Source organism: Ascidia mentula, chromosome 8, assembly GCF_947561715.1.
Source record: "Ascidia mentula chromosome 8, kaAscMent1.1, whole genome shotgun sequence".
Classification (NCBI taxonomy): Eukaryota; Metazoa; Chordata; class Ascidiacea; order Phlebobranchia; family Ascidiidae; genus Ascidia; species Ascidia mentula.
In genome coordinates this window covers 17,144,983-17,266,878 of record NC_138573.1, presented here as the reverse complement: position 1 = coordinate 17,266,878, position 121,896 = coordinate 17,144,983, and the positions used below count along the sequence as shown (strand labels likewise).

The 121,896-nt window shown below is 36.5% G+C and overlaps 8 protein-coding genes and 1 long non-coding RNA gene across 9 annotated transcripts; 1 reads left to right on the top strand and 8 right to left on the bottom strand.

Moving 5' to 3' along the window:
- Window positions 1–3,608: 3,608 nt before the first annotated feature.
- On the bottom strand, window positions 3,609–7,436 carry LOC145912134 (uncharacterized). Its single transcript, XM_082999549.1, has 16 exons — window positions 7,360–7,436; window positions 7,074–7,294; window positions 6,854–7,018; window positions 6,459–6,666; window positions 5,963–6,059; window positions 5,838–5,905; window positions 5,637–5,737; window positions 5,462–5,558; window positions 5,299–5,372; window positions 5,086–5,220; window positions 4,877–5,023; window positions 4,664–4,824; window positions 4,470–4,605; window positions 4,319–4,407; window positions 4,159–4,265; window positions 3,609–4,103 (listed from the first exon to the last, which is right to left on the bottom strand). Exons 2-16 carry the CDS (start codon window positions 7,188–7,190, stop codon window positions 4,087–4,089), a joined length of 1,719 nt encoding a protein of 572 aa, XP_082855675.1. The 5' UTR covers window positions 7,191–7,294; window positions 7,360–7,436; the 3' UTR covers window positions 3,609–4,086.
- A 4,857-nt stretch (window positions 7,437–12,293) lies between these two features.
- On the bottom strand, window positions 12,294–12,616 carry LOC145910311 (uncharacterized). The gene is made up of 3 exons (XR_014403201.1): window positions 12,551–12,616; window positions 12,401–12,493; window positions 12,294–12,347 (listed from the first exon to the last, which is right to left on the bottom strand). It is a non-coding gene; the product is annotated as an uncharacterized LOC145910311 (long non-coding RNA).
- Window positions 12,617–16,915: 4,299 nt separating this feature from the next.
- Window positions 16,916–18,486, bottom strand: LOC145912133 (receptor-type tyrosine-protein phosphatase alpha-like). The gene is made up of 7 exons (XM_082999548.1): window positions 18,411–18,486; window positions 18,024–18,089; window positions 17,763–17,836; window positions 17,561–17,695; window positions 17,353–17,499; window positions 17,129–17,289; window positions 16,916–17,069 (listed from the first exon to the last, which is right to left on the bottom strand). Exons 1-7 carry the CDS (start codon window positions 18,484–18,486, stop codon window positions 16,916–16,918), a joined length of 813 nt encoding a protein of 270 aa, XP_082855674.1.
- A 695-nt stretch (window positions 18,487–19,181) lies between these two features.
- LOC145912131 (uncharacterized) lies at window positions 19,182–33,884 on the bottom strand. The gene is made up of 43 exons (XM_082999547.1): window positions 33,747–33,884; window positions 33,371–33,462; window positions 32,997–33,216; window positions 32,795–32,894; window positions 30,388–30,582; window positions 30,241–30,330; window positions 30,044–30,187; window positions 29,655–29,936; window positions 29,485–29,596; window positions 28,786–28,973; window positions 28,589–28,700; window positions 28,342–28,526; window positions 27,893–28,004; window positions 27,212–27,399; window positions 27,044–27,155; window positions 26,689–26,864; window positions 26,443–26,554; window positions 26,191–26,369; window positions 26,017–26,128; window positions 25,763–25,947; window positions 25,413–25,706; window positions 25,202–25,357; window positions 25,021–25,137; window positions 24,743–24,963; window positions 24,510–24,674; window positions 24,200–24,404; window positions 23,304–23,400; window positions 23,173–23,243; window positions 22,953–23,062; window positions 22,558–22,654; window positions 22,233–22,306; window positions 22,008–22,142; window positions 21,797–21,943; window positions 21,581–21,741; window positions 21,378–21,513; window positions 21,202–21,305; window positions 21,029–21,135; window positions 20,917–20,972; window positions 20,727–20,849; window positions 20,532–20,669; window positions 20,347–20,474; window positions 20,058–20,193; window positions 19,182–19,696 (listed from the first exon to the last, which is right to left on the bottom strand). Exons 1-43 carry the CDS (start codon window positions 33,882–33,884, stop codon window positions 19,637–19,639), a joined length of 6,072 nt encoding a protein of 2,023 aa, XP_082855673.1. The 3' UTR covers window positions 19,182–19,636.
- A 1,736-nt stretch (window positions 33,885–35,620) lies between these two features.
- On the bottom strand, window positions 35,621–59,777 carry LOC145912130 (uncharacterized). The gene is made up of 36 exons (XM_082999546.1): window positions 59,638–59,777; window positions 58,349–58,558; window positions 56,948–57,129; window positions 56,785–56,877; window positions 56,416–56,565; window positions 55,972–56,247; window positions 55,802–55,913; window positions 54,629–54,813; window positions 54,111–54,222; window positions 53,859–54,040; window positions 53,529–53,640; window positions 52,817–52,989; window positions 52,645–52,756; window positions 52,323–52,504; window positions 52,050–52,161; window positions 51,774–51,952; window positions 51,604–51,715; window positions 51,369–51,550; window positions 51,009–51,302; window positions 50,796–50,954; window positions 50,430–50,543; window positions 50,150–50,370; window positions 49,929–50,093; window positions 49,426–49,633; window positions 48,913–49,009; window positions 48,755–48,813; window positions 48,556–48,656; window positions 48,385–48,481; window positions 36,978–37,007; window positions 36,797–36,840; window positions 36,562–36,696; window positions 36,353–36,499; window positions 36,138–36,298; window positions 35,944–36,079; window positions 35,793–35,881; window positions 35,621–35,738 (listed from the first exon to the last, which is right to left on the bottom strand). The coding sequence occupies exons 2-36, from the start codon at window positions 58,357–58,359 to the stop codon at window positions 35,621–35,623; spliced, it is 4,842 nt and encodes a 1,613-aa protein (XP_082855672.1). The 5' UTR covers window positions 58,360–58,558; window positions 59,638–59,777.
- Window positions 37,080–38,948, bottom strand: LOC145910643 (uncharacterized). The gene is made up of 6 exons (XM_082997833.1): window positions 38,747–38,948; window positions 38,517–38,681; window positions 38,142–38,349; window positions 37,613–37,709; window positions 37,466–37,524; window positions 37,080–37,357 (listed from the first exon to the last, which is right to left on the bottom strand). Exons 1-6 carry the CDS (start codon window positions 38,861–38,863, stop codon window positions 37,080–37,082), a joined length of 924 nt encoding a protein of 307 aa, XP_082853959.1. The 5' UTR covers window positions 38,864–38,948.
- Window positions 46,943–48,179, bottom strand: LOC145910642 (tyrosine-protein phosphatase non-receptor type 9-like). The gene is made up of 7 exons (XM_082997831.1): window positions 48,099–48,179; window positions 47,890–48,036; window positions 47,675–47,835; window positions 47,469–47,604; window positions 47,311–47,414; window positions 47,147–47,253; window positions 46,943–47,086 (listed from the first exon to the last, which is right to left on the bottom strand). Exons 1-7 carry the CDS (start codon window positions 48,177–48,179, stop codon window positions 47,043–47,045), a joined length of 780 nt encoding a protein of 259 aa, XP_082853957.1. The 3' UTR covers window positions 46,943–47,042.
- Window positions 59,629–62,741, top strand: LOC145910303 (organic cation/carnitine transporter 2-like). The gene is made up of 12 exons (XM_082997376.1): window positions 59,629–59,805; window positions 59,912–60,035; window positions 60,226–60,308; window positions 60,416–60,516; window positions 60,700–60,854; window positions 60,924–61,092; window positions 61,280–61,397; window positions 61,480–61,610; window positions 61,664–61,878; window positions 62,085–62,267; window positions 62,379–62,520; window positions 62,617–62,741. The coding sequence occupies exons 1-12, from the start codon at window positions 59,629–59,631 to the stop codon at window positions 62,717–62,719; spliced, it is 1,701 nt and encodes a 566-aa protein (XP_082853502.1). The 3' UTR covers window positions 62,720–62,741.
- A 39,545-nt stretch (window positions 62,742–102,286) lies between these two features.
- LOC145912129 (receptor-type tyrosine-protein phosphatase alpha-like) lies at window positions 102,287–103,505 on the bottom strand. Its single transcript, XM_082999545.1, has 6 exons — window positions 103,422–103,505; window positions 103,233–103,367; window positions 103,030–103,176; window positions 102,809–102,965; window positions 102,599–102,747; window positions 102,287–102,532 (listed from the first exon to the last, which is right to left on the bottom strand). Exons 1-6 carry the CDS (start codon window positions 103,503–103,505, stop codon window positions 102,287–102,289), a joined length of 918 nt encoding a protein of 305 aa, XP_082855671.1.
- Between the last annotated feature and the right edge of the window lie 18,391 nt (window positions 103,506–121,896).

Sequence of the window (121,896 nt, the reverse complement as noted above, 5' to 3'; positions counted from 1 at the left end):
GGGAACATAATCATATATGTTAAACACGTATTTTATTTCACCTGATAATGATGATGATCTTTGAGCAAACACTGTCCCACCAAGCCACTGAAAAGTTAATGTATTCGTTTCCCTTTTACTTCCCAGGTAGGCGTCTGTTAAGTAAAAGGATATTAACACATATTTCATCAATGTTTAATTGATTCTCGTACAAAGATTTCCACCGACGTGTCCCCACTTCTCCTGTGCTTTGGTAACAAGATAGTTTTGTGTTTCAGCATCCGGGACACTTGCTAGTGTTCCATTATTTTCACCACATTTTGTATTTGCGTTATTCCATGTTGAATATGGATCGTAATCCGATATAGCGTAGAAGCGACCAACACAGCTGGCAGCGGGATTCCCTGAGTTAAAGTCATATAAATTGCTGTTTTCTTGCACACCATTTGTTTGATTGCCCTTCGCAAGAATTAATTCTTGCATTTATTTTCCTAAGTTTATTAAACGTGTTTTATAATCACTATTCCCTTGATAATTTAACAAATCATGTTTCTATAACTATGTGCAATAACTCAATCATTATGAACATCAATCAGAATGAAATTATTTGGTCAAATACAAGATTTGTTGTACATCTCTCGTGTTTCTCTTAAAATATGTTAGGATTCTTGTAAAAAGAAGACAATCGCATTATATCAAACTTTCTCAGCTTATTTTCATTGCGTGATCCTATCTAAGTGCTGCGCAATCACCCAGTAAACAAGAACTTTAAATGTTTAAACAGAATATGTGCTCAACTCGCGTTAATCATCTCACAAAGTCTATCTGGCTTTTTAGACAAACCCGACTTCAAAATACAAGCATCTTTGTTCATGTAGAGAGATAAGCGTCATAACAAGTTTATTTTATCTCGGAAAGTGTAAGATAATCTTTCAATTAACATCGTGTAATGTTCATATCACTATAAATGCGATTTGCCGTTTTGTGAACGCGACTTACCTTAAAATGCAACATCACGTTACATTTGCCACACGAAATAAGGTTTGCGCATTCGATTAAACTATTTAAAATTGTAATTACTGCTTTCTGTTCAAATAGGAAAACAATATTTACATACCTGCCACCATGCTGCAGAATTTCCCGCAAAAACATAACCAACATATCAGAAGAAAAGGCATGCTTGTAGCACCTGTGACAAGCATTCTCGTTTAACTGCAACTACTCGTATATCATTGCAGTATCTAATAATACTTGTATGTGGGTGTGTAACTGGCTTGGTGTGATGCGTTCGAACAGCAACGCGTGGTGTATGGTGCGCAGCAAAACGGTGACTTTACCAAAAGATTCCTGGCGAATGTTCAAATTCGGACAACAACCGAAACGATAAACTTTAACAAATGAAGAAAGTTTGAATGTAAACACTGACATTGAGCATCAAAAGCAAACAATGTGTAAAGTAGAATATAATGCTCGTCTTTGCTAAAAGTATGGAGCAAACTTTTTAATGATATTGTTAGAACATGGAAAATAATAAACACTACATCTATATGCAAATATAACCAAATGTACCACACGTGGTAACAACCAGTGCAGGAAATGTGTCGCAAGACCCTTTAATGGGACACATCACATAGGTGCCTTGCTCTTGAAAATAAAATAACCTTTTTGATGTAAAAACGCTGACTGGAATATATTCTACAACCGTGGCCAAAATCTTGCGTACACTCACTTTGTTCAGATGGAAAAACGGAGAAGGAATTGGTTACACAGTGGCTGGGATGAGATACTGATGGTTAGTGTTTATGAAAACCAGCGTTGGGCCCATCAGTAGGCGAACATAATTATTGCTGTCCACGGCTATTTACAAACAGATCATGTTATTAAATTTCGAAAAGATGAAAGCATGTGTACTTGTGCCTTTTTGGATTGGAAAAAGTGTAGTAGTCACCCAAGAAGTGTTTAATTCACTCTACACTGTGAACAACAGTAGGAACCAGGAAGGAACACAGGTTTGTTGCTGATACCACAGATAAATGACGTCAAACCTCCCACGATTCTTATTTGTTGCTTGTGACGACGTTTCTACTGGAGCAGCCACTCCATTATACTTGTTATGGGTCAATATATTCATAATGGGCTTTATACTTTGGTTGTTGCGTGAACCAAAACATTTTCAAACGCGCAGCAATTGAGTGACCTAATATAGATTTCGATATGAGATTGGTGTCACTGTTTGTTAATTTTACCGTTGTGGCTCGCAGTAAATTCGCCTAATCATTTTTTCAACCTAGGATCGGCACAACAATATCACTGTTGGGACTGCACAACACATGTGCCTTGAAAACTGTTGAGGTGCGCAAAAACATAATCATTCATGCACAAGAATCCTGCGAATGCAATTACATCGCAGGTTTCGAATTAAACACAGAGTGCGAAATGAGTATGTTGTTGCGCACCACAACACTACCCCAATAAACATACAAAACCGCGGTGTAATTTTAGAAAATTCGTCCCAACAAGTTGTGAAGTGCCATCTCTAACAAACTTCTAACATTTAGTTGTTAAGCGTGAACGAGCAAACACCCAAATACATCTTTAACTTTCGCTTACCAGTAGTGATTCGCATACTTTCGGTTGGAAACACTAATCCTAAGGGTCAGGACATGATGGTAGTGAACCACTCGCCTAAAGTGCTTTACACAAAACTGATTGAATATGTTTCTGATGTGCATTATTTTGGCCAGTACGACAGGGTGGCTACCTACTGTATTGTACAGCCTGTCGCAACACATTACCTCCCAGCATTGCAACCGCCTACGAAATCATCTTTGCATGTGTGTCTGACTCGATAACCTTTTATGATATTAATTGTTTACAACAATAAAGAAATAAATCTATGTATTTTAACATGCAATACCCTGAGCAATACTACAAGACCTTGAGCATCTCCTTTCGCTATGATCCCAATATTTTAGTTGATGGTGACATAATATGATATAAGGTTTCATGTATGCGTTATACAGTCCAAATCGCCATTTTCGGTGTAGTCTGAAATCACAGTTTCCTGTTATTTCGACACCGCCGTCATTGTTTGCGTGCCTAATTTAATTGTAGGATGGGCAAATATATGTATATTTCGTGTTTTTTAATTTCTTTTCTTGTCCCTTTGCGCGACGCAATGCTTTGACTATGGACAAATAATTCCTTTGTTTGCTGTAGTTTTGCTGCCACTTATACATCAAATAAAACAACCAGATACTAATATTTTTTTATTAGTTGTAAGATATTGACAGACATTAAGACACAACTAACGAAAAAATGTTGAACATTTGGAGTAGAAGAGGTTGATATTATTGAATACCATCAAACTTTTAGAAATATGTTTTGCTTTCAGGTACGTTGAAAAAATACTGTTCGGTTGAAAAAAATTTTTACCTACGTCCAAAAATGTAAAGATTTCAAAAAACGTTTAAGATTAAACAGGTCAAGAATGTGATTATACGTTATATGCTGGATGGAAAATACATAAACACGATAATTTAATGCAATATTGTCATTATAACGTGATTTAAACAACAAAAAACCTATATACATGGTCGAAGAAAAAGATTCACTGAAATATATTTAAACGGAAAAGTGGTAAATAAGGGGGTTTCCAGTTTGTAGCGTCCGAAAAATGTTACCACCGAGCAAAAGGAGCAAAACTTCATAAATCGGTGGCGAGGATATGTAGGTCGATATATTGCGTAGCGGGTAAAATGAAACCGTTGTTTTCTAGTATAATCAGCAATATAGCAAGTGCGTCTCCATTAGATACTTTTTATCGATAAATATTTTTGTTGCAGTATTACACACTTACAGCAATCAAGCAAAACAGTAGTGATCAGGGCTATACAAGCATTTACTTGGACCATTTACATACAATGGAGTAACTGATAGCACATTCCTGCACGGTGCGTAATCATTTTGTACAAAGCTAAAATTAACAATAAAAATTTTGGAAGAAGGGACGCACAACTGATTGGAAGAATGTAACAAGACAAAAGAACTTCGTTCCTGGACGTCCTTTACATTTTCATCTTTATTCTATTTTTGTTTCTTCACTTCTTATTGTATATTGACATCTGAAACAGAACCAAGATATAAAACCAATCAAAATGTAAAACCATGTATATTCACATAAAACAGATGGTGGACTTTTGACCTTCATCGATGATATTTCCACATTATTGTACACTGGATTTACGTCATTATCGTTGTCATCGTTGCTACTGTCGTCCTCAGATCTACGAATATAACAAGTCATACGACCGAAGTACGCAAATATGCATTAAACAACTTTTGGTCTTGAAGATATTCTTGATCTGGGTCAGTCTCATTCAGAGTCACAACATCAGCAAGGAGTTTGTGCAGAAATATATATTCCTCCTGAATTAAATTATACATTTTACATGGGAAAACGATTGAGCACTTTAGCAACATTTACTCACTGGAGTTTGCACCATTTCCATTCTTTGCTGCCTCATGTTACAAACTGTCTGAAACACATCAACCGAACCAGTTTCACTCAATTCATCCAATAAATTATCGAAGCCAATAAACGTTCCTGTTCTTCCAGCACCATCACTGCGAACAACGAAAGTGAATTTTTATTTTGATTGTTTTCAAACTACCATTATCTTACCTGCAATGTACAATAATCGGCACGCTAACATTTAAGGTTCTTTGCACCTCGTCTAAGTGCATTTTAACTTCCTTTGAAAATCTGAGAAAGGCAGTGGTAGTTTGTGGAACTCCTTGGTCGGGCCAAGCAATAAATTGAAATTGCGTCACATAGCGTTGCCCCTGTGTAAGATGTAAAACTGTATTGCGATTACAAATATCACAAAATACTCACTGATAAATATGTGTTATTCGCATCCTCAATAGAAATCTTCCTGATAAGATAAAATCCTTCGTTGATGACGTCATCAAACTTGACACTTATCCGTGAAAAGCTTCGAGATTGTCCAACGTTTTCTGGCCAGTAGAGAGCGCACTTGAACTATTAACGTATTAAGTATTATTACGTCACAAAACAAACTACAAATAAATGTTCAACGAAACCTTGCCATTTTCATAAACACCAGTGAGCATCACAATCACACGAACATTTTGGTCAAAAACCATCGACCAAAAATCATCCATAGTGTTTTGTGTTGGTCCTTGAGTTGCAATCCACTTGTTCGATTGAGTGAAACCCTAAAATATGACAAAACAAATAACCAGGAAAAGGAAATGATTTTTGAGTTAAAAAAATTCGCCAAATGTGTTACGAACATTAATAAAGGAAGCATTAATGTAATAATCTCCACTTCCATCACCTCCGCCAAGTATCACCCTGTTGTGATCGTCTAAGAATAAATTAAATACAAAGCATTGTTAATAAGGAACTATACAGACTACACAAATATCCAATATACATTCTGTAAAATACACTTACATGGGATTATGTTCTTGTAGCGATTTTTGGTTGAATTTTCTTCCATCGTTCCTGTCTGGACACTTAACAAACTACTCGATTGCTGGCTCATGATTATCTGCAGTAAAAAGTCGACACACATTTGTCAAATGATTTTTCTCAAAGAACACAACAACATAGACAGCAGTCCATACACCTTATACTGGGCTTGTAGCATTTCATGTCCCTTCTTGGTGCAAAAATCTTTAATGTTACGTTGCAGTATCTGAGTACTTTGTTCTTGCACACGATTACCACCTAGTGGATTGAAATAAAAATATTACTGATCAAGTTTTAATTGCTACCTTATGTAAATTTCTTTTTCAGGTCGTGTTTGAAAACGACCAAACAAACTTACTTCTCTCCTTTGTGCGTTTCTTAGGTTTTCGGGAAGAAATCTCACGAGCATTTGGACGTCTGATGTAACTGCAATAAACACAGTAACAGTTAGTAAGTGAAAGTGGTCTATTAATCAACTCTTACTTGTAAAACAAGGCTGCCACAATAAAAATAACGACGAGAATTCCAGATATTATCGCACCAGTAATTGCAGAGGTGGCGGAAGGTGTTGAAGTTGTTGCTGAAACAAATTACAGGATAATCAGACTTAGCATTGCTAGGTTTAAACAAACCATTGCTCTAAACAATACGCAGGTGTATCACTACAAAATATCGGTGTAGTCCAATATTTACCTTCGCTAGTTACAACGAGAAACAAAAACAAACACACAACACTAATATTAACTGGTATTTATTTTCTTAGGGTTGTTTTGATCAACCCTTATAATAGGCATAGAACCAGCATAAAAGACGATGATAAAAATGCTTTGCAAATTTAGGATAGCACAGCTTTGTTGCCTAACAAGTTCAGCATATTTTTGACAGATTCAAAATAACGTTTATCAGAAAAGCAGAACATTAACTGAGTTGGGTTTGATAGATACAGAAATGTGGCGATTGACGTAAAATCTTAACATACCTTTGTCAAGCTCCACTTTACATTCTCCATTGACGTCATAAATTGTGTTGAAACAAATTTCTGTGATTGGTTGAAACCGGGCAATGAGTTGTTGATTTCCACCAATCACAACATTGTGTTGTATTGACGTATTTGGTGAAAACACAAGTTCGTTCCAGTTAGTTTGCGGATCGGCAATTTCCTCAATTTCAGCCGAAGCAAAGTGCAGCTGAAAACCGCAAGTTTATGCGTTAGAAAGTGTATAATATGCACACTGTATGTATGTCATTTTATTTTATTCGTAAAATAGCTCTAAAAACGGAAAATAGGAATATGACAGTTATAGTTTTGCTGGATACCAAATCCTATTTTTATTGTCGATATTTTTGATGATTTGGGTATTTAGTATATTGTACCTTCACTTGTTTCACAAGGCCGATTAAATTTCTCGGTAGAACAATTTTGATCCGACACACACCGCCAACCAATGACATTTGACCTGTGACGTCACGAAATATACTTGACGTCATCGCGGAGGCTGTAGGGACATCAAGACGCCACAAGTACGGAAACATTTGAACCTAAATTTAAAGTTTATTTTCAAACTTCACTCATTATGATGGACACACTTATTACCGATATATTATATGAGATATCTGGTTTCAGATGATCGATTGTGCTTGTGTAGATGTGGTTGCTTGTTGAAGGTTGGGTGAAAACATTGCTGACATTGATTGAGTAACTTTCGTTCATTGCTCTTACAAGGTAAGTTATCGATTCATTGTATTTGGTCAGATCTTCCCATTGAACTGTCACCCGGTCGTTGTAACATTTGCTCGTTTGTGAGATTTTTAAAGCTGTGCACAGTGTTAAGTAGAAATCGTTAAGGGTTTTATTATCAGTTATAAATTGCAAAATTTACCTGAATATACACATATGTGATGGCGTTGTTCTGAGCAAGAAATATTAAATATGGAAGATGGTTGGTAAAAACGACAACTGTCAGACTTTGTGGTCATATTTGTGTCTGTTACGCGTATTCTTGTTTTAAATAGTTATTGTAAGGAAAGTTTAATCAGATCAACAAAAACCTTGAATCCACGTTTGTGAGGTTGGTGGAAGTTTAGAATTTAGAAAACCTAAGGATGGCAAAAATCCTCCAGTAGTAAAACAATAACTAGTAGCAAAACTGTAACTACGGTTCAAATTTGAACTTATATAATTCGTTCCCATGTACATCCTTAGGTCTGCAACACAAAAATGTCACAAAAAAGTAATGCACAAAAACAAATATACAATTGTACCTGAATTAATTGTCATCGTTCTTTTATTTGTCAGTGAAACTGAATTATTCGACCAGCATGTTACCAAAGATCTTTGGGCAAATATCACTGAACTCGAAATAACCAAGTCAGACTGTGTCTGATTACTTTGTTGAAAGTTTGTAATATTTGTTGGTGTTTTTGTTTGTTGGTCGATAATTTGGTCGTTGATCTTCCAATAAACAGTGGGTGGTGGAATCCCAGCAAATGTACACGTGTAAGTTTGTGATTGGCTGAAACTTGTTGGCGATGTTGAAGAAATAAAACGCGGCCCAACTGCATGCAATGCAAGGATAATATTTGTTCGAATACAATTTAAAAAAAAAGAATACCTTCGACAGTTGCTACAGCAGTTGTGCTTCCTGCAGAATTGTTAGCGTGACAAACGTATTCACCGCTATCACCAATAATGCTGGAATGATGCAAATACAGTAAACTTGCAGTTAGAAAATTATTCGTCTGAATTTTTTGTTGATAGAATTCAGTCGATAAATTAAATGAAACTAATTTCGAATTTCTGCAAAAGTTTGTGGTCGGTTAAATTGTTTGCCGTTTCAACAAGATTCCTGTTGAAAAGTATTTACCTTGTCCAGTAAACATCAGGGGTGTAATATCCAATTGAAGTACAGGTTATGTCGGTAATTTCACCTTCACTTAATGTGACTTTCTTTGTTGGCAAAGATATCCTTGGTTTCACTAACATGCATAAACAACAGCAAATAGATTAAAATTTTAAAATTTATTGGTAAATTTCCCACCCAATACTTGGAATTGAGCTGTTTTCGTTTTGATATTTGAAGCCACACATTCGTATTCCCCAGCTTCCTCAATTGATTTAAAAGTGAAATGTAACTGTGACGTTGATTTATATTTTCCACTGTTTGTTGTTATTTGATAAATCGTGTTCGAGGGTGAAGAAGTTATTGAAGAGTTGGATCTAAATTTTTGCAACATCAACTAAACTTCTATGCTTTCAATTATTGACAATTAAAAATGGACTGAAAAGCAACGCGAAGAAATTTACGTTTCATACTTATCATAACATGAAAAAATATGAGAGTTTACCTCATCCAGTTAGTCTTTGGCAAAGGATAACCATACGAAACACAGGTGACAGTGAAGACGTCAGGAATCTTTGCAACTTTGGAAGATTGTGTAAGGGAGATATTTGCTACAACTAAATATGTGAAATAACCATTACAACCTTGCCCAACATTTGTTAAGTTAAACGCACTAAATTGTGTACCTTTTTGACTGTTCGAACTGATCTAACACAATTTTGATGTAAACAATGCATTCCTATATGAAGTACCTGTAACTTGAAGTGTAATGTCGTTTGCATCGCCATTGCTATTGCTCGTATGACAAACATAAGAACCAGATTGTATGACGTCATTAACTGTTAGATGAAGTCGAACTTTTTGGGAAAATTGACCCTCAGTTAAACTTGTGAAAGTAGATTCGCTCGATAAATCATCAATTTTGTCTCCATCTCTGTGTAAACGTTGTGCGATGTTTTAATTGTTGTTTAAATTCCATACAAAAACATTTCTACCAAACGTTCATGCTGGCCAAACAGTAACGTAAGAACACATGAAATGCCATACAACGTTTGGGAGAGGCAATTTAAGCACATATTTACAACAACGTATACAACACCTTTTCCACACGACCATTGGTTTGGGAAATCCGTAAGAAGCGCAATCCACTTGATATTGTTTCGAACTTTCGACAACCATGGATGACATTGTGAGGGAAATATTTGGTTTAACTGCGTTTAAACATGTGTCAACAGTCTAGCTACAAAGATCGTAATATACCTGTTTCTTACCGTTCACGGTTATTTCTTTGATTTTTCTGCCACCAGCCACGTTACTTTCCACACGACATTCGTAAATTCCGCTTTGCATTACATCAGTTACTGTGATGTGAAGTCTGTTTGTTTGATGGTTAGTTCCTTGTTGTAAAACTTGTTGAAATATTGACGAACTCGATGCGTATGTAACCAATGAGGAAGACCTACGACAACAATATACGTTGGTTACAAATTAATTTAGTCAATTGTTTGTTAGTTATTCAAAAAAGTGGATGAATAGTTTTCAAAAATCGGTGGATTGTATTTATCCATCTGTAAAATTACGACGAGATCAAAAACGCCTTTTGAAGAATTGATCTCACCTGTACCAATTAACAACTGGTTTGGGGTTTCCATGCGAAGTACATTCAACTATTTCCTTTTGTCCGTGTTCCAAATTCACAGAGTTTTTTGTAACAATTATGTTTGCTGGCACTGAAGCAATAATGCAATTAACAAAATTATATTACTACTTGTGGGGGACTGCTGAATTTTGGCACTGAAACAATACTGCAATTTTAGTAATGACAAAATCATATCACTATTTTGGGAGATTTGTTGAATTTTCTTTGACAAAAGAAAACAATTTACAGTTAAGTTTATGAGGAAAATTAATGCCTACAAAATACTAACTTTCAATATATCGCCTGACTAGACAATGATTGTGTATGTATAAAAACGAGAAATACAACATGTCGCGTGAGTAGTGTTGTTGCGTAACGAGACCCGGAATATTGGCTGATTTACAGCGCTAGGCCGGGTAATAGACTGTGATTTATCATACAGCCGCGGTTTTATTTACGGCATGAAAATACACAAACAGTTTGAAAATGACTCGCTTTTAGGACCTTTCTGCATCATTTCTGCACCAAAAATTTACTTGCTTCCTTTTTTTAGTTGTTTGCTTCAGATTTTACCTTATGTTTAGTTATAGTGGAAGGTTGTGCTTCGGCAAGCAAAGGTTAACTTGAAACATCACTATTCGTGAAACAGCAAATCTGGAAATGTAGCAACACGTACCATAAACAGTCATAGTCGAGGAGGCGCTTCCAACATCGTTACTTGCTGCACATTTATATCCACCAGACCATATGACGTCATTCATAGTGATATGCAACCTCGCTTGATGTTTAAACCCTGAGTCTGTTACAGTGGTTTGATATACAGAAGACGTCGAAAGCTGGGTAACTTGTGCACCACTGGCCCTGCAGTAAACTTAATTTAAGAAATCAAGATTATATTTGTTTTTTAGCATGTTTACCCTTTCCATGTAACAGTAGGTCTTGGAAATCCAAATGAAACACAATGAACTGAAGCCTTTTGTCCAAAGTTAACAATAATGCTCGAATGAGTCGTTGATATATTTGCCGGAACTAAAAATATGAATTGCAATAATTTTCCTCAAAAACAGCTCTGTTCTCATGTAAAGTCATATAAAAATTCAACTAGATCAAAATATGTGTGAAGAATTGCAAACCTTTAACTTGTAATGTTTTCATCTTCTCTCCAGCTCTATTCCAGTTTGTAGCTTCACAAACGTAACTTCCTGCTTCGGAAACGTCATGGACTGTTACGTACAGAGTTGACTGTCCAGCGTAGGAGTTTGGTTGAGTTGTTGTTTGGTAAATATTGCGAGAAGACGATGTTAATACTGAAACACTATTTCTATAACAAACAATTTCATTAGGTAAACTTTTTCCTTTTGAGTTAATTTTTATTGCGTCAACGTGTTAAACCACAAACACACATGTTATATCAGTGTTTTCCAACCGGGTGGTACAAGTACCACCAGTGATACGCGAAGTCATTCCAGGTGATACGCGGGATTTTCGGATGAAGTTCGCCCTAGGTTACTTTATAACACTCAACTAGGTGTTACGCGTCGGAATTGTTTTACCTCCAAGTGGTACGCAACCACCAAAAGGTTGGGAATTACTGTGCTATACTATATTCCACGAACATTCTATTGCTGCGAATATATTCCTATCTTCACTCACCTGACCCACTGGACAGATGGGTTGAGATAACCATTTGCTTCACATACGATTGTTTGTTGTGTTCCGTAATTTGCCACAACTTCATTTTTATCCAGTGAAATATGAATAGACTCTAATACATAAGATTATGTTACAAATCAAATTTACGTGATTGAAATTTTGGCCATACCTTGTGACTGCAGAGATACGGATCCAACAGTTTTACAACTGGAGTTAGTTCCAACAAGTTCAATCTGTATATTTCCAATATGTGATGAGGTTACACTGTTTATTGTGTAACTAAAACTGGTTCCAATGTAATTATATTCGAGCGTTACTCGTTGGATGTTGTTGTAAATTGCTGTAACTGTGAGAGGTTCTGTATGGAATCCGGATATTTTCCCACTTATAGTGACTGAGTCACCAATCTTTGATGAATAACTTGATTGATCAAATGAGATTTCTCTTGCCCCTACCAACGTTCGCCAGTTTTGCAACGTTAATGTACACGAAATACATTGCTTTTTGAATAGGAACTATATTTAATAACCTAATAAGGTTTGTCATTTTGTGAAATAAATATTTTTCTGAAGAAAAATTAGGAAATCACCTTTGTTTTCACATATGTAGTAGAGTGCGTGATCACAACTTCCAGCATTCCATCCCCAATTTCCTCCACCCCTCTCAAGTCCAACACACAAACCACTTCCAACCTCCCCGTTCAACCATGCTGTGTATCCGATATTTGTCCATTGAGCTGAGATAAATAATGATATATATTTGAAAACATGAGCACGTATCTTATTTCACCTGATGATAATGATGATCTTTGAGCAAACACTTTCTCATCAAGCCACTGAAAAGTTAATGTATTTGGTTCCCTTTTACTTCCCAGGTAGGCGTCTGTTGAGAAAAATGATATTAACACATATTTCATCAATGTTTAAATGATTCTCGTACAAATAGTTCCACCGACGTGTCCCCACTTCTCCTGTGCTTTGGTAACAAGATAGTTTTGTGTTTCAGCATCCGGGACACTTGCTAGTGTTCCATTATTTTCACCACATTTTGTATTTGCGTTATTCCATGTTGGACCCGATGAATCGTAATCCGATAAAGTGTAGAAGCGACCAACACAACTTGTAGCGGGATTCCCTTAAAACATTATAGTGCTGTTTTCGTGCGCACTGTTTGCATAAAAAGCTGTTTTCGTGCGGAATGTTTGCTCGATTGGGTGTATTGTGTTTTCATGGGTTTATTACATGTGTCATGATTATTACTCTTTTAATGACTTGCCAAATCATATTTATATTATCACCTGGAATAACTTAATAATTGTTAACTTTAATCAGAATCATGCAATTCGCTTCATTGCTTAAAATATAAACGTTTTTTGTTTTGTTTTAAACGAAATGTTTCTTTAAATGTGTTAGACGTAGAGCCCTGTGCTCGTCTTAAAATATTTAAGAATACAAGCTTTCGTAGCGCTATCACGGTGCACGAATCGCTTTTATATACGTTTATCATTGTTTATCAGTTGTTAGATTGACGTTGCATGTGTCAACAAAACAAACAAACTCTTTTTTAGAATCCATGGCAACGGCTTTTCGGAATAAGATTTGCGCAATTGATTAAACCTTTTAAACTTGTAATTGCTACATTCAGTTCCAATAGGTAAACCTTATTTACATACCTGCAACCATGCTGCAGAAATTCCCACATAAACATAACAAACATATCAGAAGAAAAGACATACTTGAAACACCTGTGACAATCATTACTGTTTAACTGCAGCTACTTGTATATCATTGCAGTATGCAATAATATTTGTATGTGGGTGTGTAACTGGCTTGGTGTGATGCGTTCGGACATCAACGCGTGGTGTAGGTGCGCAGCAATACGGTGACTTTACCAAATACAAACCTTACCAGTTGTGCTGCTGCGACTTGAAATACAAAATAAAACAAGGTCTCATCAGTGCAGTTGGGGTGACTGATGAGACATTGTAGGTCGAAACAGTGGCCATCTGTCTGCAGCTTATACACAATTCATATTAATGGCTCCGCATTGCTTATCATATGATTATTGTGACACGGGGCCTGACGGCACTATTGGTTGAGCTTTGCTTGGTCATAGTGTTTCCACCTTACTTTTTCCGTTAGGTTGCACCTAGTTTGGTGCCCAACGGATGACGGTGATTGTATAGTGGAAGTCTTTGCTTGGCCGTTTGGTCAGCAGAGTCTGATAGTCACACCAGCTGCACCGATGATACCTTTTAGGGCGAAACAGTGGCCATTTGTCTGCAGCAATTCATATTATTGGCCCCACTTTGCTTATCATATGATATAATGGTTTGCCATGCTGAAGGAATAAGGCAAACATTCTGAAGATATTGTTGGAACAGGGCAAATAATAAACACTACTTATATGCAAATAACACCAAATGTACCACATGTGGTAACAACCGGTGCAGAAAATGGGTCGTATGACCCTTTGAAGGGACAAATCACATGCCCAATATTTTTATCGGTGTGATATTCATATGTTTTGTATTTTCGCGTTTAGTTTTTCATCAGCGCAGCAGATTTTCGATCCAAAAAACGATTTGATTTAATGCCATTAAACGAGGAACGAGATCAGCATCAAAATGCTCACTGAAATACATTCTACAAACGTGTCTGAAATCTTGCCGACATTATTGATAGCTGGAGGTTTCATGTGAACATGCAGCTGTTTTTGCAGCTTACTTTTGAAGATGGTCAAAAACTGAGTAGGAACTGGTTACGTAGTTATGGTGATGAGATACTTGTTAATATTTATGTAAGCCACACAGTCCCATCAGCATATGTTGTCCGCTGGTATTTGCAAACAACTAGTTCATGTTGTTAAATTGCACAAAGAGGAAAGCATGTGTATGTGCGTCTTTGGCCTGGGGGAAGTGTTTAATTTACTGTAAATGCTTTTCACCTGTGGGACCACCCGCATTTGTACGGATATGAAAATCTTTTGTGCGGATAGGTAACATGGTGCGGGTTTGAACAGCAGCAGGAACCACGAAGGAATGTTTTTGACAGGTGGGTGCATGACGTCACATTGTTGCTGATACCACAGATAAATTACGTCACTCCTCCCACGAGCCTTATTTATGGTCTGTGACTACGTTGCAACATTTAACCTGGTCATTTTCATGAAGTTTCTGGTTTGGTCGTTTGGTTGGAGACCTATATAAATTTTGTCAGGAATTTGGTGTCAATATTTGCTGAATCTACCGTTGTGGATCGCAGTAAATTCGCCTAATCAGTTTTTTCAACCGGAAATCCGCAAAACAATATCACCGTTTTTTATGTATATTTAACCAAAACAAAATTTTGTAAAATTCGTCCCAACAAGTTGTGTAGTGCTATAGCTAACAATGTTTTAACATTTAGCTATTAGGCGTGAAAGCACGAGCAAACCATCCAAATACTTCTTTAGGTCTGATTTTGCTTTCCAGTAGTGATTCGCGTACTTTCGGTTGGATCAAGACATGATGGTAGTAAACCACTCGACTAATGTATTTACAAGAAATTTATTGATATTTTGGTGTGTATTGCTTTGGTCAGTACGACAGGGCGTCCACCTACCGTCCTGTACAACCTGTCGTAACACATTACCTCCCATTGCAACCGGCTAGGAAATAAACTTTACATGTATGTCTGGCTCGATAACCTTTTATGGCATTATTGTTTCATCGTTTTCAACAATACACAATCAAATGTATGCCTTTACTGTTTGAATATAGACCATGAGCAAGATATTGAGCATCTAGCGCGTTTATTTTATTTACCACAAGGAGAACAAAAGAATAATTTTGGTCATGTTTTTTTTTGAAGACAATGATTGGCGAATAGGCCTATAATTATGTTTTTTTGTGTGTGCTGTAGTTTTGCTGACATCACTTTCAAAACAAAAAAATCTCAATTGTTTTCTTTACTTCATGATTGTCCCCCCTTATAAATTTAAACGGATTTTCGCCACTGCTTGGGCCCAACTTTTGTCCAATCTTCGACTGTTGTGCTGGTGATAGTTACCTGAGGTAAAACATCCAGGTATCAATATTATGTTTTATTAGTTGTAAGATATCTGCAGGACACACAAAAAGAAAAAAAAACGTTGAAGATTTGGATCAAAATTTCGCATGATATTAGAAGAGGTTGATATGAAATATCAATCAAACTTTCAGAAACGTCGTACGTTGTGTTTCCAGGTACGTTAAAAAAATGCTGTTCGGTTGGAAAAAATTTTGATCCACGTCCAAAAATGTGATGATTTAAAAAAAAAACGTTTAACTTTAAACAAGTCAAGGATGTGATTATATGTTTTATGCTGGATGGAAAATACGAAAACATAATAATTTAATGCAATATTTCAGCAATATTGTCATTATATCATGATTTAAACAACACGAAAAAAAAAAAAACTATACATGGTCGAAGAAACAGATCCACTGAAATTTGAACGAAAAAGTCGTAAATAAGGGGGTTTTCTGTTTGTATCAACCGAAAAATGTCGATACAGAGCAAAAGGAACAAAACTTCATGAATCGGCGACGAGAATATGTATCGGGTGAAAAGAAACCGCTGGTTTGTAGAAAGATGAGAAATATAGTCTCCATTAGATACTTTTTATCGATAAATTACTGCAAATACACTATTTGTTAATATTTTTGTTGAAGTATCACACATTTACAGCAATCAAGCAAAACAGTAGTCATTAGAGCTATTTAGAGTCATATACTTGGAGCATTTATATACAATGGAGTAACTGATAGCTCATTCCTGCACGGTGCGTAATCATTTTGTACATAGCTAAAATTAACAGTCAAACATTTGGAAGAAGGGCCGCATAATTAATTGGGAAAACGTAACTAGAAAAGAAGAACTTTGTTCCTGGAACGCCACATTTTCATTTTCATTCAATTTTTGTTTCTTCACTTGTTATTGTATATTGACATTTGAAACAGAACCAAGATATAAAACCAATCAAAATGTAAAACCATGTATATTCACATAAAACAGATGGTAGACTTTTAACCATCACTGAAGTAATTTCCACATTATTGTACACTGGATTAACGTCATTGCTGTCATTTGCATTAAATCTGCAAAATATGACTAGTCATACGATCGAAGTACATAAATATTCATTAAACAACTTTTGGTTCTGCAGATATTCTTGATCTGGATCAGTCTCATTTGGAGTCACAACATCAGCAAGAAGTTTATGCAAAAAGATATATTCCCTGAAATATAGTCAACCTTTTACAAGGGACAACTATTTTGCACTTCAGCAACATTTACTCACTGGAGTTTGCACCATTTCCATTCTTTGCTGCCTCATGTTACAAACTGTCTTAAACACATCAACCGAACCAGTTTCACTTAATTCCTTGATTAAGTAGTCAAAAGCAATAAACGTTCCTGTTCTTCCAGCACCATTACTGCGAACAACGAAAGTGAAGTTTTGCTCAAATTGTTTTGAAAACTAGCATTATCTTACCTGCAATGTACAACGGTAGGCACTCGAATATTTAAGGTCCTTTGCACCTCGTCTAAGTGTATTTCAACGTTCTTGTAAAAACTGAGCAAACCGGTGGTAGTTTGTGGAACTCCGTGGTCGGGCCAAGCAGTAAGGTGATATTGCGTCACATGGCGTTGTTCCTGATAAACATCGTTTGCAGTAAACTTCATTTTTTCAAAAAGGAAAATTCATGCAACACTTACCCATAAATATGCGTTGTTTAACTCTTTAATGATCATTTTCCTGATGACAAAGCTGCCTCGATTGATAACATCAATAAGCCTTACTTTTATCTGTCTGTGGTTTGTGCATTGTTCAATATTTTCCGGCCAATACAGCGCGCATTTAGACTAATAATGAGATTTTTATTATTGCTTTATTTAAATTTATAAATGTTATAGCGAAGAAAACCTTTTCCATTTCGTAAATGTGTGTGAGCATCACGATAACTCGGACATTCTGTTCCCAAACCATCGTCCAAAAATCATGTACGGTTTTTGGGATCGGTCCTTGGGCAGCAATCCACTTCTTCGGTTTCCTAAAACCCTAAAAGTGCAGAAAACGTTCCTGTTGTTTCGTAATACTAGATTTGGCATATTTATATCAAGTATACATTTATGTGGGATGCATTGATATATTGGTTTCCCTTTTCATCGCCACCACCAATAATCACCCGGTTGTGTTGATCTAAAGATAGTATGTGAGTTAGTGCACAGATTTTTTCAGCTCACAACACCAAGTTTAAAAACGCGAAATTAAATGACTTACATGGGATAATATTCTTGTAACGGTTTCTGTCCAACTGTGAACTCAAACAAAAACTTTGTTATACATAAGACCTCAACTGCCTTTACCTCAAATTGACACTTCAAACCTTTGTGCTCATCAAGCCACTGAAAAGTTAATGCATTCGTTTCCCTTTTACTTCCCAAGTAGGCATCTGTTAAGTAAAAGTCGATGAATCGTAATCGGATAAAGTGTAGAAGCGACCAACACAACTGGTTGCAGTTGTTCCTGATTTAAACCAATCATAAACTTCCCGGTATTACAAGTGTTTGTTTTGTTAAGTTTGGCATTTTGTATTTATCGAAAACAATATCAACGCGGCAATATTATCACTTCAGATTCCAGATAAGGTGTTCAAAACCATCACTACATGTAACAACGTTTTCAAAAATTTAATTTAGTATTATGTTTCATATTTTTGACGAAAACCAGGTAATTTGCAAACATCATCAAAAATATACCAACACATACATACCTAATACGTTTCCATTAAAACTTCCGCTTATACACAACCAAACTATCAAACACAAACTCCTATCAGAAACTTCCATTGTATAGGTTTTCATTTATTGTCTGGAGGAACCAGTGCATTTGATACACCTATGTGCAGATTTGTATCCAGATGCGTGGCATGTCCGTTACCTGCACCACACACAAACACTGTGACTTCGTTCATCAAGTTGTTTTCAGTCATAAAGAATTGCTCTTTGGTATTCGATTGATTCAACAGAAGGTATAGGTTAAAGGCGTGTGAAGACAAACACCAAGTTATTGACAACAACGAACGCAATGGATATTGATGCAATCTTATGTACAAACCAAGTAATTGAACATTTGGATTGGACTTCGAAGTGTTGCGCCAATGTTTCCTGTTACGTAACAGTGTAGTGTTTATTCTTGAGTGTGGGCAATGACGACCATACACGGTTCAATAGATTACGTTTTTTGTATGTTAGCGACATTTAAAACCCAAAGAATTTATGTTAACTGCAAATCTTTCAGACAGCAATCTTCCATAATTGTTTTGTAACAACAGGAACCCTTTCCTTGTGCTTTCACAATGCGAAAGTCCCGTTAACTGCATTCATTTTTGAATCGTTTGCCCTCATTACATTGCGAATCAAGTCTATAGCAAGCAAACGATATGTCATAAATTCCTTTGATTATGAGCGTCGTTGGCACCGCGCCACAACACGTAAGATTATGCTCGGCGACAAACCGGACTACAAATGAGAGCAAGGGCATCTATGCTACTGTACTTTGGACTGCTAATACTGCTTGAAACTATACAGCATGGGAGAAATTTCACCGAAAAATATGCACGACCGACACGAGTAAATAGAAACACAACGCACTGAGATACAAAACAACTAATCCACGTGGCTTTACAACAGAATTTCGCGTCGTTAATCAAATACTTATGAAAAATTTTGATGCAAAAATCACAGTAAATATGCAATGCCTGTAAAATACAATTATAAAATACAAAACAAAATTAATAAAAAATTATTGCCAATGTTTTCTTGGTTACAAGCAATTGCTCCGAAAGATTGGGCTTTTACACAGAGAACTGGTGGCCAAGTAAACATGTTTGTCGTTTTTGTTGCTAATGTTTCATATTTTGTAGCCAGGTTGATTTTCCTATTAGTCGGATTGAACTGGAGTTGCTTCACACAAGCCAACAAAAAACATTATAGCATATTAAGCCCCGTAATTGTCGACGTAGCTTTTGATCAATGTGTAGCAAGATTGGTATTCATTCTGCAATAAAAAACACAGGTAAGTTGGTTTATGAAAGCACGGGGATAATGTATTCGTTTAAACAAAGACAAAATAAATTAGTTCAGAGTTGCATTTCGAGAAGCGTTTATAAGTTTTTTGTTTGATAACAATTTATGGCATTCGCGTACTGCAATCGGCAAACGAAGAACTTTAAGTGTTACGTTGATATTCGTTAAATAGACTTCCCAGATAGGAGTGGTGCGCGAAAACTGTTCAAAATATCCAAGTTGTACACGACTGAAGAAGGTTAGGGAAACATAACCACGGTTATTAAATCCCGTCCCATGGAAACTTCAAGCGTGATCTGGGAAGCACGTTTTACATACATACAGAATCTTACCAGGGTAAGTGTAGTTTTAGGAAGAAAACTCAAGACATCCTTGACAGCTCGAAAAACATCAAACTTCTTCTCGACATTATGACGACACAGAAGGTTCCAGACTGCACCAAATATGACCGACTTCGAATGTCCGTCCCTTAAAAAAACTTGTTTAAACAGCAAAAAAACAAATGGAAAACTATTTTTTAACATTCCAGGATCAGGTTATTCTAGTCACGAATTCTGTGTAGGTTTTCAATCGATCGTCTGACAAGATTACCAATCGTTATCTGAAACGCAAAACTTATACCTTGAGATGGTTAGAATGCTCTTAGCATAGGTCGCTTGGCGGAGAAAACCAACTCGTACAATCAGTTCTATGAATTCCGCGTCGTTTTCAGGATCACCGTTGGCATTTTCAACCAGCACCACGTCATTCTGTAATAAACGTGGCAATGAATATTGGTTATTTGCTGCGTTAAAAACCTTCCAAACCTGTTGTTGACTTCTTTCGTTGTCAACACTTATTTTTGTCTCTTTCACCGTCCCGTGATTTGTTTCTTCAACGAGTTTTAATGAAAATATTCCGTGAACCTTTTTTCTGTTCATCAGATCCGGCCAAATTGGGTTTTTCTAAAACAAATATCAATTAGATTCTTCGAAAAACTAACTCCCAAATTTTTTTATCACCTTGTTTTTCTCCAGTTGAACAATAAATCCTGTGTTATTCAATATCAAAGCGCTCAAGAAATCTTCCATTTCCTTCAAATTTGGTTCAACACCAAGCAGCAAATTATTACCTGGATCGTATGACTGAACATACAATATTTTGCTTCTGAATGCGTGGATTTTTTTCCGCTTTTTTAAAACAAATACAAACCTCAATTTTAAAGACTCCGCTTTTTTGTTTTTTTCCTGCATTGGGCTCGGCTTTATCTAAATAATGTTTAAAATTTGTAAACAGAACAAATCTACTTCAAACCTATATTTACAGGACACAGTTGTAAGACGGTCAACAGTTACTGGGAAAGATTTTCCATCATCTGAAAATTTAATCAGGTCACTAAATTCCTTGCTGATATCGTTTGCTTGAGGAAATCTAAGGGAAAGTGTCAATATTTATGTACGTTTGTTTAACACTATATTACAAAAACTTTGATCCAACCTTTGAGTTTGAAGAAGTTTTTGGTTAAGTTGAAAGAAATCTGAATCAGTTTCATTAAAAGCCACCGTTTCAGCCAGAAGTTTGTGAAGTAAGATATATTGTTCCTAAAATATTTTACTCGAGTAAATCCTTAACTGCTTTTAGTATTGTATTTCTTATTGCTGTAAAATACTAACGGGGGTTTGCACCATTTCCATTCTTTGCTGCCTCATATTACAAACTGTCTTAAACACATCAACCGAACCAGTTACACTCAATTCATCCAATAAATTATCGAAGCCAATGAAGGTTCCTGTTCTTCCAGCTCCGGCACTAGAAGCAAAAAGTTTAGCCTGTGACGTCAAATGAACCGTGACTTTATTTAGGGTATTTTTTATACCTGCAATGAACAATTGTAGGAACTTCAACATTTAGGGATTGTTGCACCTCAGCCAAGTGGGTTTTAACTTCTTTAGAAAATCTGAGCAAACCAGTGGTAGTTTGTGGAACTCCGTGGTCGGGCCAAGCAGTGAAGTGATATTGCGTCACAGTGCGTGGTTCCTGTGAATGATACTCAGAACGTTTTTGAAAACATCAAGTTACGCAAATTACTTACCGATATATAAGTGCTATTCACTTCCTGGACAGTCAATGTCCTGATGACGAAACTACCTTTATTGATGACGTCATATAGTTTGACTTTAACTCGTGTTAAGTTTCTACACCGATTTCCATTTTCGGGCCAGTAGAGGGCGCACTTGGACTAAGAACAAATAATATTGTTGTTCACACTTTTGTGCGGAAAAATTTAACAGTTTTAACCGAACCTTTCCCTTCTCTTGGAGATTGGCAAGCATTACAATTACTTGGACGTTCTGTTCCCAAACCATCGTCCAGAAATCATCCACAGTTTTATGGAGCGGCCCTTGGGTTGCAATCCACTTGTACGGTTGCTTGAAACCCTGGAATACAGAAATGTACAGGTTGCTGAGAAACTTGGAGTTGTACTCTGGAAGGTTACTTGAATGTTTTATGTTATTTGTATTACGTACGTTGATAAAGGAAGCGTTAACGTAATGGTTTCCACTTGCATCCTCGCTGTTTAGAATCACTCTGGTGTGGTCGTCTGTGGAAATAGTAAAAACGTATATCTTGCTGGCATTTTACTACGTGTAGAAACTTTTCAAATTAATATTGCGTCTTGGCTTGGAAAAGATTTTTTAGCCGTTTTATTTCTATTGACTCTATTGCTTTTTTTTCAAAACACAATTTTGTCGGCTGCCTAAATTAAACCAAGGCACTCATATTGTTCAGTGTGTGCCAGGAAAACCTAAACACACCTCACGTATATCGATTTTTAAACCCTTTCGTACTTACACGGGATAATATTCTTGTATCGATTTCTGCTCGGATTTTCCTTGGCTGTGGCGTCATCATATACAGTGCAGAAGTTTTGCGATTCAGTTTTGATGTTCTGAAGAAAATGGTGTAGGAAACAATGAATATAATAGACTTATTTCAAATCCATAGCAATATTATCAGTCCATTATGCCAGGACATCTCTTTGGGTACCACGCCAAACATGATGGTACGCAAAGAATAACCTTGACACAAAACACAACATTTAATTGTACTCTGTCACAAAATACGCTTTCATGAGAGTTTTTCATGTTGTAACAAACTATCAAAATGTTACAGTCGAACATGAGGGGTCGAGAGATACAATGTTATAGAAGGTCTTTGTTAGATCACATTTTCACAGTATTATTTACCTTAAATTGATCTTTTAAACCTTCATGATCCTTTCCCATGCTGTCAGTGAAGAATTCCTCAAGAAAAACTTTTGAAATCATTGTAGTTTCTTCTTGCACGTGATCATCATCTAGTGGAATGTAAGTAAGACGTAGGTGTTAAAGTCATGCTGGGTTTTACTGAACTTTATTTGTCAAGGAAGGTTGCTTACTCTATCGCAACAACTTGTGAATAACTGACCTTTACGAGAAAGTTTGCGTCTTTTCGGGACAGCTGGCGTTTTTGATGGAATCCATTTCCGTATACGATCTCTATGTGATTAGTTACGTTTGTAATACATGTTTTGCAAAAGTACGGGCATAGTACATTACCTGTAGAACACTCCCGCCACAATCAAAACAACCAGAAGAAATAAAGGTACTGTTGTCCCAGCAATTGCGGAAGCGAGAGAAGACGGTGGCACTGAAACTATAAAGTAAATATCACACAAGATGAATTCGCCTAATTACATCCAAATACATATCACGACGGAAGAGTATGAACGTGATATCGGAGGAACCTATTTTGTAAACTGCTATTTTATGTAACCTTCTCGGCACACGAAAACGTTAGCAGGTGTCCATGGCAATAAAGTTAGCAAAATCATGCCATGCCCGGCCGGGACAACACACAATCAATGTTTGCTTGTGACGACTCAATATTGCCCACTTCCAGCATGCGCTTAACTATGACGTAAGCGTTAACACAACGCCAACACCACATATGGTAAAAACAGTGAGTAGTCTGTGTTAGCTCATGAGATGTAGGATAGAAGCCTACAGGCAACCAACGTGGGATTTCTTCTAGTATATTTGGATCGACTCGTCCTACTATTTTGATCCAGAACACGGAAGTACGTATGTTGCTATGTTAGGTTGCGCGTAACAACAAAACACCAGCTGATATATAGTAACTGTTTGTACAAGTGTTAATGTGGTTGCGTTCACCGAGTTATGCAAACATGGTTCAAGAAACGATTTATCTACCATGGTTTAACTGCCACAAGACTCACAGATACATTATCAACACTGCGCCAGTAAGAATAATATACGCATTCTCCTTCCGTCTAATCAAGTGATCTCGCCATCGAACGCCAAAATGTTATCATCGCAATCTGCCATTCCAAACTTTAACACTACGGCAATCATGTGACTATGTTATTATACGACAGTGGTCTGGTTTTAAAGATACATGTGTACAAGCCATTGAGCGTCTTTATATCACATACCTCGTATAACTTCGATCCTACATTCCCCAGATACGTCAAAAACTGTGTTGAAGCAGTACTCTGTAATTGGTTGAAATTGAGCGAAGAGTTGTTTGTTTTCACCAATCACAGCACTGTGCTGTATTGACTCGTTGGATGTAAAACTTTTTTCGGTCCAATTAAAGTTTTGTGTGGTTGCACTGATTGGTACAATTGCAAAACGTAACTGTGGACAGATTTTTAATGGTTACGGTTTTATTGTGTCAGAAGTGTCACAATTGCAGTTAAAACAAATATTTATGTGAATATTTCATTCACATAACATATTTACCTTCACTTTGGTGACTTTGTCGGTCACATTCTCAGGGAGCATAACTTTAATACTACATACACCGGAATCGATTGACATTTGACCTGTGACGTCACGAAACACACTTGACGTCAAGGCTGTAGTTGTAGGAACCTCCAAGTTCCAAATATATGGAAACATTTCAACCTAAACAATTGCAAATGCATTAGTATTAGCATTGCACGATATGATACGTATGATACACATGTATTTACCGAAATATTATATGAGATATCTGGTTTCAGATGATCGATTGTGGTTGTGTAGATGTGGTTGCTTGTTGAAGGTTGGGTGAAAACTTTGCTGACATTGATTGAGTGACTTTCGTTCATTGCTCTTACAAGGTAAGTTATCGATCCATTGTATTTGGTCAGATCTTCCCATTGAACTGTCACCCGGTCGTTGTAACATTTGCTCGTTTGTGAGATTTTCAGCGCTGATAGGAAAGCTTGTAGATTGTGGAATAATTCTGCATTGTTGACATAAACTCTACCTGAATATATACACACGTAGTGACGTTGTTCATTGCAAGGAATGTGTGTGACATCTTTGGGTGATGTTTGATAGAAGAGACAACTTCCTGTGGAGGTTGTGGCGTTTTCTCTCACTGCTTGAAACGTCAGAAAAATGCGTACTTTGTACAAACATATTATCAAGTATTTGTTTTTACAAACCTTGAAGCCATGTATCCAGGTTAAATGATGAATCAGTGTGATTTACAAAATTATCATCAGGCAACAACCCACCAGAAATACTACAATGATTTAAGGCCGAAGTGAAATTCAAGTTACCATTCATGGTATAAAGCGTACCTATGTGCATGTTAATGTCTAAAACAGAAAATAGTTATAGAAGAAAACAACAGGTATAAAAATCACAACTGACCTTTGTTTAAATGCATTGACCTTTCATTCGCCGAGGAAATTGAATTATTGGAGAAGCAACCTACTACAGAGTTTTGCCCAAATACCACACAACTTGAGATAACCAAGTGAGACTGTGTCTGATTGTGTTGTTGGAAGTTTGTAATCTTAGTTGGTGTTTTTGTTTGATGGTCGATAATTTGGTCGTTGATATTCCAATAAACAGTAGGTGGTGGAATCCCAGCAAATGTACACGTGTAAGTTTGTGATTGGCTAAAACTTGTTGGCGAGGTAGAGGAAACAAAATATGGACCAACTGCATGCAATAAACTGGTTTAGCTTCTCCACAACAAGTTTAATTCTGAAAAATACCTTCAACTGTTGTTGTAGCTAACGATATGCCTTCAACAGAATTGTTAGCTTGGCAAATGTATTCACTGCTATCACTAAGGGTGGAATAGTTGAAAAATAGTTGACTTGTATTTTGAAATTCATTTATACTAGCGACTATTTGATAAAATCCAGCTGATGGATTGGATGAAACTTTTTTCGAGTTTCTACAAGAGATGTATGGTTGCAATGACTACTTTGCGATTCCAATAAAAAATTAGTTAAATGGAAAAAACCTTGTCCAGTAAACATCAGGGGTGTGATACCCAAACGAAGTACAAGTGATATTAACAGTTTCCCCTTCACTTACAGTGACTTTCTTTGTTGACAAAGATATGTTGGCTTTAACTAAAACACGGAAATATCGACACATTACAACACAGTTTAAGTATTAAGTCAAAATTTCTAACCCAATGCAGAAAAGTTAGCTGTTGTCGTTTTATCATTTGAAGCCACACATTTGTATTCTCCAGCATCCTCGATTGATTTTAAGTTAAAATTCAATTGAGCTGTTGATTTATATTCACTACTGGTTGTTGTTATTTGATAAATCGTGTTTGTGGGGGAAGAACTTATTAAAGATGTTGATCTAAATTTTTAATTCAAAATGGAAAAGACTTGCAAGTATCACGATATTGCCTTTGTCATGCAATATTGCTTACCGCATCCAGTTGGTCGTTGGCAAAGGATAACCATACGAAACACAGGTGATGGTGAAGACGTCAGGAATCTTTGCAACTTTGGTAGTTTTTGTAAGGGAGATATTTGCTGCAACTAAACATGTTTAAAACCATCATAAACTTTTCCAACCATAATATTTCAAACACACTGCATCGTGTATGTTGTTTGCCTGTTTGACCTGACTCAGCACCATTCTGGCGTATACAATGCATTCCTATATGATTTACCTTTTACTTGAAGTGTAATGTCATTTTCATTGCCGTTGCTCGTACGACAAATATACGAACCAGATTGTATGACGTCATCGATTTTTAGATAAAGGCGAACTCGTTGCGAATATTGACCCTCAGTTGGCCTCGTGTAAATAGGTTCGCTCGATAAATCTCCAATTTGGTACCCATCTCTGAATAATGGTTTGTCTGATAACTATAGTATAGTTTAAATCTAATAGAAAAAAACATTCTGACAACCATTTGGCGGTAAAACCCAAGACAGACGATGAACAATCTCGCATCATACGTATCTTATAAAAACAAGCGACAAAGAATCTACTATACAGGCTACTTGTATCGCACACATCACCTTTTCCATACAACGGTCGGTTTGGGAAATCCATGTGAAACACAATCCACTTGATATTGTTTCAAACTTTCGACAACAATGGATGACGTTGTGAGGGATATATTTGGTTTAACTGCGTTTAAACATGTGTCGAGAAGGTACAACGAGTGTAATACACGCATGTCTTACCCTTTACAGTTATTTTCTTGCTATTTTTGCCATTAGCCACGTTATTTTCCACACGACATTCGTAAATTCCGCTTTGCATTACATCAGTTACTGTGATGTGAAGTCTGTTTGTTTGATGGTTAGTTCCTTGTTGTAAAAGTTGTTGGTATATTGACGACCTCGATGCGTATCTAACCTCAGAGGACAACCTATGACAACAAAGTATGTTAATTCCAAATCAATATTAGGTAAAAATGTATTAGTTATATATAAATATATATATGTATAGATATTAACCATGTGTCGAACTAATTTAATAAACAATGTAATAGTTAAAGAAAGGTGCAGATTTTCGTAAGCTATTCGAATTAAAGCAACACAAAACCGAAATGCGAAATATGTTAAAAAATAGTCCCATCACTTCGAAAAAATATTGTCCGACCATAAACATCGATTGCCACAACCCGCACCTACAATTGTATGTGATTTAATGTGTATTTTTCAAACCGTTTTTAATAGACGTAATTAAAACCTCAAACAAATTTACAAACACCTTTAAATGACAATTAAAGGATTTAAATATTTTTGAAGAAAATTAAAGGATTTAAATATTTCAACAACTTTCGCCAGATGGTTGTCCTCCCTTTGGTCACATAGTAACAATAACAACGTCATCAACGACTTTTTAAGAGTTAATCTCACCTGTACCAATTAACAACAGGTTTAGGGTTTCCATGCGAAGTACAATCAACTATTTCCTTTTGTCCGTGTTCCACATTCACAGAGTTTTTAGTGACAATTATGTTTGCTGGCACTGAAACAATAATGCAGTTTTTGTAATAATAACACTATATTACAGTTTTGGGAATTTGCTACATTTTCCTTTAAAAATATAAAAAAAAAAAAAAATTAACAGTTTAGTTTGAAAGGCCTAGTAAAACAGAATTAGTCGGATGGCTGCGATATCATTTACGACATTTAAACACACAAACCACATTTTTTTGCAAAACAACCGCTTTTAGGACCCTTGCACAGCAATTTGTTGATTTCACCTTATTTTTAGTTTTAGTGGCAGGTTGCGCAACGGCAAACAAGGTTAACTTGGAACATCATTCGTAAAACATCAAATCAGGAAAAGCAGCAACACATACCATAAACAGTTATAGTTGAGGAGGCGCTTCCAGCATCGCTACTTGCTGTACATTTATATCCACCCGACAATGTGACGTCATTCATGGTAATATGCAACCTCACTTGATGTTTAAACCCTGAGTTTGTCACAGTGTTTTGATATACAAAAGACGTCGAAAGCTGGGAAACTTGTACACCATTGGCCCTGTAGTAAATATTTAATCCAAGAAACCAATGCTATATTTTAATTGTTTTCACCATGTTTACCCTTTCCATGTAACAGTAGGTCTTGGAAATCCAAATGAAACACAATCAGCAGAAACCTTTTGGCCAAAGTTGACAATAATGCTCGAATGAGTCGTTGACATATTTGCTGGAACTAAAAATATGGATTGAAATAATTTTCCGTATAACCGCTTTGTTCTCATGCAAATTCACTAAAATAAGTATGAATAATCGCAAACCTTTAACTTGTAATTTTTTCGTCTTCTCTCCAGCTCCATTCCAGTTTGTAGCTTCACAAACGTAACTTCCTGATTCAGCAACGTCATGAACTGTTACGTAGAGCTTTGATCGTCCAGCGTAGGAGTTTGGTTGAGTTTTTGTTTGGTAAATATTGCGAGAAGACAATGTTAATACTGAATCACTATTTCTATAACAAACAACTTGATTGTGTTTTTTTGAAGAAATCCTAGAACTTTTTTGTTAATTTAAATGTTGCGATCAGCATAGCGAATCAAATAACTTTAATTTAGTTATTATTTTTATTCGATTGGTTTTTAATCAAAAAAGTTTTATGGGCATGATAGAAGTTGAAAGTTGGCAAGGATAGTAAGAACAAATTTAACAGTAGTAACTGACATGCGAAAATAAACGAAATATTGTTGTATTGCACTGACATTTAATCGCTGCGCAAATATTCGTTTCTACCAAATAAAACAATCTTCATTGTGTGATTCCACTAACACACGACGGTTATAACGTTGTTTAATTAAATTTATAAACACGTTTTTTTCGACTACTTTTCTGACTTCAAAAAAAGGTGTTTAGAAATGACAAGCCATATATTTTAGTAAATTCATGCCTGTGTTCCAGAAACAGTGTTACAATATTACGTAGACCTATTGATATGTAATCGTCGCAAAAACAATACTAGTACATACCTGACCCACTGAACAGATGGGTTGAGATAACCATTTGCTTCACATACGATGGTTTGTTGTATTCCGTAATTTGCCACAACTACACTTTTATTCAGTGAAATATCAATAGATTCTATTTCACAAGATTTTGTTATAAGTCGCATCTTGGGTGATTGTAATATTAATTATACCTTGTAACTGCACAGATACGGATCCAACAGATTTACAACTGGATCTAGTTCCAACAAGTTCGATCTGTATATTTCCAATATGTGATGAGTTTACACTGTTTATTGTGTAACTAAAACTGGTTCCAATGTAATTATATTCGAGCGTTATTCGTTGGTTGTTGTTGTAAATTGCTGTAACTGTGAGAGGTTCTGTATGGAATCCTGATATATTCCCACTTATAGTGACTGATTCACCAATCTTTGCTGAATAACTTGATTGATTAAATGAGATTTCTCTTGCCCCTGCCAAAGTACGCCAGTTTTAGTGCGTTAATAAATGGGTATTGTCTACTAAGGTTTGTTATTGTGTGGTAAATTAGTCTTTTTTGGAGGAAAATTAAGAAACCCACCTTTGCTTTCACATATGTGATAATTTGCGTTTCCACAACTTCCAGTGTTCCATCCCCAATTTCCTCTTTCCCTCTGAAGTCCAACACACCAACCACTTCCAATCCCGTTCAACCATGCCGTGTATCCGATATTTGTCCATGACTCTGAGAAACATAATCATTTGTATTGGAGAACATAAGCACGTATCTTCTTTTACCTGATGATGACGGTCTTTGAGCAAACAGTTTCCCATCAAGCCACTGAAAAGTTAATGCATTCGTTTCCCTTTTACTTCCCAAGTAGGCGTCTGTTAAGTAAAAGGATATTAACACATATTTCATCAATGTTTAATTGATTCTCGTACAAATAGTTCCACCGTGTCCCCACTTCTCCTGTGCTTTGGTAACAAGATAGTTTTGTGTTTCAGCATCCGGGACACTTGCAAGTGTTCCATTGTTTTCACCACATTTTGTATTTGCTTTGTCCCATGTCTGATCCCCTGATGGATCGTGATCGGATAAAGTGTAGAAGCGACCAACACAACTGGTGGCAGGATTTCCTGAGTTAAATATTCTGTTTATAAATAGCTGTTTTCGTGCGCACTATTTGCTCAATTGGGTTTATCATGTTTATCAAACTTGTGCCATGATTATTATTCAATCAATGATTTATCAGTTCATATTTTTATTATCACGTCCAATAACTTAATTATCATGACATAAATCAGAATCAAAATATAAACGATTTTTTTTTGTTTAACCGAAATGTTGCTTAAAATATGTATATCGCAGAGACACGTGTTCCACTTAAAATATGTGAGAATTCAAGAAAAAGGAAGGCAATCCTATTATTCCAAACGTTCTTAGCTTATTTTCGTTGCGTGGTCGTTATTACTTGCGGCGCAATCCCTATGGTAACAACAACTCTAAACACAATGGGTAACTATCGTAGTGCTATCACGGCGACAAATCTCTTCTGTATATGTTGATCATCGTTGGTTTGCATGACATTCAACAAAACAAAAAAAACACTTTAGAATCCATGGCAACGGCTATTGAGACAAACCTGACTACAAAATGTATCACCGTTGACGTAGATAAGCGTCATAACAATCTTGTTTTATCTTGGAATGTGTAAGTTTTCGCTTCTGTTGACAACGTGCAGTGTTCATATGGCTTCCGCATAATCGCATATTCTATTCGTCAAATAAAAAAGCATGGCAAATTTGCCACGCAGGTAGGCTTATACGCGACCTGCCTTAAGATACATTGTCACGTTAACATTTGCTGTACGGAATAAGGTTTGCGTATTTGATTAAACCTTTTAAACTTGTAATTGCTACTTTCAGTTCCAGTAGGAAAACACTATTGACATACCTGCAACCATGCTGTAGAAATTCCCGCAAAAACATAACCAACATATCAGAAGAAAAGTCATGCTTGTAACACCTGTGACAATCATTGTTTTTAACTGCAGCTACTCGTATCTCATTGCTGTATCCAATGATATTTGTATGTGGGTGTGTAACTGGCTTGGTGTGATGCGTTCGGACATCAACGCGTGGTGTAGGTGCGCAGCAAAACAGTGACTTTACCAAATACAAATATTACTAATTGTGCTGCTGCGACTTGAAATACAAAGTAAAAAAAAAGTGAAAAACGGTACATGGACAAAGTTAGCACGAATTATTGTCGTTGGATAAAATTTAATTTCCTGGCGAATGTTTAAAGTCGAACAACAAACGAAACGATGAAGTTTATCGAATGATGAAAGTTTGAATGTAAACAAAGCGAACAACATGTAAACTATGATATAATGGTCTGCCATGCTGAAAGTATTAGGCAAACATTCTAAAGGTATTGTTGGAACAGGGGCAAATAATAAACACTATATCTTAGATGCAAATAATGCCAAATGTACCAAACGTGGAAACAACCGGCGCAGGAAATGTGTCGCATGACCCAAATCATATGATTGATATCCTTTATATATCATCGCGGCTCGTACGGTGTTTAAATTCTCTTTTAAATTTTCTTTAGCGCAGTAGGTTTTTGACAAAAAAACAATTTGATTTGATGTCCTTAAGCGAGGAACGACATCAGCATCAAAATTCTGACTGAAATACATTCTACAAACGTATTCGAAACCTCGCGGACATAAACGATAGCTGGAGTGTTCGTGAACATGCAACGGTTTTGCAGCTTACTTTTTCCGATGGTCAAAAACAGAGAAGGAATTGGTTACGTAGTTATGGTGATGAGATACTTGTTAATCTTTTGTGTAGGCAACACAGTCCTGTCAGCATTTGTTGTCCGCTGGTATTTTCTAACAACTAGATCATGTTGCTAAATTGTGTAAAGAGGAAAGCATATGTACGAGCATTTTTGCCATGGAGGAAGTGTAGTAGTCATCCGAGAAGTGTTTAATTTACTGTATGATGTGAATATCAGTACGAACCAGGAAGGAAAGCTTTAAACAGGTTTGTAACTGATACCGCAGATAAATGACGTCACCCCACCCACTATCCTTATATATGGCCCATGACGATGTTGCACCGTTTAGACTTCTGTTGGAGCAACCACACAATTATACTTATTATGGTTCATTACATTTATAATGAGCTTTCTGCTTTAGTTGATACGTTAACCAAAGAGTTTTTATACACATTGCAATTGGGTGACCTAATATAGATTTCGATTGGAATTTCGTGTCATTATTTGCTGAATCTACCGTTGTGGGTCGCAATAAATTCGCCTAATCTGTTATTCAACCTGGGATCCGTACAACATTATCACCGTTGCGACTGCTCAACACACGTGCTTTGAAATCTGTTGTGGTGCGCAACCACATAATCATTCCAGCACAAGAATGCTGCAAATGCAATTACACCACAGGGTACGAATTAAACACAGAGTGCGAAATCATTATGTTGTAACACAGCACAAAAAATGCAAAACCGCACAAAAAACACACAATTTCAACAACAAGATTGTTGCCACGGTACAGAGGACCGCCGTGGATTACCCCGGTCATACTCGTGTGTGAAAATTGAGAACCCTCGTTTTGTACACGAGGTTTCCCATCTCCCAGACGCTCATCTTCAACATTACTGTCGTCGCGTATCGATGTTGGAAGTTCTCCGGGATTGGTTTGTTGACAAAATGTTACCACCTGTAGCGGTGTCGAGTTCCACCTTGAAAGAAATTAAAAATTACACTTTATAATGACAGGTTGATGCAAAATGTCCAGGTTTTCCGCACCTGTGGCACTTGTAACGGTTCAATTGGAGTATCCCGGAATATTAAGTTCTTCGGGGTCTTGCCTCCTTAAGCTTATTGACAGATTACTCCCTTTTCAGTTCCAAAATCAGCTTGGCTACATCTTCAGTTTCCGCAGCAATTTGTATCGCTCTTGCGAACTTGAGTTCGTCATCCTTGACCTTGAACAGAGCCCACAATGAATCTTGTCCGCAGTGCTTCAACTAGTGGATCCATCTTAGCGAATTCTAGCGGCCAATTCTTATATGGTTTCGCCTGACTTCCTATGATTGTAAATCCAAATTTGGAACTCACAAACAATAAACCGTTTCGGGCCAAACTAGTCCTTCATGAATGCAACAATTTCTTCCATGCGTAATTCGTTAATTTGCGTGGACTGCGAACTTTGAGCAGCAAGATTGGAAATAAGCTTGTAGATCGTTGAAGACTGGTTGGAGAGAAATACTTGAGCTTTGCGTGCTCCGTTAAAGCTGTGAGGGGTGACAAATGTCGTAAAACGCGACCCGTAATCCCTCCCCCAATTCCGTTGACGGACCAAAGCAAGCAAAATCGCACCTGTGCGTCCGCTGTAATTCAAAGGCATCCTCGTCGCCAATGTTGAATTTTCGAACAAGACAAATGTTAGATTGATCCCAAAGTAGAGAGAGACCTGCCTTTGTAACAGGAAGTTAAATTATCATTCCGGCACAAATCCTTAATTTTTATTAATTTTTTTTTTTAAATCTTAATTTTTTACAGGAAGTTAAATTATTTTTCCCCCAAATCCTTAATTTTTATTGTTTGGTTTTTGACTCCTATGCAAATATAAAGTCGCCTTTGTCGGATCAATGAATTATTTGAAAGAAGGATGTCTAATAGCTCATCGATTGTCTTTCTACGAGGTTTCATGCATGCGTATTACAGTCTGAATCGCCATTTGCGGTCTCGTCTGAACTCACAGTTGTTTGTTATTTGTTTGTGTGCTTAATTTAACTGGAGGATGTGTTATTTCAATGTTGGGTTTTTTCGTATTTACAGAAAGTACGACAAAAGAAAAGTTATTTTCGTCAAACTGTGTTTCGTTAGGCAGAGGGGCAAATAAAAGTATGTGTTTTGTTTGTTTTTCTTGTCTTGTCACTTTTCGAGACTTTGACTTTGGACGAATAATTCCTTATTGTTTGTTTGCTGTAGTTTTGCTGACATTTAGTCAATTTCAAAACAAAAAAATCTCAATTGTTTTCTTTACTTCATTTTTTCGCCACTGCTTGGGCCCAACTTTTGTCCAATCCTCGACTTTTGTGCTGGTGATAGTTACTTGAGGTAAAACATCTAGATACCAATATATTTTTATTAGTTGTAAAATATCTGCAGGCATTAAGACACACCATACGAAAAAAAAACGTTGACGATTTTGATCAAAATTTCGTATGATAGTGGAAGAAGTTGATATGAAATATCAATCAAACTTTCAGAAATGTCGTACATTTTGTTTTCAAGTAAGTTTACAAAAAATGCTGGTCTGTTGAAAAAATTTTGACCCACGCCCAATAATGTTAAGATTTTCAAAAATCCTTTTTATATTTAAACAAGTCAAGGATGTGGTTACGTGTCATATGCTGGAAGGAAAATACCTAAACACAATAATTTACAACATGATTTGATCAATACGAAACTACAACAAAACTATATATACGCAGTCGACGAAAAAGATCCTTTGAAATATATTTGAACGGAAAAATCGCAAATATGATGGTTTCCTGTTTATATCGACCGAAAAATATTGATACTGAGCGAAAGAACCAAAACTTCGTGAATCAGTGACATATATTATGTAGCGGGTAAAAAACCCGTTGTTTCCTAGAATATGATCAGAAATATAGCAATAGGGTTTCATAACCATTAGGTACTTTTGTAGATAAATTACTGTAAAAACACTATTTGTTATTATTTTTGAAAAAAGATTGTTACAGTAACTCACATTTACAGCAATCAAGCAAAATAATAGTCAGTAGGCCTAAATAGAAGCGGCATTTACTTAAACAAGAATTATTGATCCATCAAAAATGAAATCGCTTTATCAGTTAGCTTCATACTCGCGAAATCAGTGATGTAATGTGGATAGTAATAAAAACAAATCGGAAATTTTCACGACAGAAGTAGAAACTTAATGCCAACTGATAAGTACCAACGATCAGCCCCCCAAAAATGCAAAGGAGTAACTAACAACACATTCCTGCATGGTGCGGAATTATTTTGTACAAAGCTAAAATTAAAAGTAAAACATTTTCGTTCTTGGAACGCCACATTTTCATCTTCATTCTATTTTTGTTTCCTCTAAAATCATGTATATTCACATAAAACAGATGGTGGACTTTTGATCTTCATCGATGTAATTTCCACATTATTGTACACTGGATTTACGTCATTATCGTCGTCGTTGCTACTGTCGTCCTCATATCTACAAAATATAACAAGTCATACGACCGAAGTACGTAAATATGCATTAAACAACTGTAGATCTTGACGACATTCTTGATCTGGATCAGTCTCATTTAGAGTCACAACATCAGCAAGAAGTTTGTGCAGAAATATATATTCCTCCTGAAATATAATCAACCTTTTACAAGGGACAATTATTGTGCACTTCAGCAACATTTACTCACTTGAGTTTGCACCATTTCCATTCTTTGCTGCCTCATATTACAAACTGTCTTAAACACATCAACCGAACCAGTTTCACTTAATTCATCCAATAAATTATCGAAACCAATAAACGTTCCTGTTCTTCCAGCACCATCACTACGAACAACGAAGGTGAATTATTAGTTTAATTGTTTCCAAACTTCCATTATGTTACCTGCAATGTACAATAATAGGCACGCTACCATTCAACGTTCTCTGCACTTCGTCTATGTGCGTTTTGACTTCTTTTGTAAACCTAAGCAAAGCAGTGGTCGTTTGTGGAACTCCGTGGTCGGGCCAAGCAATAAATTGAAATTGCGTCACATGGCGTTGCCCCTGTGTAAGATATTAAAACGTGATTTGAAATCACAAATATCACATAGTACTCACTGATAAATATGTGTTATTCGCATTCTCAATAGCAATCTTCCTGATAAGAAAAAATCCTTTGTTGATGACGTCAACAAACTTAACATTTATCCGTGAAAAGTTTCGGGATTGTCCAACGTTGTCTGGCCAGTAGAGGGCGCACTTGGACTAATAATGCATTGAGTATTATTACGTCACAAAACAAACCACAAATAAATGTGCAACGAAACCTTGCCATTTTCATAGACACCAGTAAGCATCACAATCACACAAACATTTTGGTCAAAAACCATTGACCAAAAATCATCCATAGTGTTTTGTGTTGGTCCTTGAGTTGCAATCCACTTGTTCGATTGATTGAAACCCTAAAATATTTCAAAACTGACGCTTTAAATTATCGTTGTTACAACCAAAGGTAGATTTTATATCTCTTTGTTTGTCAATTTTTCCAGATGTGTCACGAACTTCAATAAAGGAAGCATTAATGTAATAATCTCCATTTCCATCACCTTATTTAAACCCTAAAATATTACAAAACAATTAACCGCAGGGAAAAAAAAATTTTGAAGTCAAAAAAAAAATTCTCCAAATGTGTCACGAACTTTAATGAAGGAAGCATTAATGTAATAATCTCCACTGCCATCACCTCCGCCAAGTATCACCCTGTTGTGATCGTCTAAGTATAAATTAAATACAAAACATTGTTAATAAGGAACTTTATTATGCTTGCATTTTGTACAAATTGTATTTACTTACATGGGATTATATTTTTGTAGCGATTTTTGGTTGAATTTTTTTCCATCGCTCCAGTTTTGGAACTAAACAAATTACTCGATTGCTGGCTGAGTTTTGGAAAAGGACGACACAAATTCGTCAAATGATTTTCATAACCGAAACATAACAACACAGACATCAGTTCAAAAACCTTATACTGGGCATGCAGCACTTTATTTCCCTTCTTGTTGCAAAAATCATCGATGTTACGTTTCAGTATCTGAGTACTTTCTTCTTGCACACGATCACCACCTAGCGGATGCAATTGAAATGAGAGTGTTAACAACAAAATGTTAATTGCTACTGTTTAAATTTATGGTTAGTATGTGAAAACGAAAAAACAAAAACGAACAAACTTACTTCCATCCTTGACTCGTTTCCTTGTTCTCGGGGAAGAATTCCTACGAGCATTTCGACGTCTGATGTAACCACAAACAGTTAGAACACTATAGTTGCCAATTAGCGGATTGTACTTAAAAAAATCTATGTAGCAAGAAAAGCTCTTACTTGTAAAACAAGGCTGTCACAATGAGAATTACGAGGAGAATTCCAGATATTATTGTACCAGTAATTGCAGAGGTGGCGAACGGTGTCGACATCGTTGCTAAAAAAAATCGCATACAACAAAAAATAATCTGACCTAGCTTAAACCATTGCTTCAAACAATAAGCAGGTGTATCACTACAAATTATCATTGGCCATAGGTTGGATATATAGTTTTATATTTATCTTCGGTAGTTACAGCGAAAACACAACAACAACAAACACAACACTAATATTAACTGGTATTTATTATCTCCGGGTTGTTTTGATTACCCTAAGTTAAGCGTAGAACCACAATAGTAGATGATAATAAGAATGCTCCGCTAGTTTACCCATGCACATATTACCACATAACCGTTGTTGTCTAACAAATTAGGCATTTGTGACTTATTCGAATGACGTTTAGCAATCAAACATAGCGTTAACTGAGTTGTGTAAGAAATTCGATTTATAGATATGGAACGATGGTGACTGACGTAAAATCTTAACATACCTTTGCCAAGCTCCACTTTACATTCTCCAATGACGTCATAAATTGTGTTGAAACAAAATTCTGTGATTGGTTGAAACCGGGCAATGAGTTGTTGATTTCCACCAATCACAACATTGTGTTGTAATGACGTATTTGGTGAAACAACAAGTTCGCTCCAGTTAGTTTGTGGATCCGCAATTTCCTCAATTTCAACCAACGCAAAACGCAGCTGAAAACCGTCTTTGCGTTATAATATACACACAGCATATATTTAAGTTTTACTGGATACCAAATCCTATTTTTATATTAAACTGACATGTTTAATAATTCAAATAAATGGAAAAGAAAATCTTTACGAAATATTTTTGAAAGGTTTTATCATATTTAGCATTGTACCTTCACTTTTGTGACAAGGTCGGTTAGATTTCTCGGTAGAATAATTTTGATTCGACACACGCCTTCAACCAATGACATTTGACCAATGACGTCACGAAATATATTTGACGTCATCGCGGAAGCTGTAGGAACATCAAGACGCCACAAGTACGGAAACATTTGAACCTGAATGCGAAAAATTATTTTTAAAATATAAACTCCCCTTTAATATGATAGACACCACTTGTTACCGATATATTATTTGAGATATCTGGTTTCAGATGATCGATTGTGCTCGTGTAGATGTGGTTGCTTGTTGAAGGTTGGATGAAAACTTTACTGTCATTAATTGAGTGACTTTCGTTCATTGCTCTTACAAGGTAAGTTATCGATCCATTGTATTTGGTCAGATCTTCCCATTCAACTGTGACCCGGTCGTTGTAACATTTGCTCGTTTGTAAGATTTTTAAAGCTGGTTATGGATTTTGTTGATAACAATACCTTGTCATTGTTTAATTATGCTTAATTATGCGAAGTTTACCTGAATATATACACACATAATAACGTTGTTTTGTGCAAGAACTATCAACGATTTTATTGGTTGACGCATCGTAAAAACGGCATTTGGGATCATTTGCTGTTGTAATGTTTATTTCTGTAAAATTATTTTATTTCGGTTTTGAAGTCGCGTTTATACAGGATGCGGCGTGTTCTTACACACAAAATACACATTAGTTTTATAACCACCTTGAATCCATGCTTCTGTGATGGACGGAAGTTTGGAGTTGTTGAAGAATTCAACAGATGGCAAAAATCCACCAGCATTGTGACAAAAACCAAATGCCGAAATGTAGTTGAATTTTGTATTGGAACTTGCATAATACGTACCCATGTACCTGCCTAAGTCTGCATCGAAAAAAAAATATAATGTAAAGTCCGAACAACAAAAAGACAGCGGTACCTAAATTAAATGTCATTGCTCTTTCTTTTGCCGAAGAAATGAAATTGTTTGACCAACATGTTACCAGAGAATTTTGCCCAAATATCAAAGAACTTGAGATAACCAAGTGAGACTGTGTCTGATTATGTTGTTCGTGGTTTGTAATTTTTGTTTGTGTTTTTGTTTGATGGACGATAATTCGGTCGTTGATCTTCCAAAAAACAGTGGGTGGTGGAATCCCAGCAAATGTACACGTGTAAGTTTGTGATTGGCTGAAATTTGTTGGCGATGTTGAAGAAATAAAATACGGACCAACTGTGGGTAACAAAAGCATATAAAATAAATGTGCTTCGAGATGGCAATAGAATTAAAAAAGAATACCTCTTGCCGTTGCTTGAAGGTTAGTGATACCAACAGGATTGCTGGTGTGACAAAAATATTCACCAAAATCGTTGAGATTAGATTGGCGGAAATACAGTTTACTTGTAGTTTGAAAATTACTAATCTGAGAAATTTGTTGATATATTCCGGTTGATGAATCGGTTGAAACGTTTATCAAATTCCTACAAAAAGGTACTGCGTGTAGCTGTCAGGTATCTTAGGATATAACAAGTTACCGTGTCCAGTAAACCTTTGGGGTGTAAAACCCAAATGAAGTGCAAGTAATGCAGGTGGAAGTATTTTCACGAATCGTCACCTCGTTTGCTGACAGTGATATGTTGCCTTTCACTGAAACACACTCGAACTGTGACATGAATACAAACTGACGCTAACGCATTTTTTCTCACCAAGAACTACGAAAAGAGCTGTTGTCGTTTTAAAGTTTGAAGCCACACATTTGTGTTCTCCAGCTTCCTCGATGTTGTTGAATTTAAAATAAAGTTGAGAAGTTGATTTGAATTTACCACTGGTTGTTGTTATTTGGTAAATAGAGTTTGTAGATGAGGAACTTACTAATACACCATTTCTGTAAAATATAAATTAATATAGTCGTTTTTTGATACATTTTTCAGAAGTACAGAAAAATAGTCGCTTTCGTTAAAATCCCAATCAAATTTTTAAGACTTACCTCATCCAGTTAGTTCTTGGCAATGGATAACCATACGAAACACAGGTGTCAGTAAAAACATCAAAAATTTTTGCAACCTTGGTCGTCTGTGTAAGGGAGATATTTGCTGCAACTAAATTAAGGATCGTTTATTTCACGTTTGCATAAATTCAAATACTGTTGCAATGGAACACATGTAATTGTAAATTTTAAATTCAAAAACCTATTTGTTTAATTTGCAGTGAAGTGTTGTCAGTTCAAAATGTCTTATTATGATCATGAAAAGTTAAAATCAAATCCAAACTTGTTTTACCTTTGACCTGAAGCTGCAAGCTATTTTCGCCGCCAATCCCATTTGTCGTGTGACAAACGTAAGAACCAGTTTGCACGACGTCATCAATAGATAGATGAAGCCGAGCTGATTGGAAAAATTGGCCCTCACTTAAACTTGTGTAAATAGGTTCGGATGGGGAACCACCGATTCCATTTCCATCTCTGCTCAAACATTATATTTAATAAGGTGTAAATACAATTTTTTTTTATTTTTTAATCGCCTGTTTCACAACAGTCGCATCATCTTACCTTTTCCAAACAACGGTCGGTTTAAGAAATCCGTATGAAATGCAATCAACTTGATACTGCTGTGAATTCTTAACATGTAATTCTGAAGTTGTAAGTGAAATATTCGGTTTAACTGCGTTACAGCGACAACTGTTAGTTAAGATCGTAACGAACAACATAACTCGTCTCACCATTCACGTCCAACTCTCTTGTTTTATCACTTCCGGTCACACGACATTGGAATATTCCACTTTGCGTTACATCAGATATTGTCAAGTGAAGTCTGTTTGTTTGATGGTAAGTTCCTTGTAAAACTTGTTGACGAATTGAAGAACTTCCACTAGATGTAATTGGTGAAGCAGATCTATAACAACCAACATGTTTGCAATATGTTCTAATAACCATTTAAATTAAAGTTTAATGGAGTCGACGTCAAAATCATTTTTTTACTTTGTATTTTTGAATTATCGCAATTGTGTAAATAGTTTGCATACCTGTACCACGTGACAACAGGTTTTGGATTTCCATACGAAGTGCAATCAACTGTTTGCTTTTCTCCGGGTTGTAAGTTTACAGACGTTTTCGTTGCGGATATATTTGCTGGCACTGAAATATCACGTAAATTTAAAAAAAAATGCTTGTGCTACCATGAGTGTCCACGAAGTAGGCACGGTCAATGATTTATAATCTGAATATAAGGTTCACAGGCTTCGCAGCCAAGGCATTGCAGCCAAGCTGGATCAGCCACTTTTCCCAACAAGTCGGAGCGAGATCTGAAAAATCAAGCTCGGTGAGGTTTGAACTCACGACCCTGGGCTAACCAGGCCCAACGCTCTACCAACTGAGCTACAGGAGCTCAGTGGCTTCACGGGGTATATTGTGGCCAAGGTACACTGGTGCGCAAGCGCACAACTTGTCAGGCGACATTCACATGCGTAGAGGATCTCCACCACCGTAATCAGACAACGCAGAAGTAATACCATGCATACGCATAGCAAGGCGGGATCGCCCCACTGCCCAGACCCTTTATATTTGGCGATCATAGCTCTAATATTCTGATCTAATCTGAATATATTTATTTATTGCTATAAAATAAGTATTTGCCTATATTAACGGCAACGTGTTGTTGGAATAAAGAATCTTTAGGTAAACACCACGCAAGTAGTTTTTAGCCATTTAATTGGTGTCAAAGTCAGAAAATTCATCATCTCTTACTATAAGCAATTAAAAATGAGGAAGTGGTTCCCACATCGTTACTTGCTGTACATTTGTATTCACCGGACAATGTGACGTCATTCATAGTGATATATAAAGTTGATTGATATTTAAACCCCGAGTTAATTACAGGATTCTGATATACAGGAGAAGCTGAGTTCCCGGAAACTTGTTCATTGTTTCTAGGAACAACATAGCGGAAGTGAAACAAATTCTAGTTTGTAACGAAGTTTAAACGAGTTCATACCTCGTCCATGTAACAGTTGGTCTGGGAAATCCAAAAGAAATGCAACTGACAGAAGATTGTTGGCCAAACTTTACGTTGACACTGGAATGGCTGGTTGATATGTTCGCTGGAACTAATATTACATATCAGTGTTATATAAGTACATATATATTAACTACTTTGCACTCGCCGACCGGGAACGCTTTAAAACAGCTATAACGGCGCGGCGATTCAAAAAATCTGGACTAAAATGTAATAGAACACATTAACAAAATTGATTGGTAAATATTTGTAGCAGCTGTTGTCAGTAAACTACCATTCCTGCAATAATGTGAGATTTGGTTTGGCCATTGACGTTTGTGAATCAAATTTTCCATGGTTAGAAAAATTTTGTAAAAATATGTCCAACAATATAATATTAATAGCAGTGCAGCACATGTACGTAAACGTTACGCTAAAACTACAGGCCAGGTACATATAACCTAACTTTTATAATAAACTCTGGCGCTAAGAATTTTTGTCGTGTCGCCAGATATAAGATTGCTACAAAGTATTAACAAACATCGACTGGATGAATTCGTAACATATGTATGAAATACTGCATTAGTCAAACTTATGTACTACTTTAAATAAATTGTTACTGATGCTTCCAGACATGTTTTATTGCTGAATACTGCACCTTTGGTAAAGTATAACCGGCTGTTATGCAGCAGACTCTATCAGGAGGTATGAAATGCATAAATACTACTGACCATATGTGATTGAAATCAAGAGGTATGCAGAATTGTGGGGATGCAATGTTTTTAAAAACTAACCTGAACCAACGGACTGATGGATTTGGATATCCGTCTGCTCTACATGTAACTTGTTGCGCTTTTGAAATACTCGCAACAATCACACTTAAACCGGCTGTCAGATGAATAGGGAAAAAGTGGATTTTAGTAATTTATTTGATACATATCGTTTATTTCCTTACTTAATCTCTGTAATTCCACACTTGCCAGGGTGTTACAAACACTTCCAACAAACTCAATTTGTATGTTGCCAATGTGCATTTCACTTACACTGTTTATCGTGTAAGTGAAATCGCTACCAACATAGTTAGTTGCGAATAACACCCTCATGTTGTTGTTGTAAATTGCTGTGACGTTAAGAGGTTCAACGTGAAATCCAGATATTGTTCCGCTTATTGTGACTAAGCTCCCAATACTTGCCATGTAACTTGTTTTAGCAAATGTGATTATCCGGTTCCCTGAATATAAGGAGTTGTGCAATTTTCGGCTTTAACCAGATAGAAATTATCGTTGCAGTTGTAATTGATATTCTCAGATCTTACACAATTAAATATATTTTATAAAGTAAGTTTTTGTTCATAAGCAACAATGTTATTCCCAAATCTTACGCACCTCAGATTTCTTTTAGCAATTGTGTCCGACTGTCTCGTTACGTCACGTGCGAATTTTTATCAAAGCCCCAAACATTACATTTAAACAAATAAAATATTTCATCGTGGCCTACAGGTAAAACGATCGGTTATTGACTTACTTTTATTTTCGCACATGTAATTAAGAGCTGAAGTGCAACCACCAAGAGGCCATTTCCACGTGTTTGATTCCCTGGTTAGTTGAAGGCACGAACCACTTCCAATGGCGTGCCTATTCCAATGGATATCCAACACTTGTCCACAGCCCATCTAATAATCCAAAGTCTTGCTTAGAATGCTTGATTTTACCAACAGATATTTCGCATTGTGCTACGATCTAGTAATTACCAAGCTGAATTATTTACCATATCGTGCTAGTTTAGGTTAAGTATAGTTAAGTGCTAGTTAATGTTAAAGCGTAAATTGTTTTTTCTGCTCTCGGCTGTCTGCGTTGCAGTCTGGCGTTTGGACATTCTTTTCCATGCGAATAGTATATGAGACACAAAATACATACCGTCGTGAAAAAGTACGACACCTCAAGTTTAACACCAAAAGGATTTTACAGCATACATACAGAAAAATAAGTTTCCTTTTTATCTACATGCTTCAATTCAATTGATCAATTTTATAGCTTCAAAGTATAAGGTATTTGCTTGGATATTATGTACAACATGGTTTTACATGACGACGTTGTCTGACGTGTTGCAAAAACACTTCCGTCCGGCCATTGTAACGATAGATCATTTGCTCTTCGTTTACTTCCCAGAAAAACATCTGCTCAAAGTGATAATGTCGTGAATAAATAAGATTATAACATTTCTAACATCGGGGCAATATTGCTTACAAATATTAAAACTTCTCCACATCTTTCCAGCTTCAACCTTGAGATAATCATCTGTTTTAGCATCCGGAATACTTGCTAGGGTTCCACCATTGTTAACACATCGTGTGTTTGCATCATCCCAAGTGCGTTTATCACTGTAGGCGGATAAAATGTAAACACGTCCCTTGCATTCGGTTGCACTGCTTTCTGTTAAAAACAGGGAGTCAAACAACTTTACGTGCTCTTTTAGCAATAACCAAGTGATTTAGATTTGGTTGTAGACATTGGTTTTGACATAAACTCAGAACAGAACTTTCTCATGCGCTTCCAATTGACGATAATCGATGTCATGCACAACACTATTGCATTTGTGTATTGCGTAACAATGGCACGTATATACTGGTCTTATACATACAAAGGGGAATTTCTCCTTCTGCAGGTTGTTACAAAACATCAAAATGAATTGCGTAAATACCGGTAAACGCATGACATCATCACATGTTTTACCAGATAGAAAATCGACTCACCGCAAACTGTGAAATACAACAAGCATAAAATGACCAACAACTTCATTTTGTAATTGATGCACTGCCTATGCTATACTCTATTAACCTGGTACCGCTGTGTTCCAATATATTCTTACTGTAAGAATGGTTATGAGTAGGTTCCATTACATATTCACGCCTACATTGGCAAACAGCTTGGATACGTGATGCCAAACACTATACAAGGAAGTACAGTAACTGCAATGCAATAACACTGAACAATACTCAACCATCAAACATTATTGATTTTCTCGATTGTGATTAACATGCCATTTATGTAGTCTTGTAGTGTATGAATTCACAGGCAAAGCACACAAAAATCACCAAAATTTCAGCAAAACAATACTTTACGGATCTCCGAATCCGCTGTCGATACTAAGGTGTACACATTGTTTCGATTCATAAGTGCAGCTGCTTGACTGTTGCACAGGGCTAGCTGGTAGACTAGCAGGCACACAGATTTCCAGTTTGTGGTACTTTTCGGTCGTCGATGCATTGGGTACCAAACGAGGTGTACACCTGTCTGCAGCTTCCATTGATTATTATGGCTCTTTTGCGAAAATAATAATATAGTATTTGTCAAGTTAAAATTAGTGTGACAAGTCCACAACCCAATCTACAGCTGATAAGTGCCGTTGGTTGTCCGTACTGTTATAGGATGCTAACAATGCATTTAGCCTACTACACATATCGATCATTACTATGCTCAACATGCTATTTCTGTCAAATAGCTCAGCGTTATTTATAGCTAAACGTACGCATAAGTAATTTACGAAAATTGTGATTAAAATAGTTTAGTGTTTTTTGATAAAAAAACAGAAAGTAAAACATGATGCCATATGAGGGTCGAACCTTTCTACGAACCAGGGAAATGTTGCGACCCCTTCAAGCTCCATACCCTAGTGCCGCCTAGTTCGCGCTGGCTCAGTTCGTACCGCCACATTTTTTTCTTTTAAGGGTTGGCCAAAAATCATTTGGCTTCGAAGAGAGACGTATCAGTTCTTCCCGGTTGTAGAAATAGCTGGTTTTAATGTGAGATTATCATCAGCTCAAAGGGGACTTACGCCCCACAGACCGCTTCAAAGCATTTAACTTGATTAAAAACGGAAGTAACAAAGTCTTGTGCATTCGATGTCGAGAAATGACGATGGTATGTACATCGGAGGGAACCAGAATGTCATTAAATACCAGAAAGAGGTCAAAACACGAGTTGGGCGAATATTCTGACAAGTATAATTGCCCTCGCATAGACAAATTTTAGATTGAAGAACCTGATCAGACCAAGTGTATCTTTCTGGAAAAACTCCATATTCATAAAAGCAGGTCATGTGTTTAAGACAAACGAAAATGTTAGTTTAATAGCTGCGCGATAACCTGAAGATGTAACTTTATAACTGACTAATGTTATTCTGGCGTCTATTCCCACCCCAACGCTGATTTCATGAATACATTTGTTTGTTGAACTCAATATCACTCCAATACAGTAATACAGCATCAAAATCAAATAAAAGTACAGTGACGTTACATCACCGGGCTGCAATTAAACCAGACATTTGGAAAACCTTTCAAAACATTTCAAAACATAGGGCGTTTGCTCTGTTTTTCAATTTCATAAAAAATGATTCAAAAATTCACATGATTCGATTTTCGCCACGGGAATGTTTGGACAATATTCACGTTTTCGTTTGTGGTTAACATTCATTTTTGGATTATGTGACAGTAATTATATATTAGAGCATGAATATATATTTCATCATCATCTACATCTAACCAATATCCCGTGTGTCCATTGGTGTTTGCACATTCATATCTGAAACAGTTCAGATTAGATAAAATGCTATGCAGCTCTGTGGTAAAGTGATGACCTTACATAACACACATGTGGATCTTGGTACTGTTGCCATGGAAACGATTGCATCATCAGAGATACGATCCAAATCGTCGGAATCATTTGGAATATCGTTCCCGGAAGAAAATCTGCGTGAACATGTGTCAAAATAGATAATCACACAACTAAGTAACAGACAGTTTGACCTTCCACTGTTTATATTTTCATAGTTAACATGACCAGATTCTGATTCACTTTCATCGAAAACCAAAGTTTCAGCAAGAAGTTTGTGAAGAAAGACGTACTGTTCCTAAAACGTAGACCAGTAAAACAGGAAAGTTAAAGAAACCTAACAAATACTCACTGGGGTTTGCACCATTTCCATTCTTTGCTGCCTCATGTTACAAACTGCTTTGAAAACATCAACAGAACCAGTTTCACTCAATTCATCCAATAAATTATCGAAACCAATAAACGTTCCTGTTCTTCCTGCACCGTCACTGCCAATAAAACAAGCACAATATGCTAAAGTTCGTAATGCTCAACTTTGTGGTTTCTGTGTTTGATTACCAGCAATGAACAATTGTAGGAACTTCAATATTCAAGGATCTTTGAAGCTTGGCCAAGTGCGTTTTAACTTCCATTGAAAATCTGAGAAAGGCGGTGGTAGTTTGTGGAACTTCGTGGTCGGGCCAAGCTGTGAAGTTATATTGCGTCACATGGCGTTGCCCCTGCGTAAGATGTTAAAACTTAATTTGCGATCACAAATATCACATACTACTCACTGATAAATACGTGCTGTTCGCATCCTCAATAGCAATCTTCCTGATCAGATAAAATCCTTTGTTGATGACGTCAACAAACTTTACATTTATCCGTGAAAAGCTAAGAGATTGTCCAACGTTTTTAGGCCAGTAGAGGGCGCACTTGAACTATTAACGTATTCTGTATTATTACGTCACAAATCAAACCACAAATAAATGCTCTATGAAACCTTGCCGTCTTCATAGACATCAGTAAGCATCACAATCACACGAACATTTTGGTCAAAAACCATTGACCAAAAATCATCCATAGTGTTTTGTGTTGGTCCTTGAGTTGCAATCCACTTGTTCGTGTCACGAACTTTAATGAAGGAAGCATTAATGTAATAATCTCCAATTCCATCACCTCCGCCAAGTATCACTCGGTTGTGATCGTCTAAAAATACATAAAATACAAAACATTGTTAATAAGGAACTTCATTCTGCATGCATTTGGCACAAATTGTTGTTACTTACATGGGATAATATTCTTGTAGCGATTTTTTGTTAAATTTTCTTTCATCATTCCAGTCTTGGAACTGAACAAATTACTTGATTGCTGGCTCATGATTTTCTGCAAAAAAGACGACACACATTCGTCAAATGATTTTCCTCACAAAAACATAACAACATAGACAGTTCATAAACCTTATACTGGGCTTGCAGCACTTTATGTCCCTTCTTGGTGCAAAAATCTTTAATGTTACGTTTTAATATCTGAGTACTTTGTTCTTGCACACGATCACCATCTAGTGGATTGAAATAAGAGTTTTATTTATAAATTTGCTACTGTTTAAATATATGGTTGGTATGTGAAGACGAAAAAAGCAAAAACGAACAAACTTACTTCCATCCTTGACTCGCTTCCTTGGTCTCGGCGAAGAATTCTTACGAGTATTTCGACGTCTGATGCAAACGCAATAAATAAAGTAACAGTTAGTACGATAGAATGGTCAATCGGGGGATTGTATTTAAAAAAACATGTGTAGCAAGAAAAGTTCTTACTTGTAAAACAAGGCTGCCGCAATGAGAATGACGAGGAGAATTCCAGATATTGTTGTACCAGTAATTGTAGAGGTGGCGGACGGTGTTGACATCGTTGCTAAAACAAAATGCATTACAACACAAAATAATCTGACCTAGCTTAAACCATTGCTTCAAACAATACGCAGGTGTATCACTACAAATTATCATTGGCCATAGGTTGGATATATAGTCCCATCTTTATCTTCGCTAGTTACAAAGAGAAACAACAACAAACACAACACTAATATTAACTAAAATTATTTTCTTAGGTTTGTTTTGATTCACTCTTAAGTTGAGCGTAGAGCCATAATAGTATGTTTTGCTAATTTATACTTGCACATATTACTACATAACCGTTGTTGTCCAACAAACTCAGCATTTGTGACTTATTCGAATGACGTTTAGCAAACAAGCATAGCGTTAACTGGATTGAGTAAGAAATTCAATTTATAGATATGGAACGATGGTGACTGACGTAAAATCTTAACATACCTTTGTCAAGCTCCACTTTACATTCTCCATTGACGTCATAAATTGTGTTGAAACAAAACTCTGTGATTGGTTGAAACCGGGCAATGAGTTGTTGATTTCCACCAATCACAATATTGTGTTTTAATGACGTATTTGGTGAAAACACAAGTTCGTTCCAGTTAATTTGTGGATCGGCAATTTCCTCAATTTCAACCGAAGCAAATCGCAGCTGAACCGAAAGTCTTTGTGTTAGAAAGTGTATAATATACACACAGTATGTATTTAAGTTTTACCGGATACCAAATCCTATTTTCATATTAATCTGACATGTTTAATTATTCAAATAAATGGAAAAGAAAATCTTATGAAACTGACCTTCTTCAGGTGAAAAACAACAAATATACACCTTTAGAACGTCAGTTTCATAATTCATTATAATACCTGGTGGTCACAACCTATTTTTAGTTTTCAGAAAATCTTTACGGAAATAGTTTTGAAAGGTTTTATCATATTTAGCATTGTACCTTTACGTTTTTTACAAGGTCGGTTAGATTTCTCGGTAGAATAATTTTGATTCGACATACACCATCAACCAATGACATTTGACCTGTGACGTCACGAAATATATTCGACGTCATCGCGGAAGCGGTAGGGACATCAAGACGCCATAAGTACGAAAACATTTGAACCTGAATGTAAAGTTTATTTTCAAACTCCACTTTATATGATAGACACATGTATTTACCGATATATTATATGAGATATCTGGTTTCAGATGATCGATTGTGGTTGTGTAGATGTGGTTGCTTGTTGAAAGTTGGGTGAAAACATTGCTGACATTGATTGAGTGACTTTCGTTCATTGCTCTTACAAGGTAAGTTATCGATCCATTGTATTTGGTCAGATCTTCCCATTGAACTGTCACCCGGTCGTTGTAACATTTGCTCGTTTGTGAGATTTTTAAAGCTGTCAATGGATTTTGTTGATTACAATACCTTGCCATTGTTTAATTAAGCGAAGTTTACCTGAATATAAACAAATGTAATGACGTTGTTCTGTGCAAGAACTACCAATAATGATATTGGATGACGCATTGTAGAAACGGCATTTGGGAAAATCTGCTGTTGTCGTATTTGTTTCTGTGAAATTACTGGTTTTTGGCTTCAAGTTGCGTTTATATCAGTGTTTCTCAACCGGTGGTGCGCGAGCATCTCTCCGGATATAATTCGAATTCAAAAAAATCGTAAGTGTTCTTTGAATGTTTATTACTTCATGCCCTAGATTACTTTGTTTACCTTCAAGTGGTATGCAACCACAAAAAGGTTGGGAATCACTGAGTTACAGAATGCGGCGTGTTAATGCGCACAAAAACACATTAGTTCACCACGCACCTTGAATCCATGCTTCTGTGATGGACGGAAGTTTGGAGTTGTTGAAGAATTCAACAGATGGCAAAAATCCACCAGCATTGTGACAGAAACCAGATGCCGAACTGCAGTTGAATTTTGTATTGGAACTGGCAAAATACGTACCCATGTACCTGCTTAAGTCTGCAACCAAACACAATTTAATGAAATGTCCGAAAAACAAAAAGACAGCGGTACCTGAATTGAAGTTCATTGCTCTTTCCTTTGCTGAAGAAACGGAATTGTTTGACCAACATGTTACCAGAGAGTTTTGACCAAATATCACAGAACTGGAGATAACCAAATGAGACACTGTCTGATTATTTTGTTGGAAGTTTGCAATTTTTGTTGGTGTTTTTGTTTGATGGTCGGTAATTTGGTCGTTGATCTTCCAATAAACAGTGGGTGGTGGAATTCCAGCAAATGTACACGTGTAAGTTTGTGATTGGCTAAAACTTGTTGGAAATGTTGAAGAAATAAAATATGGACCAACTGTGGGTAACAAAAGCATATAAAAGAAATATACTCCGAGAGGGCAATAGTAATAAATAATAATACCTCTGGCTGTTGCTTGAGTGAAAGTGTTAACCACAGAATTGTTGGTGTGACAAACATATTCACCAAAATCGTTGAGATTAGATCGGCGGAAATACAGTTTACTTGTAGTTTGAAAATTACCAATCTGAGATATTTGTTGATGAATTCCGGTTGATGTCTCGGTTGAAATGTTAATCAAATCACTGCAAAGAGAAACTGCGTGTAGCCGTCAGGTATTCTAGGTATAACAAGTTACCGTGTCCAGTAAACGTTTGGGGTGTAAAACCCGAATGAAGTGCAAGTAATGCTGGTGGAAGTGTTTTCAGGAATGGTCACCTCGTTTGCGGACAGTGATATGTTTGCTTTCACTGAAACACACATGAATTGTGGCATGAACACAAACTAACTTTAATGCATTTTTCTCACCAAGAACTACGAAAAGAGCTGTTGTATTTTCAAAGTTTGAAGCCACACATTTGTATTCTCCAGCTTCCTCGATGTTGTTGAATTTAAAATGAAGTTGAGAAGTTGATTTGAATTCACCACTGGTTGTTGTTATTTGGTAAATAGAGTTTGTAGATGAGGAACTTACCAAGACACCATTTCTGTGAAACGTATGTGATATTTAATGAATTTGTTTGGAACAGGATTTAGAAGTAACGTAAAAATGTCACCAAAAAACAACAGACAAATTATAGTTACCTCATCCAATTGCTGCTTGGCAAAGGAAAACCATAGGCTATACAGGTGACAGAAAAAGAGTCTAGATTTTTTGCAATCTTGGTAGTCTGTGTAAGTGAGATATTTGCTGCAACTAAAGAAGTATCACTTGTAATTACCTAGCAGCAAAGTTTCAAAATTTGTTGATAAAATTTATTTGGATGCTGGTAACGTTTATATATCTATACGCCTACGCAGCAATCACCAAACAAAGTTTTTATAGTGGTTAAATTTATACATCGAAGGTGTCTTTACCTTTAATATGAAGCTGCAAGCTATTTTCATCGCCATTCCCATTTGTCGTGTGACAAACATAAGAACCTGATTGCATGACGTCATCAATAGTTAAATGAAGCCGAGCTAATTGGGAAAATTGGCCCTCACTTAAACTTGTGTAAATAGGTTCGGATGGGGAACCCCCGACTTTGTTTTCATCTCTGCTTTAAATCGACACAATAATTTACATTTTTTATGATAACGTATTGTGTGATAACAACAGAAACAAACGTATTTGGCAAAAATTTACGACTTGGAAAACAATTTTGAAATTTCTGTTTGGCAGTTTATAACATCTTACCTTTTCCAAACAACTGTTGGTTTGGGAAATCCGTACGAAATGCAATAAACTTGATATTGTTGTGAATTCTCAACAAGCAATTCCGAAGTTGTAAGTGAAATATTCGGTTTTACTGCGTTTCAAGGACAACAGTTAGTTAAGATCCAAACGAACAACAAAACACTCTTCTCACCATTCACGTTCAACTCTTTTGTTTTATCACTTCCGGTCACACGACATTGGTATATTCCACTTTGCGTTACATCAGATATTGTCAAGTGAAGCCTGTTTGTTTGATGGTAAGTTCCTTGTAAGACTTGTTGATAAATCGAAGAACTTCCAGTGTAAATAATTGGGGAAGCAGATCTATAACAACCAACAGTGTTTTTCGTTTATTCGTCACAGAAAAAAAAAATTCAAGGAAATAATAAAGAATTCAGTATAGGAGTCACTGTTTGACAAAATAATGCCAAGTAAACGTGATTTTCAATAAAGATTAAGGAAGCAAGTATGAAAGTGCACGAATGTACATCAGAAATGCCTCCAAATAATATAGAAACGAAAGCACACAAGCGAAATCGTCGGTAAAATATAATTCATTTGTGTGCGTCGCCCTACTTCCCGTTAGGGATGAGGGCTGACCAGTACGTGGATTTATGGAACAACTTGTATACTGAATGTGCGTTGAAAAGTAAGCAAAGTAGCAGATCAACCACCATAAATGTGTTTAACTTCAAAAATTTTTCTTCACTGATTTTTTTGAAAAAGGCATACTTGTACCTAAACATGTTTGCGGTATGTTGTAAAAAACCATTCAAACTAAACTTTAATGTACTTAAGGCCAAAATCATTGTTTCGCTTTGTGCTTTTTAAAGTTACTGCAATTGTAAAAATATCTTGCATACCTGTACCACGTGACAATAGGTTTGGGATTCCCATACGAAGTGCAATCAACTGTTTGCTTTTCTCCGTGTTGTAAGTTTACAGAATTTTTGGTCACGGATATATTTGCTGGCACTGAAACAGATTACTTGTGCAGAATTTTCGGTCTACGGAGTAGGTACGGTCACTTATTTACAATCTGTATTTACTTTTTTATCCTAAAAATGTTTTTGAATCAAGCATTAAACTATATCAACGTCAACGTGTTGTTGGAAAAATCTTTGGCAACACCACGCAGGTAATGTTTTACTCATTTAATTTGTGTCATAGTCCGAAAATTCATCATCACTTACTATAAACAGTCAAAAATGTGAAAGTGGTTCCAACATCGTTACTTGCTGTACATTTGTATTCACCAGACAATATGACGTCATTCATAGTCATATATAACGTTGATTGATATTTAAACCCTTGGTTAGTTGCAGTATTCTGATATACAGCAGAAGCTGAATTCCCGGAAACTTGTGCGTTGTTTCTAGCAACAAAATAGTGAAAGTGAAACAAATAAATATGTGTAACGAAAGATGATTTAAATGTGTTCATACCTCGTCCATGTAACAGTTGGTCTGGGAAATCCAAAAGAAATGCAACTGACAGAATATTGTTGACCAAAGTTAACGTTGACACTGGATTGACTGGTCGATATGTTGGCTGGGACTAATGTTACATATCACGGTTATATTATGGATTATGGGCGCGTGACTCGATAACCTTTATGGTTTTATCGGTGCCCATGCCATTTCATTTGTTTGTATAATGTTCATCCGCGTTGTTGCTTTTTTTCGCGAAAATAAACATGATTTGATATATAAGTGCATACATGCATATGAACTAATTTATACAACCATAAACGGCGATTTATAAAATCTAAACTAAAATGTGAAGTATTGAACACATTAGTAAAAAATATAACTCAATAGAGGCAATAGTATGCACCCGTAGCAGAAGATATCCATTCAAAGAAACGAATATATAGAGGCCCGGTAAAAATTTCAAAGTCTTTGCCCAAAACCTTGCCACAAACCGGCGTTTTAAAAACATTAAGATAGATTGTCGAGACAACCTTTAACTTGTAATGTTTTCGTCTTATCCCAGCCTCCATTCCAGTTTGTAGCTTCACAAACGTAACTTCCTGATTCAGCAATGTTACGTAGTGTGACGTAAAGCGTTGATTGTCCAGCGTAGGAGTTTAGTTGAGATGTGGTTTGGTAAATATTTATAGCAGCTGTTGTCAGTAAACCACCATTCCTGCAATAATGTGATAGTTTGTAGCGATTCTTTCTAATTTAAACTATTTTAGTTTTTTAAATATTTGCATGCTAGCGCAATGAACAAAGATATTCCTTAAACAGTAGATTTCTAGCGGCTGCACTGGAATCTTGTAACTGAAGGAATGTAATGTTCTAAATTTTGACAACGGCAAATCTAGAACCACTGAATTAACAAGTGGCATGGAGATAGGGATGGGCAATTCAGAATAGCGAATCCGAAGGATTCGAATCTTAAACTATCCGAATCCAAATTGTCTTCAAACCGAATAATACGTTTCGTTATTTATATTCTATACGGTAACTTTCCGTATTTACTCGATTGTAACCCGCATGCGACGGTGTTAAAAAATCAATATAAGTCGCCCTCGAATGTAAGCCGCACGTAAATGTTTAAGGCAAACTTTGGTGTCCGACAATAATTGTTAACAAACCTGTCCTTTAAAATTGTCACGTACACTGATAACTGTGTTTGATAAAACGTATTGGTACGGCAGAGCGAGTTAAAGGTGATTTTCATTGAAACTCAGAACCGCAGACAAAATATCGGCGTGACATTAAATAATGTAAGCCGCCCTCCATTGTATGCTTCACAAACGTTAGCTTAAACAACTTTATAAACCGCGGCTTACAATCGAGTAAATACAGTGCGTATCTTTTTCGTCAATCTTCTGCTGCGGTTGTGACGTGCAGGTATGACAGCCACAAAATTACGTTGTCGCTAGGCAGACCAGCACGTATAGAGCCTAAATATATTACAGTGCAATAAATTTATTCTTTGATTGTGCTTTGTTGTTGGAGTCATGTAAAAAAATCTTTTATGTTTATTGTGCTTCAGTGCACAAGCTAAAACAGAATAGAATTCGGTATTCTGGATTCGATTTAACTATTCTAGAATGTTCTAGAATAGTGTATTATTCTATATTGCCCATCCCTACATGGAGAGTTAAAGAAATGACAAAGCATACCTGAACCAACGGACTGATGGATTTGGATATCCATCTGCTCTACATGTAATTTGTTGCGTTGTTGAGTAACTTGCCACAATCATACTTTTATCAATGGTAAGATGAAGAGAGTCTTAAAGAAAAAGTGGATTTTAGTGATTTATTTTGACATATATCATATATTTCCTCACCTCTTCTCTGCAACTCCACACTTACCAGGGTATTACAAGCACTTCCAACAATTTCAATTTGTATGTTGCCAATGTGCGATTCACTCACACTGTTTATCGTGTAAGTGAAATCGTTACCAACATAGTTAGTTGCGAGTAACACCCTCATGTTGTTGTTGTAAATTGCTGTGATGTTAAGAGGTTCAATATGAAAACCGGATATTGTCCCACTTATTGTGATTGAACTCCCAATACTTGCCGTGTAACTTGTTGCGGCAAATGCGATAACCCGCGTACCTAAATTGTAGAAATTATTCGTGTGGTAAGAGAAACTGTTTTGGCTAATCAAAGGTTTTTCATGTGTAAGTATTTTTTGGTGCAAGAGGTGCTTAAGTGCTTTTGTATTAAAGGATTAAAAGATATTTTTCAGTTTATTTTGAGCAAAACGACCAGTCATTGACTTACTTTTATTTTCACAAATGTAATGAGAAGCCCAAGTGCAACCACCAGCATGCCATTTCCACACGTTTGACTCCCTTGTGAGTTGAAGACACAAACCGGTTCCTATGCTGTGACTGTTCCAATGTGGATATCCAACACTTGTCCAAACCGCATCTATAATCAGATGCTTTGTTGAGTATAGCCTACTCGTGATTTCCTATCTATCGATATAGCCTCAAGAAAGTTTTGCATTTCATGACGTTATTTTTTACTGGAAAGGCAAACAAAACGAAAAATAAATTTTATTTTTTCTACATCATTAAATTCAATTTCAGTATTTTACAGATTTAAGTTACAAGATGTTTGCTTGAACAATATTTACAACATTTTTACCTGCTCCCGTTGTCTGACGTGTTGCGAAAACACTTCCGTCCGGCCATTGTAACGATAGATCATTAGTTCCTCCTTTACTTCCCAGATAAGCATCTGTTCAAAGTAATAATGTCGTGAACAAATCAGATCATAACATTTCTGACATCAGGGCAATATTACTTACAAATATTTCCACTACCCCACAACTTTCCAGCTTCAACCCTGAGATAATCATCTGTTTTAGCATCCGGGATACTTGCTAGAGTTCCACCATTGTTAACACATTGTGTGTTTGCATCATCCCAAGTACGTTTATCAGTGTTGGCGGATAAAACGTAAACACGTTCTTTGCATTCGGTTGCAATGCTCTCTGTAAAATATTGAATGACATAAGTTTCTTAGATAAGTTTATATTGATTGTACTGAATAATTAAATTCAAAATGTTAATTGTTTTTTTTGGCAGCTTTTAAATGCAATTGGTGTATCAGGTCCACAACCAGTAACTTAACAATTAATGTTTTTCGTAGCAAAGTAAGATGGGCCAAACATAAAACGCAAAGCGTAACAAACAAAACCATACGTAAGAATATCAACTCTGTAGCACACTTACTGTAAACTGCACAATATGACAGAAGTAAACCAACAAGCAACTTCATCTTGAATGCCATTCTACGTTTGACTCGTATTCAGTCTGTCTACTGTTTATATCTTAATCAATGATTATGTTTGAGTAGGTTGCAGGGCAGTTTCACGCCCACTTTGGTTAACAGTGGGTTTGATATATAATCATACCAGACACTAAACAAGGAAGTAGCATTTATGTTAAAACTCGACTTGCATTTTCTTTAGTTGATGACAATTATAATCTTTGATCTGATGTTTTATTATTATTTTTATATGCTGATGTGCCGTGCGGCATGCTGGCCGCGGATTGTACGACCCGTGTCTAACTGACTTATTTAATGTAGAGTTTTGAAAGTTCAGCATATGAACTTCAGCACAGAAACGCACCTCTACATAAATATGTACTGAATTCGGCAAGAAAATTAATGTTGCCCGACAAACCGTTCATCAATTTGACATATATTTCATTCATATTTTAGCTCGGATTAATTTCACAAAAGATTATAAAACATACTCCAAAAGAAGGTATTTGAATTCCATGGCAAAAGATTTATTTCAGTAGGTAGTAAGTCCTGCTGACATATGTACTTGAAAACAACGCGAAAAACAATTGAACGCGTGCTGCTAATACTTGTTAGGTAGGCAACGTAGGCGGCCGGTAAGATATGATGATCATACCTTGTGGTGGAATAACAGAATAGCACTACGAAATACAAAGATATGTACATGCAATGATCCTGCACATGGGCAAATTTATTAATTTCACCAGTTTACTTGGAAACAATGCCGATCACCGACATAAAACTCTCCATACAATATAACCACAGTACTTTTAAAAAATATTCTACTCTTTTTACGAAGGTATTTATTAACCTCTGTTCAAACGCTAATGTTGACAGGATTCAGAGCGGGTTTGACGCCGACCCACTTCTAACGCAGACAAAGCGAAGGGAAGTAAACAAAACTGACATACATGTTGTTCAGCGGCCCGCAGTTTTAACGCTGCTACAAGCTTGAGAATTAGCCGCAAGTTTCTTGTCCTGTCAGCAGCAAAGGTTAGGCGAGTGCAGTTGCATCGTCAGCAACACTTCACTTTATTTTTGCTCAAGGCAATTGTAGGCACAGTTTCTCAGAAATTGTTTGTAGATTGGTCGTGTTTGTTGGGCCAAGCTGGGATAATTGTAAGTGAAATAGTTGTGTTACACAAGACCTGGTTGTAATAAAAGGTTATACCGACGCTGATCGTCTGCCAGTATTTTCTTGGAGTTTACTGAATACATGTTATGCAATGGACCTATTTAGCCTATTATTTTGGGAAAATGGTTAATCGACTTAATTCTACAGATGTAGTCAGCTATGGCCAGCTGGTGACAGAATATAGGTTTGATTTACATGGTGTTACAACAGACGAATATCTTACGTGCAAATGCAATGGTAAATGTAGGTAAAATATGTGTTGCTCGTTTATATAAACCTGTATAGTCACAGCGTGTTAAATGCAAGTTAACAAGGAGTTCCAACTCAAATATTAGGTTTTTGTGTACATATGAGACCAGGTACGAGGGGACGGCTACGCTTCGTCGATCAAGCGGAACAACCTCGTTAAATAAAAAAATTTCTACGTAAAGATGGTACATGGCTGTGCGCACTTTTGGGGGTTATAGCACAACAATGCCATCCAAAAACATGCAACGTTTCAGTTTAAACGTTGTGTAGCCCGTATTAAGTTTCGACTGTTGATTTTCAGATTGACAAGAATGTACATTTGTCTTTGGGTTTGTGTAAAAACTGTGCGGCGCCCACGGGTAAAATAACGACGTCACACTCCCTTGACGTTTAAGGAAGAAAAATATTGACGTGCTTTAACAAGTTAAAGTTTATTGTAGTTTTATATTAGTTGCATGTTATAAACTCTAGTGTTCACCGCATCACGTGTTGTTCGTTCACTTGTTTATTCAGTCAGTTTTGAGAGCTTTAGACAGTGTACACAGTACACACTGTTTCGACCTATAAGGTCACATCAGTGCAGCAGACACAAAAATATCCACTTTGTGATACTTTGATTACAGTGGCTGTTTTGAACACTTAAAATTACAACGTTGCGAAAACACTCTAAATGCCAAGATTTATTTCAAAACCAAGAATAGGCTTAAAACGCATTTACTGAACTGAAGAAATATGAAATGATTTATAACCAGCTGCAAAACCAAGAAGTCGTAATTTGATCTCGGGAAGTAATTATGACTTACGACGACGCGTTGGAGGTGGTTGGTTCGTTTGGGCGATATCAGATCCAACTTTTCGTTGTTGTTTTTATGAGCGCCATTCCAAACGCTATTCTCTTCACAGCTATCGTGTTCCTTCACTACGTACCCGAACACAAATGTTCTCTACAACACATTGAAGAAAAACTGAACGTATGTTGTTGTCCAATACCAACCAATGCATGCTAAAATAACAAGTTTTATGTAAAAATACCTATTTAATGCTAAATCTTTGGTAAAAGGCACTAGAAATTTTTAGACATCGTCGATAAATTCATCTTACCTCTCCCTTCTGTATCCTCCCGGTGAAGAGCCGAACTCAACAAGTCATTGCACAATCTACAACATTTCTGTTGATAACCTAGAAAACTTGACCTCATCAGGTAAATCTACATAATCCCAAACTGATGTGAAATAAACGTAGCTTGTTTGATAAACAATACACATAAAGTGCTATGAACTCTTTGATTTCGCAGCACTGATGATGAGCACAACAGTGTTCAAAACATTTGACCAATAATAATTAGCATATTAACACACACAAAATACCTGTAAAAATATTTTCAATCACAGATGCCTCTAACTTGTCTGTGATTGACTGTCCAAGTGGTTGGGATTACGACAACCCATTTGGAATCCATTCACCTATGATGGAGGTATAAGTATGATAATAATTGCACACATAAAATTTACTAAAATCAAATAAATTTATGATTCATCTGTGCACCAATAATGGACTTATCATACACACAAATGTTTACAGTTTAAATATCTTTGTGATAAATCATGGTATGTTCCACTCATGTCATCACTTTTCATGTTTGGAATGCTTTCCTCCACAATAACAGGACCAATGTCCGACAGGTCAGTGGAGCAACTTCACAAACACTAAAAATAAATATATCTTTAAAAAAAATATATTTTACAATAGTATGGTTTATTGCTTTTGGTAAGTAAACATAAACACTTTTAAAGCTAATAATACAACAAGGTTTTGTAAAATTGCAAGTATAAAATGAAAAACTTAAATAAATTGTACTTTTTTAGGTTTGGTCGCAGACCTGTTTTTCTTGTGTTCACTTTAGCTCAGTTTGTGGTGACATTTCTATGTAGTTTTTCAAATGGTGCAGCAGTATATGGAATTCTTATGTTCCTCACAGGCTTTTCACAAATGGCCAACTACATATCAGCATTTATACTTGGTATAATTATTTACCATATTTTGTAGCTTTGTGGCAGGAAACAGTAAACCCCGATTTGGTTTGCATTAGGGGCGGAATGCACTACACCGGAAAAGCGAAATTTTATCTCGATCAGCTCATACATTGCATTTTCATTGGGCTACATTATTGCACCTGGTTTAGTTTTCTTGTTAGCTGACTGGAGATGGTTGCTGCGAGTGAATGGTCTCATCGGATTTCTATACATTCCACTGTATTGGTAAGTACTAACTCCCAGACATAAATGAAACAATCATTGACAGTTTTTTTTTACAATCATCGTGAGTCTTTGAAGCAACAGAAAAGTAGCCTAATTGTTGAGATTATTTCAAAGTATGTGGCAGTAGTCTAATTACAGATCCGTACATGAATATTCAAAAAACAAACTTATTTGTGTTTTGATTGAGGCTGATGCCAGAATCACCAAGATGGTTAATAGCAAAGAGAAGGTATACTGAAGCAGAAAAGATTCTTAGAAGCATAGCAAAGTGCAACAAAAATGTGGCACAATTGCCATTGTTAAAGGTAACTACTATTTTCCATTTATCTTAAATGGTAAATGAGTGCCTTTTCATGATTTACTTTGACAAAACTATTGACTTTTTAGATTGAAATGACTAAAATAATTAAAGAAGAGCAAACGAAAAGCAATGCAGCAGATTCTCAAACTAAACAGCTCAAAGAAATAGTCACCAGCTGCCGTATGGTTTCTATTGTGTTTGTCTCATGCCTTTCTTTGTAAGTTGTCATTTGCCATGCCTTCATGATCACAACTTCCAACCTTGTTACAGCTTTACAGTAAATGTTATTTACACTGGCTTCTCCATGAGTGTTCAGGCACTCAGTGGAAACATGTACATCAATGCTGTCCTGCTTGGTGCAATTGAATTACCAGGAGAGGTGATAGCATATCTTGCTGTGCAATATGTTAGCAGGCCATTGTCACATGGAGGTTTAATGATTATGACAGGTTTATCTTGTCTATCGATTGGCTTATCAAGAAATGGTAAATAATGCTTTTAAACTGTCGACAAAAATAATGTTCTTCAGTAAAAAACATATGCCACAATACACTACATATATACCGAAACTAAAACTGACATGTTTTCATCTTGTCAATTTTTAAAAATAATAAAAAACATGTAACAATTATTTACATTTTAATGTACTTACATAGATTATCTTTTTGATACATTTTTAAAAAATGAATAGCAATGGCCACATTTACACTTGCTGCATCTCTCTTTGGAAAAATGTGCAACCTTGCAGTGTTTTACATACTGTATATTCACACCACTGAAGTGGCTCCTACATTGACAAGAAATAGTCTGATGAGTGTTGGAACAATTGTAACTGGCCTTGGAGGAATATTATCACCCTACTTCGTTCATTCAGGTATGAACCAAAATATAGCTCCTGTTATACTACTTATATTACAACAAAAAATTATCCAGTTCAAGACAGCTATTTTAAACACTACTTTTAAGTATCTTGTTGTTTCTGCAGTAAAACTGCACGGTTTCTTTGGTCCTTATCTGCTTATCGGTGCTCTTGCAGTGTTTTCTGGATTGTTGACATTTTTAGTTCTGCCAGAAACAAAGGGCGAGCCACTGCCAGAAACTGTAAAAGAGGCACTAAACTTCAAAACGTAAGAAACATCAAAAGTACCTAAAATGTTACTAACCATATTATCCGTTTATTTAGTGTACACTGTTTACAAAACAACCTATTATTCAATGTTAAGGTTTTTTTCCAAATGCCTCATCGGAAGTGCAACTAAGTCCAACAGTCAGCATAATCCAATACATGCAGAGACAGAACTTCAGAAGCTCGATGTTGTCGAGTGAGCCACACAGCCCCTGCTTATGTTACAGATTGTTTTACGCTTTGTGGGTGCGTTTCACATGTGTTACATTTTTTGCGTATTTGCGCCCAGACTTCTGTTCTTAACTTGTATATGTATAAATGCACACATGCGCGAAACGAAGCACGACATCTTACATGGGGTGATGAACATTTTCAAAGATATTTTGTTCTTGTTTAACAGTTCTGTGAACATAGCTAAATACAATGCTTGACTAAAAAATTAAATCAACAGTGGTAATAGCAGATACTTTCGAGCAGAAAAAGAATCATGGAAATCACTTCCCGCCAAATATTTAAGTCTGTTCGATAGCGCCAGAGAGCAAACAATAAAAAAATAACTGATAGATCAGAAAATCGTAAAGTTTCTAAATTGTGTCGAGTAGACCGGGTTAAAAGTTTCCATAAATTACGACACCACATCTTGCTTGATGTATGCCAAAGCTCCTAAACCAATTTTTTGCACACCTACAAAAATTCTGCAGCACACTTCAGTAAACCTTAAATATATTAACTTGACGCCTATACAAGCTCATGAAGTAAACAGTTTTGCTATTATGACCCAAAGATTTTTTTATCAAAAAGGATGATACGTTTAGGGCGTCACTAATCTGCTTAATCCATAGCATTGTCAGGGTATTCTAATTATGAATTTTGCGTCAGTTGACTCATCGTGCAAACTGCAAATCTGGTTGTTAGCTGCTGGGCTAAACGACTATTCGAAGGTTTTTCACGTTGGGCCTTGATATCGCAGTACGATTACACCGCTTTATGAGCCATAACCAGGATTACAATACCGTGCTTATTGCATAGTTTTCGCATCCAAATGTGCTTATTTTTCCATCAAGTACGGAATTATTAGTGATATAGCACGGTGTTTCAGGTGTGCGTGGGACAAATTGGTTATGAACTGTCAATGGCTAGGACACACTTGCATCAATTAGCACAATGCTCGCACATTGACCTACACACACAATATGCCATCATACACACCTATTATAATGCATATTTAATGCAAAAAATTTATTGCGTATTGCTGGGTCAATCTTTGCGCATTGTGATAAATCAATGCAAATATCGGCTAATAACCAATTTTTCCCACGCACAGCTGAATGAATAGCGCCTTCCAGACAAATGAAAGAAAAAATGAAACTGTTTCTTGTTTGTCAGTTTGTGCTGCTAGTTTGTAAGACTGTTGTGTGAGATAAGTTGCATGCATCACGTTCCGCTTACTGGGGCGAGAAATAGAACAAACCTTAATATATACTTTCAGCAATTGGTTAATTTTAATCATGAACATTCTGAGAGTTATGATCTTTACTTTTCCACTCGCAATTATTAAATTATCCGGTGAGTTTTTCAATCAGAATTAGGCCTAGTTGTTTTTAAACGATTTTTGTTGTTTTTAAATACAAATTTTAGGCTCATCGAGCACATGCCGAGGCCGATCCTTTTTTCTGTCTGATGACAAACGAACTTGGAAAGATGCAAAGGAACGATGTATTGAGCTTGGTGGAAACCTGGCTAGCATTCCTGATGCCGAAACACAAAACAGACTTATTCGTCTTGCAAACGTCAAAAGCATAAAAAGTATTTTGACTTTTTATTGTTTTAAAAATGCTTTCCTCAAACTAGATAATTTGTTTATTTGGTTTAAGGTTGGTCTTTAGCTGGAAAAAGAATTGAGAACAAATTTCTTTGGCCGGACAACAACATTTTTTACCGGCGAATATTAAAAGGTTGTTTTTCGCAAACCTCTTTCTAAATAACAAATATCAAAACATATGCATTGATGAGACCTACAGGTCGAAACAGTGCACAATACTATCAAAAGCTTAGTGATCATAAAAGTTCCAATGCTTCTATATTTCAATATATAAAACTAATAGTATAATATAACCTATGACGATTTTTTTGTAATTGGTGAAGGTCATATATCGTATCCTTATTATTCATGGCACGCCGATGGATACACAGCTTGGTTAAGAAACCAACTACCAGGAAATGGTAAATGTGTTCGCCTTGTAAAACAATCAACGTGGTGATGGTGTGCTGGTGATTGCCATGAAAGCATCAACTACATTTGTGAATTTAAAGGTAGGTAAAAACCATTGCAAACTTTGATGTTAAAATGGTGGGTCTTTGCAGATCAGCCACGAAAAATCGAATTTACTCAAACCAATTACTCTGCTATTGTCGGTGAAAATGTCAAAATTGGGAGGAAAATTATCGGACTTTATGCAGAACCACTTCATATCAAAGCAAATTACAACATTTGTCAACTGGTAAACTATTACAAGGGAGTTAATTTTAGTTGTTATATACATGATGTGAGTCCTTCACAATTTGGTAATATCACAATTGAAGCCATAGGAGTCGAATCGAAATGCAAAATTTCAAAGAGTGCTTTTTTAGTTGAAGGTATACATTTGAAATTTACTTTTTGCTTCACAATACTTAATTCATTCCGTACAGTGCGTATAGAAATTGACAGAAACAGGATAGTTGCGACTAACTATGGAAAACATGAAAATATGAGTTGCTTCTTGTCAGGAAACAATTCTATACCAGTGGCATGGACAAGGTACAAGATGGTACGATGCCAAAAATTGTATTTAACTTTGTCCGTAAAAACTAATTCTTCCCATAGAAATAGGTCAACCTTACATCATAAATTTATATTACCAATTGCATATAGTCGTTGATTTTTCAATAAAAGTAACAAAAACCTTCCTTCTACACGTTTAAGCAGAAATGATGCACTAGTTACATACGCACAAACTTCCAACATATCAGTCCTTAACAAATGGATTGCGTATTCTTCACATAACTGTGAATGATGTGAGGGAATCAGGAAATTATACTTGCATGGGAACAAACGGGGTCGAACTGGAAAGGAAAACTTTACAAGTGTTTGGTGGGTCAGGACATTTGTTCTATGAAATGAACTATACGTAAAGATTTAAATTTATCACAGTTGGTCCAAATATATCTTTGAGCAACACAACAATTGTTGCTAAATACGGTCGACGAATCCACGTTGATTGTGTTTCGTTCGGATTTCCCAAACCAACTGTATCGTGGACGAGGTTCGTGCGCCGTTTTAATCGCTCTGTGTAACGTTACGTATTTTGACAATTAAATCGATGGTTTCTTTTAAAAAGGAACGTTCTCGAATTTCCACTTATTTGATAAGCTTTTTGAAAATGAGCAACCTTGTGCAGAAACGGAAAAAATTATTGGAGCATCGCCGATTTTCCAAACAGAAAACAATGGGCAATATAAGAGTTAAGTTGGTTTGTTGCTAAATGGAGGTAACGCCATGGAATCTGGAAAATATAAATGCAAAGGAAAAAATATTTATGGAAAAGTCACTGGAAATTTAACCTACTATGGTAAGATTTACGTATAGGTATTTAAAATATACAGTTCCGGAAATAGTCACAAGAATAAAATCCATTTTCAGTAAAAATCACCTTGTTTTAGTTAAAGTAAACATCACATTATCCCGAAGAAATTTGTATATGGAACAATGGGCGAATGTTACGGTTGATTGCACTTCGTATGGAAATACCAGGCCTGTGGTTAACTGGTACAGGTAAGGTATTGTAACTTTTTAACAGGAAATGCAAAGGTAAGATGCAAAATATAATGAAAGTGTTTCTGCATTCCATCCTAATAAAAGTAAATCTGAGGTAATATCTTGCTTAATATTGTTTATTAGGCGAGGAAATTTGATGCCCAACGTTTCATATTCGGTGTTGGTTTCCCAGCAAATATTATCACAAGGTCGATACCACGTAATGAAACGTCTTTACTTGACAAAAGTGGAAGCAGCTTATGGCGGTGTTTACGAATGTTGGGCCGAAAACCGCAAGGACACAAAACTGCTGTCTCAAACCAGAAAAGAAATCACTATGAAAGGTAGTAGTGTCCGTAAACTGTTTAAGTCCCAGTTAAACTGATAGATGTATTTAGTTCGTCCAAACATAACGCTTTCTGCATCAGAAATTATTGCGGAAAAGTTTCATCGGCAATACGTTGATTGTGTCTCTTATGGGTTTCCAAGACCTAACGTTACATGGAAAAGGTAAACACATGATTTAGCATCAGTTCAACAAGTTTGTAACTTTGATATTAAATTTTAGAAATAAATCTGTTATCGGAGCTACAACTTCTAATATTTAGACGAGTATTGTTGAAAACACGAAGTATTCGCAAACAGCTCGGTTGATTTTTATCATTGATAATGTAGCGGATTCAGGAACTTACGTTTGTCAGACAACAAATAATCATATTGACAAGGAGGAAAAGGCGTTTATAATCAAAGGTTACAACACTTTTGAATTGATTCAAAATATGGGTCTAATTGTGAAGGATAATAACTCTACCTGGGTTTTTACTTTATTAAAGTAAAAAAAAGTATTATAAGTTAATGACGTGAACCAATCATTTTATGTCATGCAAAACATTCTTTCGAGTTCTGTGTTTCTTCAATGACTTTTTGAATTAGCTTTTGTCTGCGTTTCTACACCTGTACTTATCTTCATGATTACATTTTTTCATTAAACCGAAATTAAAAGTATTTATTAGGACTTGTTCTATTACTATGTGAAGACTAAACAACGATCATACAGACAGCCTAGTTGATGTTTAGTCATAAAAACATATTTTGCCTGACAAGTTATCCTCAGTTTTCACCACAGACGTGAAAAATAAACAAGAAGCTAAGTCAGAAAACGGAAAGTCGTGGGTTCCACGAAGCGGTTTTGGGAGGACGCTTTAAGCCTCAGGTCTTTGTGAGATTGTAACGTAATATTGCATATGTAGGTTTATGTGCAATGTTGCTTGAGTCGTTTTGTACTATCACTGAGTCATGTTAATTTATTCTAACACATCATTAAGAAGGTAATTGTTCGCATACAATATTTTCAGATTAGTAGTCCTAACTTGGACAGAAGTCGGAAAAATTCCAAACGAACAGCTATGCTTACTTTTGAGTACCACTCTTACATACAATAACTATATCTGTGAATTTTTAAATCAAACTAACTATGCATTCGAAACAATTCTTTTGGGTATCTGTTGGAGTTACAACTGTACTCAAAAATATCTGCCGACATAGTTTTGATGTCACCCAAGTATGAATTTTTAGGCGAACGCTCAGTGATATGTCTCGGTTTCGACCAATGTTTCCGTTGAGTTGAAGTCGAAGGCCACTGTGACCTAAACAAACCACCTATGAATCAACTATTCCAAAGGCAAAAGGAAACTGAACAATGGCATACTTGCATTGAACTGTGCATATTTTGGAACTTCCCGTACACAAGGGTAACTTAAAGTTGATATCGAAATATTGCCTCTCAATTTGCATAGGGAATTGTTCTCATCCCTTTCTTAGAAAATCCGTGTGCAATTACTTTTTCAAAAGCTGTGGACGCTTTTTAATTAAGGCGGTTCCGACCTTTCACGACGTTTTACGTAAAATGTCTTAGAATTTAGCGATCAAGTAAAGATGTCAGAAGCAGTAAACAGTTGTGTGATGATCTGGATATGTGTTTTGTTGATATCTCATGAGTTTGGCTGTAAGTGTTTTATTCAACTTTTTTGATTCAAGAAACGTACAAGTTCATTGTGAGCAAGGCAGTTAACGTACCATTGTAGGTTCCTCATCGAAACCATACACATATCGTTTCTTTTCAATGTCCAATGACAAACGAACTTGGCAGGATGCGAAAGAACGATGTATTGAGCTTGGTGGAAATCTTGCGAGAATTCCTGATGCCGAAACACAAAACAGACTTACTCGTCTTGCAAACAACAAAAAATCAATGCGTAAGTACTTATTTAAAACTGTTTTTTTTTCAATAAAAAGCATCACGTTATTCAGAAACACGAAGCAAATAATTTGTTTTTTCTTGTTTTCTAGCTTGGTATTTCGGTGGTAGACGTTTTGGAAACAAATTTACGTGGCCGGACGGAGTTGTTTTTTACCAGCAGATAATAGGTTTTCGTTTCGTAATTTTTTTTCATTAATTATTGGCTATCCCATATTAATTACCATGATTAAAGTTAGAATTAAAATGAAAAATTTAAATCAAAAACTTTATCTTATGTTTTCAATTCAAGTGAGCAAAGAATGCTGGTCTTCCAATCATAACTATTTTGCCAAAATACTCTTGAAAACATGTCGTTCGTTTCTTATGGTTTAAGATTATAGATTCAATGGTTCGCCAAAGTTGTCATGGACCGGTAAAGAATATACAGCCTGGTTATTTAACCCAAATCCCGGACCTGGTGAATGTGTTCTGCTTATAAATTCTTTGAAGCGGAGGTGGCATGCTGGTGATTGCAACTTAAAAATCAACTATATTTGTGAATTCAAAGGTGGCTTTATTAATATTGTAATATTTCAACTACTGACATGGTGAAGTTTGCAGATCAACCACGAAAAATTGTATTTTCTCAAACAAGATACTCTGCAATTGTCGGTGAAACAATCATTATCAAAGGAAAAATTACCGAACCTTATATAGAAGCTATAACTATCAGAGCAATTTACAACCTAAACAGACGGGTAACTTTAGCAACCAACTACACGGGTGTGGACTTCAGTTATTTTATCCAGGATGTTAGTCCATCTCATTTTGGTAACATTGCAATTGAAGCCATTGGAGTCGAATCGAAATGCAAATTTTCCAAGAGCACTTTTTTGAATGAAGGTAACCATAACAAGTTTGGTTAATGAAGGTCGGGTTCCAGTACTTTAACATTCATTCACATGTACGCAGTAAAGATTGAGATTGACAGAAACAAAATAGTTGCAAAAAACTATGAAAATCATGAATCTGTGAGTTGCTTTTTATCGGAAAAATATCCCACCCCAATAACATGGATTAGGTATAAAATATTTGTTGATACCTGTGATTACAACTGTTGAAAACAGTTTTTACACCACACAACCAAACAAATCATGCTTTCTTTTGCATCCTCTATATTTTAGTTACGATTGTCGTTGTTGTGTTTAGTTTCCATTTTTCACACTACATTCAGAAATATTTGCTATTTAATCCGATGCACATGTACCTCATTTGGGTAAAAAAAGTTACTACTATCGCGCAGAAATGACGCAATGGTTACAAACAAAAATGGTTCCAACGTTTATCAATCTGTCAGCTCCAACCGCAGTTCATCCACTCTTCACATAACAGTGAATGATGTGAGTGAATCGGGGAATTACACTTGCATGGGAACAAATAGGATTGGATCCAAACTGATAATGAAGTATTTGCAAGTGTTTGGTAAGTCAACATTTTTGTTCCAAATTCTTTAAAATGTAACGCAATAATGACGATTCCGGTCGCATACAGACGTGTAGATAGCCATGCATGTGTCAGACAAAGCACACTAGTGAACAACAAAAATCAATATTAAGACAAAACCCTTTTATCTGCTTCTGCACTGATTTTTTCAGTGTTAAGTTCTCAGGGATGGTCCCTTCTTGATTCCGCCCCTGCCTTACACAGCAAAATTCCTTCTTTTTTGCAGTTTCTCCAAATATATCATTGAGCAACACAACAATTGTTGCTGAATACGGTCGACAAATCCACGTTGATTGTGTTTCGTTCGGATTTCCCAAACCAACTGTATCGTGGACGAGGTTCGTTCTTCGTTTTAATCCCTCTGTGTAACGCTTTAAAATAACTTTTTTCAAATTCTTCTCTGGTAAACTTTTGGAAATGTGAAACTTGTGAAGAAACGAAAAAATTATTGGAGCATCAACGATTTTCCAAATTACTGAAAACAATGGGAAACACAAGAGTCAAGTTGGTTTGTTGCTTAGTAAAGGTGACGTCATGCAATCCGGAAATTATGAATGTGTTGCAGAAAATATGTATGGAAAAGTCACTGGAAAATTAACTATATGTGGTAAGATTAACATAAAATACATTTTTAAATTACAGTAAAAATCACATTGTTTTAGTTAAAGTAAACATCACATTGTCCAGAAGAAATTTGGACTTGGAACAATGGGCGAATGCTACGGTTGATTGCACTTCGTATGGAAATCCCAGGCCTGTGGTTGACTGGTACAGGTAAAATTTTGCATCATACTCTTGTTAAAAACATTAGCTCTTTTCAACTTGAAATTGGTAGATGTAAAAAGATGTAAAACTTGACAGTGGGGTTTCTGCATAATTTTACCCTAATTTATGTAGAGATGAGGTTTTATTTTGTTCTTTATTTTTTTTAGGAAAGGAAATTTAATAACAAACTTTTCATATTCGGTGTCGGTTTCCCAGCAAAAAATATCACAAGGTCGATACCACGTAAAGAAACGTCTTCACTTGACAAAAGTGGAAGGAGCTTATTGCGGAGTTTACGAATGTTGGGCAGAAAACCGCAAGGACACAAAACTGCTGTCTCAAACCAGAAAAGAAGTCACTCTGAAAGGTAGTAATGACCGTAAACTGTTTAAGTCCCTGCTGAACTGTTAGATGTATTTAGTTCGTCCAAACATAACACTTTCTGCGTCAGAAATTATTGCGGAAAAATTTCATCGGCAATATGTTGATTGTGTCTCCTATGGGTTTCCAAGACCTAACGTTACATGGAAAAGGTAAACTCATGATTTAGCATCAGTTCAACAAATTCGTAACTTTGGTTTTAAATTTTAGAAATAAATCTGTCATCGGAGCTACAACTTCTAATATCTACACGAGTATTGTTAATAACACGAAGTTTTCGCAAACAGTTCGATTAAATTTTATCATTGATAATGTTGCGGATTCAGGAAGTTACGTTTGCCAGTCAACAAACAATCATATTGACAAGGAGGAAAAGGCGTTTATAATCAAAGGTTACAACACTTTTGAATTGATTTTATTGCTGTCATTTAATCAATGTATCTACAGTACCAGCAAATATATCGGTTACTCAAACCAGCAAAGTTGTTAGTATTCCAGAAACGTTTACAATTGGTTGTGAATCATATGGTTTTCCATTACCAACAACACATTGGATACGGTAAAGCGTTTGGCAAAATAAAAATTTTAAAAGCTACTTCGTATGATTTAACATTACGCTGTGTCCATAGAAATGATCATGTGGCAAACTGCACTACTAACACCACCTCGGTTTGCCAAAAACGTACAACCGTCGGCAAATTCAAATCCATATCTTGGTTAATTTTGAACATAAACCGCATAGAAGCTGCTGGAAGTTATCACTGTAAATCCTCCAATATTCCTGGATTAACATTGTTATCAGAAAATTTTACACTTCTTGGTGAGGCGATGACATTTTTGGTTATAAGATCAATTGTAGTCTACAGTAATTTCATCATTTCTAGTTGAGACAAATATTTCTCTCACTACAAATTACGTCAGATTGCTGGTGGGTGAATCTACTAACGTGACTTGTACTTCATTCGGATATTACACTCCTACCTTGCATTGGACCAGGTAAAAAATATTTTTTAAAAAAAGTAAAAATTTAAACTTTTTTCAAATTTATTATATTTAGGTTTTTGGAAAACATATCGAATAACTCTTCAACACGAATATATTATGAGACATTTATCGTGAACAAATTCCAAACGATCAGTGTACTGAATATCAATGTTGCCGATATTAACGATTCTGGTATTTTTATATGCCGAACTACATCAAATACCAAGAGTTTACGTATTGTCGTTACAACCACACAGCAGGTTGCCTTTATAGCTGGTATGTATGCCTGTCTTGTGAGCAATGTTACTCACACATGCAAATATTCATTCCTATTTATTGGGTTAGGTGTCAACATATTTGTGTCAAAATGGTTCATTCCCACAGTTATTGGATTTTCTGTTTTGATTATTTTGCTCATATCTGTAGGTGTGGTAACCAAGTGGAGGTAAACTTTCCTTTCTTTATTAAATCAAAAAAATGTTGTCCCATTTTAATTATTTGATGTTTAGGGAAAAAATATGTGCAACTATTTACAAACGAAAAAAAAACGCATCAGAAACCTCGTCAGAATTTAAAATGAATAAAAGAGTGAGCTGGAAATATTCCCCAGGTATTCGGAAGATAAGATTTTAGGAATTCAATCCGTTTTAAAAAAGTTTACTTTTCAATTTCAATCATTAGAGGATAGGGCTGATGACAACTATAACACACGGATACGTAAATTTTACTTCAGAGAATTTTACACGAAGAGCGCAGATAATTCACACAAAGCAATCAAATCACAATATCAGGTACGTGTATAACTTCTGCTATTTATGTTGCCAAAATATTCTTTTAGTATTTGTTGTTTTGTGCACATAGAGTCATAGATTGATAATACACAAATTATGTGGTATTTGCCTTGCAGAATATCAAACGACAATCAAGAAATGCTTTCAGCATTGAAACAGCAATGAACAACCCAAGTCGAAATCGTTACAAGAATATTTTGCCATGTAAGTTGTTGTTCATTGCACAGCGCAAGGTTAGTTGACAGATTCACAAAACGTTTGATGTCATGGGAACACTAATAACAATTTACTCATGTTTTAGACATTGGCATGTTTTATTTATTCCAGACGTACCTGCAAAAGTTATGCCATCATCAGTTTAAAGGGGAGTGGTTGGTCTTTCTCCATAGTTAAATAAACCTGACTGACGGCAGATTGATGATGGCATAAGTTTGACGCAATTTCTTGAACGAATAAAACATATGAATGCTTATAGCACTATGGGGAACTCTGTTTATTCTCAGAGTTACTTATTGAAAAACAAATGCTTTGTTTCCTTGAATTTAATACTTCATTTTTAATATTTTGTTGAATAATTTAAATTGTATGCAAAGAGTACGAGGTAAATTGCCTTGGTTGGGTATTAGGAAATTTTCTACATGACAATCTTGTAACATTTACACCTACTATGTCCTTAGACGATTACAACAGAGTTGTCCTTCGTGGACTTGAGGGCGATGAAAACGACTACATTAACGCTTCATATGTGGAGGTTCGCAACCGTGCTGAATGGAGTGGAAAATAAACTGTTAACGTTTTTAATTAGGGTTTTAAGCAACCCAACAAGTGGATTGCAACACAAGGCCCCATCGATACAACTGTAAATGATTTCTGGACAATGGTTTGGTTACAAAAAGTCAGAGTAATCGTAATGCTCACAAATCCAGACCAAAATGAAAAAGTGAGTGTGTAAATGAATTTTGATCTCATATTTTCATCTTTTCACTGTTTAGTCAAGGTGTGCTCTTTACTGGCCCCAGAGTTTCGCCCCCTTTAAATTGTACGGTCGTGTTAACGTGAAACTCCTGAAAGTCCTGAACAAACATGGTTTCGTTGTCAGGAAAATGGCAATCGAAGAAGCAAACACCTTATATGTTTCGGTATACTAGGATTAAATAGAAGCTCTGCGTTGCTGTTATTGTTGTTATATCGCTTTGAATCCAGGAACAGCGAGTTGTGACTCACTACCAATTTATTGCTTGGCCCGGTTGTGGAGTTCCACAAACAACAACTGACATTCACTCATTCACAAACCAAGTTCAGAAGGAAATGGATCGGGTAAAGCGAACTTTGCGAACTCAGGTTCCCACTGTGGTCCATTGTAGGTAAAAATAGTGAAAAACAGTGATTGTATACCTTGGTAAACTCAGTGACTGCGAGATAACCTTCAAGTATGTTTATCAAGCGGAGGTGCCGGCAGAACTGGGACTTTTATTGGTTTTGTTTATTTGTTGGAGGAATTAAATCAAACTGGCTCAGTTGATGCTTTCAAGGCCGTTTGCCACCTGAGAGAGCAAAGAATGAAAATGGTTCAAACTGCGGTAGGATTTTTCTTTTTCCCCAATTTCTATTAACTTATGTTAACTTCATTTGTTACATTTATCTAGGAGCAATACATATTCATGCATCACTTGATTGCACAAAGTGTTGAATGTTGCGAAACCCAAACAAATATTTCTGGACTGAACGAAAACGTTGACCAACTTAAATGGTTTGTGACCTGCATACAAAAAAGTGTTTAGCATAAAATGTAAATCATGCACTCACAGTTCACCTTCTTCAAGTGACGCCATCAACGAGATATACAGCTCCGTTAAGTTGTCTGATGACGTCATTGCTTCAACAAAGCCGGCAAAGTGTTCAACTCTTTGAATATGCGGGATGTTCTTCTATGTTGGGGTTTTCGGTTTTAAATACGCGTTTAGGGCAATTGCCTAAATGTCATTGTAAACAATATCCCAAGAATCAACGTAAAATTTGTCGTAATTGTGACACTCGCGATTCGACGAGACGCCGTTAAAAGTGTTTTAAAATTTGGTCTTAAAATTGTCAGGCCTACAATCAGAATCAAATTTTCCATGTTTGTGTTGCAAATTTCTAACCCAAAAAATGCTGGAGTTTACAAAATATAATTAAACCCTTTGACAAATTCTGAAATTAATCCTAGATAAAATGCTTATGTCTCACGGTGTTATATTGTTCTAATTAAGACTAGGGAATTATTATACATAAACTGACGAGATTGCAAGCTGTTGTGGCCAATAATCAGACAACCTTCAGTGTTGACCTACTTGCCCAGTGTAACACCGCAGTCAAGCATTGAGTCATTTTACAAATTTAGCGAACACATTTTTCAAGGATCAAGTGATATAGTAGGGAATGTACGGAAACGAAAAACACTACATATGACAATAATTAATGAGGTGGTTATTGATTTCTGCATCGACTTTAAAACAGTATCATGTATTTCCACCAGAAAACTAAATGCAGTAGTTATTTAGAAGTCAGTGAGGAGTTTGGTTTTGAAAAAGTGTTTGGTTTTGTTACTCCCCTTTACCATTTTCTTACTGAGAATCAATGTTCTAATCAGATTTCATTTTAAAATTTTAGCTTTTTCAACATTTGGGTTGTCGCGTTACGTTATGCCAATGGTTCCCAACCAGGTAGAATTCCCCACTAGGGGGGAATTTTGTATCACAACATTAATCTCTTACTGGTTGTCTGTGCTAGGTGTTATTGCTGCATTTGCCATATATGAGCTGAAAAAAAATTTGAAGGTGGGAATTAGTTTAAATATCGACTAAAAGGGTGCACCAGGACAAAAAAGGTTGGGAACCACTGCGTTATGCCATCCTATTTCAATCAGACGTTGACACAGTAAGTCGTGACGGCCTTTTCGATTCGGGTTTGGGAGTTCAGGTTGAATTTTTTAAAAAAAAACTTGCGAAATGTAAATGCACTTGCAAACTCGACAGCCACTAGCACAATACACCTTCAACAAGACGTTAAAATGCAGTGAATTTTCTCACATAAAAAGCTCTTACTCTAGGTTTGTGAAGTAACGCAATAGAAAATAGTTTTGTTTCGCCTCCCGCTGCTTTTTTTGTATTTTTTCCATAACGTGACTTGACAAGCGACGCTGAACTGTCCCTTTTTCTTTTTGGCGCTTTTGAATATTGCTTGGTATTCTGTTTAAATTGCCCTGCAAAGCTGCAACCCAGATGAAGTCTTACTGAATGGCAAAAAACGTCGGAGAAATAAACTACTTTAGTTGTATTGGTTAGAAGATCAGTTGTATTGTAAATGTCCGGTAGCAACAGAAGCACGAGATTCTTTTTGGCATCAACAAAGCGATTTCCCAAATACTTGTACAAAGAGGGATGCAAAGAAATTTCGATTACCTAAGATAAATGTGCACAGTAATTCACATTCGAACACAGTGATCGCTAGGCCTGCATCTGTAGTTTTGGGTAGATCCCAATATTTCAATTTTTGAAGTCATTATCTAGCAGCACAGTTTTGCTTCAACACAAACCAATCCATACTGGAGTAAAGCCTTACAAATGCAACTTCTGCGACAAAACCTTTTCCACCTCAAGCGGACGAACAAGTCACATTCGAACTCATACCGGAGAAAAACCACACAGTTGTGAAATTTGCGATAAAACTTTTGGAAGTAGCTCATATTTGCTTCAACACATGCGAGTCCACACCGGAGAACGGGCGAGAATACGTTTCTGTTGTCCAATAGGTGCTAGACCGATGTAGGCTATTCCATCGCACAAACACTTTTTTGATATAGATCATTGAAAACGTTTACTTGAAAAAATGATGAAGGTCATTCTTCAAAATTTGTGCAATATTTTCGTTTTTCTTTCCTTCGTTGCGACCATCCGTGCGTGACCGATCTGGGCACTGGAGGGAATGCGCTGCATGTGGAGATAAACTTCGTGTTATTCGTGAACACTTGTCAGCAGTTTGTATTTGTTTCTGAATGTTTTATTGGGAAAAGCATGAAGTGGGCTTGAATGTAGCCTATAATATATTGTATATCCGGCCATACAGAACAATGTGCAAATATGCGATAATTCTGCAACCTCAAAATCTAACTGTTACTACATATAATTTTCTAGTCAGATCTTAAATCTATCTAATGTTCCACTTGCTGGTAATGACTAGTACAGTTTATTTCAAAAAATTAGGTTAAGTGCATGGTAATGGGGATGGCGTTTAAAATCATTCTGGCTCTTTTGCCACGGCTTTTAACTTGCAATCTCATTGCCGGAGAAAAGTTTTTCAGTTGCAAAATTTGCGATAAAATGGCTAATATGCTGTTAATGAAGAGCTTCTTTTGCAATCAAGCCCACAATCACTCAAGGGACCTAACATCTCACTTTCGAATTCACTAAAGCAAGAATTCTCCGAAGTAAAACGTAATACGCCTGAAAGGTGCTAACACCAAAAATTGTAGTTATGCATGAATAACTGTAACATTCATTCGCCATGACAGGTAGTTGGAAAGAAATCGTCACGTTGCATTGATTGTTAAAGAAACATATTATAGTAAACAATATATGTTCACACACAATAATTGATCGTTTATGTAACCGAAATTAGTGCGGCAACCCTGCAATTCTGCCTAACGTTCATTGGGTGAGATACTATATCGTAGGTCCAAACCAACAGTTTACCGGACTGCGATTTCGAGTAGGGTCGCCAAACCCAACATCCAAGAACTGCCGGGTTTGCCGCTCATCATTTCGCATTACAGCATCCAGACCAATCCCCGTGTTATGCCATTGCCTCGTAGCTAAAACTACTCAGGCGTTTGACATAAAAGTGGAAAGCTGGCTGAAATGAATGAGTCAAAATAAAAATGTGCAAAGTAAACGTAAATAAAACTGTGAGGTGCAAATAAAAATACATATAGTAAATGCGTCCAAGAAAATTCGCCAAAAGTAATAAGTCGTTTAAATTTGTTTCCGATAAAACCAACTGATATCATTGAGGAGAAAAAATTGCCGTGTCTTTTATGTCAGACGATCCGTCTAAAGTTAACCGTGCATAACATTTAAATTTCTTTCACTGGTGTTTTCTTTTTGAGCTTCCATTTTACTTTGGTGAAGCGTTAGCACATAAAAATCAGCTACAAATTATAATTGAAAAGGTAATCAACGTTCCTGACTACCCGGTAAAATAACCATTTCTCCACCTTGAATTCTTATAAGTGGGGTAGTTGGTCCATGCCGATATGCGTGCTAAAAATCACTTAATTTTGGGGGTTTTCCGTTCCTAACCAGTTAATTAAACAAAAGGGAAACATGGCAGTTGTATTGGTTAGAAGCCCGGTAAACTGACCAGGCGCCCTTTGAGGAACTGTGCAACGTCTAATCCTTTTAGGATGAACATAGAATATTCAATAAAACGACCAACGGACTCCAATTTTAATGTATGTGAAAAAATGTTTTTGTCTTGTCAATGAAGCATGGCGGCCCGAGGCTTGCAAAAAGTAAAAGTTTGAAAGTTAATGAGACGTTACGCCCGGAGGCAAATTAAATTGTTTTTCCGAATTCGATTAAGGCGAAGCGTTCTGCATTGTGCGTTCACTTGTAGGCTAAGGCATACTTTTATATTGAGGAAATAGTAGATATTGGGATTTGCCCGAAAAATCCTTGTGCGCAATTGATCTAGGTCAGTCGCCAGGTAAGTTTGAAAAAATATATCACTTGGAATCTATGTGTTCATTTCTGTTTCGCAGTGGCACGAGAAAATCCTGCAGAAAAGTTGTGATAAATTGCCAAGCACATATGGAAGGTCCAAAAGAAAGAAATTCATTTCGCTGCAACTTCTGCGAAAAATTATTTAAATCTGAAAGCAAACTGAAAATCCACATTCGAATTCATACTGGGGAGAAACCTTACAAGTGCAAATATTGCGAAAAGTCTTTCAGCATTAAAGGTAATCTGAAAACCCACATTCGAGCTCATACTGGAGAGAAACCTTACAAGTGCAACTATTGCGACAAGTCTTTTAGCGCAAGTGGTGTTCAACAAGCACACATTCGAACTCACACTGGGGAGAAACCTTACAAGTGCAAATATTGTGACAAATCTTTCAGTCGAAATAGTTATCTAAAAACACACATAAGAACTCACACTGGAGAGAAGCCCTTCAAGTGCAGCTTTTGTATCAAAGCTTTCAGCAACAAAAGTTGTCTACAAATACACATAAGAACACATACTGGAGAAAAGCCTTTCAGATGTGAAATATGTGAAAAATCGTTTGCAGCCAGTTCAAGTTTGAATCAACACAAACGATTCCATACCCGGTGAGAAGCCATTTAATTGTGACATTTGCAAAAAATGTTTTTCTAGTAGGTCAAATTTCCTTGTACACCGAAGAATTCATACTGGAGTAAAGTCTTACAAATGCACCTCTTCTCATAAAACCTATAGGCACGCTAAAGATTTAGCACATCACATTCGAATTCACAAAAGATAAAATCCTCTGAAATAAAACATAAATAGACGACCGAATACTTTCAAACTCATACTGGTTCGGTCTTTGTCCAGAAATGTTTGTCAGCCAATATACGAAAACTATGTTTTCTAATCCACTCCAACGGTTCGTTTGTATCCGAATCTGTATTTCAAGGTGCTAACACTAAAACGTCTGTTTTTGTATTATGTAGTAATATTGTGGTTTCGTGCATTAGAGAACATCATGTACAGAAATCAAGTTTTGCCAATATGCACAATACGAACAACTTGGTTTGTCAATACAACGTTAATCTCTAAATAAACATTGTAATTAACTGTGCCATTAACGATCTACTGAAGTTTTACACTGTAATGTTCTTGACCGCTGTGGTCCGCGTTATTATTCACACCGGTTCCTATAAATGTAAATTATTTTCACAACAAGTGGATTTCCTATTTGCTTTATTGAATTTCAGCACATGAAAATAATTTTTTTTTAATTCACCCCAACAGCCTGTACAAATCTAACACAAAAATTTGTATATGTAATGGTTTTGAAACTAAAACTTGTGGTTATTTACACAGGATTACTATCACAAAATGTTTTGAATGTAATGATTTACATTATGCTTCGCTTTTCTGCGTTTACTGCGTGCCTATTCATTACAACAAAAACTGCTAACTGTTTTGGTTTGTGGCTCTGTGTTGACAGTTTGAATACTGTGACCATTCAAGGAAAGTTATAATTCATTATCACGAAAAACAACTTGCAACTGTTCAACATTTACCATAGGAAATGATAATTTCCTACAATCCGACTCTAAACTTGCGTAGCGGCCGTGTTTGAATATTGAGTCACATAATCGGTTTGTCCTGTTAATAACGTGTGGTTAACTGTGTTTGGAAGACCAGCGTTAAATGTCATTAGTAAGAGTGGTTCTTGTTCTTCCTGTTCGATGTTTTTTGTGAGCAATATCTTCAAGAACATCTGTGTTTTCCTGTCAGAATTCGTAGAATCTTTCCGGAAATGCAGTTTGCAGGCATGCTCATGATAGTCTAAATTTGCTTGGTTGTCTGATTCTTTAAAGGGTTAAGTTGATCAACGTTTTTATTCAGTCAAGAAATATTTGTTTGGGTTTCGCAACATTCAACACTTTGTGCAAACAAGTTGTGCATGAATATGTATTGCTCCTAGATAAATGTAACAAATGAAGTTAACATAAGTTAATAGAAATTGGGGGAAAAGAAAAACATTACCGCAGTTTGCACCATTTCCATTCTTTGCTCTCTCAGGTGGCAAACGGCCTTGAAAGCATCAACTGAGCCAGTTTGATTTAATTCCTCCAACAAATAAGCAAAACCAATAAAAGTCCCAGTTCTGCCGGTACCTACACCGGTAAGGTATATAGGCTAATCAATATTTTTACCTACAACAGACCAGTACTGTATATATGGAAGGAAGGAAAGCAATTGTATTTCCAGCGGTTGGCTGGTGATTCTGGGGATAAACAGAGTGTTAAAGCATTTAAATTTCCGCAAAATTTCATGCCATCATCAGTCTGACGTCAGTCAGGTCAGCTTTATTTAACTATGGAGGAAGACCAACCACTCCCCTTTAAACTGATAATAGTACAGGTTTTTCCGTTTTTAAAATGTTTTGAACAAATAAAACATGTCAAATTATAAATATATAAATCATTTTAAAAGTTACTTTTGTATTCACAAATATAATTGATTTTTTCGTTGCAATCACCAGCATTCCCTCTCCGAGATATCTTAATCACAAGACGAAAACATTTTCCAGGTCCAGGTTCTTGGTCATGTAACCAATCTGTAAATTCTAATGCGGGCCACGAATAAACCGGATATATCCATAAGCAGCAGAGCCTTTAATGAAAACAAAATGCACATTTGCATTTGGATGTATCACAGTATGATAGAAAAACATTTGGTTCGTTGTTGGACTGGCACTTGGGCCAAAAAAGTTTGTTTTATCTAGTTTGGTGAATTGCGCATCTCAATATGATAAATGATATGTGACTCGTAGGATCTTTGGCCGTGAATTTTACATCAAACACGATTTTTAAAGAAGCACATAGGCCTCAAAAAGCAATCGTATGAACTATTGCTGACCAATTAATTTTATATTGAAGTTAACCTTTACATTTTCTTAATATTGCATAAACAACTGAAATAACTAAAAGACTTAGGTCCCAATAAAGCCAATAGCAGAGAATACCAAAAAATGAGTTTCCTTACAACATAGGTTAAATGTAAATTTTTCATTCTGATAAGAGCTAATAATAAGAAAATCCTGATATATTCCATAGGAAAAAACTGTTTGGACTGTTGTTGGACGATGAAATGAACGTCGGCCATGACCTCGTTAAGGTGCGAAACGGTGTTCAAAGTAGTTTTTTTTGTTTCTTCTATGCGCCATGGCATGTACAGGCTGATACACTGCAATCACGTTTGCAAAGTGCTGACATTTTGTCCAGTAAAATTTTTATTTATCAGTTTTTACGTGTACTGTGTGTAGGCTACACCCATTTTAACAATAAAAATTTTATGCAAAAAATCATTGTCACAATAGGCGAATGACTGCGTCAATGTGCAAGCATAGTAATAAATGCAAACGTTCGTTAAGTCATGATCGCACAACTAAACACTCCAAAGGTCGATATGCTGATCCGTGCTAAAGAAAGTTGTAAGACAATGACCAAGCTGCGCTATCAGATATTTTAGGTCGTATACAATGGTTTAATGTGAGCTTGAATCTAATTTGAGGCTCACAGTGACGAAGTACTGTCTTTGTATTTGTATGAGCAAATGCACATTAGAAACTAACAGCCTTCCTTTGACACTAGTTTAAGTTTTCTTTTAAACCCAGTGGCAGGGACAATTTTGAGCGCGTGTAATTAATCATAAAACCTTTCAAAACCAAGAATTCTCTGATAGCAATTACAAAATAAATACCGATACATGAATATCGAATGTGTGATTTTCAACCTAATTGTTTTTGTGTTTGTTTATAAGCCAATATCTAAAAACTTTTCAATTCAAAACATCCATGTAAGCAGGGTGCCAACTATGGTTGCGTTTCAATTCGTCATCAAACAAATGTAAAATAAAGTTTCTTCTTCTTGTCTGGTTACAGTCGAACTAGGGAAGATGCGAGGAGAAAATGTTCTGAGCTTAATGGAAACCTTGCTAGTATATCTGATGCCGAAACGCAAAACAATCTTGTTGATCTTGTTGAACATATTCCTCACGATTGTATTTTATATTTTCAATACCAACTTTCGTGACAGTATACAGTAATGCAATAAATTTATTTACATCAACCTCGTTCAAATTGACGCATGCGGTTCAAATATTATGGAAAAACGTAATTTTAACATCGGTTGTTGCGAACACAAACGATACACAGCCAAGTAAACACAGAGCGCTCGGGTGATCAACTTTATGTTATCTACTATTGTCATTGTGGCCGAATGCGACTGCGATGTAAATTTATGCAAAACAAATGTCTTATTAGAATGTAGAGAAAGTGTTCGGACATTCCATCGATACTCAAACTCACTACACACATATGTTTGTTGTATCAGTATCCCACATGACAAATACAATAAATGTACAAAACATGTTTTCCACAGAACGATGACGTCATAAAGTTCCAGTCACTTTCTCTCGTGGTCAATGTACAACTTGATCAGAGAATAACAAGCCTTGTATTCTTCCTTCAAAAGTTGCAACAAAATTACTGCAGGGTTACAAGGAAAATATTGTTTTAATTCCTACCAATGAGAGATGCAAATCACACATAGAATCTCTGATATCTCTGACCGTTTTGAACACATCCACTAATTTCTCGACATCGAAACGAGAGATGAGATTCCAGACAACACAGAACATCACGGACTTTGAAAATTCTCTACAGGAAAACAATTAAATAAAAATTAAAATAATTCCCAAACGCATTATCTCCTGGCCTACTAAACATTAACATTCTTACCTGGATATCAATAACATGCCTTTTTTTCTGCCCCACCAATATCAGTCTTGAGAAACGAAATGAAATTTATGAAGTGTTTGCCGTGTTCTGGTCTCTCCTTCTCAGGAAAAAAGTCGAATTCAACCCATGTTGTATTTTTCTAAAATTGCCGAGTTTCATGGAAAAGTAGATCGCAGAATAGTTGAAACCCTTACTTGTGCGTTTCGATCCTTAATCAAAAGATCCGTTACTTTTGCACTCCCACGATTGGTTTGTTCAACACATTCCACACAAAGATCACCCAAAATCAAATTTGTGTTCAATTGCGAGGAAATATTCTCCTAAGCACATGAGTTGAAAAAGTAGTTTAAGCAAAGAAATGTTGCGTCTTACGAAAACTGCCGACTTCCCAAGAAACAAAACGATTCCGTAGCTCTTCTGAAACAAAACTCTTTTTTCCACTTGATCAGATTTAGGTTCTTTCCCAATTGTCAGACGATTCGTGCCATAATACGACTGAAAAATTACAGGATCAGCAGATATGTATAAACTATTATAACATTACTGTTTTTCCAAGAAAACTTCACCTCCAATTCGTAGTATTCAATTTGCTTCGTTTTTTGTTCGACTGAATGATCTAATCATAACAAAATAAGGTTAAATAGTGCTGAAACTATTATGTGTCATTATTAGGTTTACCGCCTGTCCCCTCTATGCAGTTTATTTGTAGGACATTAAAGTAGTAAAGGGTGACAGAGTAGAGAACGGGGAGAACTTCCTTCCTGTCTCTCTGCTACTCTTTCCGGTTAGGGAGACAGGAAAGAGTACTCCTTCCGTTCTCTTTCGTATGCATTTCAAAGGGGGACATGTGTCAGGGAGATACTCACAGTTACTCATGAGCCTTCCGGTCTTGATTGGGAGTAAAATAAGATTCTCCTATTGTTTGTCTCTTTCCGGTGTCGCAATCGTGATTCTATTTTTATCTTGAGCGTGTGAACTTTGTTTGAGATGTCCTCGCCAAGGAATTCGAGGTCACACGCAGTTCACTGTGTGGTCGTGTGGCGTTTGTGAAACTATCTGGTGAATTGTTTCCTGAATGCAACCGGTTCCCAATGCCTTCACCATGACGTCACGAGATGCGACGAGATCAACAAACAATTGTTTGTCGATCAGCTGTTAATTGTATCCGCTAGCGAAAATTCAGCGTGCCTCGTTTTCAGAGCTCTTGAAAAGCATAAACATACAAAGACTTGGTACATCGTGCGTTCGTATTGCCCCTCGCTTGACCCTTGCCCATGAGTTGGATTTGCAATGTTGGGAGTATTCAGGGTCAAGGTCTTCGGTGACCTTGAATACCCCAACATTGACCAGATTGCGTGTGGATTGTTTTCGGGCATGGAGCACTGACATGTTCGTGTAGGTAGTTGCCATCTCTATCACAAGATCGATGTGTATATCGCGGCGGGCTGCCCTCAACATGCATTCATAATTTTAATGACATCACGCTAGACACATCCTGTTTACGTTGACTGGTCGGATTTTCTGTCGATCGGCTTGTTTTGTCGGTTCACTTGTTACGCTTTTTTGCCACCCGTCATGTGTAACATGTACTCGTTAAAGTGATGTCCAGCTTTGATTATCTTGCCACTTCAGGTGAAAAGATCGCTTACTTCGTGGTGTTTTCTCGCAGTCCAATGTGTCCTAACCCTGATGCAGTATGATTGATGTCATCATATTAATGACATCGCACTAGCTGTGGTACCACCTATTCCAGGGTGACTGGTCGAACAATGTTTCGGTCGCGTGAAGCGCGTCGTGAAACGTTGCTTTTCGCGCACTAGCTGTGGTACCACCTATTCCAGGGTGACTGGTCGAACAATGTTTCGGTCGCGTGAAGCGCATCGTGAAACGTTGCTTTTCGGAACATCATGCCTATCCAATGTTAAGATGTCGTGCAAGTCATTTTTGCTGTATATTTGCACGTGCATCTTTTCCAAAATCATTTACTTGATTTACCGCGACCTCTGTTTGAATCGACCCAGCAAACGACACGTTAAAGTTTTTGGACTTTACAGTCACATTACAGTATGTAGTGAATACAGTGGCGAACACGTCTCTTTTTGCTACGAAAGCAAAACACTTTTAAGCTTGGGCAACAAACCTCAACGTCTTGGTTAGATTTGACGTTTAATCGTTCAAGACTCCTGTCTGTAAATTCGATTGGTGGGTCACAAGATCTTAGGTGGCTGAGGTCGCGCATGGATCGTTAACATATAGTATTGCTGTGTTTGAGTAGGTAAACGATCTGTATCACAGGTCGAATGGTGTATCGCGACGGACGCTGTCTAAATGGATTTTAATGACATTACGCTGGTCACTTAGTTAATTTTCTGTTGATCGCCATGTCTTTTCGGTAACTTGTTTCCTTTTTGCAAAATTCGGGACAAAATAGTCATATAGCTGTATGTACCAGGGATAGTTAGCATGCCAGCGAATACGATCGAGAAGAAAACGTTCGATTTGGGTCGAGTTTTCGCAAAGTAGTTTGCATATAGTTGTCTTGCGATCATGAAATATAATTTCCAAAGACAAAACAAAATCAGACGCCATTGATCAGTTATAGTAAAACTACGTATTGGCCACCCTAAGGTGTAACATACATTCGTATACTGATGATGTCCAGATCTAGGCGGAATAACCAAGCGGTTTGGCATTGCAAAGTACACGAATCATCGCTTGCATTGCCTGCTATTGGTCCTAATTATGTATCTTGTAACCTTACCCATGACATTAGCAAAACGAGAGGATTGATGTAATGCGTGGAGTTTTATGTGTCATTATTGAAGCTGTGTCTGTGACAATTGATATTCCACCTATGTTGCGTTTCTTGGTCGTAATTGTTCAGGAATGCGCTTAAAGTGCAAGTAACATGGTCATGGCAACTTTGCGTAAAACTAATGGTTTATCCGCAATAAACATATTTCCAAGTATTTCGGTTCTACGACCAAAAATCGTAAACCTGCGGCGACCAAAAATTGTAAACCTTTTGCGTTGTAGCGAAATTGACGCCACGTAAGGCGCTCGTGTCAAAACAATGCATTGTTTACATAGGCGAAGGTACCTTATATTGCAGATATCGAATAGTTTCAAACATAGGAGAATCCACAAATTATGGTACCTCAAAGGTCGGGACAAGGTTTTACATCATACAAAAATATGTCCCTGTGACGTCACAAATTCATCCGGAATCAAGTTGAACAAGTATACGAATAATCGCTTGTATTGCTTGCGATATGTCCTAATTATGTTTTTTGTAACCTTATCGATGACATCCGCAAAACGAGCGGATTGAAGTAATGCGTTAAGCTCAGGTGTTATTTTTAACCACTGTGACAATTCATATCCCAACTTCTGTTGTTGCGTTTCTTGCTCGCAAATGTTCAGAAATACCCTTAAAAGTTTCTTTTCAATTAAGTGTCTTGCATCTGTGGTCGTGGCGTGCCATATGGCAGGACTCTTGTCGATTCAAAGTGTAATTTATCGCATGAAATAAAGAGCATGCCGTACATTTTGTAATCAGTGCTATTACTTAGTTTTAATGTGTGCAAGTGCCTGGGATATTCAAAAATATTTCAGGCCCTAAACATAATGTTTATGCTCTGCTTACGACCTGGTTGACAGTAGAAACGAAGTTTTTACGACGTTTGTTGGTATTTCCACAGTTTTTCGCGGCAGCAAACAAGTCAATTTAGTGTCGTCGTGGTGTGGGATTAATATGTTGCAGCTTGCTTTACATATTTTCAAGCTTTGATAGCTGACGCTAATCGCGCACTCGGTTCACCATTAATTTAACGTCATGGTCGTGTAGTGTCGCTGTGGGTCCATCTGGTGAATTGTTTCCTAATGCCTTCACGGTGACAATCCGCGAGAGGCGACGAGATCAACAAACAACTGTGTGTCGATCAGTTGTTAATTGTATCCGCTGGCGAAAATTCGGCATGCCTCGTTTTGAGAGTTCACTCGTTGGTTGAAAGGCACATACACACATACATACAAAGACTTCGGTACATCGTGCGTTTTTATTTCCCTTCGCTTGACTTTTCAAAGATATGCAATGCACTCGTATGGTGCTTTTACCGTTGGAACAACAGTCGCAAAATATTTACCTTGTGTATTATTCGCTTGTAATAGATTGTCACAACTTGCGTGTTTTTTCAATTGTTGTGCCATTTCTCATAAATGCTACATGTCACTAACATCATAATGCTACAGGTCACTAAAATCAAAATGCTACATGTCACTAACACCAAAATGCTACACGCAAGTTAAAAAAAAAACGCGATGTGATTAAACTATACTGGGTAATTCGCTTGTTTTGCAGATGTGATAAATAGGCAAGATACGAAGTTAGGACAAATCACGGGCAATACAAACGATTAATCGTCGTACTTACTCATCTTGATTCATGACATAACCTATGTATTAATTACCCTTTACCACAAGTTTCATTTGCTACGAATAGAAACATGTCATTGAAATTGCATCATGTTCGAGGTTGTTTTTGCTTGCCGTAAAGGTCATGACGATGCTGAATTCTGACGTTGATTCCTGTGAGAATGTAAATCTCTCAATGCCCATTTTGGAATGACCGCCTAAAGGGTTAAACCTCATTTTGACAAATCACGCGCTGTCGCGTTCAATTCTGTCCAACTGAAAATTGTCTTGTAAATTGAGAGTAATGCAACAGGCAACTACCAAATGTCTTAGCAACGCCAAACCGCCTGGTAAGTCGCCCTGGATCTGGACATCATAACCAAAAGAATGTACGTTACACATTACGGGTTGCCAATACGTCGATCACGATTGATCAGCCGATCGTTTAACTGGACGATCGCGTCTGATTTTGTTGTGATTTTCGCGAATATATTTCAGTATCGTGAGGCGACTATTCGCAAACAATTTTGCGAAACTCGAACCAAAACGAATGTTTTCTTGTCGATGGTATTCGCTGACATGTTGACCATCTCTGGTACATATCGTTGCATGAGTATTTGGCCCCGGAAGCCGCAAAAAGGAAACAAGTGGTCGACAAAACATGGAGATTTATCAGTCCAAACAACTTGAACAGGACACGACCAGCGTGATGCCATTAAAAGTATGAATCCATTCAGACAGCATCCCGCCGCGATGTATGCTATCGGCCGTGTGATGCTGATAGCAAATTAATCGACAGTTCGCTATATGCCCGAGAACAATCCACACGCAACCTGAGTCGCCGAAGACCTTGACCCTGAATACACTCAACATTGCAAATCCATCGTACAAGCAAGGGTCAAGTGAGACCAGTAAGAACGTACGGCTAACCGCAACGCCGATCCTGGCAAGAGACGTAAGGATGTACAAAAGTCTTTATTTGTCTTTAAGCGCCACGCCCATTTTGCAGTAATTAAAAACATGCTGCTAATTATTATCATAACTATATTTCTGTAGACGCTGGACGAAACCCTACTGCGCGCTTAAACGTTCGCAAACTGAAACGCTCGCATTCAAGCCCCACCTGTGATTTACTACAACGATATATTCATCAGTTTGGTGCGATTCGCGAGATTGACGAATCCGATAGATACCGGATTCGCTTGTTTCTCTAACATGCAGACCCTTTCAGATGCGTGACTCCCAAATGTCCTAATTTTTTTTCTTTGTATAGGTCGGGTCTTTTACTCCCCGCTCAATTTAACCGTGGCACGCCAATGGCGTGCCCACGTTAAACTTGGCTATTTTTTTTTTGGTAATTTGTTTTTTAATTTAGAAAAATTTAAAAAATTTTGAATTAAATTTAGAAAAAATTTTATATAAAAAATTTTGAATTAAATTTATCAAAATTAAATTAAATTTAATAAAAAATTTTAGGTTGGGGGGAAGCCGACACATTGTACAACAGAGTATTTTATCGTCACAGAATATGTTGCGCCTTGTCACGGGATTTTGTCAGACACAAAACACCCAGAAATAAATCATGTCCGTGTACTCACAAATCCGATACAAATCGCTCCGCAAATAAATCATTACCACGCAAATCATCCGAATACAAATTTACGTTTTCAAACTGAGAAGCATCGTTGTAGTAAATCACAGGTGGGGCTTGAATGCGAGCGTTTCAGTTTGCGAACGTTTAAGCGCGCAGTATAGGTTTTCGTCTTGCGTCTATAGAAATAAAGTTATAGGCGGTTAAACTTGCTGACAACAATTAGCAGCATGTTTTTAGTTACTGCAATATGGGCGCTTAAAGACCTAAAGAAAGGAACATACATACAAAGACTTTTGTACATCCTTACGTCTCTCGCCAGAATCGGCGTTTCGGTTAGCCGTACGTTCTTACTGGCCTCGCTTGACCCTTGCTTGTACGATGGATTTGCAATGCTGAGTGTATTCAGAGTCAAGGTCTTCGGCGACTCAGGTTGCGTGTGGATTGTTTTCGGGCATATAGAGAACTGTCGGTTAATTTGCTATCAGCATCACACGACCGATAGGATACATCGCGGCGGGATGCTGTCTGGATTCATAATTTTAATGACATCACGCTGGTCATGTCCTGTTCAAGTTGTCTGGGCTGATTTCCCGTCTATCGCCATGTTTTGTAGGCCACTTGTTTCCTTTTTTGCGACTTTCTGGCCATGTAGCGATATGTACCAGGGATGGTCAACATGGCAGCGAATACGATCGTCAGGAAAACGTTCGATTTGTGTCGAGTTTCGCAAAGTAGTTTGCGGTTAGTCGCCTTACGATACTGAAATATATTCGCGAAAATCACAACAAAATCAGACGCGATCTTCCAGTTAAACGATCGGTTGATCAATCTTGATCAACGTATTGTCAAACCGTGATATGTAACGTACATTATTTTAATGATGAATCCAGATCCAGGGTGACTATAACCAGGCGGTTTGGCGTTGCTAAGACATTTGGTAGATTCTTGTTGCATCACTCTCAATTTACAAGACAATTTTCAGTTGGACACAATTGAACGCGACAGCGCGTGACTTGGCAAAATAAGGTTTAACCCTTTAGGCGGACATGTGAAATGCGCATGGGGAGGTTTACATTCTCACAGGAATCAACGTCAGAACTCAGCATCGTCATGACCTCTACTGCAAGCAAAAATAACGACGAACATGATGCAATTTCAATGACATATTTCTATTCGTATGAAATGAAACTTGTGGCAAAGTGTAAATAGGTTATGTCATGAATCAAATACATAGGTTATGTCATGAATCAAGATGAACAAGTACCACGATTAATCGCTTGTATTGCCCGCGATTTGTCCTAACTTTGTATCTTGCCTATCTATGACATCTGCAAAACAAGCGAATTGCCTAGCATAGTTTAATCACATCGCGTTTCGTTGAACTTGCGTGCCGCTTCGTAGACCACCAGGATTTTGTTCGTTGTATTTTACCATTGTATGGAATATTGGTGTTCTGAAACGGAAGCGGGCAAATACAAAACAGAAGGTGCGTTAAGCCGCACTTGCGCACTTTGATGTTCGTGACATGTAACATTTTGATTTTAGTGCCATACAGCATTTCGATGTTAGTGACATGTAGCATTCCGATGTTAGTGACATGTAGCATTTTGATGTTAGTGGCATGAAGTATTTTGATGTTAGTGACATGAAGTATTTTGATGTTAGTGACATGTAGCATTTTCTTGAAATGGCACAACAATTGAAAACAACGCACAAGTCGTGACAATCTATTACAAGCGAATAATACATAGGATAAATATTTTGCGACTGTTGTTCCAACGGTAAAAGCACCATACGAGTGCATTGCATATCTTTGAAAAGTCATGCGAAGGGAAATAAAAACGCACGATGTACCGAAGTCTTTGTATGTATGTGTGTATGTGCCTTTCAACCAACGAGTGAACTCTCAAAACGAGGCATGCCGAATTTTCGCCAGCGGATACAATTAACAACTGATCGAAACACAATTGTTGTTGATCTCGTCGCCTCTCCAGTGATGTCATCGTGAAGGCATTAGGAAACAATTCATCAGATGGACCAACAACGACACTACACGACCATGACGTTAAATTAATGGTGAACCGCGTGCGCGATTAGCCTCAGCTAGAGTATCCCAGGCATTTGCCCAACACAAAAATAAGGTTAAAGTTGTGACATCACACACAAAATTACGTCATGTAATGTCACTGAGCAAAGAAACGCATCATCTCCGTCTTATCGAAGTACAGATTAGTGTCGTTGCTGCTATACCCTTTCGTCTTCCCATAATTCGGGGCAGATAAGCAATGAATTTGTGACGTCACAGAGACATATTTTTGTATGATGTAAAACCTTGTCCCGACCTTTGAGGTACCATAATTTGTGGATTCTCCTATGTTTGAAACTATTCGATATCTGCAATATAAGGTGCCTTCTCCTATGTAAACAATGCATTGTTTTGACACGAGCGCCTTACGTGGCGTCAATTTCGCTACAACGCAAAAGGTTTACAATTTTTGGTCGCCGCAGGTTTACGATTTTTGGTCGTAGAACCGAAATACTTGGAAATATGTTTATTGCGGATAAACCATTAGTTTTACGCAAAGTTGCCATGACCATGTTACTTGCACTGTAAGCGCATTCCTGAACAATTACGACCAAGAAACGCAACCTAGGTGGAATATCAATTGTCACAGACACAGCTTCAATAATGACACCTAAAACTCCACGCATTACTTCAATCCTCTCGTTTTGCTGATGTCATGGGTAAGGTTACAAGATACATAATTAGGACCAATAGCAGGCAATGTAAGCGATGATTCGTGTACTTTGCAATGCCAAACCGCTTGGTTATTACGCCTAGATCTGGACATCATCAGTATACGAATGTATGTTACACCTTAGGGTGGCCAATACGTAGTTTTACTATAACTGATCAATGGCGTCTGATTTTGTTTTGTATTTGGAAAATATATTTCATGATCGCAAGACAAATATATGCAAACTACTTTGCGAAAACTCGACCCAAATCGAACGTTTTCTTCTCGATCGTATTCGCTGGCATGCTAACTATCCCTGGTACATACAGCTATATGACTATTTTGTCCCGAATTTTGCAAAAAGGAAACAAGTGACCGACAAAACATGGCGATCAACAGAAAATTAACTAAGTGACCAGCGTAATGTCATTAAAATCCATTTAGACAGCGTCCGTCGCGATACACCATTCGACCTGTGATACAGATCGTTTACCTACTCAAACACAGCAATACTATATGTTAACGATCCATGCGCGACCTCAGTCACCTAAGATCTTGTGGCCCACCAATCGAATTTACAGACAGGAGTCTTGAACGATTAAACGTCAAATCTAACCAAGACGTTGAGGTTTGTTGCCCAAGCCCAAAAGCGTTTTGCTTTCGTAGCAAAAAGAGACGTGTTCGCCATTGTAATTACTGCAACTGTAATGTGACTGCAAAGTCCAGAAACTTTAAGGTAACGTTTGCTGGGTCGATTCAAACAGAGGTCGAACAAGTGGCCCGACAAAACATGCCGATCGACAAAAAATCCGACACATCGGTCTTGTGATAAAGATAGCAACTACCTACTCGAACATGTCAGTGCTCCATGCTCGAAAACAATCCACACGCAATCAGGTCAATGCTGGGTATTCAGGTCACCGAAGACCTTGACCCTAAATACTCCCAACTTTGCAAATCCAACTTATTGGAAAGGGTCAAGCGAGGGGCAATACGAACGCACGATGTACCAAGTCTTTGTATGTTTATGCTTTTCAAGAGCTCTGAAAACGAGGCACGCTGAATTTTCGCTAGCGGATACAATTAACAGCTGATCGACAAACAATTGTTTGTTGATCTCGTCGCATCTCGTGACGTCATGGTGAAGGCATTGGGAACCGGTTGCATTCAGGAAACAATTCACCAGATAGTTTCACAAACGCCACACGACCACACAGTGAACTGCGTGTGACCTCGAATTCCTTGGCGAGGACATCTCAAACAAAGTTCACACGCTCAAGATAAAAATAGAATCACGATTGCGACACCGGAAAGAGACAAACAATAGGAGAATCTTATTTTACTCCCAATCAAGACCGGAAGGCTCATGAGTAACTGTGAGTATCTCCCTGACACATGTCCCCCTTTGAAATGCATACGAAAGAGAACGGAAGGAGTACTCTTTCCTGTCTCCCTAACCGGAAAGAGTAGCAGAGAGACAGGAAGGAAGTTCTCCCCGTTCTCTACTCTGTCACCCTTTACTACTCATTAACGATCTTAGTTAAATCCTCAAATTCCTTTTTTATGCTGTTAGAATACGGCAGCCTAAATCACAAACAAACGTTTGTAAAATCGACACACATCAAAAATGCACGTTTTTTTGCCTTTTCTGTTGTTCTAATCTTTGGTTAAACTGTTTAACATCCAAATTCGTTTCCATAAAGTTTAAAGATTCGTAAAGAAGTCTGTGAAGCAAAACATATTGTTCCTACAGCACAAAAGACGGATTTCAACAAATAGCTTCTTAAACGGACTCTCTGTTAACTCACGGAAGTTTGCACCATTTCCATTCTTTGCTCTCTCAAACGACAAACTGCCTTGAAAATATCAACTGAACCAGTTTGGTTTAACTCCTTCATTAAATAATCAAAAGCAATGAAAGTTCCAGTTCGTCCAATGCCGGCACTAAAACGTGAACATTTGAGTCACTATATGAACATCATTGTCTACGTGGAAAATACACCAGTGAATTGCATATCGCGGTACAACATTAATCGAACCTGCAGTGAACAACAGTGGAAATTTCTGTATTTAAAGATGTCTTCCAGTACTCCATATGGATAAAAACTTCTTCCACAAATCTGAGCAAACCAGTGGTAGTTTGTGGAACTCCGTGGTCGGGCCAAGCAGTGAAGTGATATTGCGTCACAGTGCGTTGTTCCTGCAACTGAAGAAACATGTGTTGTATGTGTAATTTGGTGTAAACCCAATGTATGAAATACCGATACATATGCGGTCTTCCCTTCTTCGATATTCATCTTTCTGATGACGTAACTCCCTTTAACGATGACGTCAGTTAAGTGGACTTGCACCTGTTTGTGGTTTTGGGAGTGACCGATGTGTTCAGGCCAGTAGACGGCACACTTTGACTTTAAAATTTCTTTTGACATGATAACGGTTTGCAAAATAATCGTAAAGTTTAATTACAATACCTTTCCCCTCTCACATATATTGGCAAGCATAACAATTACTCTGACATTTTGTTCCCAAACCATTGCCCAGAAATCATTCACAGTTGTATCGATGGGGCCTTGGGTTGCAATCCACTTGTTTGGTTGTTTAAAACCCTGAGAAATATTACAAACAATGTAAAATTTCCAGGAAATCATTGCTGCAGTGACAAACCTCAACATATGATGCGTTAATGTAATCATTTTTGTTGCTTTTTAATCCGCGAAGAATCACTCTGTTGTGTTCATCTATATGTACACGATATTTAAAAACATATGTTTATGAATAAAAAAACTTAAAGTCATACATGGTAAAATATTCTTGTAACGATTTCGACTTGGGTTTTTTTCAGCAGTTTCAACACTGAAAAGACTTCTTGATTGTGTTCTTATTTTCTGTCAAAACAAACCACACGAAATATAAATGTTTCACAGGAGCAGATTGTAAATCTGTATTTAAAAGAATGAATGTGGCGCCCACTGCGTATACCGTGTATTTGCATATCACCCGGTCCTGAATATATTATGCAGAAAAACTTAGGTTGACAAAACGTTAACTTTACAACGCACCTCATGTTGAGCTTTCAATGCTTGATGCCCGTGCTTGGCGCTCTCCACATAAAGATCACATAAATAAAACTTAAAAATTCTCGTCGTCGTCGAGTCTGGACGAGGTTTGGTTTCAACTGGAGAATCTGAGGAATCTGAAATACCAGTGGTCGAATTTTTACAAACATTATTGTCAACAGTCCTACTTGACAATTCGACAAAACGCATTAATACGCTGTATATTTTTTAAATACCAGCTATTTACCTGGGTTGACAGTTTCAAGGTTTATTTCGGGTTTCTTTCTGTTGTGTGCACGAGCTCTAAAATATTTAAATACGTTTTAACTTAGTAATAGCTTTGCTTGCAGTTTATGTGTTATAACTAAAGGTCATTTACCTCAACTTCACCAACACTAGCACAACAATTATGACCGATATGAATAAAAATGACAATCCGATAATAGCTGGTAGCAACCATTGTGATGTCGATAAACCTGGAAAAATAATTAATATATACAGGAAAAATGGAGTCAAATAGTATGTTAAAAACAATTACCGTTAACAAAAACGAGCAAACGTATAAATATCACGAAATTATTGAACAAAAGGCCGAATAGCATCGCTTTGTGGATTAAATGTTGCTTTTGTTTTTACTAATTAACGTTGAACATACGGTGTCATTAGAAAGTAAAGCGTGGAAAATCATTTGCCAAACAGCAAAATAATTCCGTCATACCTTGTGTCTGTTGTGGGGACAAAACGGAAAAGTTGAAACTTTCGTAACTAGATCCAGCGTGGCAAACAAAAGTACCAGAATCACCGACATCGGAAGTTTGAATATTAAGTGTAGTTTCCGTCTTAAATTCACCGACACTCGTACTTTTAAAGTTTATTCGATTCGATGAATTAATCGATAAGTTTTTGAAGAAACTGAAAACGAGAAAGTATTAAGAATTCAATGAAACTAGCAGAAGTTTTGAATTGAGTCAGCTGATTTATCAGTAAAAAATCGATTTCGCCTGAACTGGCATCCTCAGTTTCTGCAAATTCGAATTTGCAAATAAACACAGAAAGCTATACGGTAAATAAATCCAAGAATAAAATAAATTAAAATAAAATATAATATATAATAAAATGTATAATAAAACTACTAAAGTTAAAAAGCAAGAAACCCTGCACTACACTGCAATGGAAGGCGTTCAGACGAGAAAGTATTATTTTTTATTTCATTATTTTACATAACAGCTTTCTGCGAAAATGAGAAACCGTATAACACGAATCCCTCACCGTGTCCAATACACTATTGGGTTGTAATATCCGAATGAAGTACAGGTTACGTTTGCAGATTCGCCTTCTGCTATTGTGACGTGACTTGATGACAAGGAAATGTTGGGTGTGACTAAAAGTACAAGTTTTCATTTTACCCAAAAAACGAAAAACAAATAACAGAAGAACTCAAAAACTCACCAAGAAGAGTAAAGGTTTCTGAGGTCATTTTCAAACCAGGAATATTAGAGGCATTGCAGTGATAACTTCCAGCATCTTCTATGTTGGTAATATTGAAGTTTAACCAGGATATGGATTTGAATTCGCCGACGGTTGTACGATTTTGGCAAACCGATGAGGTGTTAGTAGTGCAGTTTGCCACATGATCATTTCTATGGACACAACGTATTTTTGATTTCATGAATATACGGAGTACGAAACAAAGTTTTCATTTTGCCAATCGCTTTACCGAATCCAATATGTTGTCGGCAATGGAAAACCATAGGATTCACAACCAATCGTAAACGTTTCTGGAATACTAACAACTTTGCTGGTTTGAGTAACCGATATATTTGCTGGTACTGTAGATGCATTGGTTAAATGAGAGCAATAAAAGCAAATCATTACGATTGGATACCTCTAATTATAAACGCCTTTTCCACCTTGTCAATATGATTGTTTGTTGACTGACAAACGTAAGTTCCTGAATCCGCAACATTATCAATCATAAAATTTAATCGAGCTGTTAGCGAATACTTCGTGTTATTTACAATACTCGTGGAGATATTAGAAGTTGTAGCTCCGATAACAGATTTATTTCTAAAATTTAAAACCAAAGTTACGGATTTGTTGAACTGATGCTAAATCATGTGTTTACCTTTTCCATGTTACGTTAGGCTTAGGAAACCCATAAGAGACACAATCAACGTATTGCCCATGAAACTTTTCCGCAATAAATTGTGATGCAGAAAGTGTTATGTTTGGACGAACTAAATACAACTAACAGTTTAGCTGGGACTCGAACAGTTTATGGTCACTACTATACCTTTCAGAGTGACTTCTTTTCTGGTTAGAGACAGCAGTTTTGTGTCCTTGCGGTTTTCTGCCCAACATTCGTAAACTCCGCCATAAGTTGCGTCAACTTTTGTTAAGTGAAGGCGTTTCGTTACGTGGTATCGACCTTGTGATAATTTTTGCTGGGAAACCGAGACCGAATATGCAAATCTTGTTATCAAATTTTCTCGCCTAAAAACAATAAAGAGGAAGATATTACCTCAGCTTTACAAATATTAGGGTGTAACGCAAAAACACTTCTGTCAAGTTTTACATCTTATTAGCATTTTCTGTTCAAAAGTTACAATCTTACCTGTACCAGTTAACCGCAGGCCTGGGATTTGCATACGAAGTGCAATCAACCGTTACATTCTCCCATTGTTCCAAGTCCAAATTTCTTCGGGATAATGTGATGTTTACTTTCACTAAAACAAGGTGATTTTTACTGTAGTTTAAAAATGTATTTTATGTTAATCTTACCATATATAGTTAACTTTCCAGTGACGTTTCCATACATATTTTTTGCAACACATTCATAATTTCCAGATTGCATGACGTCACTTCTTCTAAGCAACAAACCAACTTGACTCTTATATTTCACATTGTTTTCTGTAGTTTGGAAAATCGATGATGCTCCAATAATTTTTCCGCTTCTGCACAAATGTTCATGTAACCAAAATTTGACCAAAAGTGAGAAGCATCAAAACAGTAGGATTTGATGCAATGGCATGATTGGCAGCATCGCTCTACTGCGCAGGTTCTTGCTTGGCATCAATTGATTTAATTGCCTGTAATGCGTAACGTTACACAGAGCAATATAAACAGTGCACGAACCTCGTCCACGATACAGTTGGTTTGGGAAATCCAAACGAAATGCAATCAACGTGGATTTGTCGACCGTATTCAGCAACAATTGTTGTGTTGCTCAAAGATATATTTGGAGCAACTGCAAAAAATGAATTTAGCAGTGAAAGGCAGCGGCAGAACCAAGCAGGGACGATCGCACCCACAAGAATATTTCATAACACTGAAAAAAATCAATGCAGAAGCAGACAAAAGGGTTGTTTTAATGTTGATTTTGTTTGTTGTTCACTAGCGTTCTGTGTCTGCCCCATGCATGGCTATCTACACGTCTTTATGCGATTCAAATCGTCATTATTGCGTTAAGATTTACAAATTTTGAAACAAAACATTTGACTTACCAAACACTTGTAAAGTTTTCCTTTCCAGTTTAGATCCAATCCTTTTTGTTCCCATGCAAGTATAAATCCCCGATTCACTCACATCAGTCACTGTTATGTGAAGACTGGATGAACTGTAGGAGGAGCTGACAGATTGATAAACGTTGGAACTACTATTGTTGGCAACCATTGCGTCATTTCTGCGGAATAAATGAGACTTGTTATCACATTTCCTGACTAAAATTTGACTTCCTGCATTTACTTTTGAAACGTATTAGTTTTTTCTGGACAAATATTTTGATCACTAAAATCAGGGACATTGAACTTTTTAGGGATATATACAGGTGAGTAGAGACGATTAGGGGGTGGTTTACCCACAAGATTAATATTACTCAAATGGGCTGCATTTACAACGGATTTAATAGCAAATATTTCTAATTGCAGTGTAAAAATAAGATCTAAAGACGTGTTTTATATGGCAGTGCGGTGTAAAAAAACATACTTCCACAGTTGTAATCACAGGTATCAACAAATATTTTATACCTCATCCATGTTATTGGTGTGGGATGGTTTTCCGATAAAAAGCAACTAACAGATTCATGATTTCCATAGTTTTCCGCAACTATTCTGTGTTTGTCAATCTCAATCTTTACTGCGTAAATGTAAATGAATGTTACAGTACTGGAACCCACCTTCATTAACCAAACTTGTTATTGTTACCTTCATTCAAAAAAGTGCTCTTGGAAAATTTGCATTTCGATTCGACTCCAATGGCTTCAATTGCAATGTTACCAAAATGAAATGGACTAATATCCTGGATGGAATAACTGAAGTCCACACCTCTGTAGTTGTTTGCTAAAGTTACCCGTCTGTTTAGGTTGTAAATTGCTGTGATAGTTAGCGCTTAGGTAATTTTCCCTTTGATAATGATTGTTTCACCGACAATTGCAGAGTATCTTGTTTGTGAAAATACGATTCTTCGTGGTTGATCTGCAAACAGCATCATGTCAGTCGTTTAAATATTATAATATTAATGAACCCACCTTTGAATTCACAAATATAGTTGAATTTTAGGTTGTAATCAACAGCATACCAACCCCAATTACGAGAATTTACAAGCAGAACACATTCACCACTTCCGGGATGTGGGTTAAATAACCAGGCTGTATATTCTTTACGTGTCCATGGCAATTTTGGCGAACCATTCAAACCATCACCTTGAATCGTAACAAACAAACCACATGTTTTCCCATGACTAATATAGTTATGATTGTTATCTATTCGTTCTTTGTCCACTTGAATTGAAAATATGAGATAAAGATTTTGATTTAAATTTTGCATTTTAATTTTAACTTTAATCATGGTAATTAATATGGGATAGCCAATATTTCATGAAAAAATGTTTACGAAACGAAAACCTATTTTCCGTTGGTAAAAAACAACTCCGTCCGGCCAGATAAATTTGTTTCCAAGACGTCTACCACCTAAATCATAAGCTAGAAAACAAGAAAAAATTAGTTGCTTTCTATTTCTGAATGACGTGAAAAATTTTATTGGAAAAAAATATCCAAACAGATTTAAATTAGTACAAATGTTTTTTTCCGCATTCTATTTTTGTTGTTTGCAAGACGAATAAGTCTGTTTTGTGTTTCGGCATCAGGAATTCTCGCAAGGTTTCCACCAAGCTCAATACATCGTTCCTTCGCATCCTGCCAAGTTCGTTTGTCATTGGACATTGAAAAAAAACGATATGTGCATGGTTTCGACGAGGAACCTACAATGGAACGATAACTGCCTTGCTCACAATGAACTTGCACATTTCTTGAATCAAAATAGTTGAATAAAACACTTACAGCCAAACTCTTGAGATATCAACATAACCAATGTCCAGATCATCACACAACTGTTTACTGCTTCTGACATCTTTACTTAAATACTAAATTCTAAGACATTAATGGTTAAATTATCTTGAAAGGTGAGATCCGCTGAAATTAACAAAATACTGCTCCTGCCATTGGTGCTCACAAAAAGATGTCAACACATCATTCAAGAAAGGAACATGTTTTCAAAGAGGACAACTCTCACGCGAATGCAAAAAAAAATCCTTCGCTGTTGAAGTTACCCGAGTTAATGATACCAAATAAACGTGAGTGCGTAAATTAACAGAAAAATCACTGGCTACAGCTCATAAAAAAAGTAAATGCACACGGATTTTCTAAGAAAGGGATGAGAACAATTCTCTATGCAAATTGACAGGCAATATTTCGTCATCAACTTCAAGTTACCCTACTGTACGGAAAGTTTCAAAATATGCTCAGTTCAATGCAAATATGCCATTGTTCAGTGTACCTTTGGCCGTCGCAATAATTGTTTCGTAGGTGGTTTGTTCGGGTCACAGTGGCCTTCGTGTTCAACTCAACACAAATATTGGTCGAAAACGAGACATATTGTGGGCCCAAAAATTCATAATTATGTGACATCAAAACTATGTCGGCAGAGTATATAGATAACGTTACCAAATACCCAAAATAATTGCTTCCAAAGCATAGCTAGTTTGGTTTCAACAATCACAAATGTAGTTGTTGTATGTAACAGTGGTACTTAAACTTTGAATCGCAGCAGTCCGAAATTTTTCCGACTTGCTGTCCCAGTTAGGACTAATGCTCTGAAAATATTGTATGCGAACGATTACCTTCCTAATGCCTTGTTAGAGTAAATTAACATGACTCAGTGATAGCATAAAACGACTCAAGTAACATTGCACATAAACCTACATATGCAATATTACGATACAATCTCACAAAGACCTTAGACTTCCTCCCAAAACCGCTTCGTGGACCCTACTTTAGGGGCTGGCAAAACTGGCCCCAAGCTACATCAGCTACTAAACTTTTCCATTATTATTGACATTAGCTGTTAGTCAGTGTGTATAGATGCACAACATATAGATGTTATGTTTTTAAGGGATAAAATGTTAAAACGCAAATCTAATAACAATAGAACTGGTCTTCATAGGTTTTACATTTTAATTTTTGTACGTAGTTGTGGGAACGACTTCAACTGAGCTGTTTGTATGATCGTTGTTTAGACTTTACATAATAATAGAACAAGTTCTAATAAATATTTTTAATTTCGGTTTACATGAAGAAATGTAATCATGTATAGCAACGCAGACAAAATGCTAAACTCATTGAAGTCATTGAAGAAACACAAAACGCAAAAGGATGATTGTCATGACATGAAATAAGTGGTTTACGTCATTAACTTATAATATTTTTCAAAAGTACAATCCCAAGCAGATTTAAGTCAACAACCTTGACAATTTTGAGACCCACATTTCAAATCATATCTAACGGCGTCTCGTTGAGTCGCATGTGTCACAATTGCGAATTGTTAATTTTAAGCTGATTCTTCGAATATTGTGACATTTAGGCAATTGCCCGACCGCGTATGCAAAATCGAAATCCCAACATAGAAGAACATCACGCATATTTAAAGAGTTGAACTTTTTGCCGGCTTTGTTGAAGCTATGACGTCACTAGACAACTTAACCGAGCTGTATATCTCGTTGATGACGTCACTTGAAGAAGGTGAACTGTGAGTGCATGATTTACATTTTATGCTAATCACAAACCATTTAAGTTGCTCAACATTTTCGTTCAGTCCAGAATCATTTTTTTGGGTTTCGCAACATTCAACACTTTGTGCAATCAAGTGGTGCAAGAATATGTATTGCTTCTAGATAAATGTAACAAATGAAGTTAGCATAAGTTAATAGAACTTTGGGGAAAAGGAAAACATTACCGCAGTTTGCACCATTTCCATTCTTTGTTCTCTCAGGTGGCAAACGGCCTTGAAAGCATCAACTGAGCCAGTTTGATTTAATTCCTCCAACAAATAAACAAAACCAATGAAAGTCCCAGTTCTTCCGGCACCTCCGCTTGATAAACATACTTGAAGGTTATTTCGCAGTCACTGAGTTTACCAAGGTATGCAATCATTATTTTTACCTACAATGGACCACAGTGGGAACCTGAGTTCGCAAAGTTCGATTTATCCGATCCATTTCCTTCTGAACTTGGTTTGTGAATGTGAGAAAGTCAGTTGTTGTTTGTGGAACTCCATAACCGGGCCAAGCAAGTAATTGGTAGTGAGTCACAACTCGTTGTTCCTGGATTCAAAGCGATATAACAACAATATCAGCAACGAAGAGCTTCTATTTAATCCTAGTATACCGAAACACATAAGGTGTTTGCTTCTTCGATTGCCATTTTCCTAACAATGAAACCATGTTTGTTCAGGACTTTCAGGAGTTTTACGTTAACACGGCCGTACAATTTAAAGGGGGCGAAGGTCTGGGGCCAGTAAAGAGCACACCTTGCCTAAACAGTGAAAAGCGTTGAGTAATACGCATCTAAATTAATAATAAAACACTCACTTTTTTATTTTGATCTGGATTTGCGAGCATTACAATTACTCTGACTTTTTGTAGCCAAACCATCGTCCAGAAATCATTTACAGTTGTATCGATGGGGCCTTGTGTTGCAATCCACTTGTTTGGTTGTTTAAATCCCTAATTAGAAACGTTAACAGTTTATTTTCCACTGCATTCAGCACGGTGACGAACCTCTACATATGAAGCGTTAATGTAGTCGTTTTCCTCGCCCTCAAGTCCACGAAGGACCACTCTGTTGTAATCGTCTACGGACATAATTGATGTAAATGTTATGTATTTTTGAAAAGATTATCATGCAGAAAATTTTGTGATGCCCTTCCGGGACAATTTACCTCGTACTGTTTGCATATAAGTTAATTTATTCAACAAAATATTAAAAATGAAGCATTGAATGTGAGGAAGGAAACCATTTGTTTTTCCGAGAATAAACAGAGTTCCCCATAGTGCTATAAGCATTCACATGTTTTATTTGTTTAAGAAATTGTTGCTAAAACTTATGCCATCATCATCAGTCTGGCATCAGTCAGGTCAGCTTTATATCACTATGGAGAAAGACTAACCACTCCCCTTTCAACTGATGATGGCATAAGTGTTTGCAGATACGTCTTGAATAAATAAAACATGTCATTGTCTAAAACATGAGTAAATCCGTTATTAGTGTTCCTATGACAAGAAATTGTTTGTGAATCTGTCAACCAACCTTGCGTTGTGCAATGAACAAAGACTTACATGGTAAAATATTCTTGTAACGATTTCGACATGGGTTGTTCTGTGCTGTTTCAATGCTGAAAGCGTTTCTTGATTTTCTTTTGATTTTCTGAAAGGCAAATACCACATAACTTTTGCGTCAACAATCTATGACTCTATGTGCACAAAGCAAAAAATACTAAGTAGATATTTTGCGAACAGAAATGGTAGAAGTTATACACGTACCTGATATTGTGATTTGATTGCTTTGTGTGAATTATCTGCGCTCTTCGTGTAAAATTCACTCAAGTAAAACTTACGTATCTGTGTGTTATAGTTGTCATCAGGCCCATCCTCTAATGGTTATCATGTAAACTTTTTTTAAAACGGATTTATTCCTAAAAAGTCTTATCTTCCGAATACCTGGGGAGTACTTCCAGCTCACTCTTTCATTCAATTTAAATTCTGACGAAGTTTGTGAGGCGTTTCTTTCTCGTGTGGAAATACTTGCACATATTTGTTTCCTAAACATTGAATATTACCAAAAGGCCAACAATTTTTATTTTAATAAAGAAAGGAAAGTTTACCTCCACTTGGTTACCATACCTACAGATATGAGTAAAATAATCAAAACAGACAATCCAATAACTGTGGGAATGAACCATTTTGACACAAATACGTTGACACCTAACCAAATAAATAGGAATGAATATTTGCATGTGTGAGTAACATTGCTCACAAGACAAGCATACATACCAGCTGCAAAGGCAACCTGTTGTGTGGTTGTAACGACAATACGTAAACTCTTGGTATTTGATGTAGTTCGGCAGATAAAAAAAGTAGGATACCTCTAATTACAAACGCCTTTTCCACCTTGTCAATATGATTGTTTGTTGACTGACAAACGTAAGTTCCGGAATCCGCAACATTATCAATCATAAAAATCAATCGAACTGTTTGCGAAAACTTCGTGTTATTTACAATACTCGTATAGATATTAGAAGTTGTAGCTCCGATAACAGATTTATTTCTAAAATTTAAAACCAATGTTACGGATTTGTTGAACTGATGCTAAATCATGTGTTTACCTTTTCCATGTTACATTTGGTCTTGGAAACCCATAAGAGACACAATCAACGTATTGCTGGTGAAAGTTTTCCGCAATAATTTCTGATGCAGAAAGTGTTATGTTTGGACGAACTAAAATCAACTAACATTTTAACTGAGACTCGAACAGTTTATGGTCACTACTACCTTTCAGAGTGACTTCTCTTCTGGTTTGAGACAGCAGTTTTGTGTCCTTGCGATTTTCTGCCCAACATTCGTAAACTCCGCCATAAGTTGCGTCAACTTTTGTTAAGTGAAGACGTTTCATCACGTGATATCGACCTTGTGATATTTTTTGCTGGGAAACCGAGACCGAATATGAAACGTTTGTTATTAAATTTCCTTTCCTAAAAAACAATAAAGAACAAAATAAAACCTCATCTCTACATAAATTAGGGTGAAAATTATGCAGAAACCCCACTGTAAAGTTTTACATCTTACCAACAAATTTTCTGTTAAAAAGGACTAATGTTTTTAACAAACGTATGATACAAAATCTTACCTGTACCAATTAACCACAGGCCTGGGATTTCCATACGAAGTGCAATCAACCGTAACATTCGCCCATTGTTGTAAGTCCAAATTTCTTCGGGATAATGTGATGTTTACTTTAACTAAAACAAGATGATTTTTACTTTAAATGTATCCATGAATTTTGCTGTGTACGTCTGGGGCGGAACGAAGAAGGAAATATCGCCCCCCTTAAAAATATTTGATTTTTTTGTTTTTGTTGTTCACTAGTGTGCTTTGTGTGCACATGCATGGCTATCTATGCGACCGAAATCGTTATTACTGCGTTAAGATTAAAAAAAAAATTAAAAACAAAAAATGTTGAATTACCAAACACTTGCAAAGACTTCATTTCCAGTTTGGATCCAATCCTATTTGTTCCCATGCAAGTGTAATTCCCCGATTCACTCACATCATTCACTATTATGTGAAGAGTGGATGAACTGTGGGTGGTGCTGACAGATTGGTAAACGTTGGAACTATTTTTGTTGGAAACCGTTGCATCGTTTCTGCGGAATAAATGTCACTTGTTATCACATTTCCTCACTAAAATTGACATCTTGCATTTACTTTTGAAACTTATTAGTTTTTCTGGACAAATATTTTGTTCACTAAGATTAGGGGCCCCAAAGTTTTAAGGATTATATACATGTGAGTAGAGACGATTAGGGGGTGGTTTACCCACAAGATAAATATTACTCAAATGGGCTGCATGTACAACGGATTTAATAGCAAATATTTCTAATTGCAGTGTAAAAATAAGATCTGAAAGCATGTGTTATATGGCAGTGCGTGGTAAAAACACTTTTTTCAACAGTTGTAATCACAGGTATCAACAAACAATTTATACCTCATCCATGTTATTGGGGTGGAATGGTTTTCCGATAAAAAGCAACTAACAGATTTATGATTTCCATAGTTTTCCGCAACTATTCTGTTTTTGTCAATCTCAATCTTTACTGCGTACATGTAAATGAATGTTACAGTACTGGAACCCACCTTCATTATCCAAACTTGTCATGGTTACCTTCATTCAAAAAAGTGCTCTTGGAAATTTTGTATTTCGATTCGACTCCAATGGCTTCAATTGTAATGTTACCAAAATGAGATGGACTAATATCCTGGATGGAAAAACTGAAGTCCACACCCGTGTAGTTGGTTGCTAAAGTTACCCGTCTGTTTAGGTTGTAAATTGCTCTGATAGTTATAGGTTCTATATAAGGTTCGGTAATTTTTCCTTTGATAATGATTGTTTCACCGACAATTGCAGAGTATCTTGTTTGTGAAAATACGATTTTTCGTGGTTGATCTGCAAACAGCACCATGTCATTCGTTTAAATATTACAATATTATTAAACCCACCTTTGAATTCACAAATATAGTTGAATTTTTTGTCGCAATCACCAGCATACCAGCCCCAATAAAGTGAATTTACAAGCAGAACACATTCACCAAATCCGGGCTGTGGGTTAAATAACCAGGCTGTATATTCTTTACCGGACCATGACATTATTGTCGAACCATTGATACCATAATCTTAAACCATAAGAAACGAACGACTTAGGATTCTTAGGATAGTTTTGACTAATATAGTTATGATTGTTATCTATCCATTCTTTGCCCACTTGAATTGAAAACATAAAATAAAGATTTTGATTAAATTTTGCATTTTAATTTTAACTTTAATCATGGTAATTAATATGGAATAGCCAATATTTCATGAAAAAATGTTTACGAAACGAAAACCTATTTTCCGTTGGTAAAAAACAACTCCGTCTGTCCACGTAAATTTGTTTCCAAGACGTCTACCACCTAAATAATAATCTAGAAAACAAGAAAAAATTAGTTGCTTTCTATTTCTGAATGACGAGATAAATTTTATTGGAAATAAATATCCAAACAGATTTAAATTAGTACAAATGTTTTTTTACACATTCTATTTTTGTTGTTTGCAAGACGAATAAGTCTGTTTTGTGTTTCGGCATCAAGAATTCTCGCAAGATTTCCACTAAGCTCAATACATCGTTCCTCCGCATCCTGCCAAGTTCGTTTGTCATTGGACATTGAAAAGAAACGATATGTGCATGGTTTCGACGAGGAACCTACAATGGAACGATAACTGTCTTGCTCACAATGAACTTGTACATTTCTTGAATCAAAATAGTTGAATAAAACACTTACAGCCAAACTCTTGAGAAATCAACAAAACACACGTCCAGATCATCACACAACTGTTTACTGCTCTTAACATCTTTACTTGAATGCTAAATACTAAGACATTAATGTTTAAATTTTCTTGAAAGGTGAGATCTGCTGAAATTAACAAAACACTGTTTCTGTCATTGGTGCTCACAAAAAGATGTCAACACATTTCTCAAAAAAGGAACATGTTTTCAAAAAGGACAACTCTCATACGAATGCAAAGAAAATAATCCTTCACTGTCAAAGTTACCCGAGTTAATGATACCAAATAAACGTGAGTGCGTAAAGTAACAGAAAAATCACTGGCTACAGCTTTAAAAAAGTTATTTGCGCACGGATTTTCTAAGAAAGGGATAAGAACCATTCCTTATGCATATGAAGAGATATATTTCGACATAGCAACTTTAAGTTAACCTGCTGTATGGATTGTTCCAAAATATTCACAATGCAAGGCTTAAAATACATTGCAATGCAAATATGCCATTGTTCAGGTTGCCTTTTTCAGTGGGAATAGTTGTTGCGTGGGTGGTTTGTTTGGGTCACAGCAGCCCTCACAAACGAGATACGACTGATCATTAGGCCTAAAAATTAATACTTGTTCGACAGCAAAACCGTTTCTTGAACTTTAGGGGCCTATATACTGGCCCCAAGCTAGATCAGCTACTAAACTTTCCATTGTTATCAACCGTGACAATAGCTGTTAGTCGGTGTGTATAGTGTGGCACAACATGTAGAATTTATGTCTTTATGGGATACAATGCGAAAACGCAAATCTAATGACAATAGAACTGATCTTCATAGGTTTTGCATTTCAATATTTGTACGTAGTTGTGGGAACAACTTCAACTGAGCTGTCTTAATGATCGTTGTTTAGACTTCACATGGGAATAGAACAAGTTCTAATAATTATTTTAGTTTCGGTTGACAAGAAGAAATGTAATTTCTTCGTACATGTATTATCATGAAGATAAATACATGTATAGCAACGCAGCCAAGATGCTAAACTCATAGAAGTTATTGAAGAAACACAAAACGCAAAAGGATGATTGTCATGACATGAAATAAGTGGTTCACGTCATTAACTCATAACATTTTTCAAAAATACAATCCCAAGCAGATTTACGTCAACAAGCTTGACAATTTTGAGACACAAATTTTAAAACATATCTAACGGCGTCTCGTCGAGTCGCGAGTGTCACAATTACGAATTGTTAATTTTAAGCTGATTCTTCGGATATTGTGACATTTGGGCAATTGTCCCGACTGCGGATTTGAACACCGAAAATCCCAACGTGGATTCCGAATATATTTAGGAATTTAATTCTTTGTCGGCTTTGCTGAAGCAATGACGTCATCAGACAACTTGACAGAGCTGTATATCTCGTTAATGACGTCACTTGAAGAAGGTGAACTGTGAGTGCATGATTTACATTTTATGCTAATCAGTTTTTTGTATGCAGGTCACAAACCATTTAAGTTGCTCAACATTTTCGTTCAGTCCAGAAATATTTGTTTGGGTTTCGCAACATTCAACACTTTGTGCCATCAAGTGATGCATGAATATGTGTTGCTCCTAGATAAATGTAACAAATAAAGTTAACACAAGTTAAAATAACTTGGGGTTGTTTAAAACCCTAATTAGAAACGTTTATTTGCCACTCCATTCAGCACGGTTACGAACCTCCACATATGATGCGTTAATGTAGTCGTTTTCATCGCCCTCAAGTTCATGAAGGACCACTCTGTTGTAATCGTCTACGGACATAGTTGGTGTAAATGCCATGTGTTTTTGACAAGATTGTCATGCAGAAAACTTCCTAATACGCTTCCAATATATATATATATATTCCACCGGTGGCCAAACAAACTTATTTTCAACTCTTCTACCATCCAAATAACAATCTTAAGAAAAAAAATCAATGTAATCTATTGGTATCTTTGTTAACGATGTTTTTTCAAAACATTGTGATTTTAATTTATTACAAAGAAAATTACTTTTGAAGTTTTTGGTATAAATATAATTTGAATAATTTCAAGTAACATATATGTTTATTACGACAAACAAACCCACAATAAAGAAATCATACCAAGGTAACGTTCCCGTGCACTGTATTCAGAGCAAAGTTTTGTAAATATATTTCTGATGTGTCTATCTTTTGTATAACACATTCTGTGTTGGTCGGGATTACAAAACTCCAAGCACAATTATTGTCGTAAGCAGGGCAGCCATCAACAGGCTGGGAAGGAGTTGGACTCTTGTTGTTGGACGTTGAAATAAACGTCGGGCATGACCTCGTTAAGGTGCGAAACGGTGTGCAAAGTAGTTTTTTTTTGTTTCTTCTATGCGCCATGGCATGTACAGGCAGATACACTGCAATCACGTTTGCAAAGTGCTGACATTTTGTTCAGCATAATTTTTGTTTATCAGTTTTTACGTGTACTGTGTGTATACCCATTTTAATTATCAAAATTTTATGCAAAAAAATCATTGTTACATTAGGTGAATGACTGCGTCAATGCGCAAGCATTGTATTGAATGCAAACGTTCGTTAAGTTATGATCGCACAAAGCTAAACACTCCAAAGGTCGATATGCTGATCCGTGCTAAAGAAAGTTGTAAGACCAATCTGCATTATCAGATATTTTAGGTCGTATACAATGGTTTAATGTGAGCTTGAATCTAACTTGAGGCTTACAGTGACGAAGTACTTTCTTTGTATTTGTATGAGCAAATGCACATCAGAAACTAACAGCCTTCCTTTGACACTAGTTTAGGTTTTCTTACAAACTCAGTAGCAGGGACAAATTTTAGCGCGTGTAAATAATCCTAAAACCTTTCAAAACTAAGAATACTCTGATCGCAATTACAGAATATAAGCCGATACATGAACAACGCATTTGTGATTTTCAACCTAATTGTTTTTGTGTTTTTTTATACGCCAATATCTAACTTTTAATTCAAAACATCCATGTAAGCAGGGCGTCATCTATGGTTGCGTTTGAATTCGTCATCAAACAAATGCAAAAAAAAGTTTCTTCTCCTTGTCTGGTGACAGACGAACGTGGGAAGATGCGAGGAGAAAATGTTCTGAGCTTAGTGGCAACCTTGCTAGTATATCTGATGCCGAAACGCAAAATAATCTTGTTGAACTTGTTAAACATATTCTTCACATTTGTATTTCATATTTTAAAAAAAATTGGCGGCAGTATAAAATGATCTCTACAGTAATGCAATAAATTTATTTACATCAACCTCGTACAAATTGACGTATGCCGTTCAAATATTATGGAAAAATGTAATTTTAACATCGGTTGGTGCAAACACAAACGATGCACAGCCAAGTAAACACAGGGCGCTCGGGTGATCAACTTTATGTTATCTACTATTGTCATTGTGGCCGAATGCGACTGCGATGTAAATTTATGCAAAAACAAATGTCTTATTAGAATGTAGAGAAAGTGTTCGGACATTCCATCAACACTCAAACTCACTACACACATATGTTTGTTGTATCAGTATCCCACATGACAAATAAAATAAATCTACAAAACATGTTTTCCACAGAACGATGACGTCATAAAGTTCCAGTCACTTTCTCTCGTGGTCAATGTACAACTTGATCAGAGAATAACAAGCCTTGTATTCTTCCTTCAAAAGTTGCAACAAAATTACTGCAGGGTTACAAGGAAAATATTGTTTTAATTCCTACCAATGAGAGATGCAGATCACGCATAGACTCACTGATATCTTTGACCGTTTTAAACACATCCACTAATTTCTCGACATCGAAACGAGATATGAGATTCCAGACAACACAGAACATCACGGACTTTGAAAATCCCCTACTGGAAAACAATCAAATAAAATACTTCCAAAAAAGCATTATCTCCTGGCCTACTAAACATTAACATTCTTACCTGGATATCAATAACATGCCATTTTTATCTGCCTTGGCAATATCAGTCTTAAGAAACGAAATGAAATTTATGAAGTCTTTGTCGTGTTCTGGTCTCTCATTGTCAGGGAAAAATTCGAATTCAACCCATGTTGTATTTTTCTAAAATAGCCGAGTTTCATGGAAAAGTAGATCGCAGAATAGTTGAAACCCTTACTTGCGCGTTTCGATCCTTAATCAAAAGATCCGTTACTTTTGCACTTCCACGATTGGTTTGTTCAACACATTCCACACAAAATTCACCCAAAATCAAATTTGTGTTCAATTGCGAGGAAATATTCTCCTAAGCACATGAGTTGAGAAAGTAGTTTAAACAAAGAAATGTTGGGTCTTACGAAAACCGCCGACTTCCCAAGAAACAAAACGATTCCGTAGCTCTTCTGAAACAAAACTCTGAAAAATTGTTCCACTTGATCAGATTTAGGTTCTTTCCCAATTGTCAGACGATTCGTGGCATAATACGACTGAAAAATTACAGGATCAGCAGATATGTATAAACTATAATAACATTATTGTTTTTCTAAGAAAACTTCACCTCCAATTCGTAGTATTCAATTTGCTTCGTTTTTTGTTCGGCTGAATGATCTAATCATAACAAAATAAGGTTAAATAGTGCTTAAACTATTATGTGTCATTATTAGATTTACCACCCATCTTCTCTATACAGTTTATTTGTAGGACATTAACGATCTTAGTTAAATCTTCAAATTCCTTTTTTATGCTGTTAGAATACGGCAGCCTAAATCACAAACAAACGTTTGTAAAATCGACACACATTAAAAATGCACGTTTTCTTGCCTTTTTTGTTGTTCTAATCTTTGGCTAAACTGTTTGACTTCCAAATTCGTTTCCATAAAGTTTAAAGACTCGTAAAGAAGTCTGTGAAGCAAAACATATTGTTCCTGCAGCACAAAAGACGGATTTCAATAAATAGTTTCACAAACGTACTCTCTGTTAACTCACGGAAGTTTGCACCATTTCCATTCTTTGCTCTCTTAAACGACAAACTGCTTTGAAAACATCAACTGAACCAGTTTGGTTTAACTCCTTCATTAAATAATCAAAAGCAATGAAAGTTCCAGTTCGTCCAATGCCGGCACTGAATCATCAAGATTTGAGTCAATATATGAACATCATAGTCTACGTGGAAAATACACCAGTGAATTGCATATCGCGGTACCACATTAAACGCACCTGCAGTGAACAATAGTGGGAATATCTATGTTTAAAGATGTCTTCCAGTGCTCCATATTGATAAAAACTTCTTCCACAAATCTGAGCAAACCAGTGGTGGTTTGTGGAACTCCGTGGTCGGGCCAAGCAGTGAAGTGATATTGCGTCACAGTGCGTTGTTCCTGCAACTGAAGAAACAGGTGTAAAATGAATTTGGTGTAAACGCAATGTATGAAATACCGATACATTTGCGGTCTTGCCTTCTTCGATATTCATCTTTCTGATGACGTAACTCCCTTTAACGATGACGTTAGTTAAGTGGACTTGCACTTGTTTGTGGTTTTGGGAGTGGCCGATGTGTTCAGGCCAGTAGACGGCGCACTTTGACTTCAAAATTTCTTTTGACATGATAACGGTTTGCAAAATAATCATAAAGTGTTTAATTACAATACCTTGCCCTTCTCACATATATTGGTAAGCATAACAATTACTCTGACATTTTGTTCCCAAACCATTGCCCAGAAATCATTCACAGTTGTATCGATAGGGCCTTGGGTTGCAATCCACTTGTTCGGTTGTTCAAAACCCTGAGAAATATTACAAACAATGTAAAATTTCCAGGAAATCATTGCTGCAGTGACAAACCTCAACATATGATGCGTTAATGTAATCATTTTCGTTGCTTTTTAATCCGCGAAGAATCACTCTGTTGTGTTCATCTATATGTACACGGTATTTAAAAATGTATGTTTATGAATAAAAAAACTTAAAGTCATACATGGTAAAATATTCTTGTAACGATTTCTACTTGGGTTTTTTTCAGCAGTTTCAACACTGAGAAGACTTCTTGATTGTATTCTTATTTTCTGTTAATACAAACCACACGAAATATAAATGTTTCACAGGAGCCGATTGTAAATCTGTATTAAAAAGCATGAATGTGGCGCCCACTGTGTATACCGTGTATTTGCATATCACCCGGTCCTGAATATATTATGCAGGAAAACTTAGGTCGACGAAACGTTAACTTTACAACGCACCTCATGTTGAGCTTTCAATGCTTGATGCCCGTGCTTGGCGCTCTCCACATAAAGATCACATAAATAAAACTTAAAAATTCTCGTCGCAGTCGAGTCTGGACGAGGTTTTGCTTCAACTGGAGAATCTGAGGAATCTGAAATACCAGTGGTCGAATTTTTACAAACATTATTGTCAACAGTCCTACTTGACAATTCGACAAAACGCATTAATAGGTTGTATATTTTTTAAATACCAGCTATTTACCTGGGTTGACAGTTTCAAGGTTTATTTCGGGTTTCTTTCTGTTGTGTGCATGAGCTCTAAAATATTTAAATACGTTTTAACTTAGTAATAGCTTTGCTTGCAGTTTATGTGTTATAACTAAAGGTCATTTACCTCAACTTCACCAACACTAGCACAACAATTATGACCGATATGAATAAAAATGACAATCCGATAATAGCTGGTAGCAACCATTGTGATGTCGATAAACCTAGAAAAATAATTAATATATACAGGAAAAATGGAGTCAAATAGTATGTTAAAAACAATTACCGTTAACAAAAACGAGCAAACGTATAAATATCACGAAATTATTGAACAAAAGGCCGAATAGCATCGCTTTGTGGATTAAATGTTGCTTTTGTTTTTACTAATTAACGTTGAACATACGGTGTCATTAGAAAGTAAAGCGTGGAAAATCATTTGCCAAACAGCAAAATAATTCCGTCATACCTTGTGTCTGTTGTGGGGACAAAACGGAAAAGTTGAAACTTTCGTAACTAGATCCAGCGTGGCAAACAAAAGTACCAGAATCACCGACACCGGAAGTTTGAATATTAAGTGTAGTTTCCGTCTTAAATTCACCGACACTCGTACTTTTAAAGTTTATTCGATTCGATGAATTAATCGATAAGTTTTTGAAGAAACTGAAAACGAGAAAGTATTAAGAATTCAATGAAACTAGCAGAAGTTTTGAATTGAGTCAGCTGATTTATCAGTAAAAAATCGATTTCGCCTGAACTGGCATCCTCAGTTTCTGCAAATTCGAATTTGCAAATAAACACAGAAAGCTATACGGTAAATAAATCCAAGAATAAAAAAAATTAAAATAAAATATAATATATAATAAAATATATAATAAAACTACTAAAGTTAAAAAGCAAGAAACCCTGCACTACACTGCAATGGAAGGCGTTCAGACGAGAAAGTATTATTTTTTATTTCATTATTTTACATAACAGCTTTCTGCGAAAATGAGAAACCGTATAACACGAATCCCTCACCGTGTCCAATACACTATTGGGTTGTAATATCCGAATGAAGCACAGGTTACGTTTGCAGATTCGCCCCCTGCTATTGTGACGTGACTTGATGACAAGGAAATGTTGGGTGTGACTAAAAGTACAAGTTTTCATTTTACCCAAAAAACGAAAAACAAATAACAGAAGAACTCAAAACCTCACCAAGAAGAGTAAAGGTTTCTGAGGTCATTTTCAAACCAGGAATATTAGAGGCATTGCAGTGATAACTTCCAGCATCTTCTATGTTGGTAATATTGAAGTTTAACCAGGATATGGATTTGAATTCGCCGACGGTTGTACGATTTTGGCAAACCGAGGAGGTGTTAGTAGTGCAGTTTGCCACATGATCATTTCTATGGACACAACGTATTTTTGATTTCATGAATATACGGAGTACGAAACAAAGTTTTCATTTTGCCAATCGCTTTACCGAATCCAATATGTTGTCGGCAATGGAAAACCATAGGATTCACAACCAATCGTAAACGTTTCTGGAATACTAACAACTTTGCTGGTTTGAGTAACCGATATATTTGCTGGTACTGTAGATGCCTTGGTTAAATGAGAGCAATAAAAGCAAATCATTACGATTGGATACCTCTAATTATAAACGCCTTTTCCACCTTGTCAATATGATTGTTTGTTGACTGACAAACGTAAGTTCCTGAATCCGCAACATTATCAATCATAAAATTTAATCGAGCTGTTAGCGAATACTTCGTGTTATTTACAATACTCGTGGAGATATTAGAAGTTGTAGCTCCGATAACAGATTTATTTCTAAAATTTAAAACCAAAGTTACGGATTTGTTGAACTGATGCTAAATCATGTGTTTACCTTTTCCATGTTACGTTAGGCTTCGGAAACCCATAAGAGACACAATCAACGTATTGCCCATGAAACTTTTCCGCAATAAATTGTGATGCAGAAAGTGTTATGTTTGGACGAACTAAATACAACTAACAGTTTAGCTGGGACTCGAACAGTTTATGGTCACTACTATACCTTTCAGAGTGACTTCTTTTCTGGTTAGAGACAGCAGTTTTGTGTCCTTGCGGTTTTCTGCCCAACATTCGTAAACTCCGCCATAAGTTGCGTCAACTTTTGTTAAGTGAAGGCGTTTCGTTACGTGGTATCGACCTTGTGATAATTTTTGCTGGGAAACCGAGACCGAATATGCAAATCTTGTTATCAAATTTTCTCGCCTAAAAACAATAAAGAGGAAGATATTACCTCAGCTTTACAAATATTAGGGTGTAACGCAAAAACACTTCTGTCAAGTTTTACATCTTATTAGCATTTTCTGTTCAAAAGTTACAATCTTACCTGTACCAGTTAACCGCAGGCCTGGGATTTGCATACGAAGTGCAATCAACCGTTACATTCTCCCATTGTTCCAAGTCCAAATTTCTTCGGGATAATGTGATGTTTACTTTCACTAAAACAAGGTGATTTTTACTGTAGTTTAAAAATGTATTTTATGTTAATCTTACCATATATAGTTAACTTTCCAGTGACGTTTCCATACATATTTTTTGCAACACATTCATAATTTCCAGATTGCATGACGTCACTTCTTCTAAGCAACAAACCAACTTGACTCTTATATTTCACATTGTTTTCTGTAGTTTGGAAAATCGATGATGCTCCAATAATTTTTCCGCTTCTGCACAAATGTTCATGTAACCAAAATTTGACCAAAAGTGAGAAGCATCAAAACAGTAGGATTTGATGCAATGGCATGATTGGCAGCATCGCTCTACTGCGCAGGTTCTTGCTTGGCATCAATTGATTTAATTGCCTGTAATGCGTAACGTTACACAGAGCAATATAAACAGTGCACGAACCTCGTCCACGATACAGTTGGTTTGGGAAATCCAAACGAAATGCAATCAACGTGGATTTGTCGACCGTATTCAGCAACAATTGTTGTGTTGCTCAAAGATATATTTGGAGCAACTGCAAAAAATGAATTTAGCAGTGAAAGGCAGCGGCAGAACCAAGCAGGGACGATCGCACCCACAAGAATATTTCATAACACTGAAAAAAATCAATGCAGAAGCAGACAAAAGGGTTGTTTTAATGTTGATTTTGTTTGTTGTTCACTAGCGTTCTGTGTCTGCCCCATGCATGGCTATCTACACGTCTTTATGCGATTCAAATCGTCATTATTGCGTTAAGATTTACAAATTTTGAAACAAAACATTTGACTTACCAAACACTTGTAAAGTTTTCCTTTCCAGTTTAGATCCAATCCTTTTTGTTCCCATGCAAGTATAAATCCCCGATTCACTCACATCAGTCACTGTTATGTGAAGACTGGATGAACTGTAGGAGGAGCTGACAGATTGATAAACGTTGGAACTACTATTGTTGGCAACCATTGCGTCATTTCTGCGGAATAAATGAGACTTGTTATCACATTTCCTGACTAAAATTTGACTTCCTGCATTTACTTTTGAAACGTATTAGTTTTTTCTGGACAAATATTTTGATCACTAAAATCAGGGACATTGAACTTTTTAGGGATATATACAGGTGAGTAGAGACGATTAGGGGGTGGTTTACCCACAAGATTAATATTACTCAAATGGGCTGCATTTACAACGGATTTAATAGCAAATATTTCTAATTGCAGTGTAAAAATAAGATCTAAAGACGTGTTTTATATGGCAGTGCGGTGTAAAAAAACATACTTCCACAGTTGTAATCACAGGTATCAACAAATATTTTATACCTCATCCATGTTATTGGTGTGGGATGGTTTTCCGATAAAAAGCAACTAACAGATTCATGATTTCCATAGTTTTCCGCAACTATTCTGTGTTTGTCAATCTCAATCTTTACTGCGTAAATGTAAATGAATGTTACAGTACTGGAACCCACCTTCATTAACCAAACTTGTTATTGTTACCTTCATTCAAAAAAGTGCTCTTGGAAAATTTGCATTTCGATTCGACTCCAATGGCTTCAATTGCAATGTTACCAAAATGAAATGGACTAATATCCTGGATGGAATAACTGAAGTCCACACCTCTGTAGTTGTTTGCTAAAGTTACCCGTCTGTTTAGGTTGTAAATTGCTGTGATAGTTAGCGCTTAGGTAATTTTCCCTTTGATAATGATTGTTTCACCGACAATTGCAGAGTATCTTGTTTGTGAAAATACGATTCTTCGTGGTTGATCTGCAAACAGCATCATGTCAGTCGTTTAAATATTATAATATTAATGAACCCACCTTTGAATTCACAAATATAGTTGAATTTTAGGTTGTAATCAACAGCATACCAACCCCAATTACGAGAATTTACAAGCAGAACACATTCACCACTTCCGGGATGTGGGTTAAATAACCAGGCTGTATATTCTTTACGTGTCCATGGCAATTTTGGCGAACCATTCAAACCATCACCTTGAATCGTAACAAACAAACCACATGTTTTCCCATGACTAATATAGTTATGATTGTTATCTATTCGTTCTTTGTCCACTTGAATTGAAAATATGAGATAAAGATTTTGATTTAAATTTTGCATTTTAATTTTAACTTTAATCATGGTAATTAATATGGGATAGCCAATATTTCATGAAAAAATGTTTACGAAACGAAAACCTATTTTCCGTTGGTAAAAAACAACTCCGTCCGGCCAGATAAATTTGTTTCCAAGACGTCTACCACCTAAATCATAAGCTAGAAAACAAGAAAAAATTAGTTGCTTTCTATTTCTGAATGACGTGAAAAATTTTATTGGAAAAAAATATCCAAACAGATTTAAATTAGTACAAATGTTTTTTTCCGCATTCTATTTTTGTTGTTTGCAAGACGAATAAGTCTGTTTTGTGTTTCGGCATCAGGAATTCTCGCAAGGTTTCCACCAAGCTCAATACATCGTTCCTTCGCATCCTGCCAAGTTCGTTTGTCATTGGACATTGAAAAAAAACGATATGTGCATGGTTTCGACGAGGAACCTACAATGGAACGATAACTGCCTTGCTCACAATGAACTTGCACATTTCTTGAATCAAAATAGTTGAATAAAACACTTACAGCCAAACTCTTGAGATATCAACATAACCAATGTCCAGATCATCACACAACTGTTTACTGCTTCTGACATCTTTACTTAAATACTAAATTCTAAGACATTAATGGTTAAATTATCTTGAAAGGTGAGATCCGCTGAAATTAACAAAATACTGCTCCTGCCATTGGTGCTCACAAAAAGATGTCAACACATCATTCAAGAAAGGAACATGTTTTCAAAGAGGACAACTCTCACGCGAATGCAAAAAAAAATCCTTCGCTGTTGAAGTTACCCGAGTTAATGATACCAAATAAACGTGAGTGCGTAAATTAACAGAAAAATCACTGGCTACAGCTCATAAAAAAAGTAAATGCACACGGATTTTCTAAGAAAGGGATGAGAACAATTCTCTATGCAAATTGACAGGCAATATTTCGTCATCAACTTCAAGTTACCCTACTGTACGGAAAGTTTCAAAATATGCTCAGTTCAATGCAAATATGCCATTGTTCAGTGTACCTTTGGCCGTCGCAATAATTGTTTCGTAGGTGGTTTGTTCGGGTCACAGTGGCCTTCGTGTTCAACTCAACACAAATATTGGTCGAAAACGAGACATATTGTGGGCCCAAAAATTCATAATTATGTGACATCAAAACTATGTCGGCAGAGTATATAGATAACGTTACCAAATACCCAAAATAATTGCTTCCAAAGCATAGCTAGTTTGGTTTCAACAATCACAAATGTAGTTGTTGTATGTAACAGTGGTACTTAAACTTTGAATCGCAGCAGTCCGAAATTTTTCCGACTTGCTGTCCCAGTTAGGACTAATGCTCTGAAAATATTGTATGCGAACGATTACCTTCCTAATGCCTTGTTAGAGTAAATTAACATGACTCAGTGATAGCATAAAACGACTCAAGTAACATTGCACATAAACCTACATATGCAATATTACGATACAATCTCACAAAGACCTTAGACTTCCTCCCAAAACCGCTTCGTGGACCCTACTTTAGGGGCTGGCAAAACTGGCCCCAAGCTACATCAGCTACTAAACTTTTCCATTATTATTGACATTAGCTGTTAGTCAGTGTGTATAGATGCACAACATATAGATGTTATGTTTTTAAGGGATAAAATGTTAAAACGCAAATCTAATAACAATAGAACTGGTCTTCATAGGTTTTACATTTTAATTTTTGTACGTAGTTGTGGGAACGACTTCAACTGAGCTGTTTGTATGATCGTTGTTTAGACTTTACATAATAATAGAACAAGTTCTAATAAATATTTTTAATTTCGGTTTACATGAAGAAATGTAATCATGTATAGCAACGCAGACAAAATGCTAAACTCATTGAAGTCATTGAAGAAACACAAAACGCAAAAGGATGATTGTCATGACATGAAATAAGTGGTTTACGTCATTAACTTATAATATTTTTCAAAAGTACAATCCCAAGCAGATTTAAGTCAACAACCTTGACAATTTTGAGACCCACATTTCAAATCATATCTAACGGCGTCTCGTTGAGTCGCATGTGTCACAATTGCGAATTGTTAATTTTAAGCTGATTCTTCGAATATTGTGACATTTAGGCAATTGCCCGACCGCGTATGCAAAATCGAAATCCCAACATAGAAGAACATCACGCATATTTAAAGAGTTGAACTTTTTGCCGGCTTTGTTGAAGCTATGACGTCACTAGACAACTTAACCGAGCTGTATATCTCGTTGATGACGTCACTTGAAGAAGGTGAACTGTGAGTGCATGATTTACATTTTATGCTAATCACAAACCATTTAAGTTGCTCAACATTTTCGTTCAGTCCAGAATCATTTTTTTGGGTTTCGCAACATTCAACACTTTGTGCAATCAAGTGGTGCAAGAATATGTATTGCTTCTAGATAAATGTAACAAATGAAGTTAGCATAAGTTAATAGAACTTTGGGGAAAAGGAAAACATTACCGCAGTTTGCACCATTTCCATTCTTTGTTCTCTCAGGTGGCAAACGGCCTTGAAAGCATCAACTGAGCCAGTTTGATTTAATTCCTCCAACAAATAAACAAAACCAATGAAAGTCCCAGTTCTTCCGGCACCTCCGCTTGATAAACATACTTGAAGGTTATTTCGCAGTCACTGAGTTTACCAAGGTATGCAATCATTATTTTTACCTACAATGGACCACAGTGGGAACCTGAGTTCGCAAAGTTCGATTTATCCGATCCATTTCCTTCTGAACTTGGTTTGTGAATGTGAGAAAGTCAGTTGTTGTTTGTGGAACTCCATAACCGGGCCAAGCAAGTAATTGGTAGTGAGTCACAACTCGTTGTTCCTGGATTCAAAGCGATATAACAACAATATCAGCAACGAAGAGCTTCTATTTAATCCTAGTATACCGAAACACATAAGGTGTTTGCTTCTTCGATTGCCATTTTCCTAACAATGAAACCATGTTTGTTCAGGACTTTCAGGAGTTTTACGTTAACACGGCCGTACAATTTAAAGGGGGCGAAGGTCTGGGGCCAGTAAAGAGCACACCTTGCCTAAACAGTGAAAAGCGTTGAGTAATACGCATCTAAATTAATAATAAAACACTCACTTTTTTATTTTGATCTGGATTTGCGAGCATTACAATTACTCTGACTTTTTGTAG

What these genes read in the sequence shown, in the direction of transcription:
- LOC145910643 (XM_082997833.1), bottom strand. Translation starts at nt 38,863, where the DNA reads ATGAACGAAAGTCACTCAATTAATGACAGTAAAGTTTTCATCCAACCT. An exon ending in ACCTTGTCACAAAAGTGAAG is followed by an intron (nt 38,350 to 38,516) that starts GTACAATGCTAA and finishes GACGGTTTTCAG; the next exon opens with CTGCGTTTTGCGTTGGTTGA. An exon ending in TAAAGTGGAGCTTGGCAAAG is followed by an intron (nt 37,710 to 38,141) that starts GTATGTTAAGAT and finishes GATTTTTTTTAG; the next exon opens with CAACGATGTCGACACCGTTC.
- LOC145912129 (XM_082999545.1), bottom strand. Translation starts at nt 103,505, where the DNA reads ATGTCCGTAGACGATTACAACAGAGTGGTCCTTCGTGGACTTGAGGGC. An exon ending in ATCCAGATCAAAATAAAAAA is followed by an intron (nt 103,177 to 103,232) that starts GTGAGTGTTTTA and finishes TTCACTGTTTAG; the next exon opens with GCAAGGTGTGCTCTTTACTG. An exon ending in GGTTCCCACTGTGGTCCATT is followed by an intron (nt 102,748 to 102,808) that starts GTAGGTAAAAAT and finishes ATAACCTTCAAG; the next exon opens with TATGTTTATCAAGCGGAGGT.
- LOC145912134 (XM_082999549.1), bottom strand. Translation starts at nt 7,190, where the DNA reads ATGAACGAAAGTTACTCAATCAATGTCAGCAATGTTTTCACCCAACCT. An exon ending in GTGTTTATGAAAATGGCAAG is followed by an intron (nt 5,024 to 5,085) that starts GTTTCGTTGAAC and finishes ATACGTTAATAG; the next exon opens with TTCAAGTGCGCTCTCTACTG. An exon ending in CGAATAACACATATTTATCA is followed by an intron (nt 4,825 to 4,876) that starts GTGAGTATTTTG and finishes CATCTTACACAG; the next exon opens with GGGCAACGCTATGTGACGCA.
- LOC145912130 (XM_082999546.1), bottom strand. An exon ending in GTGGGGTAGTGGAAATATTT is followed by an intron (nt 56,878 to 56,947) that starts GTAAGTAATATT and finishes TACTTTGAACAG; the next exon opens with ATGCTTATCTGGGAAGTAAA. An exon ending in CAGGGTGATACTTGGCGGAG is followed by an intron (nt 36,841 to 36,977) that starts GTGATGGCAGTG and finishes GGTTTAAATAAG; the next exon opens with GTGATGGAAATGGAGATTAT.
- LOC145910303 (XM_082997376.1), top strand. Translation starts at nt 59,629, where the DNA reads ATGACTTACGACGACGCGTTGGAGGTGGTTGGTTCGTTTGGGCGATAT. An exon ending in AGAAAACTTGACCTCATCAG is followed by an intron (nt 60,036 to 60,225) that starts GTAAATCTACAT and finishes TTTCAATCACAG; the next exon opens with ATGCCTCTAACTTGTCTGTG. An exon ending in CACAATTGCCATTGTTAAAG is followed by an intron (nt 61,398 to 61,479) that starts GTAACTACTATT and finishes TTGACTTTTTAG; the next exon opens with ATTGAAATGACTAAAATAAT.
- LOC145912131 (XM_082999547.1), bottom strand. Translation starts at nt 33,884, where the DNA reads ATGCCTTTGAATTACAGCGGACGCACAGGTGCGATTTTGCTTGCTTTG. An exon ending in TCACATATGTGAAAGCAAAG is followed by an intron (nt 29,937 to 30,043) that starts GTGGGTTTCTTA and finishes GTACTTTGGCAG; the next exon opens with GGGCAAGAGAAATCTCATTT. An exon ending in CCATCTGTTCAGTGGGTCAG is followed by an intron (nt 28,974 to 29,484) that starts GTATGTACTAGT and finishes TGTTTGTTATAG; the next exon opens with AAATAGTGATTCAGTATTAA.
- LOC145912133 (XM_082999548.1), bottom strand. Translation starts at nt 18,486, where the DNA reads ATGGAAGTTTCTGATAGGAGTTTGTGTTTGATAGTTTGGTTGTGTATA. An exon ending in TTTTAATGGAAACGTATTAG is followed by an intron (nt 18,090 to 18,410) that starts GTATGTATGTGT and finishes TTTACTTAACAG; the next exon opens with ATGCCTACTTGGGAAGTAAA. An exon ending in CCTACCGTTGTACATTGCAG is followed by an intron (nt 17,070 to 17,128) that starts GTAAGATAATGC and finishes CGTTGTTCGCAG; the next exon opens with TAATGGTGCTGGAAGAACAG.
- LOC145910642 (XM_082997831.1), bottom strand. Translation starts at nt 48,179, where the DNA reads ATGGATGATTTTTGGTCAATGGTTTTTGACCAAAATGTTCGTGTGATT. An exon ending in ATGTCTATGAAGACGGCAAG is followed by an intron (nt 48,037 to 48,098) that starts GTTTCATAGAGC and finishes ATACGTTAATAG; the next exon opens with TTCAAGTGCGCCCTCTACTG. An exon ending in AAGATCCACATGTGTGTTAT is followed by an intron (nt 47,087 to 47,146) that starts GTAAGGTCATCA and finishes GAACTGTTTCAG; the next exon opens with ATATGAATGTGCAAACACCA.